The sequence below is a fragment of the Dipodomys merriami genome, unplaced genomic scaffold, assembly GCF_024711535.1.
Source record: "Dipodomys merriami isolate MVZ:Mamm:240054 unplaced genomic scaffold, mDipMer1.0.p SCAF_7, whole genome shotgun sequence".
Lineage (NCBI taxonomy): Eukaryota > Metazoa > Chordata > Mammalia > Rodentia > Heteromyidae > Dipodomys > Dipodomys merriami.
The window spans coordinates 24,280,335-24,424,513 of NW_027206290.1; the positions used below are offsets into that span (position 1 = coordinate 24,280,335).

The 144,179-nt window shown below is 41.8% G+C and overlaps 2 protein-coding genes and 1 non-coding gene across 3 annotated transcripts; 2 read left to right on the plus strand and 1 right to left on the minus strand.

Annotated features, from left to right (window-relative positions):
* Nucleotides 1-18,564: 18,564 nt before the first annotated feature.
* On the plus strand, nt 18,565-68,704 carry Palmd (palmdelphin). The gene is made up of 8 exons (XM_070007800.1): nt 18,565-18,998; nt 36,396-36,476; nt 42,382-42,506; nt 60,766-60,880; nt 61,501-61,534; nt 61,660-61,773; nt 62,859-63,965; nt 68,417-68,704. Exons 1-8 carry the CDS (start codon nt 18,954-18,956, stop codon nt 68,458-68,460), a joined length of 1,665 nt encoding a protein of 554 aa, XP_069863901.1. The 5' UTR covers nt 18,565-18,953; the 3' UTR covers nt 68,461-68,704.
* LOC138817380 (small nucleolar RNA SNORA51) lies at nt 45,463-45,593 on the plus strand. Its single transcript, XR_011368837.1, has one exon. It is a non-coding gene; the product is annotated as a small nucleolar RNA SNORA51 (small nucleolar RNA).
* Nucleotides 68,705-77,030: 8,326 nt separating the features above from the next.
* Frrs1 (ferric chelate reductase 1) lies at nt 77,031-117,756 on the minus strand. The gene is made up of 16 exons (XM_070007322.1): nt 117,705-117,756; nt 107,792-107,987; nt 106,064-106,200; nt 102,381-102,475; nt 100,060-100,207; nt 97,516-97,698; nt 92,176-92,274; nt 89,687-89,834; nt 88,223-88,336; nt 85,899-86,014; nt 82,976-83,062; nt 82,270-82,367; nt 81,960-82,018; nt 79,214-79,357; nt 77,545-77,606; nt 77,031-77,467 (listed from the first exon to the last, which is right to left on the minus strand). The coding sequence occupies exons 2-16, from the start codon at nt 107,985-107,987 to the stop codon at nt 77,375-77,377; spliced, it is 1,779 nt and encodes a 592-aa protein (XP_069863423.1). The 5' UTR covers nt 117,705-117,756; the 3' UTR covers nt 77,031-77,374.
* Between the last annotated feature and the right edge of the window lie 26,423 nt (nt 117,757-144,179).

The following is a 144,179-nucleotide window of genomic DNA, read 5'->3' on the forward strand; positions in this document are numbered from 1 at the left end:
CAAAAAAAACAAAATTCACATATGCTTAGCCATTGCTCCTACAGAACCACTTCATGGCCAGCATGACTGGGTCTCAAAAGGCATTGACCACACACTGCTCAAAATCAGTCTCTCTGTCTTCCTTTAGTTATCAGCCCACATGCCATTCCAGTGTCATTCCATTAAAGCCCTAACACTTGGCTCTGAGACATCAATGTATTGACCCAGGCCTAGTTCCTAGCAAGTTCTCACTGAACATCATAATTACCATCATTTGACATTTCAGAACACATACCAAGTGGCAAGAAAGTTCTCCGAGTCATGGGCTAAGCATGTGTCCTGATTTCTAGATCTCAGGAGAGCATTGGAATTAAATTCTATCACCCTTCCTTTCTCATGGCAAGGACTGAAGACTGTCAAAAGGGCAAATGTTCTTGCTAGGTGATTATTAAAAGTGAGAATGGGTGAGTCACGGTTTCCCCGAGCAAGCTGAGCTGCATGTGTTATAAATAGGCTTTTTATATCGGTGAGCAAGACAGAGCAAGGCAACTGCACTGAGGGGGAAAGAAAGGACTGTTGAACATAAGATTTAAAAGTTCCACCGAACGTTTTAGAATAAGGGATGCTTCACCTTCTAAAAGATTGAGCGTGGTTTTGTTCAGTTAGCATTCAGTGCCTTCTCCCTAACCCTTCTGCCCACATTGGGCACGCTGGTGCTGACCATGGAAACTCTAGAAGACTGTACTGAGTCCTTCATGCCTGATACCTCTGCATTACGAACCACACAGGGGCCTGCAATGGAACAAGCTTCCTCAGAGGAGCCCGGATGCAGAGTTTGTAAACAACATTCTTTCCTTTCTTTAACCTTTCTTTTCTTTCTTTCTTTCTCTCGCTTTTTCGTACATTCATTCTCTATTTTAATTGCAATCTCACAGTAGGCCGTGATAACCCCCACAAAGCCTAACTCCTAAAGATTTACCATGGGGGCAGAGGAATGTCCTAGAAAGCTCATCCTCTCCCTTTTCTCCCCTTCCTCCACCTCTTCCTCTTCCTCCTCCCATCCCCTCTTCTCCTCCTCTTCTTCCTGTCTTCCTTCTCCTCCTCTTCCACTTCTTCCTCCTCTTCTGCTTCTTCCTCCTCTTCTTCCTCCTCTTCCTACTCTTCTTACTTCCTTTTCCTCCTTCCCTAATCCCTCCTCTTTCCTATTTTTCCTCCCTTTTCTTCCACCACTTCCTCCTCCTCCTTTTCCCCTCCTCTTCCTCTTCTTCTTCCTCTTCACTTCCTTTCTTCCTCCTACCCCTTCTTCTCTTCCTCCTCTTCCTCCTCCTTCTCACTTCCTCCTCCTCTTCTTCCTCTTCCTCTTCCTTCTCTTCTTTCAGAAAGGCCATGCCCTTAGGCCGCTAACTCCTTAAGTACACCCCAGACCACTGGATTCCTAATCAACCTTAACTCCCCACTTTGACCCATGTGCTGTACTATGAATTCTTGCTCCCTGCACCCTGGCCCTCCTTCCCCCACCCCAAAGCCTTTTGGGCCACCAAGTTGCTGACAACCCCGGAACCAAACCATCACTTCCCTTTGTCTAGAGTATTTCACTGGGTTTCAGTAATAAAGCTGCCTTGGTAACCAAGAAAGCCCTGCTATCATCAAGTGTGACCGTGGGTGTCTGTCAGTCACACGGAAAGAAAGAACATTCTGGAAAGTAGCCTGTCATGTAATGAGGTTTCCTCTGTAGGTAGCTGGCTGCCTTCCCCCACGCCCTGGTGAGGAGCACTGTCCTGCCTGATCACTGGGGTCTTTGCACCTGCCATCCTCCCGTCTCGCCCTCTGAGTCCACAGGACTGCTGGCTGGATTCCTGTGTCTCCAGTCTTCTGTCCTCCCACACCGGCGACAGCAACTGACCCTGCTACCAGCGGGCGGTTGGCAGACAAAGAATGGGAGGCCTCATGTTCCAGAAGGGGTCTTAGATTTCAGGAAATAGCTGGGAGCTGCAAGGGAAACACTGGGGGCCGGCACCTGGTGAACAGCTGAAGGCACGCTGGACAAGGCCGTCCAGCCTAGTGGACGGGACAGGATGCCAATAGCTAGACTCCCTGGAACCAGAGGGTCATTAGCTGGGCTTTCCATCCGGGAAGGTAATGGCTATGATCGCTTGCACTCTCTAGGGGTGCTTTGTCATCGTCAAGGCTCCCAGGGAGAATTTATCACCAATTGCTCCTAGCCAGAGACCTGCGGGGTTCAAGATGGACAATTCCACTCCTTTACTTCCTCTGGGTTCACAAGTTAGAGCTGAGTCTATGGAGTTATGCACAATGATATTACACCTCGTCATGCTGAGCCCAAACGTAGGAGGAGTGCATAGCAGAGCCAGGATTGTATAGAGCCTGGGAATTGCATGGGCATCCTGCCACTGAACTCTATATGCTAGCTCCATTTAGAGACAAGTCACCGTCCAGCCCCAGGAAGCCCAGCTCAGAACAGTGGGAAATGTGCTCTAAGAAGAAGTACTATTTTAGTTTCAAATCATAGTTCTGTGGGGAGAATGGGGGGAGGAGAAGGAGGGAGGGAGGCAGAGACAGAGAGACCAAAAACAAATTTAGATCAGCTCCACATTACGGTAGAAAAGGCGTTTTCCTCTAGGAAGTTTATACTCAGTAATTTAAAAGGCAGGGGGAGGAAGGTCATACAAGCACAAAATTTGAGAGCAGAAAGAAAGAACCAATTTCCTTATTTTACAAGGGAAAAAAGTAGACTTTTCCCTCACCCCCTAACATTCATCCAATTAATAAGAAGTGTTCTGTAGGACGCCATTGGCTCACACCTGTCATCCTGGCTACTCAAGAGGCTGAGGATCGGGATTTGAAGCTAAGCCAAGCAACAAAGTCCATGAGACTCTTATCTCCAATTCACCACCAACAAAAGGCTAAAAGTAGAGGTGTGGCTTAAGTGGTAGAGTGCCAACCTTGAATGGAAAAGCTAAGGAAGAGTACCCTGGCCCTCAGTTCAAGCCCCAGTACTGGTTCTCACACACACACACACACACACACACACACACACACACACACACACACACACACACACACACACACACACACACACACACACAACAGGTGTCTATGGAAGTAGAAGACACAGATAGATCCAGGGCAGAGCCCATGTCCCCCTTTCTGGGAAATGTTTATCCAAAGGTCAGAAAGACAAAAACAAGCCCAACATTGTTTTACCACCTAAAAATGTTCTAGTGTAAACTCTACCTGACATAGAGATTGCAAATGAAAATGAGGATCCCAGGTCTAAATGGAAGTCAACAAATAATACAACCTAATGCTGAAGAAAATTGCCAATGCTTTCCTGGAGAGCCTTGAAAGTACTCCTGCATAACTGTGACAATAATCGCATGTCATTTGCCAGACATGGCTCCTGCCCTGTATCCTCTCATAAGTAAATGTAAGATATGAATGGATGGAAAGAATGAATGAAACTAGGCAGAGGGTCTTACAAGCTCACTCATTTGGATTTCCTCTAGTAAAATACATAATCAAAAATACATACTGCTAAACAATACAGATTGCTTTTTTCCCAAAATTTGTGGAAATGCTACACAGACTTCACTCTGTTTCTAAAAATTCCATCCCCAGTTGGCTCTATAGCAGTTTACACTCTGCACTATTCTTAGCGGTCAGCTCCATCTAAGAGCAGTTGGAGAATTCCAGGGAATCCTCTATGCCAAATTCCAGGGCATGAAGCTAATGCCTCTGTTCCCAGCATCTCTTTGGCTCTAGTTATCAGAACGAATGGTACTTTTAAACGTAATGTATGCTAAACCTGTAAACTATAAAACTATAGCACACTCTTAAAAACATTTCAATGAAAGCTTCTAACAAGAGTGGCAGTGAGGATAATACATACATATCTATTTAATATTTGATAAATGACTCGTATTTAATAAGGAATTTCAATACCAAAATTGCAAAGATAACTGATCCTTCACATAGCAGAGAAAAGTAATTGATAAGTAGGCGATACTGAGTGCGTATCTCAATTTTAGATTCATCACTGATGAGATTTTTGCTGAGCACCTACTATATAGTTCAGCACTACTTGTATACAAACAACCAGAATCTTCAACTTCTTGTACTTCTGCTGTAGTGTTGACAGACAGAAAACAAAATAAGAGTACATATACTTTAAACACGGAAATGATATAGCACATCAAATAGTTGCAAGCACTGGACAATAAGGGAAGAGAGTAAGATGTGATACAGTCCTAGCAAGGGTGGTTTCATTCAGAAGTAGATATCTGAGAAAGCTTCCAACAAGTAAAGAAGCTAGCTATGCAGGTACACAGGAGAAGAGTGTTCCAGGAAGAGGCCCAGGCAAAGGCCCTGAGGTAGAGCATGCCAGCCCTTGTGATCAGAGGGGAGGAATATTAGGAGACAAAGTTAAAGACTGATGGAGACTCTGTTCGTGCAGGATTTTGCAACTCACCATAGTGCTCTGGCTTTTACATTACAGATTTTGAACAGAGGAGTGGCATGATCTGACATGCTTCACAGTGATTGTTTCAATTGCTTGGTTGGAGCAAATGGTAAGATGGAAAAATGGGAGCGGGGAAGTCATTGAGAAGCTGAGAGGCAGTAAGTTGTACCTAGCTCTTCAGAGTGGAGACAATGAGAAATGATCAGTTAACATAGAGGGTGTCATTTAAAAGCAGGACAAATGGAACTTTTTGACTGCTTACACATAGAGTATGAGAGAAAGACAAAAGTCAAGGGACCCTAGGAATCTGGTGATGAAAAGGGTCATGTTGCCAGCAGGTCAGATAGAATGAATATTCATAAAGTATGGCAAAGCTGAAGATCAGCTGTTCCAGTTTGTATATATTAACTTGGAGCAATAATTACCTCTTCCAATGGTGAGGTTGACATGGCACTGGATAGAGGAAAGGGCTTCTAGGGGTTGCTGTAAGGGAAACCTCTTAAGATAGGAAATAAAAGCACATGAGTATATGTTTATAAGACTATATTTGGCCAGGTGCCAGTGGCTCACATCTGTAATTCTAGCTACTCAGGAGGCTGAGATCTGAGACTGAGGGTTTGAAGCCAACCCAAGCTGAAAAGTCCATGAACAAACCAGCAAATAGCTGGAAGTGGAGTTGAGCTGGGGCTCAACTGGTAGAGTGCCAGTGTTGAGAGAAAAAACTAAGGGGCAGGACCTAGGCCCTGAGTTCAACCCCAGTACTGGCAACAACAACAAAAAAGAGAGTATATTTGTATTGATATTACAGAGGACCATATCTGAGAGAATGTGAGCAAGGGATAGAGCAGAGGAAATGGGGAAATCCTGGAACAGAGCTCTTTGTCAGGGAAGAAAGGGTTGGATGAGCACTAGCACAGGAGTGGATCTAGACCAGGAGTGGAAGGATTGATCTTCTCTTTAGGAAACCATAGATAGAATTGCAGGCAGTAGAGGTTATGGTGCTGATGCTGGTAACTGGAATCAAGAGAATTTTCTTTTAGGTATGATCGAGCATGGTGGCAAAGTTGCATAAAGTTTGAGGAAGGAATACAAAATAATTAACTAGGAAAGTAGGCAAATACACAGAGTAGGGAAGCCTCATGAACTTTCCTGCCTGAGCTGGCTTCAATCCATAATCCTCAGATCTCAGCCTCCTGAGTAGCTAGGATTATAGGCATGAGCCACCAAGTACCCAGCTTTCATGAATCTGTTTTTAAAAGGAAACAAGTATCACTAGGATGGAGATGTAGCTCAAGTCATGGAGTGCTAGCTTTGAGAGAAAAAAGCAAACCAAGAGCTCAAGGCCCCGAGTTCCAGCGCCCCATTACTAGAACACACATATACAATACACACAAAAAATAACCTGGAAGAATTTTCACGGTTGTGAGATATTTACTATAATTCTCAAAAAAAAAAAAAAAAAAAAAAAACCACACTCTCTCCCATGCTGTTTGTCTGATTATTGTGTTCATATGGCAATAGGGGAAAAAGTGTTTGCCTGATTTTAAAGGAATAAATTTTTAAAATCAAGTCTATAAAAGGCTAACCTTACAGGACTGTAACTATGGGGAAAAATCTGTTTTGGAAAAACACCCCCCCACACACACACACACAAGTTGCTGATCTTCAAAGAGGCCTTCTGTGAACTCTTGGTCTAAATTAACTATACATTCCACCCACACAACCACTCTAGCCAGTAAATGAAAAGTTCTGCTTCACTTTCTCTACAGCATTTAAGTCAATGTAGCATGTTATTTGTTTTCTTTTTGCATGTCTTTCTGAGATCCAAGAAATCAGAGTCAATGTCCATACTTCTCAGTATTCTATCACCAGCTCCTTGTCCAGTAGTTAACTCATGGTTAATACACTATAACTATCAACCACACTACAACCATTATGACTTTAAAGTGTATTGCATCGAAATGTTTCACTTTGTGGACAGAGTTTTAGATCTCAGGAGACTTTGAGTTATCCTGCTCTTTTTCAGTTATCAACAACATGTCTGAAAGTAGCCACACAGACATGGTCACATGACCATCTGACACCTGCTATGTCAAATAGGCTTACTTTCCTAGGGAAACAATGGCTTCTTTACATACAAGAGTTAGTTGACATCTCTGTAACATGTAAGTTCACATTCTTTTTAGATTATGGGAACTGTTTCACCACTTAATACATCATTCAGTTTGATCTAAATACATGGAAAGGTGGTAGAATGGTCTCTATAGGACAATCTCTTGGTTAAATGGGATGGGGGAAGAAATCCTGTAGAAGGGACAAAACCACAAGTAACTACTAAGAATTTTGCAAACATTCCCATGAAATGGAAAAAATGAAAAAAAAAATACGCACACTACTTGAGTCAGTATGTTGGCTGCAGGCTCCAAATGTGTTAGCTAGTACTTTTGGCTCGGTATAAAAGTACAAAAGCTATTGACAGAAACAGGAATCAAAACTGCAGTAACATTGCTGTGGGAAATCAGGACTCTCCACTGGTATTGTAAGACCAAATGACTTCAGAATAATCTTTATATTATGCTTTTCCTCTTCCGGGGGATTATTTTACGTCATGATAAGGTTGTAGCCGTTGCTCATCTTCCCCAGGCCACAGTCTTAGAAAGCCAGAGACATTGAAGCCTGGGACAGCAATTACACTGACTCCCGAAATTATAAGGAGCACTCACCACTAAAATTCCTAGTCCTTTGTTTTGGTCCCAAAAGCCTCCCATGCTCTCCATATCATTTGTTGAAATTCTGTTTCCCACTCGGTTATGCTCAGAGATAGCCTTCTATTGCTTTGGGTTTTTATTTTTACTTTTTTGGTTGATTGGTTGGTTGGTTGGTTGGGTTGGTTTTGGCAGCCCTGGGATTTAATTAAACTCAGAGCATTGTGTTTGGTAGGCAAATGTTTTACCACTTGAGCCATGTCTCCAACCCCTCTACTGGTTTTTCCAGCTCTTCTTACTGAAGATCTGAGCTCAAGGTCTTTAAACTTGAACGTTGAAACACTTGGCTCATACATATTAAAAAAAAAACAGATCCAAAACTCAAGTATGTGTTAACATAAACTTAAGTTGCTAGAAATATCTGGAATCCCAAAGTCCAAAGACTCTCCAAATTCCACAATTGTCTCCTATTTCCCCTGGAAACCCACCAGCAGTGCCCTAGTAACACAACATCCCCAATAGTATGCAAATTAGGTTCCCCTCTACTCTAGCCCTCTACCACCCTTTTCTTGTCAAATGAAGACGGAAGTAGCACGAAGGTTTTATCTTTTTCTTTTTGAAGTAACTGGAAGTGAGAAACAGATCAGCTCAAATCAGCTGCTTTTTGAACGATCTTACATGAAATAAAGGAAAAACCCTAGGCCTTAAAAGAGGGGCGAAGGAGAGATAAAGTAAATCATTGGCTTAGGCTTCATTTAGTAATTTTTTTAAAAAAACAAACAAACAAACCTCTGAACATGAATCACCTAGCATTTAGGACTTCTCTGTAAGAGTGACTATTTCTCCCAAGTAGGGAGGTCAGTAGGCTGCCATGTAACCCTGATTCAATCAGCTAGAACATTTTGTACTTTAGTAGAATGATGCTCGGAAATAAATCTAAACTGTGAGCTGTTTTCCAAGAGAAGATTTTTGCAGTCGCTTTGGTGGAATGTCAAGACATAAGGGGAAAAAGATTGTCAGTAAACAAATGCACAGAACTGAGTCATCACATTCTTTTTTTGTGTGGACAAACCCGTCTTTATTTGAAGCCCTGTGTTAGGAAGACACGGCCTCTCCTCTTTATAAATAACTTGGCATTTGGAGGCAGCCATTTGCAATGGTGCCTAAGAACTTCTCCGTGCACTGCTCAGCTGTGCATCTATTGTACACCACTTGTTTGCGTTCCTCCCGTCAGCATGTACATTGGCACTGGGTGGATTTGTGGGAAGGGAAGACAGACTGAAGAGTCACACAAAGCTCCATACAGAAAGTTCCTACCTTGCTGGAAATGTGTTCCACCTTCAATAGCTCCAGAAACATAAATCTCCCAGTAGGCCATAGTAAAAACGCACTTTCATGCTCCCTTACGCCAACAGATTTGGTGAATTCAAAGGCAGGAAAATGAACCCACCCACATCCTAAAAGGTTATGATTCTTATTTCATTCATATCTATTTCCAAAAGATGTATAAGTAAAGGATGGAGATAAGAATAGAGCTCTATGACACTCAGTTGTCAATTGGACAAAGCATAGTTATGTTAATAAAGCCCTGGACATAATTAACCAGAGATATTCATCTAGTTTGACCTTTGCTTCCAGCTGCATTTCTGTTCTTACTCTATTCCAGAGCTACCTGGTTACCATTGTGATACCAGAATAGCTTCAGATTTCATTTTTAAGAATTCCAAGGTCCATGAGGAAAAAGAATAGATGGTTCTTTAGAATTCCACTTAGAAGAGAATTTATAGTTAAATTGTTTTAAAATTTCTCTTCACAAAAGATTTTGTAGGATTAAAATTAAGTACACAAAGGAATATTCTGATTGCTGAGATTTGAAAAAGGTAGGTGATGGTCAGGTGATATAGGTACAAAAGAACAGCACTTTCTGTTCACTATCTGGGCCTGAATTTTGCAGCTTTAATGCCACAGGAAATAAGAACTCTAGCAGAAGTCTGGCTCTTAAGAGGTTCCTACAGATTTGTTTGTAGCAACTGTATGTATTTCTTGGAACGTGTGTGTGTGTGTGTGTGTGTGTGTGTGTGTGTGTGTGTGTGTGTGTGTGTGTGTGTGTGTTTAATAGTACCTCACCCACAAGGCTGCATGACTGTACAGTGCATTTCTTTCAGTCTTTGCCCTGAAAACACATTAAGCAATCTAACACCTACACTGGCAATATCACCAGAAAAGACAGAAATGGAGGGGGGAAAAGAAGGGCAGAAATGAGGGAGAAAGGAAGGAAGGGAGGGAAATAAAAGAAACCCATAAGAATTTCTAATAACAAAATGACAATGCTTTTGAATACTATGTTAAAATACAGTAAAACTTGTAAGCAAACAATGTTTAAGGTGGGGTTTTTTAATGTTCTTTCTTTTAAAAAACTATCTCTTTTTTATTTAATGTTCCTTCTTGAAAGTACACATAATGGGTCTCCTCAAAGAGACCCATTAAGTGTTTTGGAAGTAAGCTTCTCCAGTTGGCATCTTCCAAAACACTTACTTCCAAAACTCTTCAAACTAGAATTACAATTGTCTGGAATCCAATCTGTCAGTAAGCAAAATCTCAGAGTCTTCATTGTTAATAGTGATATGGGCTTGAAGGGCAGACACACTGACAGCTGGCTCATTGTTTTTCTTTTTGTTTTTTTGTTTTTTTTTTTTGCTTTGCTGTGGAAATCCACTTTAACATAACTGCTTCACACCCTGGCTTTTAGAGTGATGGCTCTGCCTAGAAGTTGATCTAGTTGGATAAACTATTGGATAGAATATTTCCATAATGACCAAGCCTTCCAAGATTCCCATAGTTGATCTGATGGCAAGGCTGTTGAACAGAGAGTGTTACCATTTATTGAACTGGCACCCTGCCCAAACCAGTCAGTCTGTCTTGTCCTGATCTTAAAATGTTGAAAAAGAAGACATATGATAGCTTCTTAGTCCTTAGGGATGAGAGTGGGCTTTTTCCTTATGGAAGAAAAAACAAGGATTTAACATGTGACCTATCTAAGAGTCATAAAAAATATGTAAGATCTTTGTCATATATATATACATATACATACAGATATATATATACATATAAATATATATATATATATATGTGCCTCTATGAGATTATTTGGTGGTGTGCCACACTATCATTGGCCAAGGAATCTGCATCTGGAAAGGTTACTGTTTGTCTATGATGATGTAGAAAATCAAGGCCTATGATGACAGAATATCCCCACCCCACCCACAATGTATTCTTTCATTAATTCAAATGTCGAAATGTAAGCCCTTAAGCACAGTTCAGCTGTCCTCTCTGGAGAGTAACTTAGCTGACGCTGGCATTTCTTCTGTCCTGGGTCTAACTTTGACGACCTTTCACTTTTTTCCAAGTGTTTGCTCGCCTTCTATTTATCTCCTGTCTTCTCCATGAACAGGAGCTTTCATGGTTGTATTTATCTTTCTCTCGAGCACATGACATACTGTAGTTACAGAGTCTGTGTTGCAATGCAGGTGTCACAGCCCCCTCAGTGGCAATATTCCTTTATAATTCCATATCCACTTCCCAAATTGCACTCATGGGATGGCCAAACTGCTTTTTGACAAGTCTTAGGGAGTAAAGATATTTGGAGTCTAACTATTAGCACCAGAAGCCCCCATGTCCAAGGTTGAATGTCCAGTAGAGACATGAAATAGACACTATTCCCTGGGGAAGATAGCTCCTTCCTTGACGATGAATTCCTCAGCCCAAATGAAGGTTGTTTATTTTGCTACTTGAAACTTAAGGAGAAAGAAAAATGAAATGTCACAATTTCAGGAAATAAAGGGGACTCTTCATGAGTTTGTTTTTTGCAAATTTCAGGCAAAAATGTCCAACTACGCAAATGTTAAAATTTTTGATCAGTTACTCTTTAAAACCACAACTTTCTGGAGGAATAGTAGGAAAAAAAAAACTTTTCAAAGTTAAAAGAAAAGAAAAGAAGAGCCAAAGTTTTCAAGTTTGGAATCCAGCCAAGTATACACAGAGGCAATTTGAACACAGGGAGTATTATGGGTACCATTCAAAATACTTTTGCTTGCAAGAACATTGCTCTGATCTAAATATTTTCTAATTGTACTGAATTAAGTAAAAATGAAAGTGTAAAGTAAAAGTGTCACCATGGAATAGCATTTTTAATCCAGTCCCCAAAACAATGCTGAGGAGAGGGCGGCTTCCTTACCAGGCGGACAAAAGAAAGGAAATGAATAAGACAAAAGGAACTCAGCAAATCTTAACTCAAAACAAATAAAGTTAAGCCAGAATGACCTTTTCATCGTCCTGTTAGATGCAAATGGTTCACAGCCATGAACACCACAAGGTTTGCCTGTATGACTGGTAAATTTATTGAAGAAAATGAACTGTGCTCAAGTACTCATAGTACTTGATCTTTGTGAATATCATGGAGTACTGGTGTCTTGGTTTTTCTCTAGCTTAAACCTAAGGTAATGTTTGTTGTGGGACTGGTTATTTTCATGTCCATTTGGAACCTAAATGAAAATATATTAGGTCTCAAATATACCAAGTATTAACTCTCATGTTTTATGCACATAAGAGAAATAAATTATGGAACTACTATGCTGGGGTTTTTTTCTTTTTTTTTTTCTTTTTTTGTCTGTGATGGGGCTTGAACTCTGGGCCTGGGTGCTGATCTTCAGCTCAAGGTGAGCGCTCTACCACTGGAGCCACAGCATCACTTCCAGTTTTCTGGTAGTTTATTGGAGATAAGAATCTCACGGGGGGGGGGGAGGGGGAGGGAACAAGTAAAAAAAAAAAAAGAATCTCACAGACTTTCCTGCCCAAACTGGCTTTGAACCTTAATCCTCAGATCTCAGCCTCCTGAGTAGCTAGGATTACAGACAAGAGCCACCGGCGCCTGGTGGTAGGCTGGGTTTCTAAAAGAGATTACTTGCTGGGTATTTTAGTTCATTAATAGTGTTTTTTTTAATATGTGGTTATTTTTGACAGGGTGTTAGGTAACTAAGGTTGTGTTCAGCTAAGGTTGTGTTCAGAAAACAGCTGTATCTTTTATCTTTAAAAAGCCAAACAATTGGTTAGTTAAATATCCTTTTCCACTAAATGAAACAGTTGTTTGACCTCCAAGAGACTCAGCCTGAAAGATCTGTATAAATGTTTGAAGGGAATGCAGCATGCTGAACCACATGTGCTGTGCTATTAACTGTTAGCATTTTTTTATTATTGTTGTTGTTGTTGAACCTTTAGAAAAATAAATAACACAAAAAAAATAAAAACTTCTCAGCCTACTAAGTAAACCTATAAATACCTAGATGTTTTGGGGTTTTGATTTTGGTTATTGTTGTTGTTTGCTTTTATTTTATTTTGTTTTGTTTTGTGTTTATGCCTGCCCTGGGGCTTGAGCTTTAGGCCTGGATACTGTCGCTAAGCTTTTATTTTCTACCACTTGCATCACAGGTCCATTTCAGTCTTTTTGGTGATTAATTGTAGATAAGAGTCTCAAGGTCTTTCCTACTTGGCTTTGAGCCTCAATCCTCAGATCTCAGCCTCCTGAGTAGTTAGCATTCTAATTGTAAGCCTGCTTTAGAATACAGAAAAAGGGGTGGGGAGGGAGGGAACCTTTTCATTATGTAGAGCTTAAATTCTAGAAAAGAAGAAGGTGACAAACAACAACAAAAGTATACTTTATGATATTTTAGAAAACACACAAGAGCTATGGATTGAGAGAGAGGGAGGCAGAGAGAAAGAAAGGTGGGCAAACTCCTCTCTTCTATAACTAACCCACTGTTACGGTTTGGTTGTAAAGTGTCCGCCGTAAAGTTTCATACATTCAAAGTTTTGTCTCCAGTTGTTTGTGCTATTGAGAGGCCTCTGCCTTCATCAATGGATGAATCCTTCATGGATTTATCATTTGATGGCATTATTGTGAGGTGGTGGAAATCTAGGGGGTGGGTCCTGGCTAGAAGAAGCAGATCACCCAATGGGAGTGTGGCTTTGAAAGCTATCTTGTCTTTGGCTCTTTCCTACCTGCTCCTCTCTGCTTCCTAGTACAGAGCAATTTTGCACCTCAATGACGTGAAGCCAGTCCACTGTAGACTGAAACCTCAGAAACTGTGAACCAAAATAAAGCTTTTAACCTTGAAGGTGTTTCTCTCTGGCATTTCTTATAGCCACACACACACAAAAAAGTTAACCTAGCCACTCTTGTAATAACAGGTGTAATCCATTTATAAAGCTGGCATTCTTGTAGTCCAACCACCCATCCTACCTCTTCGTTCTGTTACCATAGTGATTATATTTCGGAGCGGTGCATTTTTTCAGTCTCTGGGTTCAGCCCATCTGAAGATTAGGAAGATTCTGAGAAATTTTCCTTTACAGGCCATCAACAATTTGCTTATATATTTATATCTCTCCCTCCCCTCCCCAGCACTTACACTTCATATTTCTTCCATGCCTAGTAGATCTTCCTAACTAATCTTTCCCCCTTCCTACAAGTTATAAGAAAAAGTTGATAGTTTTATTCTCCTGAAATATGAATCTGGTCTTTTTCTTTCCCATTACCTTCATCCACACCCCCAAGGAACTCAAGTTCTTTATGCAAAGATGTATTTCTCTGCCTCTCTCTGCTCAAAGTTGAACAGTCTCCTTTCTGCCTTCTAACTTCATGGAAATGTCTTTTCTGCTTTTAAGTTGTGTTTTGTAAGCAGAGTATCTTTTCTGAAACTCACATTAATCTCTATCTTTTTTGGTTCACTCCCTAAGAACACACACCACTCACATTCACTGTGCTTTACCATCCTGATCACAAATAGTGAAGTAGTTAAAATTTAATTTTATCAGAATGCTATGGCAGTTGGTTAATTATCTTTCTATACACTAATGATTTCAAGCATGTGTTTTACCAACCAGGCAGAAAGCTCTTGGTGAGTAAGATGCTATCAGAGTGCCCCACATCCCTGACTTACTAATAGAAGAAGTACAGTTCAAGACAGGTGACAAATGATCATGTTTATCTCTTGTCATTCTCACTTACACTAGTTGTCAAGCAACAAAATACTTAGTAAAACTAATTTAATAGGATAATTCAAATCAGAGAGAGCTCTGTTGGATATCTGTTTTACAAAGAATGAATTTTATCATGAAGAGATCATTAACACATACATAGTTAATGGATACAAGCTTATTAGATTATTCAGCTCTGTGAAGTACAACTCTAGATATAGTATAACACAGTTTACTTCTAGACATAAGAATACATTCTAATCTAGTATATGTATGAGTCAAGCGGAAAAGGTCAGATAATATGATGTCAGGAAAATGAACCCTTAGATATATATCTTAAGGTTTTTTTCTTTCATGCATGTGTTTCTAATGCATTTATAAGATTATCTCTTTGTTGCTTTGTATGTCCCTCCCCCACAGTATAACCCCTGCTTTCACTATATTTGATGTCAGTATAACTTGAGGAGGAGATGAGGATAAACCAGTTGTTTAAGGATACAGGTGGACCTGTTGCAACAATGAGAAGTACAAGTTGTCATGTCCAAAACGAGCTTTACAACGTCGGTGCGGGGGGGGGGGGGGAAGGGGGGGAAGGAGAAGGATTGGGATTGGGGGGGAGGGGGGAGGCTGGGAAGGAATGTGAAGGGTAAACACAGGAGGAGGCTGCAATGCTTGGTAAGAAATGTACGCATTATACTGCCCATGTAATTGTAACCCCTCTGTACAGTATGTTCACAAATAAAAAAAACAAAACAAACAAACAAAAAAAGAATACATTCTAATACTTGTAGACCCATTGCAACAATGAAATGTAAAAGACGTTATGTCAAAAAATGAACTTTACAATTTGGCTGGGGGGGAAGATGGGGGGTGGGAAGGGGGAGCAGGGGGGGAGATGGGAAGGGATGGGAAGGGGAAACAAAGGAGGAGGCAACAATGCTGGATAAGAAATGTACTTATTACCTTGTCTATGTAATTGTAACCCCTCTGTACAGTATTTTCACAATGTAAATAAATAAATAAATAAATAAAATTTTTAAAAAATACATTCTAATAATAAATCCATGTAAAAGCTCTTTCTAAACTCCAGACTCCATATCCAATTGCCTACTCAGCCTCTCAGCCTCTCCATGTGGATGACAAATTTAGTTCTTTGAGTGTATCCTCAACAACAACAAAATCAACAACTTATATGTCTAATGTCAATTGCTGATAACTTCTGTTTGTTCAAGTCAAGAGACTTAAAGTTATCCCAAATCTCTAACCCTATATCCAATCTCAAGAAACCCTGTTGATTCAACCAAAAAGATTAAAATATATCCAAACAAATCCTACATATTCATGGTTTCTACCTTATATCAAGGTACCTAGGTTACCACCATGGCATTAACTCCGTGTCCCTGTTTCCATTCTACTCTAATCATATCACACAGAGTGAGCTAAAGTCCTGTTTCCATTCTACTCTAATCATATCACACAGAGTGAGCTAAAGTCCTTTCAAGGGCCTACCAGATAGTGTTACATTTCCAGTAACCATCCACTATCCTTCTTTTTTTTGTAGGTTGTGGGCCTTGAACTCTGGGCCTGGATGTTGTCCCTGAGCTCTTCATCTCTAGGCTAGTGCTCTACCACTTGAGCCATAGCGCCACTCTGGTTTTCTGATGGCTAATTGGAGCTTAGGCTGGCTTTGAACCGTGATCCTCAGATCTCAGCCTCCTGAGTAGCTAGGATTACAGGCATGAGCCACCTTGCCCCACCATCTTTCTTTCAACAAAGTTACCCTTGCTCCTACAACATGCTAGATATGGCCCAGCATCAGACCCCTAATGCTCTTGTCCTGGCTATCTTCATGACTAACTTTTACTTCTCTTTAAGGCCTTATTCCAAGGCTCCCCTTCACTGAAGCTTTTATAAGTGAATTTTTTACTCTTCTCTTTTATTCTTTCTTTCACAGCATTATCACCGTGCTGTCATGAAGAAGCCTCTTGGGCATCCAACAACAGAACCAAAACTGACCGGAATGCCCTGCACTCCAATGCGTCCAGGCCGTACTTCCCAGGAGCTACTGCCAGCCAGCGATCCATCATGGTGTGAATGCTAACGGAAGTTCATCGTGGTAGCTGCGTTTGTTCCAGGACTCTCCGAAGGCCTCAGAGTGCACTGCAGACCAGGTTGTTACCATAAAACTCTCCCTCACTCTCCTTAACACTTTTAACAGTCCAGCCTTTTTGGCCTAATTCTCATTGTCTTATATTTATTTCCTTAAATACAGTATTGTACGCTTAACCTGTTGTGGCATTTGTTTCTCAGAGACCCAGAATAACAGTCACCTGCCTATATTCCACTTACTTACATACTTCCTATTTTCTACTATAGTCCACTTACTTAGTGTGTTTATCTTCCTTAGCCTACCAGGATATAAATCCCAGGAGAGCAGGAATGCTTTTGTATATGTATTTCAAACACTTAAAACGGGGCCTTAGAGGTACTCAATAAATACATTCAGGATAAATGATTAACAAACACATCATTAGTATTTCCAACTATAAAAAATGAATAAACAGCCGATAATAACCATTCAGGATGGCTTTCCCATAGCAAGAATGAAATTTGAGATTAGATTCATTTTAGGAAGAGGTCCAGATTAATAATTGGATGACTGCCCACTGGTTTGGGGTAACAGCTAGGCAATTCTGATGGAAAAATTCATCATGACTACCCTCTTGTCTTTCACTACAGCTGAAATCTTCAGAAAAAAAATCAAAAGCTTTGGAGTTTGATGTTCATCCAATAGTAATCAAACCTGGACCAGGCATAAACCAGTCTCCTGTTCTCTGTCTCTTTTTGAGGATAGAAAAAAACAAAGATGAAATAATGTTGAGTATAATGTGAGATTCTTGAAAATGGCAACTCTCATCCTAGGGTGACTAACTCAGGAATGGGATTGGAGAGCTCCAAATGGCAATATGGAGAAAGTTTATTGCATAAGGATCCCAAAGTTTTCCTACAGAAGAATCACACCGGGATCTGCCTGAGGAGTTTACACCCAGCTATATGATCCAATTCTCATAAAGATTGATTTTACCTTCAGCGTATATCTTGTCTTGCCCTGTGTCCTTGGACAGGCTTCCATGAATGACTTTCACAAACTCAGACTGCTGAGCTTCCATTCCTGGCTTTGTTACCTATTAGGCATGTGGCAAATTACCTCCCCAAGTCCATTGCCTCATTTTAAAAATAGGAAGAATAATACCTATCACTCAGCACCTCCAAAGATAAACAGGTTGAAATGCATATGCCTGTAGAAAGTGCTTAATAAATACTAGCTGTCGCTATCCATATCAAACACACAAAGGAAATGAAACCATGTGTTCAGTATTTGATTTGTCCTTTTAACCTCCTGCAGACAGGAAGGTCTGATAACGTCCAACGTCCAAACACGTAATAATGAGGTAGATGGTAATGAGGGCTTACTACATCCAATTTTAATTAGAGAACTGGTCGGGGAGAGAAAACAAAGACAATTAAGGCTTCCTGGTCTCTGCCCCAACCTCAGAGTTTCACTGCCTTTGCCAAAGGGCAGGGGAGGATGCGTAGCTTGGGCTGCCTGTGGTCCCAGATACCCCACTGCACTTTGAGAGGCCACTCCCATCTCTTGCATAACTGCTGAGGTCAAAATAAACACCTCTTAGCAGGGCACTGGTGGCCTGTAATCCAAACTACTCAGGAGACTGAGATCTGAGGATTTGTTGTTCCGAGCCAGCCAGAGTAGACAAATCTGTGAGAACCTTATGTCCGATTAAACACCAAAAAGCTAGAAGGAGAGTTGTGGCTTAAGTGGTAGAGCACCAGCCTTGAGTGAAAAAAGCTAAGAAACAGTGCTGAGATCCTGAGTTCAAGCCTCAGGACAGGCACCAAAAAAAAAAAAAAGAGCAAGTCAAGAGTATCATTTCTGAACACGGTCCAAGGACCGTGTTCTAGAAATCCAAGTTGAGAGTTAGGCATCGGGTAGCACTTATCACTTAAACCACAGCAAGCAACCCCTGATGGACCGATTTTTTTCTCATACTGTCACTTGAACGCCTTTGATTTTGCCTCCAGCTAAGATTCCAAGGTTTGTAAGCAGTCATGGCACCTTGGGAGAGAAGTTGGGAAGGCAAAGTGACCACCCTATGAAGTTCTAAAGTCATTCCAGAAGTTTCCAAGATCACCTAAAGGCTAACAGAGGCAGAAAAGACTTGGCCTTTCTGCCCTGGTGAAAGATGAGGTGCTCTTTGTCAGTCCCCAAGCCAGAGTGGAGCAAAGGAACTTTCTACAAACACACATCAGAGGCTGATTAAAAAACCCTTAGCCAACTTGCTTTCCCGTGTGCCTCTCCTGGAAAATAATGACTCGGGGAAGGAACAGTTAATAAGAAAATGTGCCTGGCTAACTGTGCAACATTACAACAAAGAGTTGGCAGCTCCTGAAGGAAAAGGGTTTGTGCTGCCGCCGTTGTAACTTGTCAGTCAACTCCGGACCAGCCAGCCTCAGCGTCTGCCTCCCGGTACACCCTCATTACATGTGTCTGCTGGCCTGATGTGTGCATCTGCTCAGAGACGCTCCTGACAAGTCGGGAATTTCTCTCTGCTGCAAAGATCAGACTTCTCCCTGTTTCTCTTCTGACACCCCAGCTTCTCCTCCCCCTCCCCAAAGGAGGCTGCTTGATTTATGATAGCTTCAGACTTCCTTCGGTGTCCTCCTGTCCTTGACTTCCCAGAATGGAAGAAGCTGAGCTGGTGAAAGAAAGACTTCAGGCCATCACGGTGAGTCTGCCTAGAGTTCTGACACTAAGGTGGTTGCTTAAAAGAGCCACACCCAAGGCTAGCTTTTCCACGGCTGAGCCCCTGTAAGAGGAGAGCAAAGCCATCAGCCTTAGGGACATGTCTGATTTCCTTAACCCTTGTGCTTTTGGGTTTGGGGAGTCCTGACTGCAGGGGAAAGGTTCTGATTTCTGCAAAGCGTCTCTATGTTAAAACAGCAATCGAGAGCTTTTAAGGCAGTTTGGTTAAACTAACATGTACTTTCTGTGAAGCCTGAAAACACAGGATTTTTTCTAACCCCCTTACATTGCTAGTTGACAGTCATTAGATTAAAAACAAACAAAAAAAAAAAACATAGCTTGGCAACTTCTTAAAGTAATGCAGATTTTCTTGTTGTTGTTGTTAAAGTTCCAAAAGATTTTTTAAAGAAAGCCAAAGGAATAAAATGCACAACCTGCCACTTTTTATTGCGAGTGTTACAGGAAGGTAATTTAACCAGAAAGGTTAAATTGAATTAAAACATTGGTATACTTCAGCTAAGAGCTAAACCGGAGAAAAGTAGGCAAAAGCACGTATCAGATTAATTCTCTGAGATCAGTTTCCAGCCCAGGCATACATGGAATGAGATCCTGATAAAGAAATGTTATATGCAATGGATTTGGAAACTATTTCATTAATGCTGGGAAGGAAAATGGTGCAATTTTGTTTGCTTGTTTGTTTGTTTGTTCTGGGAAAGAGTCAGAGCAAGAAATGAATTACTTTTCTTAAATGATCCAGCTTTATGATTTCTTTTTTGAATTTTATAAAACTTTCTATGACAGTAACCTGGGAATCAGCTTCAACTTTCGATATGTTTTTCAAATGTTTTTATTACCTTTAAGTAGTTGTATAAAAGGCATGACCATCTAATACAGCCTTTTAAGGAAAGAAAACTTTGGAAACAAAACATATACACATAACACACACACACACACACACACACACACACACACACACACACACACCAAATTTCTTATGTTTTCTGCCACTGAAATGAGCAGTCAGGAAGAAATGTGCTTTTTTAAAAAGAAAAGCAATATGATATGATATTAGAGTAGGTAGGAGGTAATATTTCTTGTTCCTTCACTTCTCATAACTAATAATGTGAACCCTAATATAAGACTTTTTGTTATATGCACACAAATGTCTTGTCCTTAATTAATGAATATACTCTTCCTGAGTGATAAAGAACCAGGCAGGCCTCAATCACTAGTGGAGTTGGCATTCTTCCATAAGATAATATTTTTTCAAAGTCTACATTCCAGTTATTATATTTTCCTCTCATCAGAAGAGTTCGGCCTGGGTGGTTGTTTGTTTTGTTGTTAACCTGAGCCACTGTTTCAGCTGTCCAGCTTGAAGGGACAGGAACGCCTGTTCTGCTCTGTTGTTTTTGGCGGGGGCCTTTAACATCACAGCTGTTGACTAAAGGTTACTTTACCAGACTGTGTGTCATGTGTGTCGAATGGTCAAGCGCCACTGTTTCTAAGGCTTTCATCCTCTAACTCAGTCTCAATGAAATAGGCAGATAGACCTTCCTTTTGTATTTGACTTACTGAATTGGGCCAGAGCCTAGTTTAAACCTAACTATCTCTAAAATACCGTCAATGTCTTCCTGTAGTCCCACATGGTCCAGAGATCTGGCTTCATTCCGGTATTCAAGAAGAAGAGGTCATGGGCTGGGAAGGTGGCTCAGTGGTAGAGTGCTTGCCTCACATGCATGAGGCCCTGGGTTCAATTCCTCAGCACCACATAAACAGAAAAGGCCGGAAGTGCGTGCTGTGGCTCAAAGGGTAGAACACTAGCCTTGAGATGAAGAGCTAAGGGACAGCATCCAGGCCCAGAGTTCAAGCCCCACAACCAACCAAAAAAAAAAAAAAGAAGAAGGAGGAGGAGAAGGCCTTTTCAAATGCAAGTTGAAAATACAAATAGTTGAAATAGAAATCATAGAAACAGAATTCTATAGAATTAACCCTATAGAAATAGGGTTATCGCATCTTAGAAATCAAGTGGGTAGGTAGATTCTGGAATATTCTGCCATAGGCTTTTTGGCTTATGGTCTGTAGTAAAGTTTATTTGGATTATTCCCCTGGCCAAAACATGTCCTATTAGGACAAATTCAAGCAAGATCACCAAGTAACTATAGTTTGAAGTCATATAAAAGGGTTGCAGGGGGAAATGGAAAGAAGGTTTATAGGAACAAGTTTGCATTGGCCTATACCTTGCCAGCCTACACTCAGTTCCCATTTGTCACCACCAAGAAGGGAAATGGAGCAGGTGTGCTCATGGAAACAATACATCACTCTCCATGCCCTGACACAGCCTGCGAGATGCCAGCCTTCTCCAGCAGGGGCCCTGCCCAGAACCCCAGTGCAGCTTCCCTCTTCCTCCCTGGGGAAAATGACAGTTTCCAGGGAGATTGCAAGGATTACTTGTAAAACTTATGAAAATCTTCAGACTCTTTTACTGAGACTAAAACTCAGAGACAAGGTTCTCATTCACCGTCTTCCCTGACGTGACTTTTCTATACTTCCAAGAACAAAACCAAAGGTCATTTCCCAATGTACTAAGACATCACTTTGAAGAAGGAGAGGGGAAATAAAGCTGTCACACTATAGGATCTATTTGGTTTTTTAATTAAAATGTATTATTCTAACTCTTGGCTAGGAAATGAAATTAGCTTCATTGAGGGCATTTATTCTACCTCATTTCATATACCTAAAAATTCATTATTCCCACTGCAAAAAAAAAAAAACGAAAGAAATAAGCATATATGCCTGTAATTTGACAGAACCAAGAGACAGTGTTCCTCAAAAAAAATTAAAATACATGAAGTAGATAAAATGTGGCACTTAGTCTCTAGATTGCAACCGAAGTTATTGTGATGGTGCCATTAATTTTTTTAGAGCAGCAAATTGAATTGGGGATTACTCATTAGTCTTTTCCAACATTTAAAGACAATGAAGACAAAAATTACAAAGTACGAAGGAATAATTATTTTAGAAAGACCAACTGCTCTCGTGTTCCTCCTTCAGTGTTCACTGAGTCGTCTTTTTCTAGGTCCATGGCCAAACTATCCGTTAACCAGAGTTCACTTTTCAACTATAATTTTTCAACTATAATTAGAAAACAAGGCTACTACAAACTTATTAAATATGTTTCATACCTAAAAAGTCTTGAGGCTATTTTCAAGTTAGTACATACTTTCAACAAGCAGCTGGACTTTATACAAAGGGAGAGCTACTAAAATAGACTGGTAATTTGAGTTTCACTGTGAATTTTACACAACACTTGTGTGTGTGTGTGTGTCTGTGTATGGTGTGTGTGTTAATGTGTGTGCAGTGTGTTTTTAGGGTTTGAACTCGGAGCCTTGAGCTTGCTAAGCAAGCACTCTACCATTTGACCCATGCATCTAGTTCTTTTTTGCCTTAGTCATTTTTCAGTTCAGATTGTGTTTTTTATCCAAGCTAGGCTTGGACTACAATCCTTCTATATATGCCTTTCAAGTAGCTGGGACAGCCAACACTGGCCACCATATCTGGTGTATTGTTTGAAATGAAGTCTTATTAATTTTGTGTGCATCCTGGCCAATTTCCACCTCTCAAGTAGCTGGGGTTACAGGAACAAGCCACTATACTAATCTGCTAATGTTACTGGAACTGGTGGTACCAATACCTCTAATACTTTGGAGAATAGTGATATCGAGGTTAGTTTGCAAGTCAGTGAAAAGGCCAGGTCAATTCTGGGAAACAGGACACCCTTTGAAATGAGTATCCCCACACACCCACTCTTGACATTTTCCTCCCTAAGGGACAAATTTTCTAATCCCCCTTTTTTGTGTGTATGCCGATATAAGGACTTGAACCCAGGGCCTGGGTGCTGCTGTCCCTGAGTTTCTTTTGTTGAAGGCTGGCATTCCACCATCTGAGCCACAGCACTACTTCAAGATATTTTTAAGTAATTTATTTGAGATAAGAATCTCGCAGACTTTCCTTCCCTTAGCTGGATTTGAGCCATGATACTCAGATCTCAGCCTCCTGAGTAACTAGTATTATAGTCATGAGCCTCTGCCACTCAGCTTCTAATCATCATTTGTATGGGAACATTGGAAAATACCATCCCTGATATGAAGATGCTCAAGGAGAAAAACTCCTGGATCTCAGACAGCCTAGAGATCATGCACTTGCCAAAAGTGTACTATGTGAGAAGTGAGCTAAGTTGAATTCTGAGGACTTGGATCAATTGACAGAGAACAGACCCAGCTGAAGAGATGAGAGGCAACAGGAAGGCTGGCATTTTTTTAATTTAAATTTTATTGTAAAAGTGAGTTAATAAGTACATAGTGGGGGGGGGAGGTGTCGGTCATGGGGCTTGAACTCTGGGCCTGGGCACTGTCCTTGAGCTCTTCAGCTCAAGGTGAGCCCTCTACCACTTGAGCCACTGTGCCACTTCCAGTTTTCTGGTGGTTTATTGGAGGTAAGAGTCTCATGGAATTTCCTGCTTGGGTTGGCTTTGAACTATGATCTTCTTACTCAGATCTCAGCCTCCTGAGTAGGTAGGATTACAGACGTGAGCCACCAGCACCCAGATTTAAATACATTTCTTTTTGAACAGTGTTACCCTCTCCCTCATTTTTCTCCCACTCCCCACTCAATCCCCTCCCCCTCAGGTTGTAAAGTTCATTTCCAACATAGTGACTTGTGAATATCACTGTTGCATTAGGTTCACTCTTTCTCAGTCAGGCTTACCTTTAAGGGTAAGAAATGTGGCTGCCAACTTAATCTCCCATGCACTAGCTGAGTGGTACTCAGCACCTACTCAGTGTAGAGTCTTACACGTTTATGTGAAAAGTAGCAGAAGGAGAATAGACAGAGAATAGAGCGAGGAAGGGGGCCAGATCAAGGAGTGGGCTGCGATTGTAAGTGGAGTGAGGTTGGAGGGGTTGGGACTCACAAGGTGATGTAGCCATGGACAGTTCGACCACAGTAGAAGGGCCCACAGACAGAAGCACCTGCCTAGGGCCACTTCTTGGCGAGAAGCCATAGAAAGTTCTGATGTTGGAATTTGAGCAACACAGCCAGATTTGCCAGCCAAAGCTGCTTATGACCGGGGGAGGGGAGGGGAGTGCTCACATTTCCCTGCACTCAATCCCCATTCCTTTTCACTCCCAGAGAATATTTTCTTATCTTGTAAAGATAGGAATTCAGGATACAGGAAGTTCCTTACATCAAACAGAATCTCTTCTCCACCCCATACCGCCCCCCCCCCAAAATCTACATAAACACTGGAGGGTTCTAGTTATGTCTTTAGCTCCTGTATTATTTCCTTGGGAACTCTACTTCCTCTGATTCTTTCATTGTCACCATTTGAGATCATCGAGGCATCCATAAAAACAGTGAAGGGACCCAGAAGCAAGGTCTGCTCTGGAATTTCTGGGTCCTGGTACACCATGGAAAGGTGAAGACTCTTGTGCAAGTATTCAAAAATGGAAAAATGGTGACACTGAGGAATTAAACTATACATTGGGTGGTGGATATGACAGCCTGTGTAACCACACAGGTCACTTGCCCAAGAAGCCAGTCCCTTTTATCCTCAAGATTCACCATGCATCCCTCCTTATTCATTCTCTCTGTGGGAATGAAAGACAGAAAAGCAGAGCAAACAAACCTGGATCTTGAACAAACATACTTTCCAACTTTGGTTGAACTACTGTATCACTTGAAGTTCTCAGGCCTTCTTAAAGGGCCGGTGGTTAGAAAGCTTCATAATGCACCATTGTTAACCAACATACCTCCTAATTAAGGCATGCTTACAAAAACAACTTCCAATTTGTCATGAACGCACATGAAGACAGCAGTCTAAATAAAGAAGCCCAGAAAGTTCAAACAAGAAAGCCACCATACAATTTTCCACCATGCTGGACCAAGATTACATGGTGTTCTTCCACAGAAGGAAAGTTTTCTTCAAACAAATGTGCTCAGCCACTTTGCTTTGCCAAACATAATAGCCCACCCATGAAGGAGACCACGTGTTAGAGGATTTATAATTTTAATAGCTCATTAAGGAAACTGCTTTTGAACAGAAAGGTTTTTCCAGCATGCTACACAATGGTAACGCTACGTTGCTAGATCTCCTGCTAACAAGAATCACAGGGGCTTTCTAAACATCCCTGGATGGTCCAAAGAAAGTTCTGTTTCTTTGGAAAACTGTAATTAAAGCAAGCTAAAATCAGCATCTAAGCCCAAATGCAACCTAAACGAAAGTGGAAAAGTTGCATAGAAAATCTGAAACAGGACTTCCTTTTCCTAATCTCTAGTCTCCAACAAGACTCCAACTTGCCTCTCCTAAGAATAATTGAAATCTTTGAAATGGTAGTAGTGTCATTTTGGGAAGAGATTGGAAAACGATAGTACCCCTTTACAAAGTACCCACCAAGCTGGGCATCAGTGGCTCCTGCCTGTAATCCTAGCTACCCAGGAAGCTGAGATCTGAGCACCAAGATTTAAAGCCAGCCAGATAAATCTGAGACTCTTACATTCAATTAACTAACAAAAAGTAGAAGTGGAGGTGTGGCTTAAATGGTAAAGTGGTAGCCTTGGATGGAAAAGCCACACAATAGCACCGGGCCCTGAGTTCAAGCCCCAGTAGTGACACCGAAGAAAAAAATTTTCCTTACTCAGATATGTGTGAGATGAATATTTTCCTAAAACATCATAGAAATAGTATGGGAGTGATGTCTATACGTACAGATTTTTCCACAGAATGCTAGGGATTGAGAGGTTTTCATCAAGCCATTTAAGAACTAGAGCTGGGTTAGGAATGTAGCTTTAGTAATAGAGTGCTTGCCTAGCATGCATGAAGCCCTGAGTTTGATTCCTCAGTACCATCTGCACAGAAAAAGCCAAAATGACACTGTGGCCCAAGTGGTACAGTGCTAGGTACCAGTGTCTCCTAGCTACTCAGGAAGCTAAGGTCTGAGAATCGTGGTTAGAAGCCAGCCCAGGACAAGAAAGTCTTTAAGACTCTTATTTCCAATTAACTAACAAAAGAAAAAGTCAGAAGTAGAGCTGTGGCTGAAGTGGCAGAGTACTTGAGCCTTGAGTACATATTCTCAGTGAGTTCAAACCTCAGGATCAGTACCAAAGAGAGAGAGAAAGAGAGAGAGAAAGAGAGAGAGAGAGAGAGAGAGAGAGAGAGAGAGAGAGAGAGAGAGAGAGAGAGGGAGGAGAATATGTTATCATCAGAAGCTCTGAATGGAAATCAAGACATGACAAAAAATAAAAAGAAGGAAAGAGAGGAGGGGAGGAGGGAAGAGGGGAGAGGAGAGGAAGAGAAAGGAGAGGAGAGGGAATCTAGCCTGACAGAAGTCCTGAGCATTAAGTTTTCAGAGTATAGCTGTCTAAGTGACTGCTACAGGGCAATTCCTCGCGGTAAAAAAGCGACATCTCTTCCTGGCCAAATCTAAAACTAAAGAACATCTCTTCAGCAAAAGAATTTTGGGATTACTCACATGATAACAGCACCTCTTCTTACACAGCATGTAGGCCTAAAACAACAAATGCATTCACACTTAATACCTCACTTCCCCAAATAACCTATGAATATTTTCAAAAGTTAATATTACCATCTCTGTAACAGGAGAGAAACCCACCTACAGCAAAGAAAAATTAAAGCGTTAAGTGTTAGAACCCAAATCTGTTCTCTTAGTTGTGAGTTCTCCAAACCACAACAATACAATAAATTCTTATAAGCATTATAAATAATTCTTATAAACATCTGTTGCTTTTATACTCAGAGCCTCCCATTTGAACGACAAGGGCTCTACCCCTTAGGCCACACCACTCTATTTGCTTTTAGTTTGTTTTGCAGATGGATGTCTCTCCTGAGCCTTTGCCTGAGCCAGCCTTAGGCCAAGATATTCTTACCTTCACCTCTCAAGTAGCTGGGACTACAGGCATGCACCACCATACCTGGGTCCCCTTGTTCACTCTTATGGGCAGAGTTTGAAGTGGAGCAAGAAAACCCTTTGCAATTTCTGCTTAGTATAACCATCGTTTCTAACCCAGTCAGTTCTCCATCCCTTGTAGTCTCCTCCTGCCTGCCTTCTTCAGTCTGCCAGGAGCAGAAGTAGATGAGAACAGAAGCTAGTGTCATTTCAGAAGCATTTGTTGTTGTTTGAAGAGAATTGGAATGGAATCCAAGTCACTTTTTCAGACTACCCAATATTTCAAACCTTTGTGCTCTCCTGCCTACCCTCCTTCCACTGTGCTGTCTCCTTCCACCAGCCAGGACTTCTTAAGGCCAAGGGATTTTTTTCCTCATTCAAAGAAGCTCATCTTTCACATCAATGAGCTCAACATTATCTGGGACACTAATAAGACCACATGAATGAGTGACTGAATAAATAGGATGAATGAACAAATGCAATTGAGCTGAGAAGGGCTGAAAGCTAATGACTAACAGATTTTTTTTCCTAGTAAAGACCTGGCCAATGTTATCATCATCCCTTAATAATTCAAAGAGGTTTTGTGTGTTTTTTCAATGATCCTTGTTTTGATTTGTCACTCTTGATTAAAATAAACAACCAAGGTTTTAAAAAAAGGGCATAAAATAGTCGGACACAAACTGGATTTATTTGGAGTTTATTGGAAAGTGGGAAGAAACAATAAAATTTCAGGATAAAATGAGGTTTGAAAAAATGTGTGTTTTTTAATAACCATGCCCAACTCCTATTGCTATCTTAAGAAATGGAGTGTTGAGCCAGGCTCCAGTGGCTCATGCCTGTAATCCTAGCTACTCAGGAGGCTGAGAGCTGAGGATCATGGTTCAAAGCCAGCCCAGGCAGGAAGGTCCATGAGACTCCAATAAAGCACCAGAAAACTGGAAGTGGCACTGTGGCTCAAGCAGTAGAGTGCTTGCCTTGAGCTGAAGAGCACAGGGACAGCACCCCAGCCCAGAGTTCAAGCCCCATGACCAACCAAAAAAAGAAAAAGAAAAGAAAGAAATGGGGTGTTGAGCCAGGCATCTGTGGCTCCTTCCTGTAACCTCAGCTACTCAAGAGACCGAGAACTGTGGATGGTGGTTCCAAGCCAGCTGCAAACAAATCTGTGAGGATCGTATCTCCTATTAACCACCAAAAAGCTGGAAGTGGAGATGTGGCTCAAGTGGTAGAGCACCAGATTTGAGCAAAGAGACCAAGCAAGATAAGCAAGAATGTAAAAACCAAGCAAGAGTTCAAGCACCCTCCTAGTACTAGCACAAAGGAAAAAAGGAAAGAGGGAGGGAGGGAAGGAGAGAGGGAGGATGGAAGGAAGGAAGGAAGGAAGGAAGGAAGGAAGGAAGGAAGGAAGGAAGGAAGGAAGGGAGGGAGGGAGGGAGGGAGGGAGGGAGGAAGAGAGGGAAGGAGGGAGGGGGGAAGGAGGAAGAGAGGGAGGGAGGGAGGAAGGAAGGAAGGAAGGAAGGAAGGAAGGAAGGAAGGAAGGAAGGAAGAAAGAAAGAAAGAAAGAAAGGAAGATGGAAGGAAGGAGTGAAGAAGGAAGGAAGGGAAGGAGGGAGGGAAGAAGGAAAGAAGGGAAGAAGGAAGGAAGGAAGGAATTAAGGAAGAAAGGAAGGAAACATACCAAACTTGTCAGTAGTCATTTCAAAAGTAGTCAAAAATTTAAGAAATGGTTGTGCTTTTTTAAAAGTTGTTTTAAAACAATTTTAAATCTTTGTGCTAAAAGTTTTAAAAGAATTTTGAAGTCTTGATTTGATTATCTTTTTTTTACTTCATTGGTTTCATGAAAGTCACCTGAAGTAACTTTTTTTTTTTTTTTTTGGTCAGAGGGCTTGAACTCTGGGCCTGGGTGCTGTCCCTCAGCTCTTCAGCTCAAGGCTAGTGCTCTACCACTTGAACCACAGCACCACTTCTGGTTTTCTGAGTGGTTTACTGGAGATAAGAGTCTCATGGACTTTTCCTGCCTAGGCTGGCTTTAAACCTCAATCCTCAGATCTCAGCCTCCTGAGTAGCTAGGATTACAGGCTTGAGCCACTGGTGCTCCGCACCTGAAGTAACTTTTAACAACACCAAATCCAGCCCACTCAGCCTTGAAATTCTGAGTCAGTAAACATAACTCAATGTGTTTATATTTGTATGTTTGTTAGGTTTAGTTTGAGTTTTCTATCTTCTTCCATGGTCTTGGTTTTAAAAAAATGTTAAGACAATCACCTCCAAATAAATACTTGCTGTCCACATATCATAAACTTGCAAAAGAGCAAGGTAAGGACCTTTGCCAAAAGTCATAGGAATTATGACTTTTGTATTTTTATTACTTTGTGCCCTTATTTTAAAGAAAAGAAAAGAAAAGCTAACAGATATCTGTGTCTCTTGGTTCCTTCATTAATGTTATGAAACTGAATGATTTCTGCCTCACAGAGATTTGAGGAAAATTAAATACATTGGTACATGTATATATTTTAAGTGATTTCTGACATATAAAAAGTTCTTAATCGGCATCGCCATTATTGGGGTTGGAGGCATGGCCCAGATGGTAGAGTGCTAGCCAATAAGCAAAAGTATCAGATATCAAGTATGAGTCCTAGTCTGGGGGTGGGGGGGGGGAGGGTGGAAATTACCATTATTACAGGTATTATAATATTCATTATCTACAGATCTTGAAATAAATCTCAAGAAAAGAATGAACTTCAATTCTTAGGGTTTTTTTTTATTATTTTTTTGTTTTTGTTTGGGCCATGCTGGAGATTGAACCAGGGTGCCCCAGAATGCTAAGTGAGCATTTTATCTCTGCACTTTACCCTTGGCCCTATCTCTGTGATTATTAATCAGGCTCTACCTGCTAGACATTCCTGTCTAAATACAACATTCTTGGCCTAACTAAATTCATTCTACAACTTTGCCAGGAATTAGCCAATAAATTCACCAGTCTGTAAATACTCATAATTTACCTTTTTTTCTCTCTTCCAAAAATTGGGCATTTTCCACTTTCAGTCTTCTGACTGCTTTTCATTTTATCCAAGATTCCAAGGAGATTATTTAACAATATTTTTCTGTCATGTCTATAAATTTTTTCTTTTCTCTGAAATGAGGACTACAGTAGCTTTGCCTTCAGGCCTCTACTTTCTCTCAGAAGTCAATTTTCCTTTTTGAGTGTATTTGTTCCATCTTTTCCAGGGTCAAGATCATTGTCTAGCGTCAAAACTATGGAATCAAAATAGAAATTGTTTAGAATAGTTTAGAAATAGAAATCATTTATCTTTGTCACTTTAATAAATACTACATTGTATATAGTCTTGTTGTCATTTTCTGTAACATTTCTGAGTAACATACACAGAGACATGTACACAGAGATACACATGCAAACACAGTCACACACAGACATAAACACACATGTACACAGATACACACAGATATACACACATTTTGTGACTATGGTGTTTCCCATATACTTCACATCATCCCGTAGTATTTCCACTGTTTAAAAGGAATGCATGAGAAATGCATCAGGAATCCAATGATCTCAATTACATACTAAACTACTTGGGTTTTGTTGTATTTAATGGTATCTCCCTTTTCTTCTTACCTGAGATTACTTTTAATAATGCATGTTTTTTTCATTTATAAACCCAAGCCTTAGGATCTGTCTTCCTTCTAGAAATGCTAATCCCTGTCAGGTGCCAGTGATTCAAGCCTGTAATCCTAGCTACTCAGGAGGCTGAGATCTGAGGATCCCAGTTCAAAGCTAGTCCTGGAAGGAAAGTCTGTGAGACTCCTATCTCCAATTAACCACCAGAAAACCGGAAATAGCCCTGTGGCTCAAAGTGGTAGAGTGCTAGCCTTGAGCAAAAGAGCTCAGGGTCAGTGCCCAGGCCCAGAGTTCAAGCCCCAAGACAAAAAGAAAAAGAAAGAAAGAAAAAGGAAAAAGGAAAATAATTGTCCCTTTCCCTGGGGATTCATCCTAGGGCTTCTCGCTTGCTGAGCAACTGCTAGTTCACTGACCTACTGCCTCTAGCCTCCTCAAGAATTTTGAAAGAACTTTCTCATGAATTTTTTTTGAAAATCTACTTTAATTAAAATTTAGTAAACTTCTAAAGATGCCCAGAATTCTTTACTAGGAATCTTACCCTAGCAAATTCCTTTCAATGTTATTACCATTATTCTTTGCCCATTACCTAACGTGCCTGTCCAGTTGTAATATGTAAATTCAAATAGACACTTTCTCTTGCTCTTCTCAGATGCTCAGAATGAAACCATCAGCCAAGCTGGTGGAAAAGTCATGAGAGAGTCAGCTTCTAATTGACTGAATCTGAATACTTTTGACTCACTGAATTCTGTCATGGCTCTAACTTCCTCCAATTCTTTCAGCTGATTTAGGAAAGACTATAGATATATATGGATATAGATATAGATATAGATAGATAGATATAGCTATATATAAACAATAATAATAAAGAAGGTGTATATCTTTTTCTGCTCATATAGTAATACATAACAAGATGCTTCTTTATTGTTGTAGTTATTATTATTAATTTAACCTACATGCCCACAACCACACTTTTCTTGTCTCTTTGTGTGAGCAGCGACTAGATAGAGCCCAGAAATTGTTAGTGATCCTGACTTCCTGTCCGTCACCTAGATATGGGAGCCTTCTGTTCCATCAGCAGCCAGATCCTGACAACTTTCACTCCTGCTATCTCAGCCATCCACACCCTGTGTCTCTGTCTTCAGGATCTTCCCCTTCCATGACTATAGCTCAATGAGACTATGTGAAACTTCATCTCTGCCTTTCTTGGAGGTGTTGGGTTTGAATTCAGGGCGTTGTGCTTCCTAGACTGGCCTTCTATCACTGAGCCAAACCTCTACTCTATCTTTTCTCCTAGCAAAACCATTCCCTGTTTCTTATCTCAATACAGAAATAAATCCAAACCCCTACTCACGCCATTCCAGATTCTCTATTGAGAATCTATACTCATTCAGCCATTCTTAATTTCCTGCTATTTCTTGTATGGCAATTTAGAGTCTGGACCTGTTCCAAATAATGTCCAATATTCTATCTGGGCCTTTTCCCACAAGGAACCCTGGACTTAGGTGTCCTTTCTCCCCATGACCCAGGTTCCAGCAATCACCCAACACCCCTCTGATCTCTGCAGAAGCACCTCCTAAACAGGTGTGACAGACAATCTCTCCCTCTCCCTCCCCTCAACCTCAGGAGACATTTCCTTCCACATGTTGATAGCACTTCTCAAAGGAGCTACTAGTACAAATGCAAATGTCTTGCCTTTCCTCCTCCTCCTCCTCCTCCTCCTCCTCCTTCTCCTCCTCCTCCTCCTCCTCCTCCTCCTCCTCCTCCTCCTCCTCCTCCTCCTCCTTGTTTTTTGCCAGTCCTGGGGCTTGAACTCAGGGCCTACGCCTTGTCCCTGACCTTTTTACTCAAGCATAGTGCTCTACCATTTGAGCCACAAGTCCACTCTAGCCACTTTACTTTTTTTCTTTATTTTTTTTTTTTAGTTTAGTGGAGATAAGAGTCTCACAATTTCCCTGCCCAAGGTAGCTTTGAACATGATCCTTCTACTTCGGAATACTTTTTAAATACTGTAAGTCTCCTCCTGTCACCTTCAATATGGGATTTGAATCAAAATGCCTTCATGTTGGATGAATTAATAACTAAATAACCCAGGACAAATCTTACCTTCTTAAAAGACACCTGCCTCTCTGATTATCAGTCAGTATCTTCAAAACATATGCTTAGGTGTTGTGCTTTCTTTTACAAAATATGTAGTGATATCTTTGGATAATAGATGGTCATAATGACTTTGCAATTGCTTGCGATGAATACATTAAGTTTTAAAATCAGAAGTATTTTTTTGCAAAATTGGAATTTGTAGGTATGCTGCTAAAATGAGTAGCCAGAGAGGAAAAAATATAGGTAATATGGATATGTGCTTATTGGACAAAATGGTCCAAGTGACTAAACACGATGAAAAAGTAAACAACAATATAATTTGTTATTTCAAAAATAATAATAATAATTTGCCATTCTATTATTAAATAATGTATGTTATTACTCGATAAAGTATAAGTTTTTATGACCTTAATAAATGCCGGGTGGGCCAGTCCGCAGGAGCAATCTATAGGGTAGCTCCAGGATCAGGAGAAAATGTGTAAAGCAGATGGACTTTCCTGCCAGTCTGGGGAGAATTTGGCTGACTTTGATAACTTCTGGTACACTGGCAATAGATAGAACTGGTGATCTGACTTACGGTTGACTTACAGTTTATTCAGCCATGTTGAAATTACATTATTACAGTATTTTTTTCCCAATGGTTATTATATATTCCTATCAAGCTTGGCCAAGAGATAATAGTTTGCTGCTAATGAATACACTATGAAGAAAAAGTACTCCCCCTTTAAAATAGGATGGTGTCTATAACATTTTAAAATTACCAGCCCACCTACCTTTGAGAGAGGCATCAAATTACCTCTAAGTGACAAAACATTGGTATTTCTTAGCAACCCTTGCTTGTCTAAGCCTGTTGTTACCAAAACACTCCAGAGGCCCTGCCTCTCCCCACAGCTCCCACTACCTGATTGCTAACCCCAGGTTGAAATCAGCCCAAACTGACAACTCACAAGGGTGGGGCTGGGCTCAGCAGTCTCTATCCGCCCCAAGCTCTGAGGAGTTTCCCTCCTCGCTACCTGTTCTGGAGCTGCTTCTGGCCTCAGTGCTCCAATGAGGGCGGTGGTAATCATTCCTTTCACTCACATCCCAAGCTGATCTCCACTTGCCTGGGTTCGAATCCTGCCTCTGCCAATTATAAGTTAGGAGAACTTGCATGAGTTCATCTCTCCTAAACTTCCATTTTCTTTTTCCTTTTTTTTTTTTGTAACTATAGCACGAGAAATAGTGCCTGTAAGACTTGCTCAGGAACAGTGGAGAGTGGGCTCAATACATTTTCAGAGTTGAGCACCCAGTGGCTCACACCAGCAATCTTAGCTACTCAAGAAGCTGACATCGGGCTGGGACTGTAGCTTAGTGGTAGAGTGCTTGCCTAGCATGCATGAAGCCCTGGGTTCGATTCCTCAGTACCACATAAGCAGAAAAAGCTGGAAGTGGTGCTAATCTTGAGCAAAAGAAGTTCAGGGACAGTGCCCAGGCCCTGAGTTCAAGCCCCAAGACTTACCAAAAAAAAAAATGAAGAAGAAGCTGAAATCTGAAGACTGTGGTTCAAAGTCAGTCTTGGCTGACAAATCTGAGAAATTCATATCTCCAACTAACCAGCAAAAAGACAGAAATGGAGGTGTGGCTCAAGTGGTATAGTTTCAGCTTTGATCTCAGAAAGCTAAGAAGACAATTTTTGTGAATAATGACCAGATTCATCCAAAACAAAGAAGCAATTCTAAAGACCCACACTTGTTGCTTAAGTTTCTTTGTTTTTGTTTCATCTTTTTCCAAAAGAACTGCTTCTAAAATTTGAAGTTGGGCTGATAAAGTCATGTATTCTTCCTGTATACAGGAAGAAACATGACATAGAGTTGGAGAACAATAGATTGTTTTTCTTCAACAAATGTACCTGAACCAACACATCAAAACAAAATAAAAAGAGTTCTGAATCTTCAAAGGACTCACATCAGGGAGGTACGCACTTGTTTCAATAATACTGCCAGCCAAATATTTTTGAAACTCTTCCTTCTAAATTACCTTCTGAGTCTGCTTCAAATTCTCTTAGATGTCTCTTGGCAACAAAATTCCATCTTTTGAGAGTTTTCCATTTTGAAGTGGGTTTAAAACTAACTCTTAGGAATAAGATAAAGGATAATGTGATATTCTGATTTTTAATGATAAAATAAAGACTTTTATATGGCTAGTGAAATAATGTCCCACTTTCAGACAGGCAATATCTAAGATACTTCAAACCAATGAGAACACTTCTGTGTGTCTTTTCTGGGTGAGTAACAAGTTCTCTGCTTAGTCACTGAATTTTATTAAGCTAATACTTAGAGCACTGGGTGCTCTCCATGAGCACAGAAATTTGTTCATCTGGTGCTCATATCTTATGGCACAGATCCTGTTAGGAAACCAATAGATGAGAAGTAAAAGGCTTTGTGTAAGGACACACAGTTAGTAAATGAAAGATCAGAAATCAAGTCCAGACTGCCTGTTCTGCTGATCCAGCACAGATACTATTTGTTTTTCCAGAAAGTAGAATCTCTGAGTATTGAATGGTTATGCTTTCTGTCGTGGTGTACGGGTATTACTGTTATTGTTGTTGTTGTTGGGGGAGCTGAGTTAACTGGGAGAGAAATATTCTCTCTCTATGATATTTTTTGGGGGGAGCCAATCCTGGGGCTTGAATTCAGGATGGCCTTTCAGTTTTACTTGCCTTTTTTCTTCGACTGGTGCTGTACTACTTGAGGCATACCTCTACTTCCAGCATTTTGCTGGTCAATCAAACATAAAAGTCTCTCAGATTTACCTGCTCAGGCTGGCTTTGAATTGTGATTCTCAGATCTCAGCTTCTTGAGCAGCTAGGATTATAGGCATGAGCCACCAGCACCCAGCCTCCATGGTTTTCTGTTAAACCTTGGCTTATGGCTAAGCAACATTATCTCAACTATTCTCCTCCTATGGTTCCTAAGTTATAGGAGAGGAAGCAGTCCGCCTTTCCAGCTGCCTGGTTTTCCAAGGATCCCCAGGTGATCCTGTTTTTCCATATGTGCTGCTGCACCCAGCAGCCTCTTCAGAACCTGTGTCAGGTACAGCTTCCTCCTCAGCCCTGTGTCTAACTCCTTCCTTATAATCCACTCTTTCTGGGACAGGGAATGTGGGTTAGTGTAAAGTGCTTGCCTAGCATGCATGAGGCCCTGGGTTCAATTCCTCAGTACCACATAAAGATAAAATGGACAAAATAAAGGGGGAAATAACCATTAAAAATTATTAAAATAAAGAAACAAAGCTCTTTGCGCTGTATTGCTCAATAGGTTGGTATTGCAGAATTAATGAAGAAAGAAAAGGGAAGTAGGTAAGAAAAGGCATTCTTCTCTTTCATAAAATACCTTTCCAGGGTTTGGGGATGTGGCCAAGGGGTAGAGCAACTGTTTAGCAAGCAGGAGATACTGAGTTCAATCCCCAAGACCACCAAAAAAAATAGACTTGTTCATATTATTTCCATGAGCAAAATCTTATTATTGCCCCCTTTGTTTTATTTTGCAATATGAGTTTCCAGAGCATCTTTATACTAATACAAGTGCCTACGGTACTGGATCACTCTGATAATGAAATGCCCCTCCCCCCAAAAAATAACATACAATGTACTTAAGCAAAAAAAATTATTTTTAATTATTGATACTGAAACTTTTCTTTATTTCAGGATAAAAGAAAAATACAGGAAGAAATCTCACAAAAGCGGTTGAAAATAGAAGAAGAAAAACTAAAACATCAGCACCTGAAGGTAACTGATGATGACTTCAATTTTATTTCCTTGATGCTGATAATTCAAATATCCCACTGGCGCTCAGCTTTTAATAGGAAAGAAGCTTTAGGAAGGAGAAAATTGCCATCATAGTTCTACCAACATATTAACCACCAGAGAGAATCCAAGAAGTAAAAAATATTTGCATATGAGATTAATACCTTCTGGCAAACATGGGGAAAGGAGAAAATGTGGCTTTATTACTTTGATCCTTTGGTTCTGAACCTCATATCATTTGCTTCGGCAACCTTGAGAATTGAACCTTGTGAATCTGGCCCCAGTACAATTTTGCTTCACATCCCTAAGGAAGTGGATCCAGCTAGGAAGTTTCTTTTGAAATGAATGAAAGGCCAGCCATTCCCCAAGGGGAACGGAGCAGACAGAATCTAGCTGATCAAGGATGCTTGTGTTTAAAAGCTCAGTGAACCCACGTTGTTTGGGCCTGGTTTGAGTTTCTGTTTTATTTTGTTTTGCCTTAGCATGAGATCATAGCCATAAATACATCTCCATTTTTAAAATCAGACTTGACATCTTTCGCTGGGTGTGGTCATTTTGTAATTAAAGCTCATTGAATTTCAACATTTTATTATGTGGCTTAGTCACAGGATATAAGCAAATGACCAACAGGAGCTGCTGATGAACAGGCCCAAGCAGGAAACTGTACTTATCTGGCAGAGCTATCAATAGATTTCATAAATTCCCCTCAATGAAACAATGGGATCCTATTCTTCAGTCAAACTTGCCAAATTCAGTTCGAACCATTTATTTTTTCCCTATGGAACAAGTAAATCACTTCTGGAGAGAAAAATCATTTGAGAGTTCAGTTAGCCTCCATTGTCTGGATTCTGTTAACTTCTTGATTCTGTACAAGTTGACATTTCTGTTGTTTGATGGATAGTTGTGAATCAGTTAACCTGCTGTCCTTACAAAATGTCACATAGAATTCACATGAGCAGTAGATACGCTCATGTACTCTCTGAAAACCGAAAAATCAGTAGCAAAATTTACCAAGAGGAGTTGGGGAGGTGGGGAGGGAAGGGATGGTAGGGGATAAACAAAGGAGGAGGTAACAACGCTCGATAGGAAATGCACTCATTACCTCACTCATGTAACTGTAACCCCTCTGTACACTATTTTTACAATAAAAAACATTTTTAAAAAATTTACCAAGCTATTTCAGTATTACTCAAATGAAATGAGTCACATCTAGAACAATATTTGAGATAAATCATTTCTGATCCCAAGACCAAAATATTCTCCACTCCTCTCTACACACACACACACACACACACACACACACACACACACACACACACACACACACACACACACACACACACACACACACACACACACACACACACACACACACACACACACACACACACACACACACACCCTACAGTTTCTTGTTTCTAAGTAAACTGATCACTCTCTAGCAGCCAACGACTGCTATCCTTGCAGAATGGAAAGATTATACCTGCAGAGCTCACAGAAGAAGAAAGGGTTTAAATGTCTCCTCAGCTCATTTTAGGAACTAAAGGTCACACAGGAAATGCCTGAGTCATGGAGAGGTCCACCAAGGTAGCCCTTCATTTCAGTATGTGCCAAAAAAAAAAAAAAAGTCCAGAAAGTAATACACAATCATCTCTATTGATTTGCTTCCTGGAATCAATCAGGAGGCTTCTTCAGATCCAATCCAATCAAAACATTCATCATTCTTTGGACTACTTACTATACACAGTTGTACAGAATGTGTGCTGTACAAAGTACAAATGGAGGTGCTGAAATCCTGCCCATACTCTCCCGCCAACCATGCAGCCTGGCCCAAGATTGCTTGAACCTGAATCAAAGATTTTTCATAGTTTTCTCTACAAAGGAGCTCTCCATTTTCCCAAGGTGTTCACTGAACAAAAGGGGTGTGGATGTGGAGAAGAGGAAATTACACCTAGAGAGAAAGTAAATAAGACAAGTGTTATATTTAAAGGATAGTAGGAACATGTGTTCTCTAATTGGAGGTTGGCCAGAAAAGATTCCATTAAAGATACAGGATCCAAGCTGAGTCTTTGTTAATAAGGAGAATTTATATGGATAGACACAGGGTTTGGGGGAAAATATGCTTTTTTTTATGTGCATTGTAGGGTTTGAACTCAGGCTAGCACTCTAACACTTTGAGCCCAGCTCCACTTCTGGTTTTCTGATGGTAATTTGGAGATAAAAGTCTGGGCCTGCCGGGCGCTGGTGGCTCACGCCTGTAATCCTAGCTACTCAGGAGGCTGAGATCTGAGGATCGCGGTTCAAAGCCAGCCCGGGCAGGAGAGACCATGAGACTCCTATCTCCAATAAACCACCCGAAAACCGGAAGTGGCGCTGTAGCTCAAGTGGTAGAGCACTCGCCTTGAGCTGAAGAGCTAAGGGATAGCACTCAGGCCCAGAGTTCAAGCCCCACGACCGACAAAAAAAAAAAAAAAAAAAAAAAAAGTCTGGGCCTTTCTTGCCCAGGCTGGCTTTGAACCTTGATCCTCAGATCTCAGCTTCCTGAGTAGCTAGGATTGCAGGCACAAGCGACCGGTACCCAGAGGAATAAGCATGTATGAAGCACCTATTATGTACAAGGTATTAAAACTGGGCATTGAGACTACAAAAGAAACAAAATTTGATCTATTTCTTATTTTTTTAGGAGTTTAGTAAGGATTTAATAGGGAAAGGAGAGCAAAATAGAAAGGGAGAATGGAACAGCTTCCAACGCAAGAGAGGTGTAGCTAGGAGCGGTTCTGTTCCATGCACTCATAATGACATTTGTTCCAACCAGAGCAGAGAGAGGGGAGTGGCTATTTCCAGAGAGATCCAAGTGTGCAGAAAACCTTGGCAAGTCCAAAACAGGGGGTCCAGAATGGGCAGACGTTAGTCTCAAAAATCCACTCTACAATACAATTCACCAAGTCGAGAAAGTTCCTTTTGGGCCTCAACAGTCGCACCTCTGCCTTATTTTCTTCATCCCCTGGCCCTAGTTCCCAGGACTCTCTCACCGCTTCCTTGACAGCCAACTAGAATTACACTTCAGTGGCCACGCTGAACAGCATAAGCAGAAGTGTCCAGCAAGTGTTTCCACCAGGAATGGGACAGACACATGTTTCCAGATGTTGCAGTGACTCACTCTGCTCTTTAGCTCCTGAATGTCACAATTATCCCCATGACGCACACGGGAGGGAATTTCCAAGGGTGTCATTAACATGCTGACATTCAAACCACACAGGTGTGTACACTGGGAATCTTCTTGCCTCATAATCACACCTCAACCCAGATGGTGCTGCCAGGAAACACAAAATACACTCAATCGAGAAAGCTTTTCAGTTCCTAGTAGGAAAGTGCATTTTATTCCAAAAGTCAACTGAAAATGCTGTCTAGAATGTAAAACACTTCCAGAATACCCTTCTGGGTTTTGTTGTTACAGTTGTTGTTGTTGTTGTTTTGTGTCAGTAATGGGGCTTGAAATCAGGTCCTGTTGTTCTCACTTGACTTGTTTCTTTTTTCCTGTTAAGACTGGCAATCTACCACTTGAACCACGGATCCACTTCTGGTCTTTTTCTGGTGAACTCAGGGCTCATACTCTTGTTTAACATTTTTGCTCATTTGCTAGCACTCTACCACTTGACCCACATACCACCACTTGCAGCTTTTTACTTATAAATTGGAGGTAAGAGTCTTGAGGATTTGTGTACTTATGCTGGCCTCAAACTGCAATCCTCAGTTCTCAGTCTCCTTAGTAGCTAGGATTACAGGCGAAAGTCACTGGCACCCAGCTTCTTTTAATTCTTAAGGCTTTTAATTTTTATTTTCTTTTCCCTTTGCAGTGCTAGAATCAAACCCAAGGTCTTGCACATGCAAAGCTAGCTAGCAATCCACCATTGAGTTATGTCCCTGATGCCAAATAGGTTAGGATTGTGATTTCATTGCCATGAAATAGATGTTCTGATGTTCATTAGCTTTATATTCTAAAGCACAAGTCTGTGACACGAAAGCAAATTAACTGTGTTTTTTGTAAAAGCATACTGACTGTGTTTTGGTCACCACAGTTTGTGATTGCACCAGATTATTCTAACTGCACATCCTAATCCTATGTTTTATAACTTCAGAGTTTTTCACCATACATAAATGATAATTTGTGAAGTATGGGACGTTTTATAAGACCAGACTTAGGACCTAGAATGTAGCCCAAAGTTAACCTAATCAAGAATCATTTTCTGTTCCTATAACTCAGTGTTTCTGATAAGCAACTAACTGAAACTAGCCTTTCACATGTTTTGTGGGGGGGGGCACACACGTGCATGTGTACCCACATGTACACACGTGCGCCATTCCTGGGGCTTAAACTCAGAGCCTGGTGTCCCTTAACTTTTTGCTCAAAGCTGGTACTCTACCACTTGAGCCACAGCTCCACTTCTGACCTTTTTTTAAAGTTGTTAATTGGAAATAAGAGTCTCATGGACTTTCCTGTCTGAATTGGCTTCGAACCATGATCCTCAGATCTCAGCCTCTTGAGTAGCTAGGAACACGGGCATGAGTCACCAATACCTGGCAAGCAGTCTGAATTTTGTCTGTCTCCAGAATGTTCCATGATATTTATTTGTAATTGGTGAAGTGGGTAATTTTCTTTCAAAAAAAGGCTGAAATCTATGGCCTTAGAAAAAATAACTATCTTTTGATAATTATCGAGCATAACCACATTTAATTCTTTTTGTTCAGAACTAAAAATATCCCAGTGGAATTAATTTTACCATCCTTAAAAAAAATCACAGAGAAAATTCTTCTTACTTGCTCTCATTTGAATTGTGATCTAAGAGGGGAAAAAAGGCTCAGAAAATTAAAGTTGCCATTTTCTCCTGACCACTGCAGTCATAATGAATCCCCAAGGAATAATTAACCATGAGTAACTGAGAAAATAATGTACAGAGGTTCAGTAAATCTATATAACTGCCCCTTGCTTCCAGAAGAATGGAAGAAACTCAAATTCCTTAAAAATAATGCAACTGTACACCCACTTTCCACGTGAGAGAGATTAGAGGCAAGCTAATTCCCTGCAAAATTACAGGTCTGTTTTATTGTTTCAAGTCTTCTCCATTCCGTTGCAACCACTTCATTCTTCCATGTATACTCATGAAGATATTGCTTTCCATATTACAAAAATAAGCCTTTTTGTCTTGCTAAAGTTAACTGAAATTCAGTTCATCAATATTTTGAGCAGTAAACCTTGTGCATCATATCATTGGAATAGGTAGGGGATGGGAAATATGGAAGTCTAAAACCAGAGAAATTTCCAGAAGAAATGCTATGGGGTAGGAAAAACAGTAATTATCTACTACAGAGCCAAAGGCTACCACTGAATTCGTTTGCAATACAGTAGTAACTCTCTGTTTTACTGGTTCCAATGATTCCCAAACAAGTTTTGGAGGGAGTAGTCATTGTATGATGTCCTGAGGGGACCCCCAAAATGGCTTCCAGGAGCTTGTAACTTTGTAAAGGACACCAGATGTACACCCAGCAACCAAAGATATAACAGTAAACACATCACAGTCAGATTTGTCTTGCCTGCATTGGATTCAAACTGAGATCCTCAGATCTCAGACTCTTGAATTGCTAGGATTACAGGCATATCCACCTGCACCCAGCTGAAAAAGAGGATTTAGATACCCAAAACCTGATTCAGGAAAGCAATCAAATAGGTTACAGAGGAGGAAAAGTCGAAATTTATTCAGGCAGCCAGTGAGAAAAAAAAATCCTTTTGACTGTGCCCACCAGTGTAATTTATAAGATTTGAAAGTAGGAAGAGATACTGAAAATTGCTGACTGCTAGCCGAACATCCACTCCTATTTCTGATGGCAGAAAAAGGCCTTGCGGGAGAAATGGCTTCTGGATGGAATCAGCAGTGGACGAGAGCAGGACGAGATGAAGAAGCAAAACCAGCAAGACCAGCACCAAATCCAGGTTCTAGAACAAAGCATCCTCAGGTAAGGCCCCCACTGAGATACCCCCACAACTCCCTTTATTTTGGCTTTGTCTTACGTTGTATGTAGAAAAGTTATTCTTATTTTCAGAGGCACAATCACCACTTCCGTTGGGATTTCTAAAATGGTCTTAGGGAAACACCAGGAGACAATAATAGCAATGTGCTGCATACATCACCTGAGCATAACAACACCAGATTGCTCCATCAACTGCACACAACTCTCTATTTCCCTATATACCTATCTTTTAGTGTTGTTGAGAATATTTTAAATGGGCATGCTACCTGGAGAATTAGGGAGGGCTAATGGACAGGATGCCCAAGGTCATCCTCAGTCAATCTACTTTATATGCAGGAATTAAAAATGACCAATGAAAACTATTGAAATTTAATAAGAGGGAAACACTGGATACCAGTGGCTCACACCTGTAATCCTAGCTATTCAGGAGGCTGAGATCTGAGGATTGTGATTTGAAGCCAGCCCAAATAAGAGAGCCCATGAGACTGTTACCTCTAATTAACCACCATAAAAAGCTCAGTTGATAGAGTGCTAGCCTTGAACAAAGAAGTTCAAAGACAGAGCCCAGGCCCCAAGTTCAAGCCGTAAGGCCAGAAGGAAAAAAAAATCCCTCAGTTGTTTGTTCAAAGATATGGAGTGCTTTCAAACCATAGGTAATAAGCAATTCATCAAATAAAGTAGAATTTGGAAAACTTGATACTTTGAAAGTCAACCCTTAGCTGGGCGCTGGTGGCTTATGCCTGTAATCCTAGCTACTCAGGAGGCTGAGATCTGAGGATCTAGTTCAAAGCCAGCCCAGGCAGGAAAGTCCCTGAGACTCATCTCCAATAAACCACTAGAAAACCGGAAGTGGTGCTGTGGCTCAAACAGTAGAGCACTCGCCTTGAGCTGAAGAGCACAAGAACAGTGCCCAAGCCCAGAGTTCAAGTCCCACAACCAACAAAAAACAAAAGAAAAGAAAAGAAAAAGAAAAAGAAAGTCAACCCTTAGCTAAGACCTCTTACCAAAAGTCTGGCTTACTCTAATGACTGCTTTCTTCATTCTTCCACACAGAACCCTTGTTTCTGAGTGGAAACTAAAATTCATCCCTGTTAAACCCTGCTGCTGCTCAGCCTTCTCCTTGCTTCTCCTCAGAACCCCTCTTAGGAGTCTTTCTGCATACTGAACCCCTACAACTTTCTCTGCACCTGTTGATAATTGAAGTGGATACATCTGCTCAGACTGTGCTAATAGGTTAGGGAGACATTCTGAGTAATCCACAAAATACTAGGACCCTAACTTCTTATCTTTAACTATTGAATGCTCCCAGAAGCACAAAGCTTTCTAGAAAGATTGAGAATGGCCTGTCTACTTAGAGTACCTACCTGACCAAAAATCAAAATGGAGAAGGAAGATGAAATATTGAATGAGGTCTGATATACAGGGAGTATTTCACATCATAGTCTCCTTTCATCTTTCTGGCCCTCAGAGGTAGTATTACCTTCACTTTTGGCTGAAAGGTTTAAAGTAGGAAGAGGCAGATCAGCGAAGACCTCACTGGTCTGCCCTAAGCTATCTGAAAAACAAGTCACCAGCAGACTCCATGGTCTCAAAAGCCGTGGTTTCTTGAAAGTCTCTGAATGCTATTCTGTTCCTCTGTTCTTTTGCCAAACAACTTCCTTCCCCATGTGGAATCTTCTTCTGGGTCATTCTGTTTTCTTTATTAAATTGCCAATCACAGGTCAGTTCATTCACTAGCTTTTTTTGTTTGTGGTTCCATATTGGGGTTTGAATTTAGAGCTGTTCTTTTAGCTTTGTTGCTTAAAGCTAGTGCTCTACCATGTGAGCTATAGCTCCACTTATGGCATTTTTGCTGGTCAGAATCTCTCGGATTTATCTGCCTAGGTTGGCTTCCAACTTTGATCCTCAGATCTCAACCTCCTGAGTAGCTAGGGTTCCAGGTGTGAGCCACAGATGCCCGGCTTACTACCTAATTTCTGACATCTTACTACAACTTAATTTTAGACCTTAAGATGTTACTAACCCATCAGTACTCCAAATTATTTTAGTCCACAAATATAAAAAAGAATGGTTGATTTTTTTAATCTTGTAAAAAATAGGAAACAATTACATTTGAATTGAGTCATTTAATCCAGCAGTCCTAAAATTAAATTTTAAGAAAGAATCAATGTCTGTACTCATAAATGAAGAAATGAGCTCAGAGAGACGTGTCACAAAGTCAATAAAGGGTACATTTGGGCCTAAAGCAACCTAGGTTTAAATGCTCTGTAATTGAAAAATGAAATGAGAGTTATAGATATAGTAGATATAAATGTTATAGAGATGGTAAAACAGTTGCTTGGACAAGTATCTGTAATTGCTTTGGTTTGGAGTTTTACTCTGTGTGTGTGTGTGTGTGTGTGTGTGTGTGTGTGTGTGTGTGTGTGTGTGTGTGTGTGTGTGTGTGTGTGTGTGTGTGTGTGTGTGTGTGTGTGTGTTGGAATTCACACAGTACTAGGAAATGCACTCTCAACTTGCTTTTTCACCCAAGGCTGGTGCTCTATCACTTGAGCCATGCCTCCACTTCTAGTTTTTACTGATTAATTGGCAATAAGTTCATTTGACTTTTCTTCCCCAGGCTGGCTTTATCCCATGATCTTAGCCTCCTGAGCAGTTAGGATTTCAAGCGTGAGCCACCAGTTCCCAGCTTAAACTTCTTTGTTTAAAACAGTCCTAGAGCTGGAGGTCTGACTCAGTAGTAGAGCATCTTTCTGGCAAGGGTGAGAACCTGGGTTCAAACTCCAGGACTTTCAAAAAAAAAAGGAGGAGGAGGAGGAGGAAGTAGAGGAAGAAGAGGAGGAAGAATTGGTCCTAAAGAGATGCACTTGCAAACAACTAGTAAAGAATGCTCATCCTTGTGGCCTGATGGAAGCATGTTTCTCTGGTTTAAAATGTGCAAAGAAGCCTCCGAGTGCTTACCACAGTCTGTGTTCTTACACTGACTGTATAGAAAGAGGAGGCAGAGTAAACCTACCCCATATACACCTCAGCCCAGGCTTGTGCCTAGCCTGTATTGTGAATGGGGAGACAAGGAAAAAAATGTGCAAAGATTGAGGGGCTGGAGAGGCGGGGGGGGGGGGGGGAGAGATGGGAAGGGATGAGAAGGGGAAACAAAGGAGGAGGCAACAATGGTTGATAAGAAATGTACTCAATACCTTGCTCATCTGATTGTAACCCCTCTCTGCGGTATTTTCACAATAAAAGAAAAAAATGTGCAAAGATAGGGCTGGGAAGGTGGCTCAGTGGTAGAACGCTTGCTTTGCATACATGAGGCCCTGGGTTTGATTCCTCAGCACCACATAAACAAAAAAAAGCCAGAAGTGGTGCTGTGGCTTAAGTGGTAGAGCACTAGCTTTGAGCTGAAGAGCTGAAGGACAGCACCCAGGCATAGAGTTCAAGCCCCACGACTGACAAAAAAAGAAGAAAAAAAGTGCAAAGAACAGAATGTTCCAAAGCAACATAGGAAAATGAAAAATATCTGTGCTTCTACAACTGCTGGGCTTTACAGAAAGCATGTTACCAAAGCTGCTTTGCCTGATCACTGGACGTTTTCTTCTCTTATCTTTTTAAATCGGCTAAATAATCAGGTGCGTGTTTTCAAATTCAGTCTTTCTCCTAAGCAAGTACCCAGAGTGCTGAAGCAGCTTTCATTAGCAGCTAATTCCGTTTCAGTCTCCTGTTTGTTTTGAATCATGATAGAGTCAAATGATGGAGCTGAACTAAGCAGAGCCATCCTCATTCTCTAAGCAGAGAAAGGAACCCAAAGCCAGAATGTGATTTAGCTCTTGACTTTGGCACATGCTCAGTTGTGACTTTCTTTTTTATTAATTCTGCCAAATTCCTCCCCTCTAGAATAAGAGTTAGACAGTAACATCAGAATAGAAACCTTGCTACTGCTCACCGTCCATAGCAACAACAAATGAGGTTTTCATTCCTTCTATGCCCATAATTTTGTGCACTAATTTCAAAGATCTGACCTCTGCCATCCAGACCCTTGTCTGCCAACCAGTGTTGTCTTCCCCTTGCTGACTTCAGTTTCCCTGCTCATAATGGTGGGCAATTATAGTTCATACACAGAACTGTCATGAATAAAATGACTTTCAGAGCACCTGATACTTGCTAAGTGTTTGAAAAATATCAAATACTACTCCTGATTAAAAGTTAAAAATAAAATATTGCCCAGAATTTTCCAGGTGTTTTTATTTGGGGTCCAACATCTTCTGGGCTTTTTTTTTATTTGATTACCAAGAATAGTTTTCTTAGAATAAATTGAGAATGTCACCCAATCAGAATTCTATGTATCTAGAAGTAACTGGTGAGCGTTTTTGTTTTTTTTAATTGGTTCAATGGCTAAAATGCTAACAGGACTTAATATTTATAGGATATTTACTGGGGATTAAGCACTATGCTAAACACTTTCTATGTTTTGTTTTATTGAAGCCTCAGACATTTAACAAAGAAAAATAGGATTTATAGAGAATAAATTAGTCCAAATTATACAGCTAAAAAGTAAAGTCCAGGATTTTATTTGTAATTAAAAGTCCTAATAAATTGGGTGCTGTTGGCTCACATCTGTAATTCTGGTCATTCAGGAAGCTGAGATCTGAGGATTGTAGTTCAAAACCAGCCTGAGCAAACAAATCCAAGAGACTCTTACCTCCAATTAGCTAGCAAAAAGTCTGAAGTGGAGGTGTGGCTCAGCGGTAGAGTTCCAAACTTGAGTTAAAAAAGCCAAGTAAAGCCAGGCAGCGGAGGCTCACACCTATAATCCTAGCTACTCTGGAAGCTGAGATCTGAGGATCTCGACTCAAGCGGTTCAAAGACAGCGCAGGCAGGAAAGTCTGTGAGACTCTTATCTCCAATAAACCACCAGAAAACCAGAAGTGGTGCTGTGGCTCAAGTGGCAGAGCACTAGCCTTGAGCTGAAGAACTGAGGGACAGAGCCCAGACCCAGAGTTCAAGCCCCATGACCGACCCAAAAAGCCAAGTAAGAGCACAAGGTCTTGAGTTCAGGGCCAGTACACACACACACACACACATCCCTTAAGTCCTAATTGTTAGAAAACTGGGTCATGAGGTTATCAGAATAAAGAAAAGGCAGAAAGCAAACTCAACAGATTTTATTCAGGAGTGAAGCCTGGGAAGGGTAACCAAGTCTCCTTCAGCATGGCTGAAGGGGAAACAGCGCAGCACACCTTACAACTAGGGTCTCTTTAAATATTGGGCAGAAAGAGTGAAGCCAGCAGGAGGGGGGGGGGCGGATGGTTAACTGGAGGCAGGCTGGGTGAGCCAAGTTATTTTGATTGGGGAGTTTCAAGGTCTCAATAGGTAGGGGGGCCTTGGTCTCAGGCTCTCTTCCAAGACCGATGGTACATTTGTTCAAAGGGAAGGAGAGGGGAGAGATAGTTGAGTCCAGCAAGGACAGTTCTAAGATATGGCTGTCTTGGGAGGTGGGCATTTTAGGTTAAATCATTTTCCATCACTAATGTGAAAGAAAAGTGTGCCTCAGAGCCTGCAGAAAAATTTTACAAAAGTTAAAACCTGTAAACTCTACTTTGAAAACCCTTTTTTATTTCTAATCCATGCTATGATTTTACTCTCAACTATATCTATTACCTTACAGAGAGCCATTCACTTGATAATGTAACACAATTAAACATTGAAAGCATTTCCTGACTCACACATAACCTTTAAGGAAAGCACGGCTCCTTTCTCATTTTTCTCCTCTTTTCTGCCAACGAGAGATGACGTTTCACCAAATCTGTGCGTTTCCATGGTTTTCATCCTTTAGAACTGGAACTATATTATTGAGTATTCCTCCTGATTTCCAGATCAATGCCTTTGTATGCCGCTGTTTCCAGGAGCTACACTGAACATCTTCAGAATCACTGCTTCAATAGATGTTCACTTGGCCTTGCTCTTCCTTCTGACCCCTAACGTGTCAACTTCCTGCTTGTAGGCACCCACTTCCTGTCCAAACATGGCCATGCTCCCAAATGAATAGGCCTGCTTTGAAATTCTATTCTGATACCTCGCTGCTTGCCTCTTTACAGCCAATACACCCAACGCAATACCAGACACATCCCCCACACCCATGCAAGTAGTCTCCAAAAGAGCTGAGTGCTCTGTGCCATTCATGTCCTGCAATCACCCCGCGAACCCATGACCTCCCTCCCTCTGCCAAACTGCCTTGTACCGAGCCACACTTTCTACTCTTGATCTGTGTCCAAGGCCCCTAGTGCACCTGACAGAGAAATACCATAAGCATAAAGTGAAAAAGGCTAACTGCCAAGGAGAATAATTCAAACACACTGCATTCACTTTGAGAAGGATAAGCCACTTAGGATTAAATATTCCCCAGTAATTTTTTTCTTTTTTTACATACTCCAAAGTGCCCTTCTCACCTTCTGCCTTCTTTGAGTGACCTTTCATAAACAGAACCTGCTATACAAATGAGCAGGTATAACAGGAGAAAGGCCGAGGGGTGAACTTTACCAAGGCCCATGGAAATTAAGACATGCCTCCATAAATGCAAATGAAAGAGGAGAAAAGGGCATTTCATGCTCTTTTTTTTCTTTTCTTTTCTTTTACATTTTTTTAAATTGTGAAATTACCATACAGAGGGGTTACAATTACATGGGCAAGGTAATGAGTACATTTCTTAACAAGCATTGTTGCCTCCTCCTTTGTTTCCCCTTCCCATCCCTTCCCATCTCCCCTCCTCCCCCAGCGCCCTCCTTGAGTGAACTCACAAAAAGTTAACTCACAAAAGAGACCAGGCAAGATACCATTTCAAGAGGAAATTAAAAATATTGATGTCGAAATACAAAAATCGGCCATTTGTTGGCTATTGTTGTGGCTAGTTACATATGATTTAACAAAGTTTAGGCCATTGTGATTTCTATGCAAGTTTAACCCCTTCTTGATGGTCTTGTCCTGCTATGCAGCCCAAATGGACCCTAATGAAACCCATGTTTCACCAGACACAGTGTTTCATGGGACACATGCTACCTGCATGAAAGACATCACCTTCTAAATGCCGCTGCCTTCTTGCTCCAATCCAGCTAACCATATCTAATAGCATAGAGAAGGAAGCTAAACAAGCTGTTCTCTGTGGACCACATAAGACAGAAGAGAAACAGAAACAGAAACAGGAGAAAGGGGAAAAGCCACCATTTGTTTCTTAATTCATTTGCTGTTGCTTAGAAACACTTAAGAAATTATTCTGAGGCTGTCATATGAGTCAATATCATTTCAACATTGTTTTTCACTCTCCATATTTGACTAATTGGCTTACCAGATTTGTAATCATTCATATGTTGTTGAGGTTGTTGTTTTTTTAACTTCCTGGATGGCCTGATAATTTTTAATTCAGGAGCCTCATTGTTAACAAAAGAAGATAAGTAGATCAAAATTTCATCAAGAAAGAAAATCCTATCCATACCACCAAAATACACACACACACACACACACACACACACACACACACACACACACACACATACACGTGCATGCACAGACACACACATACACACACTTCCAGTACAATGTCTAGCACATAGTAGGAATATCTGTGAATATACAGATTGATAAACAAATGACTGAGAGAAATGGAGGATGGGTGGATGGACTTATAAATACTACCTCTTTAAGAGGACTACCTAAAGAAGTTTTGAGAATAACCTGAGTACTAATGAGCTGAAAAAGAAAACGTTGATCTTCTTTGAAAAAACAAAAAAGCAAAAGAAAATCTAAAGGCTAGACCTGGAGGATCATGGGTCTAAGCCAACCCAACCAGAAAAGTGATCAAGACTCCATCTACAACTAACTAGCAAACTGTTGGACTGGAGGGGTGAGTCAAATGGTAAAATCTCCAGCAATGATCAAACACATCAGGCAAGTGCAAGGAACTGAATTCAAGTCTCAGTACCAGAAAAAAAAATTAAGGGCAAAGTTACGTGAATAGAGAACATCTTCTGTCCTGAGCAATTCTCTGAGAAAAGTGTTTGCCATTTTATACAAAGACACACAGATGGCTGGGGATAACTCAGTGGCAAAGTGCTTGCCTAGCAGGTGCAATGCTCTGAGTTCTATATCCAGTACCATAACAGAGAGAGAGAGAGAGAGAGAGAGAGAGAGAGAGAGAGAGAGAGAGAGAGAGAGAGAGAGAGAGAGAGAGAGAGAGAGAGAGAGAGAGAGAGAAACAACAACAAAACAGAAGAAAGTTGTCGATTCACCTGTGGTTATACCATGGCCACATATGGATCTTTCTGACTCAGAACCTTTCCACCACACCACCACATATCATAACATTTATTCTTTGTTTCCTCTTTCATGGTTTTTTAAAACTTCATTATTGAATAGTGGTACAAAGAGGTTATAATTCCATAAGTCAGGTACAATACAACTTGATCAAAATCACCTCTTCTGTCATTTTACACACACACACACATTTATTCTTAATTCATTTCATTGAACATTCTTGAGAACACTTTTGAGAATCAGAACTATGTCTTCTGGTTTTCTACAGGAGATTACAGAGTTGTAAGTTCCCCAAAGCAAACTTACCTTTGTATTGACCTATCCTCAGACACTTTAACTTTTCCAACGTGCTTTTATATTAATTTTCCCATTCAGAAAGACATTCAGTACTTTTTATACAAATTTCAGACTATTAGTAGATTTGTCTTAGATCTTTGGCTTGTTAACCTAAAAAGAAGACGGAAGAGGAGGAGGAGGAAGAGGAGGAAGAGGAGGAGGAAGGAAGGAGGGAGGGAGGGAAGGAGGAGAAGAGGAAAAAGGGAGGAGGAGGAAGAAGAAAAAGGAGGAGGAGGAGAAAGAGAAAAAGAAGATGATGAAAAGAAGGAGGTGGAGAAGATGAGAAGGAGAAGACGAAGAGGAGGAGGAGGAGGGGGAGGAGGAGGAGGAGGGGGAGGAGGAGGAGGAGGAAGAGGAGGGGGAGGAGGGGGAGGAAAACAATCCAGAATTGCATGGTAAATTAGTTTCAGTGACCCATCCTCTGAGTCTTGGACTCTCGCTCTCTCCTCTCTCTCCTCTCTCTCCTCTCTCTCCCTCTCTCTCCTTTTTCTCCTCTCTCTCCCTCTCTCTCTCTCTCTCTCTCTCTCTCTCTCTCTCTCTCTCTCTCTCTCTCTCATACACACACACACACACATATTCAAAAGCACAGACATATCACATCAGAGAAAGGGATTTGTGCTGCCATAGGCCCTAGACTTCACTTCCTGTGGGAGAGTCTCTGTAACCAACTTTCCAGCCCAGACCACATCCACACCCACCCCTGCAATGCTTCCTTTGTCCATCATAAAGAAAATGGCACATAGTCTCTCTCTACCACCCAAGGTTAATGGGCTCTTGTTGATTATTCTGTTATATTAGGATAGGAATTTATATTTCTTGGTCTTCAAATAATAAGATCCTGTTTGAAGAGTCAAATAAGAACAATTAACAAAGCAAAAGCAAAAAATGAAGTGGGTAGCAAATAGGAAATATAGTGTTTGTTCCCTTATATGGTTAGAGATAAATGTTAAGGGTTACAAGGCTCAGTGCCAATGCTAAGTTCTGAGTGGAGAAAGCTAATGGGTATTGACATCACCAAATACATTTTGTCATTCCATCATAGGCTAACAAGTGACTTATTCACTAGAAATATTTTGTCTACACAATTTTTTGAAAAGCTTATCAGAATCATCAGTGGGCAGATCTAATTTGCCATATCTTGGCTCTAAGAGGACTTCAGGGATCCTGAGGACATTCTTAGCGCCCGGGTAGAGGTCAAGTTGGATTATTATTGCAATTATTTTGCTGTCATTCAGTGTTTGGCTGTACTCCGGGGTTCTCCCCAAGCTCTAATTAAAATCTACACACTTCGGCTTCTATCCTGCTAGACTATTTGAGCAGCCTAAAACCAACCAATACCATGGGCCACACCAACTCTAGGGTGGGTATTGATGGACATTCATTTGAATATTCCTTCGTAACTTGCACATGATGGTAGCTGATTCTCCAAAAAAAAATCAGCTCTCTCTTCAATCTATGACAAATGAAGCTTCTAATCTCTATACAATTATTTTCTAAAAATCTCTCACTTCTAATGGGAGCTGCCTACATGAAAGTTCAAATCCTATTCACATTATCATGCCCATAAGAGTAATTAATTAATTAATTAATATTCATAGAGATAGTCAGAGCTGAGATTCAGCCCTGAAAAAGCTGTTCAAATGAAATGATAAAGTCTTCCACGTGGAACAAGTCTTTCTACTTGGAACGAGAGAGCCTGTTAAAGTTGGTTTGGGAAGGAGGGAGGGAAAATAGGGGCACATGACAGAGGAAGTATAAGTCTGTTTAAGGTGCATTGTTTTCACACATGGATAGATCCAAATGAAACCCTCTCGGACAGCTAATTGATGTTGATAAAGTATGTGGGAAAATATTATGCAGCTTTCTAAAGATCTGCTGTTTCCAATTATCAGAGCAGATGGCTTGACACTTGTTGCGATGCCTTTGTTGGTTAGCCCTCAACTTCTAGCCATCTTAGAGCTGATGAACTGGCTGTCAGTGAGCCAGTGGCTCATGCCTGTAATCCTAGCTATTCGGGAGGCTGAGAGAACTGAGGATGGCTTGAAGTGTGGCTTAACCAGGAGAGCACCACCTAAGAGAGAGAGAGAGCGGTCCTGAGTTCAAGTTCTAGTCACTGGAACAACAACAACAAAAAGCTACTGTATTGTATTGCTTGCTCTGTTCTTTAATGCTTGAGATTAGAGCAGTAGATCTGGCTCAAAGGGCAATTCCTATGTGATGTACACCACATGCCACTGCATCTTCTGGCATGCTTCATATAACACATGGCTGTTGACTATGGTAGGTTAGAGCTTCTTCGCTGTATGCTGCTCTTTGACACCGGCTAGTCTAATATTCTATTGGATAGTATAGAGCATTTCTTGTTTTCACCGAGGTGTCTGTGCATACAAGTATTCTTCATCTTTTAGAGCTTAGTGAAATGAACTATAATTATAATTGATAGGTAATTAGTCCTCAATTAAAGCTTAATGCTTGATTTAACCATTTGTGAGGCTCCAAATTTAGCTACCTTCTACTTGGATATTATATCGTGAAGTTTTATTGAAAAATATAGTTTGGCTTGACCATCTCTTTAACCTCTAGCTCATTAGTAACAACTCATCTGCCCATTACAAATGACTGACACCCTACCTTCATGCTTGTCTGATTACAAGCTTGGTGTTGTGGCTCAAGTAGGAAAGAAGCTTTGAGTTCAAACACCAGTACCAAAAAAAAGAAAAGAAAAGAAAAAAGGTGGAATGGGGGGGGGTGGAGAACTAAGTGCATTCAGTAGTGTCCACCAAGTTTCCAGAGATGATTAGTTGAGCTTACCAGTGAAAGGAAAAAAAAATAAAAAGATGTTTCCTTTTCATTGACATCTTAGCCATTTAATATTACTAGTGAATATTTTGGCCATTTTTTGAATATTTTCATTACCTTGAAGTCATTGTACAAAGGAGTTGCCAGTGAACGTGATTGATGGAAACAGTGCCATCTTGATCAACATCACCCTTTCAACATTCTCACCCATCCCTCCCAACCCACCCCTTCCCTCACTTTCCTTAATTTTTAGGATAGGTATTACATTGTTATCATTTAACAAAGTAGATTATGTGTACAATGCACCTTGATCTGGGTCATCCCTTCAACGTCTTCACCTCCTTCAACCCTCCCCTTCCCTTCTTTCTATGGATCCTGTGGTATTTACTATGAATTCTCCCTCCTTTCCCACCTTCATTCTTCTACCCCTCCCCCCTTGGTGCCATTCCCCGCTCCCCTGCCCTCTTCCCCACCCACAAGTACCCATTTCCTGGTATTTATTTTGTGGAGCTTTGACTTAGTCTTCCTAAAGCATTTAACTATTTGAGCTCTCCAGAGTCTATTTCTCTAATATAAAACATAGACAAAAAAGTTAGGTGTCAACATAACTTGTCCAATTTTATATATCCCTTAGGAACGTAGAAACTGTCTTCACTACTAAGAGCAAAAACGGGTTAATTTTTCTGTTCTACCTGAAATGCAAGATAGAAATGAGTAATTCTGAAAAATCAATGGAGGAAAAAGTACTTTAAAAAAACTCACAGAATCTGCCACACATAATTCATTCCCCCATCAAGTGATACAATAGTGAGCATACTAGTTCTGCTGCCTTAAAAGAGTCTTAAGTTCAGTCATATAAAGGCATGTGAACATCTTATTTCTTTCTCACACAAAACTCCTAAGTGGAAGAAATGCAAGAATCAGCGTGTACAGAACCCCCTCTCTCTGTCCTGTGGCTTGCTACTCCCTCGATGCCTTTGGCAGGATATTCTCTAAAACAGCCAGCTGCCGTATCTGCATTCCAACTTAGGAAGGGGAAGATAAATGGAGGGCACGCCGCTCTATTTTAAGGATATGACCTAAAAGTTGCAGATGTCACCTCTGTGAAGCTCTTACCAGCCAGAAATGAGTCAAGTGCACTATCTAACTACATGGAGAGCAGAAAATGTATTCTATAGCAAGATAACCAGGAATGCACAAAACTCAGAGAGCTCTATTAGTAAAAAGAAAGGGGGAGGATGGATTTAGGAGCAGGAGACTTAGTGTCAGAAAGAAGAACTGTTCTTCCTGCCACCATGTAATGAAGTAGGTGCCATCATGCATATTGTAACAATTCGGATAATGCTTGAGTAGTGCCAAGGGTTTCTATCTAGAAGATTATTTTCAAGGCTAGGTTGTGTACCTGAAGTTGTGCATGTACCATGCTGGCTCTAAAAATCAATGTGTTAACGTTGAAGATAAAGTTTGGACCTGATAGGGACTGTCACAAATGTCCTTCCTTTCCCCAGCAGACTGAAAAGAAAGGATAAAACTAATCTTTATTAAGCCATGGATCTATTCCAAGTCCTGTGCTAGGGACTTAGAAAGATCTCCATTACCTTACAGTCCTTGGAGAACATCATTATTATTTCCCAAATGAGAAAAGTGAAGTTTGGAAAGATTAATATGCAAGCCAATCGTGTTAGCTTTGCTAGGGGCTCATTTTCTGTTTTCTAGTAGGGCTGGAAGAAACTCTTTTGCTTTAAAATGTGCTTCTTAGCCGGGCACAAGTGGTTCACATCTGTAATCCTAGCCACTCAGATCTGAAGATGGAGGTTCAAAACCAGGGCAGCGAAGTCCATGAGACTTTTATTTCCAATTAGCCACCAAAAAAGCTAGAAGAAGAGGTATGGTTCAACTGGTAGAGCATCAAACTTGAGTTTTAAAAAAAAAGCTCAAGGACAGTGCCTAGGCCTTGAGTTCAAGCCCCACTACCAGCACAAAAAAATGGGGAGTCGGGGGAGAGAGCAGGGGGAGGACCTCCTTCAGAGGAAATCTCATAAAATGCAGAAACCTGTCAGTTACTTCTAGCTGTTTCAAGATTTGATGAAGAAGAAAGGAAAGGCAATCTCTATCCCTAAGAAAAAAAGAGACACAGAATTGTGTGCCACTCTCCACAACATGAGCTGAAGGCAACAACCTTCTGACAGCTTTTGTGCCTCAAAATTGGGGCCTTCTTTGTGTAGCTTGAAGAAAGAGGGAGGGTGGTGATTCTAGAACCTCGCAACTGGTCTCCAAGGTATGTCCTCATAGCCCTCCCCAACCTAACACCTGACTCAGGCTATCCAGAGAAACTAGCCCTGGTGCTCTATTGGGGTACAATCCTGGCTTTTTAATAGGAAGGCAAGAGCTACAGAGATGTAAGTCATCAGGCCTTCCAAAGTATGTGCACAGTGAAAAGCTGGTCGTAAACATAATTTATTGGAGGTTTTCAAATTGCAATATTAAAACCAAATTGTAGGGCTGGGAATGTGGCTTAGTGGCAGAGTGCTTGCCTAGCATGAATGAAACCCTGGCTTTGATTCCTTAGTACTACATAAACAGATAAAGCTGGAAGTGGCGCTGTGGCTCAAGTGATAGAGTGCTAGCCTTGAGCAAAAGAAGCTCAGGGACAGTGCCCAGGCCCACCCCCCCAGGACTGGCAAAAAAAAAAAAAAAGTCAAATTGTGATAGCCAGCTTGATATATTAAGACACAATTCCAGAATTTGGCTTGTATCCAAACCCCTCCCTCCCCCCACAAAAGAAAAACCTGCTTTAAAATATATTAATTTAGTAAGCCCCAGACTCTTAAGGAAACAGTGGTCAACAAAGAACCAAAGAACCAGCCAGGTGCTGGTGGCTCACTCCTGTAATTCCAGCTACTCAGGAGGATGAGATCTGAGGATTGTGGTCCAAAGCCAGGCAAGGCAGACAGATCTGAGAAACTCTTATCTCCAAATAACAGCAAAAAAAGCCAGAAATGGAAGTGGTGTTTAAGTGGTAGAACACCAGCTTTAAGCAGAAACAGTCAAGCAGGAGTACAAGGCCCCGAGTTCAAGTCTCAGTCTAATTAACAGATAGATAGATAGATAGATAGATAGATAGATAGATAGATAGATAGATAGATAGATAGATAGATAGATAGATAGATAGACAGTAAGCACCAGTGCCTCACACCTGTAATCCTAGCTACTCAGGAGGCTGAGATCTGAGAATCATAGTTTGATGCCAGCCATGGCAGTAATGTCTCCAATTAGCCAGCAAAAAGCCATGAAGTTTAGCTGCGGTTCCAGTGGCTGAGTGCCAGCATTGTGCAGAAATGCAATGGTCAGGCCCCTGAGATCAAGCCCTAGTTATGGACACAAAATAGAAGAAGAAAGAGGACGGAGGAAGGGGGGAGGGGGAGGAAAAAGCAGAGGAGGAAATAGAAATTAAATAAAGGAAATAATAAAAATAGAACCAAAGTTAGGCACCTAGAAAAGAAATGTAATCCTGATGAAATTGCCTGGCTCCCGGACCAAAAAATGTCCAGCCCCTCAAAACAAAATGTAGCTTAGGACAGAAAGATTACCCTGGGGTAACAGGTCTCAGTACTTTCCTTACTGTTCATGTTACTATCATGAAAAGTAAGGCATCCTTTTATACTCCTGTTCCTAAGAACCAACTTGAAAAGTTAAACTTTGTTTGCACAGTGGCTGATGGGGCAGGATTAAGACTCAGATCCTGTGAGGTCTGTCTTCAAATCCTCCCCTGCCCCAGGCTGCCCAAGAGATCAGGGATGGCTGCCTGTCTAGGCTCCCAACTTGCTTCTGTCAGATATGACGGTGATTGTAAGTAGTTGCAAAGTAGGCCAGTGTGTGGTGTAATGTCACCGTGCGATGCGTGTTGATCATTGCTGTAGCCAAAATTGAAGGGTAGGGTTCAAACTTTTGCATCAAGTTAGTGATTCTGTGGTTCCTCCTTCCTCCCCATGAGTTCTGCTCTGTTTGACCCCTCGTGGCAAACTCCACCAAAACTGAGATCAATGGACATTTTGCCTTCTGAAATAACTTCTTCCTAACACATCCAGCATGAATATACTGCTGTCCTTTTCTCTAAGACAAAAAAGAAATCGCAAAATTGGAATTGGACTGGGGATATTATCTTGTGTTGACTAAGGTAGCTTGTTAATATCACAAGGCATGGAACGAAAGCTAGGGAACACTAGAAAATAACCCTCCTTTTCCCCAGAAAATAGGCAAGGAGAAGAAAGATGCCAATCATGGGTAGCATCACAAATCTTTCTTTCTGTCCTCTGCTTATCCACATTGCGTTAGGAGGCCTCTCAGCCATCTCTTAGAAACTGTGAGTGGCACTAACTCATCCCAAACGAGATCTATCTCTCTTTTCTCTGCTGCAGGCTTCTCATCAGACTGAATCAGCACTTAAAAGAGCTCAGTTCCCACTCTGAAAGGTTATCCTTCCCAAAGCTGGGAAGGGCAGCACTTTAGAAAATGTTCAGGCATCAGCTGAAAAGTAGTCAGGTGAAGGTTAGAGAGTGAGCCACCTAGACCTCTAAAAGAAGTTTAAATTTAAATCAAAACAAAACACTTCCCAAGCTGGGTGCCATTGGCTCACACCTGTAATCTTAGCTACTGTGAGGTCGAGATCTGAGGATCACAGTTGGAAGCCAGCTTGGGCAGGAAAGTCTATGAGACTTATCTCCAATGAACCAACCAAAAGCCGAAGTGAAGCTGTGGCTCAAGTGGTACAGCACTAGTCTTGAATGAAAATGCTAAGGGACAGCACCAAGCCCTGAGTTCAAGCCCCAGTACACAAACACACACACACACACACACACACACACACACACACACACACACACACACACACACACACACACACACACACACACACACACACACACACACACACACACACACGAGGCTATAATTGGCCAGAAACTGTATCAGAACTCTGGAGATGAAGCAATGAGTCGAATGACCAAATAGATCATGTGATAGGCTTTTACAATAGCCCAGGATCCTGGAATTGCCAGGCCCATGACCATCTTCAAGAAGGAAGCCAAGAAAACTGACAATTATATACAGAATAGGGTCTCGATGGCACCCCCTGGAGTTCATTTGGATCTGACATGGCACTTTACCCTAGTTACCAGCTCCAAATGGTGACAACAGTCCAGTTTCAATCTGTCTCTTTCCTAACACATTGTCAGGCCACATTTATGCCACTTTCCATTCACTGCCCCTTCCCGAAAAAAATACATTTCTGTAACAATTGAACTAGATTTGGGTCAGTTCCCATCTTTTCATCTTGAAACAGTGTCATCTCCAATATTAGGATACATTCAGAGTTTACATATGAAATAACTAGGATTATGAAATCAAGTTGGATAATTGTAATTTCTTGTTCAAATATTTTATAGAGAGACTAGAGTGAGAGACATAGTGAGTGACCATAGAATTACAAATATACCATGTCTTTTGGTAGATGTTTAAACTTGAAGTCTCTTAATAAAAGAAATTATCACTGGAAATTAACATTAGTAACTGCAGTAAAGAAAATATTACAATGGTCAAAGAATTTATCTAAGAAGTCCCTACACCTAAAAAAAGATTTTTAATTATTTGAACTCAAAATTTTTCCAAGTATCATTTATGTATTAAGTGAGTTGATAACAGATATATAGAGATAGATAGATAGATAATAGATAGATAGATAGATAGATAGATAGATAGATAGATAGATAGATAGATAGATAGATAGATCTGTATGTTGGACTCATGAACACCAAGAGATGTCAATTATGATCTCTACCCTCTTGATGCTAAGTGTGACACTACTGACATTCATTTTTTATTTTTATTTTTGCTGATATTGGGGCTTAAAACACAAGTCCTGTTGCTTAGGTTTTTTTCACTCAAGACTAGCAATCTACCACTTGAGCCATACTTCCACTTCCCAGCTTGTTGATGGAAGAGTCTCTCAGATTTAACTACCCAGTCGGGCTTCAAACCACAATCCTCTAATTTCAATCTCCTGTGTAGCTAAGATTACAGCTGCAAGCTACTAGCCCCTGGCTGACATGAAATATCTAAGGAGAATTCTAATATGGAGATGAAACACTTGAGAATTCTGTATACACACCATATTAGGCAATTTTTAATTAATTTTATTGTCAAGGTGATGTACAGAGAGGGGTTACAGTTACATACCTAAGGTAGTGAATACAGTTCTTGTCGAACACTAATTACCCCTTCCCTCATTTTTCTCCCATTTTCCCTCCTCTCAACCCCCCAAGCTGTAAAGTTCATTTCCAACATAGTGTCTTGTGAGTATCACTGTTGCATTGGTTCACCTTTTGTCCTTTGTCTCACCTTTTTTTTTTTTTTTTGGGTCCGGTCATGGGGCCTGAACTCTGGGCCTGGGTGCTGTCCCTCAGCCCTTCAGCTCAAGCCTAGCGCTCTACCACTTGAGCCACAGTGCCACTTCCGGCTTTTTTCTTTTTGCTTATGTGGTGCTGAGGAATCGAACCCAGGGCCTCATGCATGCAAGGCAAGCGCTCTACCACTGAGCCACCTTCCCAGCCCTTGTCTCACCATTTTGTGGTTCCCTTCCCTTCCCTAATTCATATAAATGTATATACAACATATAGGGTACCAAAGTGAAATACAGATAAACCGTATGGGAAAAAAGAAAGAAAAACGCAAGAAAAAAGAAATAACTTCACATAGTACATTAACAACAATAAAGAAAAACCTTGTTAATAACACTTTTCCGATGTTTCAGACTTGAGAAAGAGATTCAAGATCTTGAAAGGGATGAACTGCAAATCTCAACCAAAGAAGAAGCAATTTTAAAGAAACTAAAATCAATAGAACGAACAACAGAAGACATCATAAGAGTGAGTCATAACAGATTTTTTTTTTTTTTGCCAGTCCTGGGGCTTGAACTCTGGGCTTGGCTTCTGTCCCTGAGCTCGCTTTGCTAAAAGCTGGTGCTCTACCACTAGAGCTACAGCACCACTTCCGGCTTTTTTCTGTGATTAATTGGAAATAAGCATCTCACTGAAGTGGGTGCCAGTGGCTCACACCTGTAATCCTTACTACTCAGGAGACTGACATCTGAGGATCATGGTTCGAAGCCAGCCCAGGCAGGAAACTTGTGAAATTCTTATCTCCAATTAACCTCCAGAAAACTGGGAAGTACCGTGGCTCAAAGTGGTAGAGCACTAGCCTTGAACGAAGAGGCTCAGGGACAGCACAAAGGCCCTGAATTCAAGCCCCATGGCCTACAGAGTAATTTTTTTAAAAGAGTCTCACAGACTTTCCTGCCTGTGCTGGCTTCAAACTGAAATCCTTCCATCACAGGCCTGAGCCACAAGCTCACAGCTTGATTTTAAAACTATGATACCTTCCCAAATCAATCCACAAGTAATACATAATTTTTCCCAAAATTGTTTCCACATGTAGCTTTTATTTTTGAAACTGAATTAATCATGGAGAATGCATTTTTTCCTTACAGTCTGTAAAGGTGGAGAAAGAAGAAACACCAGGAGGTATGTTTCTGGTCAACCTAGTTCACGTCTAACTAGAATATTTTTTTCATAAATTCACAGAAATTTTTATATTATTATTTTTTTAAAAAGCTAAACGTAATTTGAACTTACATCAACTTTCACAGAGTCAATTGAGGACATCTATGCTAATATCCCTGACCTTCCAAAATCCTACATACCTTCCAGATTAAGGAAGGAAAGAAGTGAAGGCATAGAGGATGACGAACAAAACCGAAAAGGTAAATAACCAGTTGTGCTCAATGCCAGCTTCTAGGTTTCATGTTTTATAGTGTCAGTTATTGGCAGCTTGCCGTAACATCGTATCCCTACTGCTTCTATATTACACATCAGGAGGGACCTATCGTTTCTTTAGTTAGGAAATAGTAGGGAAAACATTTAGACAAAGTACAGAAGAGGTAGCGTCTGACTTGTTGAGTTTATTCATTGGAAAGAGGGTTTGGATGCATCTGGTTTCTCTTCTGCAGGCCGCCCATTTTTTCCCCAAAATTTAATACACTTTTAACCTAGAAAATAATTTATTATAATATGGATCATTATAGAACGAATGACTAAAATCAGGATGTTAAAAAGGCCACTTGTGCCTGGCACTCAAGCAGCTCATGACTGTAATACTATTCAGGAAGATGAGACCTGGAGAATTGAGGTGTGAGGCTAGTTCAGGCAAGGTGTGAGGCCAGTTCATGAACTCATGTGGCCAGCCTTCCCATCTCAACCAACAAAAAGCTGGGTAAGGTAAGACACACCTGACATCCCAACAGTTCGTGGAAAGCAAATAGTAGGAGTGAGGACCAGGTTGGCTTCCATAACATAAACAGAAGATCCTTTTTTTAAAAATAGCAAAAGTAAGCAGGGCGCCAATGGCTCATACCTGTAATCCTAGCTCCTTAGGAGGCTGAGATCTGGGGATCGAGGTTCAAAGCCAGCCTGGGCAGGAAAGTCCGTGAGACTCTTATCTCCAATAAAGCACTAGAAAACCGGAAGTGGCACTGTGGCTCAAGTGGTAGAGCGCTCGCCTTGAGCTGAAGAGCACAGGGACAGGCCCCAAGCCCAGAGTTCAAGCCCCATGACCGACAAAAAAAAAAAAAAAATAGCAAAAGTAGAAAGGGTTGGAGGCATGGCTAAACCAGTAGAGCATCCTTCTAACAAGAACAAAGCTCCAAGTTCAAATCCCAGTATTTGGGGGGAAAAGAGAATAGGGGGAGAGGGAAAGGGGCACGATAAAAATAAGCACTGTAGAAGTAAGCTAGTTCATAAAAGAAAATGTTATATCATTAAGCCAAAGATGGAATTTCTCTCTTAACAGCTTTGTACGCCATGGAAATCAAAGTCGAGAAAGATTTAAAGACTGGAGAAAGCACTGTTCTGTCTTCCATACCCCTCCCATCTGATGATTTTAAAGGCGCGGGCATCAAAGTGTATGATGACGGGCAGAAGTCGGTCTATGCAGTAGGCACAAATCCCAGCGAAGCTCACAATGGCACAGACGGCCTGGCCCCAGTAGAAGTGGAGGAACTTTTAAGACAAGCCTCGGAGAGAAACTCAAAATCACCAACTGAGTACCACGAGCCTGTCTATGCCAACCCATTTTGCAGGCCAACAACCCCACAGAGAGAAAAGGGATCCCCTGGACCAAACTTCCAAGAAAGGACAAAGATGAAAGCCAATGGACTGGCGCATGAGGCAAATGAACACATACACACGATGGAAAATGGACTTTGTGAGAAAAGAAGCAATGATTTCCATCATCTCAGCCCAGGGAGACCAACACCTCACCCTCGATCAATGACACAAGAAGCAGAAGAGACAACCCACATCCCACCCAAGAGGCTGATGTCTCCTTGGGAGGAAGCAAACATGATCCAGGACAAGCATTTACCTTCCCCAAGAACCAAGCTGAACCCCAGCAAAGCAAGAGCTGGGCAGTCAGAACCCCAGGGTTCTTCGCCCACTTGCCAGGAAGAGGAGGAAGAAGATGTCAGGTATAACATTGTCCACTCGTTGCCTTCGGACATGGAAGACAGCGAGCCGGTTACAATGATTTTCATGGGCTATCAGCAGGCCGAAGACAATGAAGAAGGAAAGAAGCTGCTGAGTGGGTATGATGGAATCATCCATGCGGAGCTGGTGGTGATTGATGATGAGGGGGAGGAAGAAGAGGATGGAGAAGAGGAGCAGCCTTCCTACCATCCCATAGCTCCCTGTAGTCAAGTTTACCAGCCAGCCAAACCAACACCACTTCCAAGAAAGAGATCTGAAGTGAGTCCTCAGGAGAACAACACACACCACAAATCTCCCCACAAAAATTCCATCTCTCTGAAAGAGCAAGAAGAGAGGTTGGGCAGCCCTGTCCGCCAGTCCCCTCATGATGTTTCTATCATGGGAGATGGGACAGAGGATCCATCTTTAACAGGTAATAAAAATGACAAGGTCTGCCATTGCTGTCTAGTCATGTGACCAATGTCTAGTCATGTGACCGTCATGTGACAGTCTCTCTGTGTTACCCAACCCTCTCTCTCTCTCTCTTTCTCTCTCTCTTAGCTTCTTTGGTCAACCTCATAGACTAATACACACAGACAGCCTCTATTCATGCTGATCTGAACTATAATCACCACGGTAAACGGCTTAAGTCACTTCCAAAGATAAAGAAAGCAGAAAGAATTGTTGCCTTATTTGGAAGTTGGGTTGGTTGCGTACTCACTTGAAAGTTGTCTGTTATGGCTTAATTCTGTGTGTGAATGTGTGCTGAGTTGCTGTTAAGTTAGGTCACTGGTGACACATCTTTCCCCAGCAGAACTGGATGACAATTTCTTGTTTGTGCCTCGACATGATTTAAACTCTCTACATAAGTTAACAATTTGCCTTAACTTTGCGAGAAAATACAAGGTGGGAAAATATTTTCAGGGTATTTTGCTACTTCTCTGTACTATCTTGTTTCTCTGTACTTTTTATAGTCTTACTAATATTATTTCCTTAATATGTCTACATTTTTGAAACAGAAAGTCCATTTCTCTTACATCAGCTACCTATAACATTTTACTTTAGTCTTCTCTAACTTAGCATATTTTTTCTTCTTTTTTATTATTTGCATTTCCCATTGTCTATGAAGTTTCTATAGCTTTGTAGCTATTTAATTATCTTGACATTGAATGAAGTATAATTTGAATATTTTTCCTACCAACTTGATAGCTCTTCAATTTTAGATTCCTTAATATCACTGAAATATCACATTCTACTATCATTTAGAGAAAACAAACAAACAAGAACCTGACCACATAAATTAGAATATCTGTGTTTATCACAACTGAAAATGTAAATCAAACTTACAGGTACTGGGATGTTAGAAAGGGTTAGTAATTTTAAATGCCTCTAATTAAAGAAGTCTCATCAAACAGCAATAAATATTAAGTACTAGCTAGTCCCAAATAGACTAGTTATAGAAGAATGTCAGTGTCTTAATAATTCAAGGTAGTTCTTCATCAATAAACCCTAAAGCCAATCTGGGGTTGCTAATAATACAATAAAAAGGAGTCCTCTCTCATTCTTTACAGGAGTTAAATTAGGTGTTAGAATTTGAAAATTAGGAATCTGAAGCATTTGTAATCTTGGGAGATGTGTCCACCTTGATTATCTTCCTCATTCATTGGAAATGACCATGGAAACCAAAGAATACTAAATTTCTTTCTGTTTTGAGAAGGAGCTTTGTTTGCTGATCACATTTTGCATCTTAAATTCATTTTTAAAACAATACAGGAGACTTCTACCAAAGAAAACACAGTCAATATGGCCAACAGCCATGACATTATCCGCAAATAATAATTATTATTAATAATTATAATAATCTCCCTTTTTAAGTGTGGGTACTAGCCAGCTCCTCTCAAGCAGCCCCAAACCATGTTAACACATTTACCCTCAAGAAAAATGGCCGGAAGTGACTAACATTTCCAGACAACACTAACCACTGGGACTGAACTAGAATAGTGAAAACAGGAAAACCTATTGGAGACAAAGTAACAATACACAGTTCTGTGCTATCAATCTAAGTCCAGTACAAACAGAATGCTCTACATTCCATCGTGGCATTGTTTTACATCCCTGTTTTCCAACTCCAAACACGTATTTCAGAGCTGATAAATTGAAATGAGTTTTTAAAATACATAAAACGTTAAGTCTCCTATCCTGGGGGGAAGGGGGTCTCCATATGTACAGAAGACACAGCTCCCAGGGTACTTTCATTCCACATGCACAGATCTTACCACAGCCCTCTGAGAATGCTTCTGATACTGGAAAAGCCACCATTTAATTCAATTCCTCTATTTATAGAATAGGTCTCCTATCAAATAGAAATAGTCCCAGCAGGCATAATAATTTAAACTTTTTTGTTTCTTTTCCCTTGGTATAAATACACTTGAAAAAACCTTATCTAAAAGGCAATGTTTTGGCTGTATACCAGTGACTCACACCTGTAATCCTGGCTACTCAGGAGGCTGAGATCTGAGGATCGAGGTTCCAAGTCAGCCAGAGACTCTAATCTCCAGCTAACCAGCAAAAAGTTGGGAAGTGAAGATGTGGCTCAAGCAGTAGAGCACAAGCCATGAGTAAAGCCAAGACCTTGAGTTAATCCTTAGTACTAACACTAATTAAATAAAGTGATTTTTTTTTAATTTGGCAAGCCGCATGCAAGAAAAAGTATAGGACTGTGGACACTTGATTTTTCTGAAGACAAAAATTTTCTAGTTCAATTTTGGGTCACACACACACACACACACACAATTTGAGGCAATGTCATGCCTTGTGCTCATGTAATGATAGCATAGCTATAGACTAAGATACAGCTCAATGCCCAGACATGTCTGCCATTGTATGACCCCCAGAAAGTTTTTCCTGGGATCCCCACTACCTCCCAGGGGCCTGCCAGCCACATAGCTGGCAGCCCCCTGTCAATGGCAGGTCTAGCTCCATGCTGCCCTTTGAGAGACAGGAATGGGATTCCAAGATGAAGATGGGAAGCCTCAGCTTTTCATGCTGGAATTGGCAGCCTTGTGGCAGCCAATGGGATCCAGGAAGGAGAGAAAGGACAGAAGCTCTCTTCCTCTAAGGTGTCCCAGTTGCTATGGGGACAGAAGGTGGGGCTTGTTAGCTGCTGCACCATTGCCAGCGTGCTTTCCTGGGAATCCATACCATCTCCACCTGCCATTGGCTTGAAGGAAGGAGAGACAGGAACGCTGACTAACAAACTTTACCAAATGTCCAGACACACAGAGGTATACCTGATTCACAGAATCACAAGGTGATTTTGCTCCAGCCTTAAAAGAGACCTTTCAAAAGGCCCTGACTGCTCAGTTTTGCCACTGGTGATGTGGAGGTCCATAAAAACTAAGAAGGGAAGTTTGATGAAGCCTCCGTGCCCCTTCCTCTGTCACCCTCCTGCTGGGCAAAACCACAGCCTCTCCTCTGGGCCACAGAGCAAAGGAGATTCTCTCCATCCATCCTAAATCCAGATGCGGTCACAAGAAATGTGACTGAGTCAAGTGTCAAGTTGCAAGGGAAATAATGCCCTCTAACTTCAGTGAAATGAAAGTATTTTATATGCAAGTGGAAGGATGATAGAAAGGATCACAGGGGTGTTCCAAGATTGGTCTTCCATCCCTCCTTCTATTTATACAAAAGGCCTTCTTAGAGATAGGGTCATTTCTTTGGCTAATGGATAGCTAATAAATGGTAGAGAAATGAGAAAATATGCCTTATTGTTTCATTAAACAAAATCATGCATTTAGTAAAAAAAAAAAAAAATAGCTTGTTCTTGGACCATTACACATGAATGGAACAAGACATCATTAAAGTGATTATTAAATCAGTGCCTTGCAGTTCTGAATGTGACCAAAGCAGCTATCTATACCTTGCTGTCTTAAACATTAAGGCCTGAGACAGGGTGTTACACATTCAAATTGGCAATCTAAAAACGCTTTCTACAGCCAGCCTATCAGCAGCAGATTTGTAGGCATATTTATTTTATCACAATGTTTTTATCTGTGTGCTGGTACGAGGGCTTGAACTCGGTTCCTGGGCACTATCCCTCAGCATTTTTGCTCAAGGTTAGCTCTCTACCACCTGAGCCACAGCTGTTTTTGGTGCTTAATTGGAGATAAGAGTCTCGCCGACTCTTCTGCTCCCAGCTGGCTTCAAACCTCAATCCTCACATCTGAGACTCTTAAGTAGCTAGGGTTACAGGCATGAGCCACCAGTGGCCCAGCGTCTCACTTGCCTGATGTTGCTCTACCACTTAATACTTCCACTTCTGGCATTTTGGTCATTAACGAGAGATAAGCATCTCATGGACTTTCCTGCCCAGGTGGGCTTTGAACCACAGTCCCTAAATCTTAGCTTCCTAAGTAGCTAGGATTACAGGCAGGAGCCACCAGTGCCCACCTGTTGGACAACCACTTTTAATGAGCTCAAAAATAACCTAAATATAACTGAAATGTTAATATCTTTTTTGTAGTAGTACTGAGCTAAGAACATGTGCAAAATACAGTCATTGACCTAAGAAATGTCTGTCTGTGTCTAGTTGAAAGAGTGTGAGCTAATTCTGTATTCATTCCATGTGTACTGTGCTTGCTCTACTAATTCTTCTAATCTTTGTAGAAATAGGTTCCTTCTAGTTCTGAACCTGCTTCGGCCTTAAGTTAACCATAGCTTAATTATTTCTACTGTCTTTCTGTGCTACTCAAACAATGCTTACATGATCGGATAAAACCGTCTGAGGTATGTTCTAAACTTTCCTGCCTTCTAAGAAATAGTCATTTAGAGTAACAATGAAGATTTTTTAATATATATAACCCTATGTTTTTCTTTAATCTACAGCGTTAAGGATGAGAATGGCCAAGCTTGGGAAAAAAGTGATCTAAAGTCAGTGCCACCTCTGGAAACTTCCTGCAGAGAAGAAACTAAGAAATGTCGGCAGATTTCTCTTCTGGATATTTTTTTTTTGCTTCTTTTTCTTTTATCCTAATGTTCAAAAATAATTATAATTATACTCGTTTTAAGCCATGTGAATAAATGGTAGTCATTATTTGTGGAAAAATTCCAAAGAAGGAAACCTAGAGGAAAAAAAAAATCAACGTTTAACTTTTCCAATGATTCAGCAAAGGACGGGGTGGGGAGGGAGGGAGGGGGACCAACATTATTTTTGCTGCATTGATACCAAAGTATTTCTGCCAAGAGCTTGATAAACTTAAGAATAAAGCTATTTAGAATATCTCATCTGTGTAACATTAACTGGCATTGTAACTTGGCTAGCATCAAAATGGAAAGACCTTTATACCTCGTTACAGAAATATTCATTTTCACCTCTGACAAGTACACACGTTGCAAAGCAATTGTGTAAACGGTCAGGCAAGTGTGCCCACTTGTGAAAGACCTAGGAGTGAGACTGGCTTGGTAGAAACTCAACCAAAAGATGCATGTAATCATTCACCTCATACTTGGAGATTCGTGTTGGTGTTGTCTTGCCAGCTTGCCCAATGCTGACCAGTGGTGAACCAGCCATATTTATTCTTCTCAGATTATCGCCCTTCTTTTTCACTCAGCTCAGTGTGAACCCCATGACCCATTATGACCGAAGGGAGCTGATTAAGAAATTCTGACGTTCTCTAAGAGCACAAATCTGGTCTATGGGGACAAGTTAGGTTATATTAAAACTAGTAAGAGTTGAACACTGGTGACTTTCTGACTTGAATCCTAGCTACTCGAGAGTTTGAAATTCAGAGATTTATGGTTCCAAGTCTGCCCAGGCAGAAACTTTTATAAGATTTCATCTCCAAAATAACTAGCAAAAATGGGCTGGAGGCATGGTTCAAGTGGTAGAGAACCATGTGAGCAAGCAAACTAAGGAAGTACAAGACCGAGTTCAAACTGTGGTAATGCAAGGGATGGGGTGGCAGGGTGGGGAAGGACTAAGAAGAGGACATATAGCATGTTATTCCTATGGTAGACTGCCTACCAAGCATGAGGCCCTGAATTCAAACCCTAGTACCACAATAAGAAAAATAGGGGAGGGAGGCATATCGTATTATCCCTGTGTTCTTTGCCAAGATTTTAAATCAATCCTGCTTTGAAGCATATACGTGGGTCAGTAAATTCTCTTCTCTCATTCCTAGCCTTAGCTATCTGTCCTCCATCCAGATTCGTGCTAGTTTGTATTGCCCAGGAGAGATCGCCCTCTGCTGGCATGGAGTGTTCTGGGCAATCAGCAAGTTTACATTTCTGAGGTCTTTTGAATAAACACCCTAACCCAAGGGCCAGGGGACACCTACCCTTTCCTGACCCTGGCTTTCACCATGGCTCTACCAGCTTTATGAGTCCGGCATGGACTTTCTTTGAAGCACACACTGCCCTTATGGCTACAGGAAATAGGGCTCTTCAAGCATGCCTCAGAGCCTGCCGGTTTTCTGTCATAATCCTTTAACTTCAAGGTTTCAAAAGCCATTGTCCAAAACTGCCATCTCCACAGCACGTGTCAGGGTATGACAACGCATTGGGTCCACCTCAGACAAATGGGGGCAACTAAGTAACGCCTGTTTCTGCTGTGCTCACATAAGAAGTGATGACCTTACTGTCTCTTACAACAGCGCAGTAGTAACACTCATAGCTAAATTCCCACTGTGCTCAGATGTCCTTCGTGTTCAGCTGATGTCCTTTTTCTATTCCAAGATCCCATGGTGGCAGCCATGTTGGTTTTACTTGTCTTGTTCCCTTAGCTCTCTCTTGGTTGTGATCATTGTTCAGACTTGCCCTCTGTGTGTGTGTGTGTGTGTGTGTGTGTGTGTGTGTGTGTGTGTGATATGACCTCAACAGAGGTGAAAGTGGTTGGCAAGGAATTCAGCAGTTGGTCTGTAGAGTGTGTACTATTGTATTTTCTGGTGTTTTTCCCATGACTGGGCTGCAGTGATGGTTCGGGGGAAGACCATGGAGGGGAAATGTCATTTTCATCACATTCTTCCCTGAGCAAGTTCTTACCACTAGGTGGCCAGGCTGCAGGTCAGCTAATCAAGTCATGCCACACTGACTCTTTTCCCCTTTTGGAGAGGAACACAGCAAAGCAAAACTCTTGGTTGCTGAAGTCCTTCTGCAGGTTCTAACACTGGAAAATGTGTCTCTTTTGTAAGTTTCATAAGTGTCTTTTGTAAGTTTCCATGTAGAGCCTTGTATTTGTTAAACCTATTCTCTTGCAGGTATGGACAGGTACTGGTGGCTCACACCTGTAATCCTAGATGCGTAAGAGGCTGAGATGCAAAGATCAAGGTTCAAAGCTACAAGGCAGGAAAGTCTGTGAGATGCTTATCTCCAATTAACCAGCAAAAAGCTCAAAGTGGAGCTGTGGCTCAATAGGTAGAGCAGAGAAAGTTAAGCAAGAACACAAAATTCAAGGCTCAGGATTTAAACTCCAATACGAACACAACAAAATAGTAATAATTTTTCAAGGTTATGATGAATCAGATTCTATTTTCCTAGTTTCCAATTTTTGATTGTTCACTGGCAGTGTTTAGAAACATCCTTGTAGTCTCCTTAACCTCTTTCAGTATTGGTTTTAGCAGATTCCTGAGGACTTGCCAGGTAGAGGATTATGGTATGTCTGGACAGATGATAGTCTTCTTTCTCTCCCTCCTGGATGACTTGGACTTCCTTGCCGTTGCCTGAGTGTCCTTGCTAAAACCTGGATATGCTGCTCGGGCACAGTAGAGACACCATTGGCTCTTCTCATGCTTCGGACCACAGGGGACATACTGAGTAACTCATCTAACTATCCTATGAGCTGTAGGTTTTCCCGGGGCTCTTTCATTAGACCCATGCATGCGACCAGGAGACAAACTACGATATGGACAAATAAGGTTTAGAATCCCCTCCTAACATTTGTTTCCAGGATCATACCACCTTACCTCTAGGAGCAGCAGCTGCACTAACCATCAGTCCTCTGGTCTTTTTTTTTTTTTTTTTTTGGTCAGTTGTGGGGCTTGAACTCAGGACCTGGGCAGTGTCCTTGAGCTTTTTCACTCAAGGCTAGTACTCTACCACTTTGAGCCACAGCGCCACTTCCCGTTTTCTATTGATTCATTGGAGAGAAGAGTCTCAAGGACTTTCCTGCCCAAGCTGTCTTTGAATCCCAATCCTCAGATCTCAGCCTCCTGAGTAGTTAGGCTTACAGGCATAGCCACCAGCGCCTGGCCCTCTTACCTCTTAAACCAGAAAATGTTCAGTTTTGCCACTGGATTCCCTGCTACCTGGGGTCTGCACTGACTGCCACAGCCCTGAGGTTAAAAATCAACATCAAGGAGTTTGCTTCAAGTAGCTTCCTTCCTCTCCAGATGGTCTCCTCACCAGGTTCTTCCTCCACCCCATGCCCAGGGCCTCTGCGTAACTGCATTATTGAAGTTCATAGTGGTTTTGCAGAAGAGGCAGCCTGGTGTGACAGATCTTGCTTAGACATTACTTACTGGCAGTGGACATTGAAACTTGGGATGTATGGTTTGCAGGAAACTCTTAGTAATCACCATATGAGTGTTTGGCTGAAAACCTAAAAATCTATTGAGGTACTCCACAGGAACCCTTAGATAGTGTAATCTTTTACATGTGAAATAGAGATCACATATAAAAGATAATTCTTCTTAGTATATACTGTAAGACCCTTCTCCCCCATAATCATTAGTACAAGACCAAATAAGAAGTTAAACTGATACCAAGCAAATAATAGTAATAATAATAATAATAGTAATTGAGAAAAAAGAGTAGTGGGAGAGGGGAGTGGGGGGAGGGGAGGGGAAGAGAGGGGAAATAGAATAAAGGAGGTTAATAGAAAGATCTTGAGGGGAAGAAGTGGGGGTAGAGTGGGGAGAAGGAATGGGGTAGAACAGGAGCAGGAATATTCATTAGACAGGCAGCTTACAGAATAAGACAAATGTCTTAATATGTGAAACTTACATATTAAGTTACATACATATTAAGTTCTTAAAACTTACATATTGCGTCCTGCTAAAAATAAAACAAAAACAAAAAAACCTCCAAGCCGGGCGCTGGTGGCTCACGCCTGTAATCCTAGCTACTCAGGAGGCTGAGATCTGAGGATCGCGGTTCAAAGCCAGCCCGGGCAAGAAAGACCATGAGACTCCTATCTCCAATAAACCACCAGAAAACCGGAAGTGGCTCTGTGGCTCAAGTGGTAGAGCGCTCACCTTGAGCTGAAGAGCTGAGGGACAGCGCCCAGGCCCAGAGTTCAAGCCCCACGACCGACAAAAAAAAAAAAAAAAAAACAAAAAAAAAACCTCCAAATGTCGCCAGGTGCCAGTGGCTCACGCCTATCATCCTAGCTACTCAGGAGGCTGAGATTGAGGATCACGGTTCAAAGCCAGTCTGGGCAGGAAAGTCCATGAGACTTTTATTTCCCATGAACCTCCAGAAAACCAGAAGTGGCGCTGTGGCTCAAGTGGTAGAGCGCTCACCTTGAGCTGAAGAGCTGAGGGACAGTGCCCAGGCCCAGAGTTCAAGCTCCACAACCAACAACAACAACAACAACAACAAAACCTTCCAAATGTTTTTCACTCAAAGGTGCAATCCAAGAGCAATACCAAGACAAATATTCTGCCCACTGAGGTGAATTCTACATAAGCTAACACAACCATTTTAACTGGTTCACAATCTCGTGCCACTGTTACCTTTAAGCAGGCTGCCATTTAACAAAGCAGCTTTTGAATGCAATCTATCTTGCTCCATGACCCCTGTCATCACTTTCCTAATTGAGTAATAATATTCCACTGTGGGGAGCATACTACAATCCATTCACCCATTAACTGACTTGAGTTGATATTACCTTCAGCTATTGCAAATAATAACACCACAAGCATTTATTCTCCATGTTTAGTATTTATTTAGTCTTACCATTGTTCACCAGGATTGAGTATCTAGTTCAGTGTATTTTATTACATTCTCAGTGTTGTACAACCATCCTCACCCCCCCCATCTCTAGAACAAACCCAGCATTCATTCCCTCCCAACTCCCATGCCCCTCTCCACCCACGCCACTCCCTGATGACCACCGCCCCACTTGCTAGCTTCCACTCATCGGACACCTCTGGCAGCCATATTGAATTGCAATCATCCAGCAGTGGTCCTTTTGCATCTGGGCCTACTTCACATGGCATGTTTGCGACCATCCATTGGTTTCAGGTAGTACAAAGTACACATCTTATATGTAAAAAGCAATAAAGTGTAACACTGTAGTAGAATGTCAATAGCATCGGTGACCTGCACAAAGCCAGCACCATGGACCAACACCATGCTATTGCACCTCATGGGGCTCCGTGAATGGAGCTTTGCCAAGAAACAGACTGGGCTCACCAGAGACCAGACCTGTCCACCATGCAGCTCGCACAGCAAGCCAATGTGGCTCCCAAGCACTCGCAGTCTCTGGTCCCTTCTCATTTATACCATCAGCTGCCTCTCCTCTTGCCACTTCCCATTGAAAAGGATGATCAGGACAGGAAGAGAGCGGTGTTGGACAGAGCTTTGAGAAAGTTCCAAAAACAGAAGAAAGAATTTGAGTGGGAACTCTGTCCATGAGGTTCTGCTAGAATAAGAATAGAAAGAACATTCCAGGTAGGGGAATGGTACAGGGAGAAGTTACGAAGGGGATGGGTAAGGAAGAATAGGACACCTGTTTTGCACAGGACTCAGAACCTTTCGTTCACACCTAAAATGGATTATCCTGAACAAGGACCTCTCCTGCCCGCTCCCTGCATATATAAATAAAGAAAATGTCTGCTGAGAGCTACCTGTATGTACCCCACAACTTTCCAGCCAGCACCTACTGTATTTGACATTTCCCGTGGTGTCCCAGGGAGGAAGCCTGAGGAATAACTTAACCACATGACAGCCCAAAGTCCTGATTCAAAACAAAACAAAAAGTACTAACCTGAGCATCAGTGGCTCACGCCTGTCATCCTAGCTACTCAGGAAGCTGAGATCTGAGCATCAAGGTTCAGAGTCAGCCCGGGGAAGTAAAAGTCTGTGAGACTCTTATCTCCAATTAACTACCAAAAAACTGGAAGTGGTACTGTGGCTCAAAGTGGTAAGAGGAATAGCCCTGAGCTTAAAAAGCTCAGGAGTGTCAAGACCCTGAGTTTAAGCTACAGTATAGGCACCAAAAAAAAAAGTTCTGCAGTGTATGTGATTCATTTATTCAGTCTCTAGACCACCTGTGCCTTTAAGACTGCTTTCTACAGACCTGTAAATAATTTTTAAGCCTGTTATGAATGCTACCCTAACCATCCTTTTCCAAAAGGTTTATGCCTCAAAATAAACATATTTAATCTTATTTTCTAAAGCATCCTTTCTTTAAAAAAACTGTGATTCTACTCACTACTTTTGACAACACAGAAAGACATTTCATTGGAAAAAAATCACTCCTATTAAAAGAAATAAATTACTCAGACTGGGCTGAAGGCACAGCTCAAGTGGTAGAGCACCTACCTGCCAAGCACACTGAGGCTTTGATAATGAAAAGGAAGGAAGGAAGGAAGGAAGGAAGGAAGGAAGGAAGGAAGGAAGGAAGGAAGGAAGGAAGGAAGAAAGAAAGAAAGAAAGAAAGAGAGAGAAGGGAAGGAGGAGGGAGGGAAGGAAGGAAGGAAGGAAGGAAGGAAGGAAGGAAGGAAGGAAGGAAGGAAGGAAGGAAGGAGGGAAAGAAGGGAGGGAGGGAAAGAAAGAAGAGAGAAAAAACAGAAAGAGAAAGGAGGGAAGGAGAGAGGGAAAGAAGGAGGGGGGAAAGAAGGAGGAAAGAAGGGAGGGAGCAAAGGAAGGAAAAAGGGAAGAAAGGAAACTACTGGATTGTTTATCACAGAAACAAGAACAAAATCTGAGAGGAGTGAAGAATAAGAACTTGGAATTTGTGGGTACCAAACCACTTACAAGAGTCATAATTTGGTCCTACTGAAAAGGTTTTATCCATTGAGATTAAATGAGAGACACTAAGCATGATGGCACATGTCAGTAATCCCAGCCCTTGAGAGGGAAAGGCAGGAAAATCTGAAGTTCACTACCAGCCTAGGACATATAGCAAGACCCTACCTCCAAAACACCAAGGCCTGGTGGTATAGCTCAGTGACTGAGCTCTTGCCTAGAATGTGCTAGAACCTGCTTTCATCTCTGGCACTGCAAAACATCTAAAATACTGGTGGCTCACGCCTGTAATCCTAGCTACTCAAGAGGCTGAAATCTGAGGAGCACAGTTCAAAACCAGCCCAAGCTGGTTTCCAGAAAACTGGAAGTGGTACTGTGGCTCAAATGGTAGAGTGCTAACCTTGAGCTGAAGAGCTGAGGGACAGCACCCAGGCCCAGAGTTCAAGCCCCAGGACTGACCCAAAAAAAAAAAACAAAACACTAAAACAATAAAATAAAAACACTTGAGGGCTGGGAATGTGGCTTAGTGGTAGAGTGCTTGCCTAGAATGCAAGAAGCCCTAGGCTCGATTCCTCAGTATCACATAAACAGAAAAACCTGGAAGTGGTGCTGTGCACCAAGGCCCTGAGTTCAAGCCCCAGGACTGGCACACAAAAGAAATTTTTTTTGAATTTGTACCATCTCTTAAGTCCAGCTCAAAAGAGAAAAGGCACAAAATTTTCACATAAACATTAAGATGAGCTCTTAAAATATAAAGAAATAACATGCAATGTTATAAATACTGAAGGTGAATCACAGCCAAGGAAACACCAACGTGAATACTTTGGTATCCTAGCACCACCCACTGGCAAGATGTCCTCATAGCAAAGATGAAACCTGGCCATATACTATTGCAGAAGTACACTGTCTATATTGATTAGAGCATCAGGAAACTTTTTCCACCCATATAACTATTTCTGTAAGGAAAGAGAGGACTGTTTGATATGTTCAAATGGGTGAGTTCATTACATTTGAGATTCAGGTCCAAATCCCCCAATGCTATAAAGACTTAACTCTCACAGTTGAAACAACAGATAAAATGACATTTTGTCTCTGTGTAGTACAATAAATAGTATCTTTAAGCAGGAGATGCCCACTTGCATCTCATTGCTAATGAAGAAAGTATATTTCTATAATTTAATATTAATAAACATCTACAATGAAGTCAACCCTTCCTCCATCTTTGACTAGAGAAGAATTGAAATACAAAAAAGAAAGAAAGTATCCCCAAAACTGAACTGGAAAACATACTTCCTGTGGGGGACGGGAGCCTTAGGATCAAAGCCAGAGCCTCAGCCTTATTAGGCAAGTGTTTTCTGCTGACCTACATCCCTGGGCCTGAGGGAAAACTTCAGATAAGCCATGAAAAATAGGTGTTTCCTTTAAAGTACAACATCACCTTTGTAAAAAAATATATTTGTGCATATATATATATATATATATATATATATATATATATATATATATATATATGCCTTAATAGCCTTTCGTTTTATCCTAATGATATTTCAATTTCCTAGTTATTCTTGTTTTACTTTCTTCAATGCTAGCATTCTTAAAATTACAACATAGAATACTGGAGTCATTTCTCCTCAAGTACAATGAAGCTTTAAGATGCAGAACTGCACACAAGGCACTTAATATCCGGAACTGTCTACACAGGCCTCTTGCCTTTGCTCTATGAAGACCAGGCTTCAGAACTTCCCTACAGATGTATCCTTGGGTTTCCAAAACAGATGTTGGGGGCTCTGCTGCAGGCAGGCAGTATCAGCTGTGAGTTCCTTTGGTTTGAGGATGATTTTCACCTGGTCCATAGAAAGCAAGGTCTTAGCTTGCTTAGAGACGGCTGATTGCAGAGAAGAACATGATGAGAAAAGTCACATTCCCACTGACATAAATTGCCAACACAGCCTTTTTAAAAGCATGGCCCTGGAAGAAAAATTGAGACATAAGAGCAAGGACCAGCACCAAGCTGTATGTGAATAGACAAGCAATGAAGAATTTACCTCTGCCTCTGCTGACGTCAGAGACTGAAGGATCTGAATTCTGTCATCATCCAGTATTTGCACTGTCAAGAACAACATAGCCTATAAACACCATGCTATGCAGGAACACGGACTTGTACATAAACTAGGGGAAAATAACTGATTCCTCGTGCTCACTGATTCCCAGGAATATTTAAGGCTCTTGCAAACTGGGACCTGTCTCAAAGAACTTAAAAGCTCTCTTCCAGGGACAGAAACAGAGAGACAAAGGGTGAACAAATGTAGCAGTGTAGTCACCAGGCACTGTATTGAAAATGAAGTATACAACTTGTGGGTGGGGACGGGAGGGGAAAACTGGGAGGGAGCTAGAAGAGGTGACATTGTCCAAAAAGAAACGTACTCTTCACCTGACTTATGTAACTGTAACCCCTCTGTATCTCACCTTTATAATTACAATGAAAAAATGTCTTTTAAACCAGTTCTCTTCCTCCACTCATTGACACCACACCAAAATCCTAAGAACCTTTCATTTTCCTTTGTTAATGAACAACTACCAATTATATATGTCTATGGAATATCACATTTCAATAGGTTGTGGAGTTGCTAAATCAAGCTAATTAACATGTGATGACAATCCAGGTTCTATGTATATACATATTTTAATTTGTCAGCTGAAATTCGGGGTGTCATCAAAACCTCAAGAACATAACCCTACCAAGGACCAAAGGAGTGGTAGTACACACCTGTAGTCCCAGTGCGGCTGAGGCAAACAATCTCACATTTGAGGCCAGTCTGGGATACAAAATGAGACCGAGGTTTTAAAAAAGAAGAAGCCAGAGTAGGAGAACAGACATGTCTCTGGCTCTACAAGCTGTTCGGCTACAGCCACACCAACTTGGTCTTGTCCAATCTCATCTAACAGCTGCCCAGGCATATGAACTAGACACCAAGAGTTTCTTGTTTTGAGGTCACACTATTGGAGGCTGACAACTAGATAGGACATAGAGATCTCAGCTAGTTCAAAATGGCTTCCATTCCCCACTCAGTGGTGGCTATAGAGATCTTGGCCCTGCTGGGCATTAAGACCCAACCAGAGAACACTGGCAAAGTAGATCCTGTCTAGCTATTATCACCTAAATTCCAGGGCTCTGGGTCTCTCCTTCCTCTAGTTGTCCAAGTGCCCAGGGTGTGCTGGGTCTTGACCCGATCATCACCCAGAGTGCATGAACTTACCAAGATGGTCTCAGCTGTGCTACCAGAGACCTTTCCCTTACACGTTTTTCAGAAAGCCCAATACTACTGATAGCATAGCTAGCCTGTAATCCTAGCTCCTCAGGAGGCTGAGAACTGAGGATCACAGTTAGAAGCTCGTGAAGACAGAAAAGTCTGTGATACTCTTATCTCCAGTTTGCTAACAAATCTGTGGCTCAAGTGGTAGAGCACCAGCCCTGAATTGAAAAAGGCAAGTGAGAGATAAGGCCCTGAAGGAAAGGAGGGAGGGAGGGAGGGAGGGAGGGAGGGAGGGAGGGTAGGGAATCCACAAGAAAGGGAAGAGAAGGGAAGGGTAAGGAATCACGTGGTAACTAAGAAGCTACTACATAATGATCCCCTACCAGTACCAGGAAACTAACTGAACCCCAGCAGTTGGCGAGAACATGATTCTGCTTCACTCGGCTTTCCTAAAAGTCACCTTTTCGAGAGAGCCAGTAAGCGTGTATCTCCAGGATGATTTCAGTTCCAATGTGCCAGCCCACAAATCCAATCATTGTATAGGTTTTCTGTGGACCAGGAAGGTCCAAAGCTGGTAAATCCATTCCCAGGAACATGGCTGCCACTAAGTATAAAAGAAAAAAATGTATTCAAATGTAATTCCCACCAAAAGAAGTTATTGTGTGCATTATATTAAAATAAACTTGCCGGAGGCTAGGGGCTCACACCTGTAATCCTAGCTACTTGGGAAGCTGAGATCTGAGGATCATGGTTCAAGCCAGCCTGGGGAAGGAAAGTCTGTGAGACTCTTATCTCCCTCTAACCACCAAAAACCCAGAAGTTGAGGTATGGCTCAAGTGGTAGAGAACCAGCCTTAACAGGAAAAGCTATGGGACAGTACTCGGGCTCCTTGTTCAAGACCTAGGACCAGCAGAAAAATAAAAATTAGGGGCTGGGAAGATGGCTCAGTGGTAGAGCGCTTGCCTTGCATGCATGAGGCCCTGGGTTCAATTCCTCAGCACCACATAAGCAAAAAGAAAAAAACCGGAAGTGGAGCTGTGGCTCAAGTGGTAGAGCACTATCCTTGAGCTGAAGAGCTGAGGGACAGCGCCCAGGCCCAGAGTTCAGGCCCACGACTGGACCAAAAAAATAAAATAAAATAGCGGGGCGCTGGTGGCTCACGCCTGTAATCCTAGCTATTCAGGAGGCTGAGATCTGAGGATCGCGGTTCAAAGCCAGCCCGGGCAGGAGAGACCGTGAGACTCCTATCTCCAATAAACCACCAGAAAACCGGAAGTGGTGCTGTAGCTCAAGTGGTAGAGCGCTCGCCTTGAGCTGAAGAGCTGAGGGACAGCGCCCAGGCCCAGAGTTCAAGCCCCACGGCCGGCAAAAAAAAAAAAATAATAAAATAAAATAAAATAAATAAAAATTAAAATTAAACAATGAAAAACCCTAATATTTAAACATTTCATATTGACAAGATGAGTAGGATTAATATTTAAAAACCAATAGTTAAGCCAGGCACTGGTGGCTCATTCCTGTAATCCAAGCTACTCAGGAGGCTGAGATCTGAGGATCATGGTTCAAAGCCAGCCTGAGCAGAAAAGTCCCCATGAGACTCTTTTCTCCAATAAACTACTCAAAAGAACCAGAAGTGGCACTGTGGCTCAAGTGGTAGAGTGTTAGCCTTGAGCAAAAAGAGGCTCAGGGACAGTGCCTAGGCCCTGAGTTCAAGCCCCAGGACCAGCAAAATAAATAAATAAACAAATAAAATCAAAAGTTAATTATTGTCTTATACTGTAGTGCTACATAGAGAAAGATTTTTAAAAAATAATAATTATACCCACTTTTTTAAGTTTTAGCAAAGATTTAATTTTAGTATAACTAACACTGAAAAACTGCAATTCCTGGATCAGATCTTTTGTAAGGAGTCCATGGACACAGAGAAGAAAGGAAAGCTAAACAGATTTATTGAAGGAAAACCTAAGCAGAACTCACAGCCTGAGAATGGGGACAGTTCGGGTCTCTAGGAGAGTCCCATGACTCAGGACCACCAGACAGCCTGTGGGCCACCTTAGTCCGGGACCTAATCTGAGACTCCACACAGCCTGCACGGGCTCTCCAGGCATCCTTGGAACCTCTGGGCTTCCGTCAGCCCCCAGCTCCCACACAAGTTGTTTGGGGCTGATGAGCCACAATGGGATGGATGCCCAGAGCCCCACAAGTGCAGACTGATGAAGGCCACAATGCCGTGGTGTCTAGGGGCCTGCCTGCAGGACTGCTTCAATGCCCTATCAGGGGCGCAGAACTAAACCTCTATGGGAGGGGATCTTTGACCTGATTGACTAGCCAGGCTCTTTTCCTAGTCTTATTCCCCCCTCTGAAGAAATATGATATGCCAATTATTTAGGCATCCAAACACCCCAGAAAGTTCTTGAGCGTGAGTGGCAGAAGGAAGAAAAGTACGGAAGCCACAGCTGACCATACTTCCTGCGTGCTAAATCTCATAGCTGGTATGTTAGAGCAGGTAATTTTCGTCTAGGTCTTTATTATCTGAGACCACTAAGTGCATCCAATAACCACATTCGCCTTTGAAAACCGTGCCTGCCTCCTGCAAACACTATAGAAATGAACTGGAGAAGGAGGGCTTAGACGTAAACAGCCTACCTCAACCCAATTCACAAAAAATGACCCTGAACTTGGGTTGCTCAAATGTACGACCACCAACATAGCTTCATATTCTGGCAAAGACTTTTTTTTTCCCCAGTCCTGAGGCTTGAACTCAGGGCCTGAGCACTGTCCCTGGGCTTCTTTTGTTCAAGGCTAGCACTCTACCACTTGATCCACAGCATCTCTTCTGGCCTTTTCTGTATATGTGGTACTAAGGAATCAAACCCAGGGCTTCATGCATGTTAGGCAAGCACACTACCTCTAAGCCACATTCTCAGCCCCAAGATCATTTTTTTTTAACTTAAAAAAAAAAAAAAAAAAGTCTTAGAGAGTTTTAAGTCATTGTTAAGCCCCCTACACTTCAAACGGCAATAATGACTTGTTACCTCTAGAAATTACTTTCTGGATTTCATTGTTTAAGGCTGGTTTTTCCTCAACAACCAATTACTGCCATTACAAATGCATCTAAAAAAAAAAATCACTTAAGCCAAATTACAACTTGGGTGCTATAAACACCCAGCCATTAGATCTGAACAAGTGGCCTTGCACTTGCTTACCTGCAATTATTCTTGTAGCTGTTCCCACACTCCAATGGGTCCAGTTAAACATCTGCCTCCTACCAAAACACAGAACCAGTCAGCATTCCTACAAGTGGTAAAGCGACAACTAGTTCCCACGGGAATAAAAATCTCCCCTATCGCCTGGGAATAGAATCTCCAAAACACATTTCCAATGCCTTTCAAAGGAAATACAATTTCTAAGACTCATTTGTAAGATGTGAAAAAGTATTTCCCTTGGAAAAGGGATACATTTACCAACCAATGAGTATTCTCCTCTAAGAGCATTTCTGCATAAAAGCAACAGTACCTTGGGTGATGCACAGGTGGCCTGAAAGCTGCCAGAAGAGGTTGAAGAACTGCTAAAATCATCACTGTACAGCCCAGGTACGGGTGGTAACCTGCATGCTGAACAGAAACAGTTATTGTAACAATCTCAGTCTCTTAAACCCTTGATTTGAAACTAATATACAAGTCAGGCACTGGTGGCTCACGCCACCATCTTAGCCGCTCAGGAGGCTGAGATCTGAGGATTATGGTTTGAAGACAGCCCCAGGAAGGAAAGACCATGAGATTCTTATCTCCAATTAACCACCAGAAAACCAGAAGTAGTGCAGTGGCTCAAATAGTAGAGTGCTAGCCTTGAGCTGAAGAGCTCAGGGACAGTTCCCAAGTCCAGAGTTCAAGCCCCATGACCAACAACAACAACAACAAAATGATAGAGCACTAGCTGTGATCAAAAAAGCCAAGCAAGCTGGGCACTGGTGGCTCACACCTGTAATCCCAGCTACTCAGGAGGCTGAGATCTGAGGAACAAAATTCAAAGCCAGCCTGGGCAGTAAAGTCCTATCTCCAATTAACCACCACAAAACTGGAAGTGGCGCTGTGGTTAAGTGGTAGAGTGCTTGCCTTGAGCTGAAGAGTTGAGGGACAGTACCCAGGGCCAGAGTTCAAGCCAAGAATATAAGGCCCTGAGTTCAAACACCAGTATCAGAAGAAAAAAAAAGTGTACTTACCCAACTCCAACCTCCTCTATATAGAAAAGGCAAAACAAAGGCAACAGCGGTGAGCGCAGACGTGGTGAGCATGAGCAGCCGATGCACCTGCAAAGGGGTGAGACAGGGCGAGGACACGTGTAGCCCTAACTACACGGGAGCTGCTGTCAATAGCAAGGGGGGGTTCACTACACTCAGGTTTTCAGCTGACGACTGATCACAGTTCATGGCCAGTAAAAATTAAATGTGAGCCTACCATTAAAACATCCAGCTCATCGTTCCAAACCATTTCCTGAGAGCACCCTCGCAGAGCAGCAGGAAGGGCTATTCACACCCAGAGCCCACTTATTTGCCAGGTCTTGCATTTCCTCCCAAACACATTTACTCAGCTCTGCCACTAAGAACAGTGCTACCACCAGGGCCATGGAACAGCCAGGAAACAGCATGTACCATCGCCCCAAGAGCTGGCAATACAGATGAGCAGAGGAGTGAAAAGCAGATAAAGCATGAAAATCATTGTACCCATTGAGAGAATACGGAAATCAAGCAACCATGGCTCATGAATGTAATCCTAGCTACTCAAAGGGCTGAGGGCTGAAGAGCCTAGTTCAAAGGCAGCCTGGGCAAAAAAGTCTGGGAGACTCTTAGCTCTAATCAACCAGCAAAAAGCTAGCAGTGGAAGTGTGGTTCAAGTGGTAGAGTACCAGCCTTGGGCGGAAAAAGCCAAATGAGAGATCAAGGCCCTGAGTTTACGCCCTGGTACCAGCACAAAGAGGGAGAAAATATTGAGTGAAAATAGGCACTGTTAAATAATTATACCCTAGATAATTAGTGCAAGCCAAAACTATTTCAGGGAAAGAAAGAGGTATAGCTACCCTATATGTATCTAATATATGTATATATCTACCCATCTATCCACCTATCTATCTACATATCTATCTAAAGCTATAGACATCTCTATATATTATACAGCGATCTAAGCCACTATCATGCATATAGATATTATATGAATATATATATTTAGATATCAATATAGATATAGACATAGATATCTAGGTATAGATATAAATAGATCTAGATATAGATGTAAATAGATACCTATATATTGATATAGATATAAATATCTACTTATAGAAATACAGATCTATATATAAATAGATATAGATACATTTATGTATGGATATATAGAGATACATATATACACATATAACTACACAACATATATATCTATATACATATCTAGATATATATAGATACATATAGATAGCTATGTGTATATAGATATATACATTTAGATCTGTATATGTATGCAGATCAATATATGAATATAGAGAAATATAGCTCTCTATATAGACACATATATAGAGATGATACATACATACATATAAATCAATATATCCACAGGTGCATGAGCACGCGCATACACGCATACACACACACACACACACACACACACACACACACACACATACACAACACACCATATTTTTCATATTTGCAGTCCTGGAGATTGAACTTGGAGTTTCCGACTCTACCCCTTGAGCCATGCCCCCAAGGCATGTAGAGGATTTAGATGGAACATGACCAGCAGATCTTCCATCTTTCAGACTGGAGCAGGAGAGGGAGAAGGGCGTGTAGATGAAAGGCATTGAGCAGGAGAAGGGGTCATAAAAACAGACAGCCCTCCCAGCCAATGGGAGAAATGAAGGTAGATAATGGAGCTCAGGAAGTGTGAATGCTACTTCCTAATAAAGTCACAACTGTTCCACCGACACCATTTACTTCCTACAAACATCCTACATATCATCCTCATTCAACACATACCCACAGCCCTTCTGGTATATGAGTGCACATCTGTATTCCATGATGCAGGAAAGATAGCTAAGGTTGTTCTACTTTATAGACTCCCGCTTCGGTTTCCACTTGGAGACTGCCTTCCTGATCCATAGGGAAGGAAGATCATGGAAAAGAACACTTCCGGTTGCTCTTCCTTCTCACAGGCTGGGTTGATCCTGACTGAGGAGTTAGGGATGGTCCCTCGCTTACTGGCCCAGAGGACAAAGCAGTGCTCTGACACACAGTGCAGCCCACTGTGTCTTCAATCAGCTCTCCCAGCCTTCCTCCACCCACCTTCATTCACTGCAGTGGGTGAATGTTCTTCCTGCATCTTCCCCCACCCCACCACCACCACACCCCGACAAATACAGGTATACAGAAGGGGCGCTTGAGTCCTGTACATTACTAGATACACATGGCCCTAACCCAGTCTCCAGTGAAGCCTGCCTCTTCACAAACCTGTCTGTATTTAGACCTCCATGAACAATCTTGAGCCTGGTTGGGTGCCTATGGCTCACATCTATAATCCTAGCTATTCAGGAGGCTAAGATCTGAGGATTGTAGTTCAAATCCAGCGGGGTCAGGAAAGTCCATAAAGCTCTTATCTCCAATTAGCCACCAAAAAAGCTGAAGAGAGCTATGGCTCAAGCACTAAATCGCAAAAAAAAAAAAAAAAAAAAGCCAAACAAGAGCATGAGATTCAAGCATAAAAATAAATAAATAAAACCATAAAAGCAAAAGGCTTGTTTACTACAAAAAGGATCTGAAATCTATAAGAGCTTTAACCAGATATAACAACACAGGGGCTGGGAAGGTGGCTTAGTGGTGGGGCGCTTGCCTTGCATGCATGAGGCTCTGGGTTTGATTCCTCAGCACCACATAAGCAAAAAGAAAAAAAACGGAAGTGGCGCTGTGGCTCAAATGGTAGAGTGCTAGCCTTGAGCTGAAGAGCTGAGGGACAGCGCCCAAGCCCAGAGGTCAGGCCCCACAAGGGACCCAAAAAAAAAAAAAAAAAGAAAGAAAAGAAAAGAAATAACAACACAAGCAGACATCGTTCAGGTGAAAAAGTTCAAATAACACAGAAATTAAGTTTTCTCTCCTCACCTACCTGAAACCAAGCTGCTTCTCTGAGCAAGAAAGCTTTGGACCAAACAGACTTGAAAAATCGGGCAACCAATACACCTGTGCTAACTGTAGTCATCCAGGCCATACACATGAGCGCACCTACAAGTGAGAAGAGTAAATGGATTGACACCACAAATAAAGCTGCTTTCTCAATGACAAAATGACTCAGAAAACACAGCTGGCCAGCTATGCTGGGAATGACCTACATGTTCCTGAAGTACCACAACAGCTTCAGACTAGAGCCCTTCACCACGTGCATGGTAACCCTAAGTGCCCTAGATGAATTAGTCAAATTGAGCCTCCTCATGTCTGATTTCAAGAAACAATGAAAAACAGGCTCATGATCCCCAGATCCAACTCCTGACCAACTGGAGGACCTGGAGAATTAAATTGACCATAATTTTCTGTCCCCATCGTTTTGGGTTTTGACTGTAGGTGTTTGTTTTGTTTTTATTTTTGTTTCTGTCTTGAGAAAGGATCTCACTCTGTAGGCCTGGCTAACTTCAAACTCATCATTATCGTCTTGCTTTAGTTGGGATTAAAGGCATTCATCACCATGTGCGGCACACTAAAGCCATTTTCAAGCTTAACTGTGGCAATATGGAATCTATCAGCCAATGGGAGAAATGGATGACCCTGAAGAATGTAAAAATAATATATCAAATAATGAAAATTTGATGTTAGGGAAATGAACCCTAAGATATGTATTAAAATGTTTTTTTCTTTCAGGTGATTGTTTCTAACACATTTATAAGATTATTTCTTTGTTGCTTTGTATGTCCCTCCCCCATGGTATAACCACTGCTTTCACTGTATTTGAGGTTGGTATAATTTGTGGAGGGAAAGGGAAAAAACAAATTGTTTAAATAGGAATACAGGTGGATCCATTGCATCAATGAGACGTACAAGTCATTATGTGGAAAAACGAACTTTACAACTTTGGTGGGTGCGGGGGGGAGAAAATTGGTTGAGAGGGTAGAGGGAGGATGGGATGGGAAGGGAAGGGGAAACAAAGGAGGAGGCAACAATGCTTGATAAGAAATGTACTCATTATCTTGCCCATGCAATTGTAACCCCTTTGTACAGTATTTTCACAATAAAAATAAAAATAAAAAAATAATGAAAATTCCTCCCAAATATTAATGTTTTAAAATAGAATAGTTTATACCCCACTATTTCCCTACTTCTAAATCCCATCTTTTTAACCTTTGGCCAGCATTTCAGACTGAACCAAGTTTTACTGACAGAAGCAGAGCACATGAGAGCCTGTGTCCATGATACAAAAAAGCTCTTCCAGCTTTGTGTGGGTCCTCATTCAGATAACCAATCCCTAAGAACTGCACTAACCACCAGGGACAACCTCAGACACTGGAAACTTGATCGAGCCTTCACATAAAATTGTACTTGTGAAACCAAACTACTATCATCAATGAACATCAAGACCAAAGACAACTTTAAAAAAAAAATTAGCCTTTATTTTAAGAAAGTACAAAAAAAAATTAAGATCTCATAAAAGTTAAATAAATTAACCCAGAGCTATTTAATCCCAGCTATAGTTAGAAACAACTGCAATCAGGTGCCAGTGATTCAGGCCTGTAATCCTAGCTACTCAAGAGGCTGAGATCTGAGGATCACAGCTGGAAACCAGCCTGGAAAGAAACTTCCTCATGATTACATCTCCAAACCAATCAGCAAAAAGCAGGACTGAAAAGAGAGCTCAAGTGGTAGGACATCAGACTGCATAACAAGCAAGTCAAACCAAAAGCAAGATCAAGTTCAAATCCTGGTATCCTTAAAACAAATTTAAAAAATAAGGAAAAGAAAGAAAGAGAAAGAGAGGAAGGAAGGAAGGAAGGAAGGAAGGAAGGAAGGAAGGAAGGAAGGAAGGAAGGAAGGAAGGAAGGAAGGAAGGAAGGAAGGAGGGAAGGGAAGGAGGGAAGGGAAGGAGGGAAGGGAAGGAGGGAGGGAGAGAAGGGAAGGAAGGAGGGAGGGAGAGAGGGAGGGAGGAGAAAGGAAGAGAGGGAGGGAAACAACTGGGATATTATATTAAAACTACAGATGTGTCAAATGTCCCATTGCTGATTTCAATAAGAACCCAGTTTTAAAATGGCAGAATTAGACCTACTTTCTATTTTGAATAAACTTAGCAAACATTCCTATCTGCAAAGGTTAAACATATCAGATTTATGTTAACTTGTTTTTGTTTTTTTTTTGCTGAGAAGTGTCCCTAATACAGCCAACACTGAGTGAGAAACAAAGTTTAGTCCATAAAGTCATAATGCCAATAACCCCAGCCAAGTAACTCACCATGAGCCTTCAAGAGCGGTGAAGACCGAGAGCCTCCTACGTTCTTTGCAGACCCTGTCACATCATATTTTTCATATGTAATCAAGGGTTGCTTAGAGTGTTTAGAAATTTTACCTAAAGATGAGAAAGAAATATTACTTCCTCAGGGAGGAGGACTTAAGGGATGGGCATAGAATAGAAGAAAGATGTCTTACAGTAATGAAAAATAATTAAATACTAACAGTTATTGTTCATATACAAAAACAACACTATGATAGATGAAGGGGTCTGGCACCAGTGGCTCACACCTGTAATCCTCGCTATTCAGGAGGCTGAGATCTGAGGTGCTAAGCCAGCCCAGGCAGAAAATTCTGTGAGACACTTATCTCCAATAAAATACTCAGAAAAAGCCGGAAGTGATACTGTGGGTGAAGTGATAGACCGCTCACCTTGAACACAAAGAGGCTCACAGACAGTGTCCAGGCCCTGAGTTCAAGCCCCAGGACATAGTACCCTGGGACTGTACTTCACCAACAATAGAAAATGTAAAGCAAAGAATAGAAAGACAAAGCTTCTCCCGGTTCTGCCTACACCAAATTTGTACTCATCTTCCATCCTTACTCACCATGTTCAAAACAACTGCCTCTGTTCCCATAGTTGAGGGACACTGTCATCCCTTCCAGAGAGATGAGTTACCAAACACTATCCTTAATATTTCCTGCAGCTCCCCCAAAGCACCATTAGGTAAGCCCTTAAATCAGATCTAACTATTGCTACAAATGTGCATTGCAATATCCGCCCACGTGGTCTTCTAAATCCTAAAACCACCTTGGGCTCACTTAGAAGCTTGAGCAACAGCCCCATGCTAGTGCTCACACCTGCAATCCTGGCTCTTCAAGAGGATTGTGGTTTGAAGCTGGCCCAGGCAGGAAAGTTTGTTAGATTTGTATCTCCAATTAACCATCAAAAAGCCAGACCTGGAGCTGTGGCTCAAAAGGTAGAGTGCTAGCCCTTAAGTGAAAGAGCTAAAGGGCCCTGAGCTCAAGCCCTAGTACCTGCACAAAAGAAAGAACAAAAGGGAAGGAAGGAAGGAAGGAAGGAAGGAAGGAAGGAAGGAAGGAAGGAAGGAAGGAAGGAAGGAAGGAAGGAAGGAAGGAAGGAAGGAAGGAAGGAAGGGAGGGAGGGAGGGAGGGAGGGAGGGAGGGAGCGAGGGAGGGAGCGAGGGAGGGAGCGAGGGAGCGAGGGAGGGAGCGAGGGAGCAAGGGAGCAACAGTAAACCAGCACTGCTGCAGTGCAGCAGGAAGCATCCTTCTTGACAATCATGAATCAGTTGCTATCCATGGTGCCCTTTCCTGCCTCCCCAGAGGGTTACAGCTCCTCACCTCTAAGCGTCTCCTTTAAAAGGAGCAATTTCAGTGGTCCCTGAGAAAGAGATGATAAAGGAAAGGAAAGAAACACACATAGAAGTTTTTATCAGTGACTTACCATCACTGGATGCACCAGCTGCTAGAAAAATGTAGTAGCTTGCATTTAGATCAAACCTATTCTCCTCCCCAGGAAGGGTAATGTTTCTGCGGAAAGAACACTGGATAACACCATCCGTCAGCCCCCAGGCCATATCCTCTAGAAGCCTCTGCAAACACACAGATAGGACTTCTCAATGCTTTGCAAAGATGTGCTATGAGAGAGAGAGAGGGAGAGAGAGAGAGGGAGGGAGAGGGGGGAGAGAAAAAGAAAGAGAAAGAAAGAAAGAAAGAGAGAAAGAAAGAAAGAAAGAAAGAAAGAAAGAAAGAAAGAAAGAAAGAAAGAAAGAAAGAAAGAAAGAAAGAAAGAAAGAGAGGGAGGGAGAGAAAGAGAGAGGGAGAGAAAGAGATAGGGAGAGAAAGAAAAAGAAAGAAAGAAAGAAAGAAAGAAAGAAAGAAAGAAAGAAAGAAAGAAAGAAAGAAAGAAAGAAAGAAAGAAAGAAAGAGGAGGAGGAAGACAATGACAACAAGGAGGAGGAGGGGGGAGGAGGAGAGGGAGGAAGAGAGGAGGGGGAGGAGGGGGAGGAGGGGGAGGAGGGGGAGGAGGGGGAGGAGGGGAGGAGGAAGGAGAAGGAGAAAGGAGAAAGGAGAAAAGAGAAAGAAGGAGAAGAAGAAGAGGAGGAGGAGGAGGAGGAACTCATTCTAGCTAGTTCAAATTCTTTTCTTTTTGTTCCAGTACTAGGGCTTGAACTTCGGGGCTGGGTGCTGTTCCTTAGCTTTTTCACTCAAGGATAGCTATCTACCACTTGAGCCACAGATCCACTTCTGGCTTTCTACTGGTTAATTGATGATAAGTGTCATGGACTTTCTTGCCGAGCTGGCTTCAAACCATAATTCCTACATCTCAGCTTCCCAAGTAGCTAACATCTGGTCCAATTTCCTTCCTCTAAGGTGGGAGGTGAATGTTCTTGTCTCCATTTCCACTTTGAAGACTATAGGAAACATGCTCTTTCGGGTGATTAGTCTTTATCCCATTTGGCAAAAATATTATTTTTACTCTGTGCCAGAACTCCAAGGTTCCTCCACCCGAATGAGACACTCTGGCAAGTGTACTCACTCCATCTGGCCACCAGATACAAACACTCACTCTGAAGCAACAATTACCCAGCAATGCCTGAGCAGGCAGAAGTGGGGAGAATTCCAAGCCAGTGGAGCAATAAGCCCATGAGAAAGCTACACACAGCTGTGAAGCCACACCTCACTGGTTGTAGTAGGGAGAGCTACTGCCCACTTGGAGCTCGTCTATTTGTCATCCATCTGGACCACAACCACTTCATCAACAGCCATGGTCCACATATGGCACAGACACCATCAAAAGATACAAGTCAGCTGCCAGTGACATCAATCTTGATCATGTATCCCTCATCCTCACCAGCCAAGAAATCCTTCTCACTAAACTAAGCCTCTTCTTCAACACCTGTCAGGTCTGAGGCTGGTGGCTCACAAGTATAATCCTAGCTACTCAAGAGGCTGAGGATCAAGGTTTTAGGCCAGTCTAGTTAGCCCAAGAGACTCTGTCTCTGAAATAACCAGCAAAAAGCTGGACTAGAGGTATGGCTCAGGTGATAGAGTACCAACCAAGCTAGCAAGGCACATGAGCACTAAGCCCTGAGTTCAAACTCTAGTACTGCCAACAGTGAAAAGAAACAAGAAACCTGTCTCTCTCTCTAAAAGATTGTGGAAGACTTGGAAAAAATTATTATAAGTGAAGTAATCCAGGCCCAAAGAAACATAGGTCCCGTGGTCTCTCTTATTTGCAATAACTGGTATATGTCTAGGACAAGCAGAAGAGGTCAAAAGCTATGTACATATGACCATATAAGATAATGCTAAGTGAAATGAACCCTAACATATGGACACAAGAGGTTTTATCTTTGTTGCTGTTGTTTTTAATATACTTATAATGTAGTATGTGGGGTTTTTTTTGTTTCTTTTTTATGTTGTTCCCCCATGGTATAACCCCTGTTTTCACTGTATTTGATTTCTATGCCTTGCATCTTGTATATACATTTTTCTAATTTGGGGAGGGGAAGGGAAATAACAAAATGCTGAAATAAGGATACAGAATGACCCATTGTAACAATGAGATATACATGACACTATGTTGAAAATGAACTTTATAACTGTGGGGGTGGGGGGAGGAGTTGGAGCGGTGAGGAGGGAAGGCATGTTAGGGGAAAAACAAAGGAGGGGGTAACAACGCTCCATAGGAAATGTACTCATTACCTAGCTCCTGTAACTGTAACCCCTCTGTACAGCATTTTTACAATAAAAATATACACAAAAAATAAATAAATAAAAAGATTTTGGAAAGGGACTAAGACTCCAACTGTGCTAACAAACCATGAAGTACTCTCTGGCACTGCTGCCATCTGTGGGAGGAAAAGAAGTGGGAGTTGAGGCTCTGGGCACAGGGCAGGCAGGGGGAGGTGGCTGGCGTGATTCACTCACCCGGCTGTCCATCACAGGGTGGCTCCGCCCTGTCAAATGGGCAGGTTGTATGCGCACAGTCTGATCTTCATGAATACAGATGTAAGCATCATCATTACCCTGAAAAACATTTGCAAATGAGAAAGGCTTAAACAAATTTCAGCATTTTTTTTGAAGAGTCCCTAATAAAAGACCGAAGATCCAGAATATACAAAGAGCTCAAGAAAGTAAGTCTTCCACAAACCAATGGCCCAATTAATAAATGGGCAAAGAAGCTAAATAGAGATATCTCACAAGAAGTAAAAATGGCCAATAAACACAGGAGGAACTGCTCAATAGCTCTGGCCATAAAGGAAATATGAATTTAAAAAAAGTCCATCTCACCCCAGTAAGACTGGTCATCATCAAAAATGCAAACAACAACAAATGTTGGCAGGATGTGGGGGAAAGGAACACTAATGCACTATTGGTGGGAATGTAAACGGGTACAACCACGTTGAAAGCCACTTTGTAATTTCCTCAAAAAACTAAACATAGAACTACCCTGTGAGCCAGTGTTACCATTCTTGAGCTTTTTTTTTAATCCCAAAAAATTTACAAATCAGGATACACTGTCCAATCATGTCCATTTCTACACTACTCAGCAGTGTCTCATTTTTAAAAGGGGAGTCTCCCTATGTTACACAGACTGACTGATCCCAAACTTCTGGGCTTAAAAAATGAAATCCTCAGCCGGGCACCAGTGGCTCACGCCTGTAATCCTAGCTACTGAGGAGGCTGAGATCTGAGGATCGAGGTTCAAAGCCAGCCTGGGAAAGAAAGTTCATGAAACTCTTATCTCCAATAAACCACCAGAAAACAGGAAGTGGCACTGTAGCTCAAGTGGTAGAGCGCTCGCCTTGAGCTGAAGAGCTGAGGGACAGCGCCCAGGCCCAGAGTTCAAGCCCCATGACCGACAAAAGGAAAAAAAGAAATCCTCTTGCATACATAGGTGCTCGTGGCCCATGCGTATAATTCTAGCTACCTGAGGATCACAGTTTGAAGCCTAAAGTAAAATTGCGGCTCAAGTGGTAGAGTACTAGCCCTGATAAGAAAAAAATAAAAGTGCCGGGCGCTGGTGGCTCACGCCTGTAATCCTAGCTACTCAGGAGGCTGAGATCTGAGGATCGCGGTTCAAAGCCAGCCCGGGCAGGAGAAACCGTGAGACTCCTATCTCCAATAAACCACCAGAAAACCGGAAGTGGCGCTGTAGCTCAAGTGGTAGAGCGCTCGCCTTGAGCTGAAGAGCTGAGGGACAGCGCCCAGGCCCAGAGTTCAAGCCCCACGACCGACAAAAAAAAATAAAATAAAATAAAATAAAAAATAAATAAAAGCTCAAGAACCGCAGTTGAAGCCCCAGAACTGACACACAAACACACACACAAACACACACACACACACACACACACACACACACACACACACACACACACAAAAGGAAAAAAGAAAAGAAATCCTCTTGTCTCAAGCTCACCAGCAACAGAACTATAGATACATTATCACACCAGCTCTAGTCACTAACTTCTTCTTTTCTTTTTTTGTCTGTCGTGGGGCTTGAATTTTGGGCTTGGGCGCTGTCCCTCAGCTCTTCAGCTCAAGGCGAGTGCTCTACTGCTTGAGCTACAGCACCACTTCTGGTTTTCTAGTGGTTTATTGGAGGTAAGAGTCTCACGGACTTTCCTGCCTGGGCTGGCTTTGAACTGTGATCCTCAGATCTCAGCCTACGGAGTTGCTAGGATTACAGGCATGAGCCACCAGCACCCGGCTTCACTAACTGCTTAAACAAGGTCAAGACTACCCTATTAGAATCAGTTGCGCTATGAATCCCAACACTTCCCATTCAAAGACTAGCCTGGACTCCATAGTGATACCCATCTCAAAAATCCAATATGAAATTCTAACATATTTCTCTAGTTCCTGACTGAAGTTTATTTCAAAATATTCCACTTTTCTTGCCATAGTCTGGGGTTTGAACTAAGGGACCTTGCACCCATATCTTACTATTGAGCCATGCCTCCAGCTTGGCTTTTTTGCTGGAGGCATGGCCAAGGTAGTAGAATGCCAATCTTGAGTGAACAAAGCTAAAGTGAGAGCAAAAGGCCCTGAGTTCAAACCCCAGAAATAGCACTAAAAAGAAAAAAGAAAAAAAGGAAAGATATATTGAAAATTCAGCCGGGCACCAATGCCTCATGCCTGTCATCCTAGCTACTCAGGAGGCTGAGATCTGAGGATCAGAGTTCAAAGTCAGCCCAGGGAGGAAAATCCATGAGACGCTTATCTCCAATTAACCACCAGAAAACCAGAAGTGTGGCTGAGAGGCAGTGCCCGGGCCCTGAGTTCAAGTCTCATGACCAACAACAACAACACAAAGAACGTAGAGGGAAGATGCATGGCCATTCCCTCAACTTCAGTGATGAAGTCTAATATCAGAACAATTGCTCTCATTAATTTACAAGCCAAGTTTTAAAAGGGTAATTATATACCTAACCAGTATTTATAATACTAGATCACTTCAGAATTTGAACTTAGATTTGTATACTCGAAAAATAGAGGTCATAAAAAAAAACTCTACAATTTTAAAACTAACAACCCAAAATAGAAATAACCACTTGAAAAATATATTTTGAAGATGGTTCGTTTCTGCCAATTTAGGCAAACAGGTGTACAGATTATTTTAATCATTCAACAGGATCACTCCGTAAATCAACTGCACCTGCACAATTAAGCCTCTTTTATAAATATTTTTTGATGAATACTATACTAGAAACAGATCTAATTTCTAAGTAAGATAAATATATCCTAAATTTGAGATAAATGCTTTTGTGCCTTTTTTTTTACCTACAATTTAGCCAAAAATAACAGGTCTACCTGTGAGCTAAGCACCATACTCAACCCAACAACAATATCCTTTCCTCTTGCTCAGATTTTATGTAGCCAGCAAAAGGATATTAAAGCATGGATTTCAGCTTAAAGTAACCACAATAAGTTGCTTAGAATGTATATCTTTAGATATATATGAATATGTTTAGATATATGTATGTATATATATATATTTAGATACATGTAAATAAATGCTATATCCCAAAAATAAACCTTAATAAAACTGTGCTTATCCAACAACACTTTTTAATCCTTTTGGATTCATCTTCAGAATTTGATCCAATTTGATCCAATTTAGCCAATTGACAGAATACTATTCCCATAACAAGTATTACCTTCCCTTTCAGTATTGCTTTGTGGTCAGTCACATTGGATTTTTTTAATTTATTGTTATTATAAATGTGGTGTACAAAGGTATTACAGTTACATGTGTCAGGCAATGAGTACATTTCCTTTCGTGCAGTATTTTCCCACGTGGATTTTTTTTAACCCAGCTTCATTATTCACATGACATAAGAAATCACCAGCCAGGCACCAGTGGCTCATACCTGTAATCTTATCTACCCAAGAGGCTGAAATCTGAGGATGGTAGTTCAAAGACAGCCTGAACAGGAAAGCCCAAAAACCTTAGAAGCAGAGAGCTGTAGTCCAAGTGGTAGAGTGGCAGCCTTGAGCAAAAATGCTAAGAGACAGCACCAAGGCTTTGAGTTCAGCCCCAGTACTGGCACGGAAAAATAAAAAGAAACACCAAACAACTCATTTTGGAAGACCTGAAAATACTTTCCAAAATAAGCTGGTAATCCTTACAAAGAGGAACTAAGGGAAATGTTTTACAACAATCATAGCATTATTTCCTGTAAAAATGTATACAGATTTCTCATAAAAGCAACTTTGAAGGGGAAAGCCTCAAAAGGTCTTCTTTTTGAAAGCACATGGTAGAACCTGTACCATGTAGATTGAAGTCTTTGTTTCATGAAAGATAATAGCAGTGCATTCTACAGCTGTATAGTAAACTGCCTATGTCATTCCTATACACTGGACTGCCATCTTCCTCAAAAGAAAACTTAAAGCTGTCTTTAAGTATTGTGGAATACTTGTGACAGGTGCATCACAACCAGGTGATTTGAGTGCATTGTAGAAAAAGCACTGGTTCTTCTATCATGACCATCTTTTTTCTTTACTTTCTTTTCTTTCTGAAATATGGGTTTCCTGAAGAAGTAGTGTTCAATTTAAATTCTGCTATCAAGAACATTCTTACCCTGGCACCAGTGGCTCACACCTGTAACCTTAGCTACTCAGGAGGCTGAGATCTGAGGACAGCACTTGGAACCAGCCTGGGTAGGAAAGTCTGTGAGATTCTTATCTCCAATTAACTTCCAGAAAACCAGAAGTGGTGATGTGGCTTAAGGTGGCAGAATGCTACCCTTGAGCAAAAGAATCTCAGGGACAGTACCCAGGCCCTAAATTCAAGTCCCAGGACTGGCAATAAAAAAGAAAAGAAAAGAAAAGAATGTACTCCTTACCTGGCTTATATAACTGTAACCCCTACTACATCACCTATATAATAACAATTTTTAAATGCATAAAAAAAATTAAAAAGCATTGCAAACATGATTATTTTATACACAGCAATTTTTTTGTTTTGTTATTGGATTCGTTATTTTCTCATCATGCCAGTACTAGAGCTTGAACCAGAGCCTAGGTGCTATCCCCTAGCTTTTTTTTGCTCAAGGCTAGCCCTCTACCACTTGAGCCACACCTCCACTCTCAGCATTTTGCTGGTTAATTTGACATAAGAATCACTCAGATTTATCTTCCCAACCTAGCCTTAAACTGCAGTCCTCAGATCTCAGTCTCCTGAGTAGCTAGGATTACAGGCATAAGCCACCAGTCCCCAGCCACACTAATACTTTTACCTTTGCTTCTGTGCTTTATCATGAAGAGAGACACATAAGCATAAAGTGGCAAATCTACCAAAAATAAAATTATCTTCCCAACTGTCTTTAAGACAATCTGGGGGCTGGGAAGATGGCTCGCTGGTAAAGCGCTTGCCTTGCATGCATGAGGCCCTGGGTTCGATTCCTCAGCACCACATAAGCAAAAAAGAAAAAAGCCAGAAGTGGCACTGTAGCTCAAGTGGTAGAGCGCTAGCCTTGAGCTGAAGAGCTGAGGGACAGCGCCCAGGCCCAGAGTTCAGGCCCCACGACCGGACCCAAAAAAAAAAAGACAGTCTGTTCTTAGAAGCACATAATTGCCCGACTGTTAAAAAACAATGAAACATAGCCATTTAACTTTGCATCGGTTCTGTACTGGTCTCTCCTTTCCCATCCCACCCTTCAGTATGAGACTCTGACTTTGAAGAAATAACTCATCTATTACAGACAACAGCTCACTCTTGTGAGTCTCTAACCATTACCAGTTATGCAAGTGAGAGGTACAAACCATCCATCGGTCATGAGAAAGTGCGAAGGATAAGTAGCCTTCACTGGGACCACTCATTTCAACCAGAACCGACTGGTCGTGCCTGGTGAAGGACAAGAAGATACAGGCAGGCTCATCCGCTGGATTGCAGTTCAAAGGACTCCTAATACAGAACTTCTTGTTCCCACAGTCTGAGGCATTGAACTAGAAAAATGACAGGGGTGGGGGAAGTCTTAATTATCCAATAAGCAGTTCATTGCCAATGACAGATGAGCCACAACCTTCAAGAATGGGTTGTAATGAGAAAAATCTGTTCATAATAGGCATTCAAACAAGGGAAACAAAGAAACCAAAGACACATGCCAAATTAAAGCTGGTCAGGGCAGTATTTATGTTGTGGGCTTTTAAACTTAATTAATGGCAATTAAATTATGGAAAACTAGTTAGCCTGTAACAGTGAAAGAACATTCAGATTCCTTGAATAGACCATACATTTTACCTTCTGTTCCAGAGCAAACTTTCTGGTACATTTTGAGAAGTTTCTTAGTAAACATGTCCATATTACAATTTTTACCTAAATAGGCACCCTTGAGTTTTCAGCAATAGGATTTTGAAAAGTAAGCAAATGAATCTAAAAAGCAAGTTTTCAAAAAGAAATGTTTCTCATTACCTGACCTGTGTAACTGTAACCCGTCTGTACATCACCTTTACAATAAAAGTTTTAAAACATAAAAATAAATAAAAAGTTTTTAGATTTAGAACTTAATCATCACCACTAATATTTAGGCTCAAATGTAATGCTGAAGTCATACAAGAAAAAGTTACCCCAATATAGACCACCCTTTCAAATAATAGTAATAATTTAGCAGTGAAGGAGTAGCAAAGATTAAAAATGATTTAATCCAGAGCTGCTTGTTAGAGTATCTGAGAAAAAGGGTCTTACTATGAACTTTTGAGCTTTGAACAATGAGCTTTAAATTATGAGCCCACTGAGAAGTGCAGCTAAGTGATAGAGTGCTTGCCTAGTAAGCGTGAGGCTCTGAGTCCAAACCTCATTACTGTCCTTTTTTTTTTTTTAAGTATTGGTTCTGCAATTTGGCAGAACAATAAGCAGGCCTGTTAGAACAGTGCATTTCAGAAGAGAGCTAGAGATTGTGTAACTCCATGTAATGGGGATATAAAGATTAATCATCGTAAGATGAAGAGAGCAAGGGGCAGGACATTTCACTTAGTATCTGCTCTCCTCTTTGCCTCTATCATATCAGCCAAATGCCTTCACCTTAACGACACAGGAAGAAACCTGCACAAAGCAGACTCCAAGGCCTATTGAGCACTACAATCCTATGACTCTGAACCAATCTTCCTGTAACTAAAGATTATGCCTTTGGGGCTGGGAATGTGGCTTACTGGTAGAGCGCTTGTCTAGCATGCATGAAGCCCTGGGTTTGATTCCCCAGTATCACATAAACAGAAAAAGCCAGAAGTGGAACTGTGACTCAAGTGGTAGAGAGCTAGCCTTGAGCAAAAGAAGTTCAGGGACAGTGCCCAGGACCTGAGTTCAAGCCCCAGGACTGGCAAAAAAAATGTAGAAGGAAAACAAAACTAATGTGACAGGATAAAGTATTTTACTTAGTCTTATTCATGTGAACAAAGAGATATATAAGGACAATAAAAAGGAAGAAAAGAAAAATAATGTTTCTGAGAATTCTCTATTAAGTGCAAGGAACGGCTGAAAAACTGACATTCATGATTTTGTGTACCTCAGTGACACTGAAAGCTAGATATTATTGTTTCTCATTCTTTTTTTTGTCGGTCATGGGGCTTGAACTCTGGGCCTGGGCGCTGTCCCTCAGCTCTTTAGCTCAAGGCGAGCACTCTACCACTTGAACTACAGCGCCACTTCCAGTTTTCTAGTGGTTTATTGGAGATAGGAGTCTCACGCTCTTTCCTGCCCAGGCTGGCTTTGAACCACGATTCTCAGATCTCAGCCTCCTCAGTAGCTAGGTTTGCAGGCGTGAGCCACCGGCGCCCGGATGTTTCTCATTCTTTTTCTCACAAAAAACGGAGCCTGAAACTGGAGTCATTTTCCAAAGACCCACAGTAAGCAGACAAATCAGTACTTAGCCCCAGGTTTGCTTCTCCTCCACTAATAAGAGATTTAAACCATTCATATTTCTGAATTCGGAAGCCTACTTGATTAGCATCTCCTTTGGCAAAATGCTTCATCCCATGATTTTGCACATGCCTTATCTGTTTCAAGGTACTTTTAAATACTGATTCCTTTGTATTATAGGGCCTACAAGGAATTCTAGCTCATAAGCTTGCTGGGATTTTCTGGAGCTTAGTACATAGAATTCTTACTACCCAGAGAGTGGGCCATAGAACAGATATTTAATATATGGGACCCAAACACTTGCTATAACAACCCAAACAGCTCCCTCTTACTGAGTAATTTGCAAAGAAGGCATAGAACCACCATTTCCAAGAAAGCTGCTATTTCACACTGCATTTGGTATAAATAAATAAATGAATGAATGAATACATGAATGAATAAATGTTACTCACTGGTTTGGTTAAGTGGGAAACTGGGGGAGATGTTGACAATGGCATTCTGGTGGCTTCAGGTGTCGTAAAAGGAAGTGCATTCGGTTGCGAAATTACGTCACTAGGAATCTTCACCCAGTAGATTTTATACTTCTCAACAACTGTGACTCTGAAATGCAATACCAATAAAATTAGACAACACCCTGTCTGTGGTCCATTGTACTCAAATCAAAATTTGTAATCCTGTAATCCTAAGTACTTAGGAGGCTGGGATCTGAGGAGTATGGTTCAAAGCCAGCCCGGGCAGGAAAGTTCGTGAAACTCTTACCTCTAATTTTACCACCAAAATGCCAGAAGTGGGGCTGTGGCTCAAATGGTAGAGTCCCCATCTTGAGTGAAAAAACTAAGGGACAATACCCAGGCCTTGAATTCGAGTCCCATTATTCGTACAGAGAGAGCGAGAGACAGAGACAGAGAGACAGAGAGACAGAGACAGAGAGAATTTTAAAGGGAAAAAGGGGAATGAACTAGGAACATACAACTTTCATAAGACAAATCTGCAAGGAGTCTTTTACCCCATCACTAGATAAACTTAGTTTCTCTCCCTCTGTCCTTCTCAGTTCTTACTTGTCTGTCCTTTGGGCATATTAACAACAGCCACAGTTGTTAATCCAGCCTCAGGGAGTCAAGCACACAGATTTCTGCTCCCTGACACATAAGGAACATTTAACTCATCATTTCATCATGTACTATTCATACTCCCTCGAAGGGGAGGTGTACCACATGGAAAACTAAAAGAAGCTGAACGAGCAACCTTCCAGCAATCACAGACAGCATACTGCACCCAACACAGAGGTCCAAAGCCGTGCGTGACACATGTGCGGGAGGAGGGGAGCCTTCGTACCAAGTTAAGGAGGAAATGAAGACCTCAAAGGAGAGCCATTTATCCCTTGAAACTAAGCTTCTTATACCACTCAGCAATTTTTACATGGTTTTAAGATATTCCATTTCCTTTCGCATAGAAAACCAGGGTGAAAGTATTAATTCAAGTCTTCTGAGTCTCATAATTCATGTTTACTTTTCTGGCCATCTAGAATATAAGTTGTAACACTGGAAAACAAAATCATCCTCATTTCAGGGTGATCTCTCATTCTCATACTAAAGTAGAAACAAAGCTGGCACCCATGGCTCAAATCAGTAATCCTAGCTACTCTGAGAGTCACTGTTTGAAGCCAACCCAGGCAGATAAATCTCAGATTCTTATCTCTAATTACCCACCAAAATGCTAGACTTAGAGCTGTGGCTCAAGTGGTAGAGCACTAGCCCTGAATACAGAAGCTTCAGGATGGCACTGTGGCCGAGAGACCAAGCCCCAATACCAGCACACACACACACACACACACACACACACACACACACACACACACACACACACACACACACACACACACACACACACACACACACACACACACACACACACACACACTCATTCTTTTTTTTTTTTTTTTGGTTGGTTATGGGGCTTGAACTCAGGGCCTGGGTACTCTCCCTGAGCTCTTTTGCTCAATGCTAGCATGTCATCACGTTGAGCCACAGCACCACTTCTGGTTTTCTGGTGGTTTATTTGACATAAGAGTCTCACAGACTTTCCCGCCCAGTCTGGCTTTGAACTACAATCCTCAGATATCAGCCTCCTAAGTAGTGAGGATTACAAGGGTGAGCCATATGCACCCATCCTGGAATAAATATTTTAAAGAATATTACTCCATACATCAGCTATACAAGTATTAACTGGTGGCTCTTACGAGTATCAAATTAGTACAATATTTCATTCATCCCACAAATGTCTACTAAGGCCTATTAATTACTAAATCCTTCCAGGTTTAGTGGCACATGGCTGGAAAGCTAATACTCAGGAAGCTGAGGCAGGAGGATCTTAAACTTGGGGCCTATTCAAGCTATTAGCAAGAACTCACTTTTTAAAAAAAATCCTTTAGGGGCTGGGAAGGTGGCTCAGTGGTAGAGTGCTTGTCTTGCATGCATGAGGCCCTGGGTTCGATTCCCCAGCACCACATAAGCAAAAAGAAAAAAGCCAGAAGTGGTGCTGTGGCTCAAGTGGCAGAGCGCTAGCCTTGAGCTGAAGAGCTGAGGAACAGCGCCCAGGCCCAGAGTTCAGGCCCCACAACCGGACCCAAAAAAAATAAAATAAAATCCTTTATTGTTATGATGGTGTCACTACTATCCCAAAACTCTCTTATACAGTTGACTAGCATAGAAACTAGAACAATCCATTATGGTTTGATTATATTGATTAGAAAGATGTCAATTCTTCTACTCACAGAAACTGTACATGATTCGGGGCACTGCTTGGAGCATTCCAATAGACTCGCATTTCTGTTTTCTTGGATGAACTTCTGTGGCTCACAGCTGATTCCTGAAATAAAATGCAGAGGAACTACTGTTTCATCATCCAACAGCCCACCACCATGGCTTTGCAATGTAATTATCATTCCTTGGCAATCTGGTGAACACTCAATACATTCACACGGATCAGTTGACAACATATTGCTAGTTTGCTCCATGAACAAATTAGTCTTCTGATATTTCAGAACTGAAGAGAGTCATGGATATTGAATGGGTTGTTACAGAGACTGTGAGTAGGGACATGAGGGAAAAACAGAAGGAGAGAGAGGGAAGGGGTGACTTGTCCAAAAAGAAATGTATTCTTGGGGCTGGGTAGAGTATTCTTGGGCAGTGGTAGAGTGCTTGCCTTGCATGCATGAGGCCCTGGGTTCGATTCCTCAGCACCACATAAGCAGAAAAAGCTGGAAGTGGTGCTGTGGCTCAAGTGGTAGAGTGCTAGTCTTGAGCTGAAGAGCTGAGGGACAGTGCTCAGGCCCAGGGTTCAGGCACCATGACTGGCAAAAAAAAAAAAGAAATGTATTCTTTTTTTTTTTTTTTGTCGGCCGTGGGGCTTGAACTCTGGGTCTGGGCGCTGTCCCTCAGCTCTTCAGCTCAAGGCGAGTGCTCTACCACTTGAGCTACAGCACCACTTCCGGTTTTCTGGTGGTTTATTGGAGATAGGAGTCTCACGGTCTCTCCTGCCCGGGCTGGCTTTGAACCGAGATCCTCAGATCTCAGCCTCCTGAGTAACTAGGATTACAGGCGTGAGCCACCAGCGCCCGGCAAGAAATGTATGTAACTGTAATCCCTCTGTATATTGCCTTTATATTAACAATAAATAATCATTTATACAAATGCATCTTATACATTTATATGTGTAAACATTATATATATATTTTACATATAAATGAATAAATATATATAATAGCCTGATCTTTTGCCACACTATCAATGTCCCTCCAACTAATAAACACAAATAAAATGCAAAGGATTCTTCCATTTTAAAAACTGGAAAGAATACATATTTTAGAATACAGCTATAAATACATATTTTAGAATTCCTTACTTTTTTTGGGGGGGGGGGGGTCCAGTCGTGGGGCCTGAACTCTGGGCCTGGGCACTGTCCCTCAGCTCTTCAGCTCAAGGCTAGCGCTCTACCACTTGAGCCACAGTGCCACTTCAGGCTTTTTTCTTTTTTTTTTTTAATGTGGTGCTGAGGAATCGAACCCAGTGCCTCATGCATGCAAGGCAAGTACTCTACCACTGAGCCACCTTCCCAGCCCTAGAATTCCTTACTCTTAAACAAGCTTGTTTCCCATTTTATTTTTAGAAACTTGTTTCTTTTCTTTTCCTCTCTGATGACTCTAAGTTGCTCTGTGGTAGAACACTAGGCCTAGTACTTGCTAGGCAAGGGCTGTACCCCTGGAGCCATGCCATAGAACTTTTCATCTGTGTTGAGATAGTCTCAAAACCTAAGCCACCCTAGTGTCTGGGATAACAGGTATGAGCTGCCACACATTGTTTTCATACTTTTTTTTTTGGTCAGCCCTGGAGCTTGAACTCTGGGCCTGGGCGCTGTCCCTCAGCTCTTCAGCTCAAGGCAAGCACTCTACCACTTGAGCCACAGCGCCACTTCCAGTTTTCTGACTGGTTTACTGGAGATAAGAGTCTCATGGACTTTTCCTGCCTGGGCTGGCTTTAAACCTCGATCCTCAGATCTCAGCCTCCTGAGTAGCTAGGATTACAGGCTTGAGCCACCAGCACCTGGCCTGTTTTCACACATTCTTTAAAACCTTGTTTAAGGATTCTGCCCTCTTAGAAACTCTGCTTGTGGCTCTCTTCTCCATGCTTTTCACTCACCTGTGTATGTCCTAGCCTAAATTATTACATGGTGCCACACACATGTGTCCCATGTACACATGTTCTACTTTCTACACATCCTGTGTCCAACTGTCCCAATCACATGTAAGGGCATGAATTCAAAATGAACAGGTTAGGGCTGGGAAGTTGGCTCAGTGGTAGAGTGCTTGTCTCACATGCATGAGGCCCTGGGTTCGATTCTGTAGCACCACAGAAGCAGAAAAAAGCCAGAAATGGCACTGTGGCTCAAGTGGTAGAGCACTAGCCTTGAGCTGAAGAGCTGAGGGACAGTACCCAGGCCCTGAGTTTAGCCCCCACAATGGACAAAAATAATTAATTAATTAATTTTTTTAAATACTTTTTTATTGTAAAAATACTGTACAGAGGGGTTATAGTTACATGAGTAAGGTAATAAGTACATTTCTTTTTTTTTCATTTTATTTTATTTTTTTGTGAACATACTGTACAGAGGAGTTACAATTACATGGGCAGGATAATGCGTACATTTCTTATCAAGCATTGCTAATTAATTTTTTTAAAAAAGAATGGGTTAGTCTTGTTCATTGGCATATTCTTTGCACTCAGGACGGCTCCTATAGAACATCCCTCCAGAACTCTTATCTTCAACACAGATACTCTTCCAAAATCAACAGAAAGGCAGATGTGCTAGCTCACACTGCCAAGCCCTGCCACTCCAGACAAGCAAAGCTAGTCAGACCTTATTGCAAAAAATATGCCAGACATGGTAATGTTCACCTGTCACTCTAGCTTTTCAGACAGCCATAGATAGGACTGCAATCTGAGGCCAGCCTTGGACCAAAATGTGAGAGTCTGCCTGAAAAAACACCAAAAAAGGGCTGAGGTAGTGGTTCAGCTGGTAGGGTCCCTGCCTGACAAGAATGAAGCCCTGAGTACAAACCCAGTACTACAATAAATAAATAAATGAATGAATAATTAACTTAAATAACCAGATACAAAGACATTACAATACAAAGGAAGGAAAGAATTTGTGCATGATACAGCTAGAGGATGGTCACTCACGTCTATAATTCCAACTACTCAGGAGGCTGAGATTTAAGATGACAGTTAGAAGACACCTGAGGAAGAAAAATCTATGAGACTCTTACCTCCAATTAACCATCACAAAGCTAGAAGTGGAGCTGTGGCTCAAGAGGTACAGTGCCTGACTTGAGCACAAAAAAGCTTAGGGACAGGGGGCTGGGAAGGTGGCTCAGTGGTAGAGCGCTTGCCTTGCATGCCTGAGGCCCTGGGTTTGATTCCTCAGCACCACATAAGCAAAAAGAAAAAAGCCAGAGTGGCGCTGTGGCTCAAGTGGTAGAGCCTTGAGCTGAAGAGCTGAGGAACAGCGCCCAGGCCCAGAGTTCAGGCCCCACAACCAGACCCCCCCCCCAAAAAAAAAAAAGAATATTGGAAAAAGCTTAGGGACAGCACCCAGGTTCTGTGTTCATGCCCCAAGATTGGCACCCAAAAAAAAAAAAAAAGTACATTGTGCACACTTATGGAATTACCACAACAAAAGTTCCTCACATTAGTGATACACATAAATAAGTAAATATCATCGCAAGCATTTTTCTAGGATGTTGATATGTAAACCCATAGGACAAACACATTAGAGAACATGTGAACATTGTGAGTCTGGCTAAACATCTACAGCACACGGTAAGATCAGCACCACCCCACAGTGAAAAAAAGATCCCAAGGAAATTGGCAGAAATTAATTTCAAAAGGAAAGACAAACCTGTACATCTTCACAAGTCAGAAGCTGTGACACCTGGCTGTCAATCACTGTGAAGGAGCCAATAGGAGGGCCACTCAAGCGTTCAGCATCCCGAGCTTCTAAGAGAAAGCCTTTAAATGGTGGTCCCGACAGAGTAACTGAGAAACAGATTGAAAATCAGGTTACAAGACTTAGACATATCCCAGAGAAGAATGAGGATGGAAAACCCATCACAATTAGAACGGGGTATGCATATGTAAAACTGCTCCTGGAGAGAAAACGAGTTAGCACAGGCTAGATGCTCTAATCTACCTTCTGCAGGATCTGTACTCCAGAATGAGTTAATACAGTAACAACACAGGTGGCTACCAGGGGTCAGTCTACAGGGGAAAATTTTTACTTTGGAAAACACTAAATTCAATTCAGTATGTGTTCCTTTACTGCAAATCCTGTGGGGTCTTTAATAATCTACTGTGCAATGTGAAACTCTAAGAGATACATATAACACAAGTTTTCCATGCTTATTTCTTCATGTATTTTTTCTATTAGAGTATTTATTGATACTCTGTATTTCTAGAACTGCAGAAATGAAGGCTTGCTATTACAAACTCACTTCAACACTCAGCCTACATTTTGTTGGAATAGTCAGGGAAACACAAGAGACTATATGACTTCTTTTAAGACAAGGGCTCTAAATTACATTTTGAACAAGATAAAATGTAATTTTCTTCTTGCACTGGGCTAGTAGCACTCAGTGGATATAATGTTAATATGTTAATAAATACAAGTAAATAAATATACATATGTAAATAAACAATAATAAAACTTTTGGGCTCACTGGCTAGGCATCTACCACCTGAGCTATAACTCCAGCCTTCATTGCTATGGCTAGTTTTTGAGATAGGTTATCACTTTTCACCTGGGCTGATTGAAACTATGACCTTTCTATTTACGCTTCCTACTGGGAAGGTGGGATGATAGGCATGTGCTACTACACCCAGCTTTTCTGCTTTGATGAGGTCTCTTGAATTTTTTTTTGTGGGGGGGGGGGGAAGGCGTAGTACCTAGCCTGGAGCCCTGATACTCTAGATCTCAGCATCCCACAGGGCTGGGATGACAGATTGAGCCACTGTACCCAGATACTGATTGAGATGGGATCCTGCAAATTTTGTACGTAGCTGGCCTCAAACCATGATCCTTCCAATCTCCATCTCATGAGTGACTAGGATTATAAATAAACATGAGTCACCAACACCCAGCTGACAAAAAAAAAAAACACTTCTGAATAGAGAGTGGATACATTTAAATAAAATGGCCATCTGTAGTAAACAAAACCAAAACAAGTGACAAATATGATGATATCTTACAAAACAAGTCAATAGCCTGGCTGCAGGTAATCTTAACTTTACATGAGGCTGAGACCTTGGGATCATGGTTCAAAGCTAGCTGAGGCACAATCATGAGATACTTCATCCCCCAATTAATCAGCAAAATGCCGGAAGTGAAGATATGACTCAAGTAAACAGAGTGCCTACAAAAAAGCCAAGTGAGAACATGAAGCCCTGAGCACACACACACACACACACACACACATGCACACATGCATGCGCACACACACACACACACACACACACATCCACTGAATAAATACATTAAAATGAAATCATCATGAATCAATGATAAAGATTCAGTGAGCCATAAAAGAGTAAAATTCAACATGCAAAGAGTTATTCCCTGCACAGCAGCTACCTTCAATCTTGTCTCCTGGTCTGAATGTCCTGTCACTCACTGTGAGGCGATGGATGGGCTCCGACTGTGGGCTGTGGCCATGTTGGGGAATCATGCCATCACAAGACTGTGTGACTTTCCCATTGGGATAATTCACTACAGATCTCATGAGCCATAGAAGCATGAAGGCACTGAGGGCACATCCAGGAGATGCCATCTTAAAAAGAAGATGAGAAGCATAACATTTTCACTTAGAATTAAAACATAAAAGCTTTCCCAACACTGGGAAAGAAGAGATTCGACAGAATTATTTGCTTCCAATGTCCAGCTACCCCCATAATCTCAAACTCCATAATACAAGAATGGGACATGCAAAGCCTGACTTGGATTTGAATTTCAGCTCTCCCAAATATCAACTGTGAGATATGGGGCAATTCACTGATGTCTCTACTTTCTGTACCTGAAACATAAAGAAACTAAAATCGTCCCCTTTAAAGTTGTTTTTTGTTTCTTTGTTTGTTTCTGTGCTGCCTGGGTCTTGAATTCAGGGCCTGCGGGCAGTCCCTGAGCTTTGATGCTCAAGGCTAATGCTCTACCACTAGTCACAGCTCCACTTCCAGCTTGCTTTCTTTATTTTATTTTTTTTCTGGGGGTCCAGTCGTGGGGCCTGAACTCTGGGCCTGGGCATTGTTCCTCAGCTCTTCAGCTCAAGGCTAGCACTCTACCACTTGAGCCACAGCACCACTTCCGGCTTTTTTCTTTTTGCTTATGTGGTGCTGAGGAATTGAACGCAGAGCCTCATGCATGCAAGGCAAGTGCTTTACCACTGAGCCACCTTCCCAGCCCTCTTTGTTTATTTTTAGTGTTTAACTGGAGATAAGCATCTCATGGACTTTCTTGCCCAGGCTGGCTTTGAACCACAATCCTCAGATCTCAGTCTCCTGAGTAGCTAGGATTATAGTCGTGAGCCACCAGTGCCTGGGTCAGGGTTGTTTTAACAAAATGAAACTACAGTCCAAATCTGACAAGTCAATGCATAATCACTTTCATGAATATGGAATGATAAACCAGTCCGCTAAAAAGGTAAGGTTTTATTCTACTTCATCTCAGAAAGTGTAAAGGAATGTCTCCTTTTGGATTCAAATATCATCACCTTAATCAACCTGTGACTTCCCCCAACTTCACATTAAACTAAACATCTAACTGGACACAGGATTTCATTGGCAGTAAAGAAAACAGACATCCAATATAAAGAGATGGCATTTCTATCGCTGATACGCTGAGTCTTCTGAATGATGATATGCTTTTATGACATACAGCCCACACAAGCATCTTCTCAGATTCTTCCAACCACCTGCATTTTAGAAAATCAGCTACGTCAATCCTACCATCTTCAGGACTAGACCAATCACGTTACTTCATGCAAATATTCAGACCCAGGAAAATTACAATATTCAACAAGCCTTAGAAGAGCAGGATCACATAGTGCAAAGGTAAATAAGGCTAACACTGGACAGGATTTAGTTGGGAGGAGCCCAAGAGGTGGTTCATTCTCCACAGACATGGAATTCCCTATTAGCACGTATCTGGTCACAGACAAAAGCAGGTGGAATCAATGGAACAAATTATCACCTTATAATTCTGTAAATGAAGCCTGATTAACTCATAAAGCCTAGTTTGTTGGGGTTTTCTTAAAGCTGAACTGAGCTGGAAGAACAAAAATATTTCATCTCCAAGCAACAAGTCTTTTCCACTGTAAGGAAAGGGAGATAACTGACTTTGTCCATCCTGCCCCAGCATAGGGCTTTGAAACAGGGGGACAGAAGCAGTTGTAATATTCACAGGCCAGGTACAGCTTTCAGACAGGCTACTCATACATCTACAGCTGCACCTACAGCTCCCCAAAGGGTGATTTATAGCAAAGTCATGTACTCAGTGTGCCATGTCCAACTCTCAGAATAAAACATTACAGCCAAGTGCCAGTGACTAGCTGGCAAAGGTCAGAGGTCCGGAGGCTCCTGACTCCTGGCCAGCCCCGTCAGCAAATCCCATTAGACTCCAAGTCCAGAAAACCAGCAAACAGCTGGTTGCTGGTGGCTCACACCTTTAAGGTAAGTATCTCAAGAAAAACATCTAGCAAAACTTATCCTTGGACTAAAAGAAAAATAAATACCTCCTAAAGATATACTTCTTCTGACCTAAATAAGCATCTTCTAAAAGAAAGCACCCGGAAGGCTCTATCACTTGTATCAAGGAAGGGGACCTGATCGCTGGGAATCCCCAACTTACCAGTTCTAAGAACCTAAGGTATGACTGAAAGAGACTGGCAGGCCTGCAAGATTAAACACTGTATTAAAAAAATAACACACACACGGCTCTTCCCGGCACTCTCCATTTTGCCAGTTGAGTAGATACAAGAGAGAGATAGTTCCCTGACCTTGACCTTAGATGAGTGAGGTGCCTAGATAACATCTCCATGCTTGGGTGATAACATCCAAAGTTTACAACAGCTGAGTGCTAGTAGACTTCTCAGGAGGCTGAGATCTGAGGAGCGTGGTTCAAAGCCAGCCCAGAAAGTAAAGTCCCTGAGACTCTTACCTCCAATTAACCACCAGAAAACCGTAAGTGGAGTTGTGGCTCAAAGTGATAGAGCACTAGCCTTGAGCTGAAGAGCTGAGGAACAGCACTCGGAGTTGTGGCTCAAAGTGATAGAGCACTAGCCTTGAGCTGAAGAGCTGAGGAACAGCACTTGGGCCTAAATTCAAGCTTTTCTACTGACAAAAAAAAAAATGTTTACAATAAAATGATTTAGGAAGTAACAATGAGCATTTTAAAAAAACGTTTGTCTAGACAGCAGGCTCCCACCTATAATCCTAGCTACTAAGGATGCTGAGATCTAAGGATCAAGGTTCAAAGCAAGCTTGAGTAGTAAATCCAAGAGACTCTTATCTCCAATCAACCAGCAAAAAACCAGCGGTGAAGCAGTGGCTCAAGTGGTAGAGGATGTACGTTTTCTGACAAAGAGTAAAGAAAGGATTACAGTTTTACTATAGATAAAAAGGAAAGGGGAAGCCGGGCGCTGGTGGCTCACGCCTGTAATCCTAGCTACTCAGGAGGCTGAGATCTGAGGATCGCTGTTCAAAGCCAGCCCGGGCAGGAGAGACCGTGAGACTCCTATCTCCAATAAACCACCAGAAAACCGGAAGTGGCGCTGTAGCTCAAGTGGTAGAGCGCTCGCCTTGAGCTGAAGAGCTGAGGGACAGCGCCCAGGCCCAGAGTTCAAGCCCCACGACCGACCAAAAAAAAAAAAAAAAAAAAAAAAGGAAAGGGGATCATAGAGAAGAAAAAGAGGAAAAGAAACAAGAAGAATCTGGCAGTTAGCTAGTACATCTGATATTATTTCCTATTAGAAATGAGGAAGCTAAGAACGTACAGTACCTTAAAGCGCATGTGCCTTTAGGATTAAAACATCAATCTAAGAGCAATATCCTGCTTTTTATCACTCAGTATCACTGTTCCCCACTTGAGGAGAGAACATGGAAAGTCAACAGGTCCAGCAAAAACCCAGATTTCACAATGCGCAGTGGTTCAACATATCAACATCTGGCACAAATTTTCTACCAAATTCAGAACATTGAGTCCACTTACTAAGAGACTGAGAAGTGATGTGGAGATTTCTTTCCTAATGCTCCAGACAGAACAGATATTAAAACAACTAATTCAATGTCTAAACAAAAAACTCAATAATTGGTAGTTGTCATTTCCATTCTCATTTTAAACTTTTCTGATCACTACTGAGTCTTCATTTCTTCCAAACTGCACTATGGGTATACAGGTTTGATTGACCTATCCCTGGCATCTGTGTTGAACTTGTTCAAACCTTCTAAAATACTTCAGAAATTCTTCCTAGCAATTGAACTTTACCTTCATAGAAAACTTCCACATCAAGAATTAAATTGGCTTTCATAGCTGACTCTCAAATCATAGAGAAATTGAAAAATAGGTCAAGTATTTCCAATTGCCCAGATAAAAATGCTTTAGACACCATTTTCACAGTAGGAAGCACAGAGAAAAATTATTTTTTTAAGCTCACCATTGGAGTTGTGACATTTTCAGAGAAAGTTCTTTAAAAAAAAAAAAATAACAAAGACCATACAAAATGGCTCAGTGAATAGCAATTTGAGATCCATCAGATCTAACAATTTGAGATGGCTGAAGGGAGAAAATGAGGGAGCGGGTAACACTGTTCAAAAGGAAATGTACTCACAAGATGGTTGAAAAGAGTTCTGAAAATTACTTGGGAGTTGGAGTGAAAGCAATAAAAAGTAAGTGAGCTGGGCCCAGATGGCTCACACCTATAATCCTAACTACATGGGAAGTTATAATCTGAGGATCACAGTTGAAAGCCAGCCTTGGCAGCAATGTTCACAAGACATCATCAATTGACTACCAAAAAGCCAGAAGTGGAGCTGTAGCTTAACTAGTGGAATGCTAGCCTTGAGCAAAAAAAAGTCAAGGGACAGCACCCAGGTCCTGAGTTCAAGTTCTAGTACCAATACTAAATTTTTTTTTAATATTTAGGAGAAAAAGTAATAGTACAAATAATTGCTGAAGACTTGCAGCACCTCAGACAGTATGTTTAAGGACTTTGTATGCATTCTTCTCAATAACCATGGGTTCTCTGAGACATGATGGTCCTCGCATTTAAACAAGTGACTGATGAAAAGTCTGGTGTCTGGACTCGTCTCTGCTTTCCCCCTAAAATCTTCATCTGTCAGTCAGCACTTTGTGAGCACCCGCTCTCTCACATCTCACCCGGTTTGTGAGACACTCACCCAGTCTCCCGTTCTGCAGCCTGTTCAATTCCCACCACCACCACCCAGTCACTTCCCCAAGCACATGCTCACCAATCCCATCGCTCACCCAAACACGCATCTACTTCTTGAGAATGATCAAATGAAGAAAAAGCGTAGCAGGGGGCTGGGAAGGTGGCTCAGTGGTAGAGCACTTGCCTTGCATGCATGAGGCCCTGGGTTCGATTCCTCAGCACCACATAAGCAAAAGTAAAAAAGCCGGAAGTGGTGCTGTGGCTCAAGTGGTAGAGCGCTAGCTTTGAGCTGAAGAGCTGAGGGACAGCGCCCAGGCCCAGAGTTCAGGCCCCACGACCGGACCAAAAAAAAAAAAAGCGTAGCAGACATTTAATGTTCTGTGCTTCTCAGCACTGCACGAATTCCAAAGATCTTTACTGTTCCACATGCTCTCCTTAGACCAGCGCTTCTCTTCTTCCCTCTTCATGCTCTGCTTTGAACTTACATACCTAACTATATGAAAACGTATTTAAAAATGTAATTCTATGTTTATCACATATAATCTGTAATAACTATCTCTACTATTATATATTATACTATATTATATTGTATTATTATATATTATGTTTTATATTATTATATATAAGATTATATGTGATTATTTTACAGATGTTATATATTATAAATATTTTAATTGTTGTATTTATTATATATTTAATTATAGAAATACAAATGCATAATAAATATATGTCATATACTCTATATGATAATATTATATAATAATATATTATATGAAGCAGAACACAAAGATAACTGTTAATAATTATTAAGTGCTTTTTAACAACTAGCACATTTCATAGAAAATACATACTACATATGGAATGGAGAAATAAGAAAAAAAAATCTCTGTACAATAAATGTAAACTATGTTAAATGTATACGTTGCTTATTATTTCATTTAAAATGCAAAAGACAAGCCAGGCAATGATGGCTCATGCCTGTAATTCTAGCTGAGAAGGAAGCTGAGATCTGAGGATCATGGTTAAAAGCAAGCTAGGGCAGGAAAGGTCATGAGACTCTTATCTCCAATTAAATCCCAAAAGCTAGAAGTGGAATTGTGGCTCAAATGGTAGGGTACTAGCTTTGAGCAAAAAAGCTCAGGACAGCATGTAGGCTCAGAGTACAAGCCCCAGAACCAGCACAAAATAATAACAATAACAACAGCAACAACAACAATAGCAGTAATAATGATAATAATAATACAACAAAATGCAAAAGACTAGCCAGGAGCCAGTGGCTCACTCTTGTGATCCTAGCTACGCTGGAAAGTGAAACCTGTAGGATCAAAGTTTCAGGCTAGCCTGGGTAGAAAAGTCTGCATAATCTCCAAATATCAAGCAAGATCCTTGAAGGCATGGATCAAATAGTAGAGTGCCAGCCAGGAGAGAAAAGCCACAATAACACACACACACACACACACACACACACACACACACACACATTTAAAAACAAAATAAAATGCAAAAGAGAGGAGATCAGCAATGGTCTCTTGCAATCTAATCAGAGTCAAAGACCACATTTTAGCCAGGCGCCGGTGGCTCACGCCTGTAATCCTAGCTACTCAGGAGGCTGAGATCTGAGGATCGCGGTTCAAAGCCAGCCCGGGCAGGAGAGACTGTGAGACTCCTATCTCCAATAAACCACCAGAAAACCGGAAGTGGCGCTGTAGCTCAAGTGGTAGAGCGCTGGCCTTGAGCTGAAGAGCTGAAGGACAGCGCCCAGGCCCAGAGTTCAAGCCCCACGACCGACAAAAAAAAAAAAAAAAGACCACATTTTAGCTCACATTTGGCAGCATCTTAGTGAACTAAAACTATGTTTAACTTCTAACAAGTTTATCCCTTCTAGAAACTTACCCTTTGGGGGAAAAACACACACACAATTATGAAATGTTTATAGCAAAAAAAAAAAGTAAGATAATTTAAATGAGTGGAGCACCAGTGGCTCATACCTGTAATCCTAGCTACTCAGGAGGCTGAGATCTGAGGACTGCAATTTGAAGCCAGGCAGGGCAGAAAAGTGTATGAGACTTTTATCTCCAATAAACCACTCAAAAAAAGCCAGAAGTGGTATTGTGGCTCAAGTGGGAAAGTGCTAGCCTTGAGCACGAAGAGGGTCAGGGACAGCAAACAGGCCCTGAGCAAAATTAAAAAAAAAAAAAATATGTTATAACCAAACTATAGAACAAGATACACCCATTAAAAAGGAGGAAGCAGAAGTCATAAGATAAGTGCTGATAATTATGAAGGGTTTCCTAAGCACATTTTAAGTGCTTGACAAGAATTAACTCATTTCACAAAACAAAAAAAAAATTCACAAGTGTGAATCTGTATATATTTAAGTGGAAGCTTGCTCACACCACATTGAGAAGTAAAAACAGGCGAATTGCAAAATGCTGCATAGTACATCAAAGTAAGTATTACTTAAGAAAAAAGGAAAAGAAAAACCCTCTGCACCAGGCTTTTAACCGTTCTCAACAGGATGGGAAGAAGAGGGACTTCCTCTCCCTAACCTCCTTTATACCCTACATGTGTGTGCACACCCATGGATTTTCAGTATGTAGTATTTTCCATTTTTAAAAAAAGATGGGCGCCTGTGACTCACTCCTGTCATCCTGGCTACTCAGGAGGCTAAAATCTGAGGATCACGGTTCCAAACCAGCTCAGACAGAAAAGTCTGAGACTCTTTTCAACATTACAAAAAAAAAGAAAAGGAAATGGAGCTGTGACTCAAGTGATAGAGCACTAGCCTTGTGCAAAAAGACTAAGGGATAACCCCCAGACCCTGAGTTCAAGCCCCAGGTGCAAAATATAAATATACATATGTGTATGTGTCTGTGTAAATATAAACACACACACACGTGTGTGTGTGTGTGTGTGTGTGTGTGTGTGTGTGTGTGTGTGTGTGTGTGTGTGTTCTGGGGCTGGAAGGGCCTCACACCCTTGCTTAGCTTTTTCACTCAAGGATGGTGCTCTACTGCTTAAGCCATACCTCTGGTTTCTGGAGATAAGAGTCTAAATGTCTGCCTAAGTTAGCTTTGAACCAGGATCCTCAGATCTCAGTCCTTGGAGTAGGTAGGATTAGAAGCATGAACCTCAGGACGTTGGCTTTATATTGAATTTCAAAATAATCTGATATTAAGTAAACAGACAGGTGTGAAACAATAGATCCAGGGGCCAAACGAATCAACACACTGCTTGCCTTTCCAAATAGAAGTCTTCTAACATACAAAATCTTTCTTTAAAAATTTTACATTTAGCCAGACCCCAGTGGCTCATGCATGCAGTCCTACATACTTAGGAGTCTGAGTTCTGAGGCTCGCAGTTTGAAGTCTGCCCTAAGCAGGAAAGTCCATGAGTCTCTTAGCTCCAATAAACTACTCAGAAAAGGCTAGAAGTGGTGTTGTGGCTCAAGAGGTAGAGTGCTAGCCTTGAGTAGGAGAAGCTCAGGGACAAGTCCCAGACCCAGAGTTCAAGCCCCAGAACTGGCCAAAAAGAAAAAAGTCCTAGCGGCTGGGAAGGTGGCTCAGTGGTAGAGCACTTGCCTTGCATGCATGAGGCCCTGGGTTTGATTCCTCAGTACCACATAAGCAGAAAAAATAAAGCTGGAAGTGGTGCTGTGGCTCAAGTGGTAGAGCACTAGCCTTGAGCTGAAGAGCTGAGGGACAGCACCCAGACCCAGAGTTCAGGCCCACGACTGAACCCCCCCAAAAAAATCCTAGATTTGTGGGGTACCAGGACTTTAACTCAGGGCCTCTGACTTTGGCTCTTGCTTATGGCTGACGCTCTACTACAGCATTTTTTTTCTTTTTTTTTTTTTTGGTACTTTTTTATTGTAAAAATTCTGTACAGAGTTACAGTTACAGGCGCAAGGTAATGAGTACATTTCTTACCAAGCATTGTTGCCTCCTCCTTTGTTTTTCCCCTACCATCCCTTCCCTCCCACCTCCACAACTAAACCCTCCCCTCCCCCACAAGTTGTAAAGTTGGTTTTCAACATAGTGTCTTCTATATCTCATGGTTACAATGGGTCAACCTGTATCCCTATTTATATGCAAGATGCAGGGCACCAAAATCAAATACAGTGAAAACAGGGATTATACCATGGGGGAGGAACATACAAAGAAACAAAAAAAAAAAATCACATGGTACATTATAAATACATTAGAAACAATAGCAAGCAAGAAAAAAAGATATTTGTGTTCCTATCTTGGGGTTCATTTCGCTTAACATCATCTTATCTGATACATAGCTTTTGCCCTTTACTGCTTGTCCTAGACATACACTAGTTATGGCAAATAAGGGAAACCATGAGACCTAGGTTTCTTTGGGCCTGGCTTACTTCACTTCATATAATTTCTTGATTAATTAGAGATGGGGTCTGCAGAACTTTTCTGCCTGGGCTGGCTTCAAACCTGCAAACCTCGCAAGTCTCAGCCTCGTGAGTAGCTAAGATTACAGGCAGAAGCCACATTCCTCTGGCTGAATTCCAGCTGTGTATCAGCAAGCAAGATCGAAACTTCACGCATGCCACATCTGTACTATCCGAATACGACTTTTAAAAAAACAAGAACAAAAATAAAACATTCCCTTTTGTAATTCAGAGGAAAAAGAAAATAACAACAAACACAGTGAACGTCTGGCTTCGCTAAGAACTCTTCCCAGTAACACATGCACCAAGTTAAAAAAGAAAATCCCTCTTTGACCTTGGGCAGCCGATACACTGCACCCAATCCATCCACGCGTGACAGCCAGCAGTGAGCGCGGGCTCATCTATGCGGAGTCCCCGCCGTTTAAATGCGGTCACTGTGCACGCACGCACAGCCTCCTTTTCCAGATCCCAGACGTGTCTCCACGACGCCTCCTCTTCCAGCCACCCGGCGGTCAGGACGGAGCGCGCCCGGCCGCGCGCGGGGAGCGCGGGGCGGCCCGAGCATCCAGCCCGCCGCGCCTTACCCCCGGCCCGCGCGCGCGCGCGCCCCGCGCCGCCTCCCTCCTCCCGCTGCCCACGCCGTCCAAAGGCTTGGCCAAGTCCCCGCCGGACGCCCCAGACAGTCAAGGGAATCTCACCTCCAGGAGGGACAGGGCGGCCCTGCCGACTTCCGGCTCGGTGACAACTCTTCTCTCCCAGGTCGGCGGGTGGGCGGGGCCGGCTCGCTCCGCAGCCCGGGCAAGCCCGGCCCCGCCCAGCTGCAGAACTTGACTTTCCAGAGTGGCTGAGCGCTGTCTGAAAATGAAGGGTCGGTTAGCCTCACAGGGCGATGGATGGACGGACAGACAGGCAGGCAGGCAGGCAGGCAGGTAGACAGGCAGACAGGCAGGCGGGCAGGCAGGCAGGCAGGTAGACAGGCAGACAGGCAGGCGGGCAGGCAGGCAGGCAGGTAGACAGGCAGGCGGGCAGGCAGGCAGGCAGGCAGGCAGGCGGAGGGACTGACGGACAGACAGACAATTTGACTAATAATTGTTTCGCCGAGGAACTCTGTTTAGCTTTAGCAGCACAAGTATTTGCAAATACATCCCTGCCATTCATGATGATAAGCAAAGGAGCACAAAGGCACCGTGGTAGTCAAATTCAGCAAATTCACAGGAGGACCCAAGATTGGAATTTCATTTTGCAACCTAAGCAGCATCTTATACACTGTTTAGGACGAAGGAAAAAAGGAAGGGAGTGAGAGAGGGAAAAAAAGGAAAATGTTTTAGTGTTCATCTGAAATTCAAACTTACAAAGGGAATTTGAAGGAATAGCCCTGTATTTTTACCTAGCAACACTCTTGACAAATATAGTCAACTGAAAAAAAAGTATGAAAGGATCAGCTTGTGTGGGTAATACAATGCAAACTATCCCTTTTAATTTTGCAAAATACCATCGGAAATGTATGTTTTATATTCGTAGGCAAAAGAAAATATCAGGGCTAGGTAAGGTAAGGTTTCTGAAAATATTGCAGCCTCTGTTTTCAGACCACAACTAACATGTACAGACTGGAAAACCAGAACATGACACATGCTGACCTGAGTATGGTTAGCCAACACTAGTAAATCTTTTCATGTTAAAAGGAAATGAGTGGGAAAAGAACACCCACATTCACATTGCTTTCATCTCAGAACCAGTGAAAATTAACAAGAGCCTCTCTATACAGGATTTTGTCTTACTTTATGTTGTGTTAGTACTGGGATTGAACCCAGGGCAGGGCACTATCCCTGCACTTTTTTGCTCAAGGATGGTACTCTATCACTTGAGCCACAGCTCCCCTTCTGGCTTTTTGCTGGTTAATTGTAGCAAAGAATATTGTCTATTTTTCTTGCCTGGGCTGGCTTTGAACCATAATCCTCAGATCACACCCTCCTGAGTAGCTATGTCTACAGGATTTTAAAGACATTTTCCATGCTAAAACTGCTAGGAACATGAATATTTTTAAACTAAGTCATCTGATCATTAGTCCTCCAAAGCCTTAGGTAGGGATACAGTTTCCTGTTGTTATAATTAGATCCTGTCTGGGAATGGTCCCTTTGTTCACTTTGCATGCCAAAAGTATAATTTTTAAAAAAGCAACTACAAAAACAAAGCATACTTAGAATATACCAGGCATCCGTGATTTATGCCTGTAATCTTAGCCACTCAGGAGGCTGAGATGTAAGAATCACTGTTCAAAGCTAGCTGGGGCAGAAAAGTCCATGGGATTCTTATCTCATTATCTAGAAAAAGAGCTAGAAGCGGAGCTCAAGTAGTAGTGTACCAGCCTTGAGTGGACAAAGCTAAACAAAAGTGAGAGGTCCTGAATTTAAGTCCTAGTACTGGCACACATACACACACACACACACACAGACAATGCTGTGAGTTTAAAGCCCTACTATCAGTGCACACACACACACACACACACACACACACACACACACACACACACACACATATACATACTTAGAATACATTACTATAATTTTACTAACCAAAGCACTCAGGAAATTACAAGAAGTAGAGAAGAAAATTAAATGGAGAGTCTAATTTTCTAGGAAGCCAGGTCCCCACGCCTAACAGTTCCCCACCTCCTTCTTATCACTTCCCCACAGAAGTTCCCTTCTACTAGCTCCTCCCACTTGCCTCCAAGGAAACCAGTTATTAAAATGAGGAATGGAGCTGGAACTCCAGAAAGGCAAAGCCACTCAGCCAGATCCCAGTTACAAGCCCTAAAATCAGCTGGCTCAGACCTGTGCTTTCACAAGTTGCCTTGGACAGCTCATACAATTTCGCAAACCCTAAAGAAATGTTTGTTTATTGAGTGATAGCTGTCTTTTTTTGGGGGGGGGCATGTCAAACATTGAAACAGAAACATTTAAATATGCATTCATAACTGTATGCACCTGTAGGACAACAGTAAGTTCCTTGCATGTCATAGAATATATTTTAACTATTAATTTCACAACGTTTGGCTTACATCTGTAATCCCAGCTACTCAGGAGGCTGAGATTTGAGGATTCAAAGCCAGAGTGGACAGGAAGCTATGCAACTCTAGTCTCCAACTAACCAGCAAAGAATCAGAAGTGGAGCTCTGGCTTGAGTGACAGAGCATCAGCCTTGAACTGTGAAGCTTAGAGACAGTGTCTAGGCCCTGAGTTCAAGCCACAATATCTACACACACACATACATACAAGTGTGTGTGTGAGCGTGCGCGCGCTCTCACACACACACACACACAGAGTATTGTCAAAGGACAAAATTAGAGCAACCTCATTTAGAGATCTTGACTGGACTTATCCTCAACTCTAGAATCAGGCAAACTTCATTCCATAAAATAGAGTATTACAATGGGCCCAATGTGAAATGATGACTGTGAGAACCGATAAGGGCGTGCAAAAAGCAGAAGGTAAAACAGAAAGCAGATTGGTCATTTCCAAGTCATTTTCCTTCTAGGTGTGGAAAGGAAAAGAGATTAACAGAAACAAATTGATTGGTTAACTTCTAATTACCTCCAGATTACTTTTTTATAAAGTGAAAGATTACCTTTTTATAAAGTGCCAGGGTTAAAGCAGAGAGAGTTTCAATACTATACTGACTGACACTGGCTTGTTGAAGACAAGTTGGCTGCTACATAGGACATCAGCAAACCCCTCCCCTGCCAGTGGCCACCACCCTGGGGGAGGGTTTTGGGTCCTGCTGTCTCAGGCCACTCCTACCTTTCTCTAACCAGAACCCAGAAGTCTGGCTTGTTTCAAACAAACCAATCATAAGCCTAGGCTAGGCTACCATCCTGTGGCTACTACCCTAGAGAAGATCCAGCCTGCTTCAACCATATGATATTGATCTGAGAGAGAAAGGGAGGAGGATAGGGGCTTCTACCTTATCTTCCTCTTTATTCAATACACTCTTTAAAACTGTGCTTGCTTTTCCTCACACTTATTTCTATATTGTTGGAGAACAAGAATCCATCGCTCCTGTCTCTCCTATATCTTTAATCCTGATTGTTCTCAAGATCAGACAAAAAGGCTTAGTTCAGCTGTGATGCAGCACTTTAGTACTTTTGACTCCATCTTGGTTTTTAGCTTGGCCTGTGCTGAAGCTTAGTCAACGGTCTGTTGTAGTTTCATTGTTGTTGTTTTGGCATTAGCAGGGGTTGTAAAGTCTCATGATTTTTATTTAATGGTACCACTGTTCAACATTTTGCATTGTTAACGGAAGATGCTCAGGGCTGCGTCCACATTCAGTCTGTGGCAATCTCAAATAACAGCAGGCAGCCACTGGAAATTTTGTACAGTGTAATCATGGGAAAATGAGAATGAACAAGGCAAAGAGAACATAACAAGAAGAGTAATTACCATCTATTAAGCTTGCAATTTGACCAAGGCACATACATTATCTAAGTTGACCTCTGACTCCAGGTGAAAGGTATAATTTTGGACATTCTACAGAATACTAAGGGTCTGGAAGTCTAGGCAGATTGGCCAAGTTCAGGCAGAGAGAGCAAAGGCAGACAGGATTCTAAGCCAGGACCCCACTAAAATTCGCTGCCAAATCAGAAGGAAGTCACATGATCACATGAGGCATTCATAAATTAGACAGTATTTCATAGAAGATTGAATTCAAGTAAAATGTTTCCAAATGATTATAAGACAGGATAGATACATGGGGCGACAGGAAATTACATTCTTTTCCACAAATATCAAAAGGGCCAGAAGACCCTTAAAGACCATCTTTTTTTTCTTCTTCTTCTTCTTTTCTTTTTTTTATTTTGTCAGTCATGGGTCTTGAGCTCTGGGTTTGGGCACTGTCCCTGAACTCTTCAGCTCAAGGCGAGAGCTCTACCACTTGAGCCACAGTGCCACATCTGGTTTTCTGGTGATTGATTGGAGATAAGAGTCTCACAGACTTTCCTGTCTTGGCTGGCTTTGAACCACAATCCTCAGATCTCAGCCTCTTGAGTAGCTAGTATTATAGGCATGAGCCACCAGCGTCAGGTCCCTTAAGACAATCTTGAGGTCACTGAACCCCTTTGTTTTCCGGACTCTTCTGCTTTGAATTAAGTCTTTCTTAGCCCTTCCACTTATATATTGAGATAGGTGAATGAGTCTGATCTTTTGGAACTCTCAAAGCAGGTGCCTTTTGCCTTAAAATCTCTGGTTATATTCTCAACTTTTTTGGGGGGGGAGGGAGGGGTCCAGTCATGGGCCTGAACTCTGGGCCTGGGTGCTGTTCCTCAGCTCTTCAGCTCAAGGCTAGCGCTCTACCACTTGAGCCACAGCACCACTTCCGGCTTTTTTTCTTTTTGCTTATGTGGTGCTGAGGAATCGAACCCAGGGCCTCAGGCATGCAAGGCAAGCGCTCTACCACTGAGCCACCTTCCCAGCCCCTATATTCTCAACTTTTAATTACATTCATTTTACCCCAAGAGCCAAGTTTGTTCTCCCTCTCCATTCACATCACTCTGGTTTATATCCCCGCTATGTCTCAAATAGACTATAGCAGTTATCCACTAAATCCTGCCAGTTTCCCACCAGCATACCTATCCAACACACTATCATGTTAACCTCAAAAAACAAATCCTTACTTTCCTTCTATACATAACTGAATGGAATGAATGCTCAGTTCTCATATAGTCAAATGAAGTAATTTCTACAAGTACTTAATAAATGCTAGATTCAAAGAAATTTGTTTAAATTTTTGAGTGGATTTGTAAATGAAATGTCTCTTCTTCCTCAGGCTACAAGGACCCTGTTAGGTTCACTGAACCTAACTAATCTCATTTATTCCCTCTCTGGCCTGGTTTTTTGCCTCTTTAAAGCACGCTCTCTCTCTCTCTCTCTCTCTCTCTCTCTCTCTCTCTCTCTCTCTCTCTCTCTCTCTCTCTCTCTCTCTCTCTCTCTCTCTCTCTCTCTCCCTCTCTCTCTCTCTCTCTCTCTCTCTTTCTCATGCTGTCATTGTAGTAGATTCCTGAAAGGGAAGGATATTAAGGACTGATAATCATCTTGAGACTGAGATAAAAAGTCTATTTGGAGCCCAGTGCTATCGGTGGCTCACACCTGTAATCCTAGCTACTCGAGAGGCTGAGATCTGAGGATCCTGGGTAGAAGCCAGCCCAGGCAAGGAAATCAGTGAGACCTCCCTATCTCCAATTAACCACTAGAAAACTGGAAGTGATGTTGTGGCTCAAAGTGGTAGAGCACTAGCCTTGACCTCAAAAGTTCAGAAACAGCACACAGGCCCTGAGTTCAAGCTCCACAACTCACACACACACACACACACACACACACACACACACACACACACACACACACACACACACACACACACACACACACACACACATATAACCTGGACCCAGTCAGCAAAGACTTCTTATCACAGGCCCTGCCCAACCAATCCTGAGATAATGATCAACCAGGGCATAGTCTGACCAGGACTGATTATTTATGCTTGCTACCTCCCTATAGAGTCTAGAATCTCCTCTCAGTATCCCAATAGACTTAGGGTCACTGAACCCCTTTATTGATTCTTCCTGGAAAGCCAAAATCAATGAAATCTCTAATGGGCATTTAGAGAGGCTAGCTAGACTCTGAGAACAACAACTTTTGTCTTATAACTCCGTTCACAAGTTCACTAAATCTGAGTCTGACCAGTGTTCTGGCAACATGAAGCCATTCACCACAGCAGATTACACAGGTAATCTATGTCTGTCTGTCTGTCTGTCTGTCTTTCTGTCTGTCTGTGTGACTCGTGTGTGTGTGTGTGTGTGTGTGTGTGTGTGTGTGTGTGTATGTGCTGATACAGAGGCTTAAACTGAGGGCCTCTCATTCACACTTGACTTGTTCCCTTCTGATTAATTGGAGATGAGCGTTTCAGGGACTTTCCTGCCCAGGCTGGCTTCAATCCACTGTCCTTAGATCCCAACCTCCTGAGTAACTAGGATTACAGGCATAAAACACCAGTACCAGGCATTGAGAGAGAGAGAGAGAGAGAGAGAGAGAGAGAGAGAGAGAGAGAGAGGATGCAGGGAGGGAGAGAGTTTTTTCCTTTGAACCCCTGATTTATGGGCATCTCATATTTTCCTTTGAACCTAACCTAATCCTTAAATCACTCAATATCATATGACTTCCCTATGATAATAAATCCAGAATATCACATGTCATTTTACCCTAGGCCTAGAAGCCTGTTCTTTCAAATATGTAATTAAAGTTACATCTAATATTTAGTTTAGAATTATTTAGTATTTATTGAGAATGAACCTTTTCAAAATATGTTTTCTACTATAATGGGATTTTTTAAATTATGAAACCACTTGGGGATGATGTAAAGTTATAAAACTACACTCTAATATAAATACATAATAGATCACCCTATAGTGCTAGAAGAAATTACCTTCTATTAATTCTGTTTAAAAGTTTTTAATAGAATAAATTGTATGGGGCTGGGAAGGTGGCTCAGTGGTAGAGCACTTGCCTTGCATGCATGAGGCCCTGGGTTTGATTCCTCAGTACCACATAAGCAGAAAAAATAAAGCTGGAAGTGGTGCTGTGGCTCAAGTGGTAGAGCACTAGCCTTGAGCTGAAGAGCTGAGGGACAGCACCCAGACCCAGAGTTCAGGCCCACGACTGAACCCCCCCAAAAAAATCCTAGATTTGTGGGGTACCAGGACTTTAACTCAGGGCCTCTGACTTTGGCTCTTGCTTATGGCTGACGCTCTACTACAGCATTTTTTTTCTTTTTTTTTTTTTTGGTACTTTTTTATTGTAAAAATTCTGTACAGAGTTACAGTTACAGGCGCAAGGTAATGAGTACATTTCTTACCAAGCATTGTTGCCTCCTCCTTTGTTTTTCCCCTACCATCCCTTCCCTCCCACCTCCACAACTAAACCCTCCCCTCCCCCACAAGTTGTAAAGTTGGTTTTCAACATAGTGTCTTCTATATCTCATGGTTACAATGGGTCAACCTGTATCCCTATTTATATGCAAGATGCAGGGCACCAAAATCAAATACAGTGAAAACAGGGATTATACCATGGGGGAGGAACATACAAAGAAACAAAAAAAAAAAATCACATGGTACATTATAAATACATTAGAAACAATAGCAAGCAAGAAAAAAAGATATTTGTGTTCCTATCTTGGGGTTCATTTCGCTTAACATCATCTTATCTGATACATAGCTTTTGCCCTTTACTGCTTGTCCTAGACATACACTAGTTATGGCAAATAAGGGAAACCATGAGACCTAGGTTTCTTTGGGCCTGGCTTACTTCACTTCATATAATTTCTTGATTAATTAGAGATGGGGTCTGCAGAACTTTTCTGCCTGGGCTGGCTTCAAACCTGCAAACCTCGCAAGTCTCAGCCTCGTGAGTAGCTAAGATTACAGGCAGAAGCCACATTCCTCTGGCTGAATTCCAGCTGTGTATCAGCAAGCAAGATCGAAACTTCACGCATGCCACATCTGTACTATCCGAATACGACTTTTAAAAAAACAAGAACAAAAATAAAACATTCCCTTTTGTAATTCAGAGGAAAAAGAAAATAACAACAAACACAGTGAACGTCTGGCTTCGCTAAGAACTCTTCCCAGTAACACATGCACCAAGTTAAAAAAGAAAATCCCTCTTTGACCTTGGGCAGCCGATACACTGCACCCAATCCATCCACGCGTGACAGCCAGCAGTGAGCGCGGGCTCATCTATGCGGAGTCCCCGCCGTTTAAATGCGGTCACTGTGCACGCACGCACAGCCTCCTTTTCCAGATCCCAGACGTGTCTCCACGACGCCTCCTCTTCCAGCCACCCGGCGGTCAGGACGGAGCGCGCCCGGCCGCGCGCGGGGAGCGCGGGGCGGCCCGAGCATCCAGCCCGCCGCGCCTTACCCCCGGCCCGCGCGCGCGCGCGCCCCGCGCCGCCTCCCTCCTCCCGCTGCCCACGCCGTCCAAAGGCTTGGCCAAGTCCCCGCCGGACGCCCCAGACAGTCAAGGGAATCTCACCTCCAGGAGGGACAGGGCGGCCCTGCCGACTTCCGGCTCGGTGACAACTCTTCTCTCCCAGGTCGGCGGGTGGGCGGGGCCGGCTCGCTCCGCAGCCCGGGCAAGCCCGGCCCCGCCCAGCTGCAGAACTTGACTTTCCAGAGTGGCTGAGCGCTGTCTGAAAATGAAGGGTCGGTTAGCCTCACAGGGCGATGGATGGACGGACAGACAGGCAGGCAGGCAGGCAGGCAGGTAGACAGGCAGACAGGCAGGCGGGCAGGCAGGCAGGCAGGTAGACAGGCAGACAGGCAGGCGGGCAGGCAGGCAGGCAGGTAGACAGGCAGGCGGGCAGGCAGGCAGGCAGGCAGGCAGGCGGAGGGACTGACGGACAGACAGACAATTTGACTAATAATTGTTTCGCCGAGGAACTCTGTTTAGCTTTAGCAGCACAAGTATTTGCAAATACATCCCTGCCATTCATGATGATAAGCAAAGGAGCACAAAGGCACCGTGGTAGTCAAATTCAGCAAATTCACAGGAGGACCCAAGATTGGAATTTCATTTTGCAACCTAAGCAGCATCTTATACACTGTTTAGGACGAAGGAAAAAAGGAAGGGAGTGAGAGAGGGAAAAAAAGGAAAATGTTTTAGTGTTCATCTGAAATTCAAACTTACAAAGGGAATTTGAAGGAATAGCCCTGTATTTTTACCTAGCAACACTCTTGACAAATATAGTCAACTGAAAAAAAAGTATGAAAGGATCAGCTTGTGTGGGTAATACAATGCAAACTATCCCTTTTAATTTTGCAAAATACCATCGGAAATGTATGTTTTATATTCGTAGGCAAAAGAAAATATCAGGGCTAGGTAAGGTAAGGTTTCTGAAAATATTGCAGCCTCTGTTTTCAGACCACAACTAACATGTACAGACTGGAAAACCAGAACATGACACATGCTGACCTGAGTATGGTTAGCCAACACTAGTAAATCTTTTCATGTTAAAAGGAAATGAGTGGGAAAAGAACACCCACATTCACATTGCTTTCATCTCAGAACCAGTGAAAATTAACAAGAGCCTCTCTATACAGGATTTTGTCTTACTTTATGTTGTGTTAGTACTGGGATTGAACCCAGGGCAGGGCACTATCCCTGCACTTTTTTGCTCAAGGATGGTACTCTATCACTTGAGCCACAGCTCCCCTTCTGGCTTTTTGCTGGTTAATTGTAGCAAAGAATATTGTCTATTTTTCTTGCCTGGGCTGGCTTTGAACCATAATCCTCAGATCACACCCTCCTGAGTAGCTATGTCTACAGGATTTTAAAGACATTTTCCATGCTAAAACTGCTAGGAACATGAATATTTTTAAACTAAGTCATCTGATCATTAGTCCTCCAAAGCCTTAGGTAGGGATACAGTTTCCTGTTGTTATAATTAGATCCTGTCTGGGAATGGTCCCTTTGTTCACTTTGCATGCCAAAAGTATAATTTTTAAAAAAGCAACTACAAAAACAAAGCATACTTAGAATATACCAGGCATCCGTGATTTATGCCTGTAATCTTAGCCACTCAGGAGGCTGAGATGTAAGAATCACTGTTCAAAGCTAGCTGGGGCAGAAAAGTCCATGGGATTCTTATCTCATTATCTAGAAAAAGAGCTAGAAGCGGAGCTCAAGTAGTAGTGTACCAGCCTTGAGTGGACAAAGCTAAACAAAAGTGAGAGGTCCTGAATTTAAGTCCTAGTACTGGCACACATACACACACACACACACACAGACAATGCTGTGAGTTTAAAGCCCTACTATCAGTGCACACACACACACACACACACACACACACACACACACACACACACACACATATACATACTTAGAATACATTACTATAATTTTACTAACCAAAGCACTCAGGAAATTACAAGAAGTAGAGAAGAAAATTAAATGGAGAGTCTAATTTTCTAGGAAGCCAGGTCCCCACGCCTAACAGTTCCCCACCTCCTTCTTATCACTTCCCCACAGAAGTTCCCTTCTACTAGCTCCTCCCACTTGCCTCCAAGGAAACCAGTTATTAAAATGAGGAATGGAGCTGGAACTCCAGAAAGGCAAAGCCACTCAGCCAGATCCCAGTTACAAGCCCTAAAATCAGCTGGCTCAGACCTGTGCTTTCACAAGTTGCCTTGGACAGCTCATACAATTTCGCAAACCCTAAAGAAATGTTTGTTTATTGAGTGATAGCTGTCTTTTTTTGGGGGGGGGCATGTCAAACATTGAAACAGAAACATTTAAATATGCATTCATAACTGTATGCACCTGTAGGACAACAGTAAGTTCCTTGCATGTCATAGAATATATTTTAACTATTAATTTCACAACGTTTGGCTTACATCTGTAATCCCAGCTACTCAGGAGGCTGAGATTTGAGGATTCAAAGCCAGAGTGGACAGGAAGCTATGCAACTCTAGTCTCCAACTAACCAGCAAAGAATCAGAAGTGGAGCTCTGGCTTGAGTGACAGAGCATCAGCCTTGAACTGTGAAGCTTAGAGACAGTGTCTAGGCCCTGAGTTCAAGCCACAATATCTACACACACACATACATACAAGTGTGTGTGTGAGCGTGCGCGCGCTCTCACACACACACACACACAGAGTATTGTCAAAGGACAAAATTAGAGCAACCTCATTTAGAGATCTTGACTGGACTTATCCTCAACTCTAGAATCAGGCAAACTTCATTCCATAAAATAGAGTATTACAATGGGCCCAATGTGAAATGATGACTGTGAGAACCGATAAGGGCGTGCAAAAAGCAGAAGGTAAAACAGAAAGCAGATTGGTCATTTCCAAGTCATTTTCCTTCTAGGTGTGGAAAGGAAAAGAGATTAACAGAAACAAATTGATTGGTTAACTTCTAATTACCTCCAGATTACTTTTTTATAAAGTGAAAGATTACCTTTTTATAAAGTGCCAGGGTTAAAGCAGAGAGAGTTTCAATACTATACTGACTGACACTGGCTTGTTGAAGACAAGTTGGCTGCTACATAGGACATCAGCAAACCCCTCCCCTGCCAGTGGCCACCACCCTGGGGGAGGGTTTTGGGTCCTGCTGTCTCAGGCCACTCCTACCTTTCTCTAACCAGAACCCAGAAGTCTGGCTTGTTTCAAACAAACCAATCATAAGCCTAGGCTAGGCTACCATCCTGTGGCTACTACCCTAGAGAAGATCCAGCCTGCTTCAACCATATGATATTGATCTGAGAGAGAAAGGGAGGAGGATAGGGGCTTCTACCTTATCTTCCTCTTTATTCAATACACTCTTTAAAACTGTGCTTGCTTTTCCTCACACTTATTTCTATATTGTTGGAGAACAAGAATCCATCGCTCCTGTCTCTCCTATATCTTTAATCCTGATTGTTCTCAAGATCAGACAAAAAGGCTTAGTTCAGCTGTGATGCAGCACTTTAGTACTTTTGACTCCATCTTGGTTTTTAGCTTGGCCTGTGCTGAAGCTTAGTCAACGGTCTGTTGTAGTTTCATTGTTGTTGTTTTGGCATTAGCAGGGGTTGTAAAGTCTCATGATTTTTATTTAATGGTACCACTGTTCAACATTTTGCATTGTTAACGGAAGATGCTCAGGGCTGCGTCCACATTCAGTCTGTGGCAATCTCAAATAACAGCAGGCAGCCACTGGAAATTTTGTACAGTGTAATCATGGGAAAATGAGAATGAACAAGGCAAAGAGAACATAACAAGAAGAGTAATTACCATCTATTAAGCTTGCAATTTGACCAAGGCACATACATTATCTAAGTTGACCTCTGACTCCAGGTGAAAGGTATAATTTTGGACATTCTACAGAATACTAAGGGTCTGGAAGTCTAGGCAGATTGGCCAAGTTCAGGCAGAGAGAGCAAAGGCAGACAGGATTCTAAGCCAGGACCCCACTAAAATTCGCTGCCAAATCAGAAGGAAGTCACATGATCACATGAGGCATTCATAAATTAGACAGTATTTCATAGAAGATTGAATTCAAGTAAAATGTTTCCAAATGATTATAAGACAGGATAGATACATGGGGCGACAGGAAATTACATTCTTTTCCACAAATATCAAAAGGGCCAGAAGACCCTTAAAGACCATCTTTTTTTTCTTCTTCTTCTTCTTTTCTTTTTTTTATTTTGTCAGTCATGGGTCTTGAGCTCTGGGTTTGGGCACTGTCCCTGAACTCTTCAGCTCAAGGCGAGAGCTCTACCACTTGAGCCACAGTGCCACATCTGGTTTTCTGGTGATTGATTGGAGATAAGAGTCTCACAGACTTTCCTGTCTTGGCTGGCTTTGAACCACAATCCTCAGATCTCAGCCTCTTGAGTAGCTAGTATTATAGGCATGAGCCACCAGCGTCAGGTCCCTTAAGACAATCTTGAGGTCACTGAACCCCTTTGTTTTCCGGACTCTTCTGCTTTGAATTAAGTCTTTCTTAGCCCTTCCACTTATATATTGAGATAGGTGAATGAGTCTGATCTTTTGGAACTCTCAAAGCAGGTGCCTTTTGCCTTAAAATCTCTGGTTATATTCTCAACTTTTTTGGGGGGGGAGGGAGGGGTCCAGTCATGGGCCTGAACTCTGGGCCTGGGTGCTGTTCCTCAGCTCTTCAGCTCAAGGCTAGCGCTCTACCACTTGAGCCACAGCACCACTTCCGGCTTTTTTTCTTTTTGCTTATGTGGTGCTGAGGAATCGAACCCAGGGCCTCAGGCATGCAAGGCAAGCGCTCTACCACTGAGCCACCTTCCCAGCCCCTATATTCTCAACTTTTAATTACATTCATTTTACCCCAAGAGCCAAGTTTGTTCTCCCTCTCCATTCACATCACTCTGGTTTATATCCCCGCTATGTCTCAAATAGACTATAGCAGTTATCCACTAAATCCTGCCAGTTTCCCACCAGCATACCTATCCAACACACTATCATGTTAACCTCAAAAAACAAATCCTTACTTTCCTTCTATACATAACTGAATGGAATGAATGCTCAGTTCTCATATAGTCAAATGAAGTAATTTCTACAAGTACTTAATAAATGCTAGATTCAAAGAAATTTGTTTAAATTTTTGAGTGGATTTGTAAATGAAATGTCTCTTCTTCCTCAGGCTACAAGGACCCTGTTAGGTTCACTGAACCTAACTAATCTCATTTATTCCCTCTCTGGCCTGGTTTTTTGCCTCTTTAAAGCACGCTCTCTCTCTCTCTCTCTTCTCTCTCTCTCTCTCTCTCTCTCTCTCTCTCTCTCTCTCTCTCTCTCTCTCTCTCTCTCTCTCTCTCTCTCTCTCCCTCTCTCTCTCTCTCTCTCTCTCTCTTTCTCATGCTGTCATTGTAGTAGATTCCTGAAAGGGAAGGATATTAAGGACTGATAATCATCTTGAGACTGAGATAAAAAGTCTATTTGGAGCCCAGTGCTATCGGTGGCTCACACCTGTAATCCTAGCTACTCGAGAGGCTGAGATCTGAGGATCCTGGGTAGAAGCCAGCCCAGGCAAGGAAATCAGTGAGACCTCCCTATCTCCAATTAACCACTAGAAAACTGGAAGTGATGTTGTGGCTCAAAGTGGTAGAGCACTAGCCTTGACCTCAAAAGTTCAGAAACAGCACACAGGCCCTGAGTTCAAGCTCCACAACTCACACACACACACACACACACACACACACACACACACACACACACACACACACACACACACACACACACACACACACACACACATATAACCTGGACCCAGTCAGCAAAGACTTCTTATCACAGGCCCTGCCCAACCAATCCTGAGATAATGATCAACCAGGGCATAGTCTGACCAGGACTGATTATTTATGCTTGCTACCTCCCTATAGAGTCTAGAATCTCCTCTCAGTATCCCAATAGACTTAGGGTCACTGAACCCCTTTATTGATTCTTCCTGGAAAGCCAAAATCAATGAAATCTCTAATGGGCATTTAGAGAGGCTAGCTAGACTCTGAGAACAACAACTTTTGTCTTATAACTCCGTTCACAAGTTCACTAAATCTGAGTCTGACCAGTGTTCTGGCAACATGAAGCCATTCACCACAGCAGATTACACAGGTAATCTATGTCTGTCTGTCTGTCTGTCTGTCTTTCTGTCTGTCTGTGTGACTCGTGTGTGTGTGTGTGTGTGTGTGTGTGTGTGTGTGTGTGTGTATGTGCTGATACAGAGGCTTAAACTGAGGGCCTCTCATTCACACTTGACTTGTTCCCTTCTGATTAATTGGAGATGAGCGTTTCAGGGACTTTCCTGCCCAGGCTGGCTTCAATCCACTGTCCTTAGATCCCAACCTCCTGAGTAACTAGGATTACAGGCATAAAACACCAGTACCAGGCATTGAGAGAGAGAGAGAGAGAGAGAGAGAGAGAGAGAGAGAGAGAGAGAGAGGATGCAGGGAGGGAGAGAGTTTTTTCCTTTGAACCCCTGATTTATGGGCATCTCATATTTTCCTTTGAACCTAACCTAATCCTTAAATCACTCAATATCATATGACTTCCCTATGATAATAAATCCAGAATATCACATGTCATTTTACCCTAGGCCTAGAAGCCTGTTCTTTCAAATATGTAATTAAAGTTACATCTAATATTTAGTTTAGAATTATTTAGTATTTATTGAGAATGAACCTTTTCAAAATATGTTTTCTACTATAATGGGATTTTTTAAATTATGAAACCACTTGGGGATGATGTAAAGTTATAAAACTACACTCTAATATAAATACATAATAGATCACCCTATAGTGCTAGAAGAAATTACCTTCTATTAATTCTGTTTAAAAGTTTTTAATAGAATAAATTGTATGGGGCTGGGAAGGTGGCTCAGTGGTAGAGCGCTGGCCTTGCATGCCTGAGGCCCTGGGTTCGATTCCTCAGCAACACATAAGCAAAAAGAAAAAAGCCAGAAGTGGTGCTGTGGCTCAAGTGGTAGAGCGCTAGCCTTGAGCTGAAGAGCTGAGGGACAGTGTCCAGGCCCAGAGTTCAGGCCCCACGACCAAACCAAAAAAAAAGAAAAAAGAAAAGAATAAATCGTATGAAGGGGAAAAGGGGTCTTAGTATGATATATACACATATATATGGTGTACTTTCATCAAATTCATGCTTTGCTCTATTACTCTTTCTTCTCCCTCTTCCCTTCACTCCTCCTTCTATTAATCCTTTTCAAGTGGGATATTTCTTAGATGGGATGGACTGGTGTATGGCTTGCAAAATATATAAACATTAAGGGAGTGGGTATCTTCAGGAGATAGGAAAGTCTAAGTGAGAGGATAAAGGCCTGAGCACTGTCCCTGAGCCTTTTTGCTCAAGGCTACTGATCTACCACTTTGAACCACAACTCCAGTTTGGAGATGGCTAATGGAGATAAGTCTCACAGATTTTCCTGCCTACTTTGAACAGCAATTCTCAGATATTAGCCTCCTGAGTAACTATGATGACAGGTGTGAGCCAACAGTGCCGGGTTGAAATGTTTTTATATTAGCCATCATGCTTGTAGTCATTTATTAGGCATTTCCCCTTCTAACTTCTTCTGGTCTATCAAATAGTGGTATCCATTCTCTTCAGCACTCAAGCTCAAAACTAGAGACACATTGGTGCCCTGCATCTTGTATATACATTTTTCTAATTTGGGGAGGGGAAGGGAAATAACAAAATGCTGAAATAAGGATACAGGTTGACCCATTATAACAATGAAATGTACAAGATACTATGTTGAAAATGAACTTTACAACTTGGGGAGGGGGAGAGAAGAGGTGGGGAGGTGGGGAGGGAAGGGATGATAGGGGAAAAACAAAGGAGGAGGTAACAATGCTCCATAGGAAATGTACTCGTTACCTTACTCATGTAACTGTAACCCCTCTGTACAGTATTTCTACAATAAAAAAAATATTTAAAAAAACTAGAGACATGTGTACTCTGTGTGTGTGTGTGTGTGTACATGCGTGCACGCATGTGTGTGCTTGGCTTGAACTCAGGGCTTTTTGCTCTCACTCAGCTTTCTTGCTCACTGCTGGAACTCTAGCGCCTGAGCCACTTCTTCAATCTGGATTTTGCTGAATAATTGAAAATGGTGTCTTGCAGACTTTTCTGCCTGGGCTGGCTTTAAACCTTGATTCTCAGATCTCAGCCTCCTGAGTATCTAGGATTACAGTTATGAGCCACTGGTGCCTAGCTGACAATGTTACACTTTCTCTCTTTCACATCTTATAGCTCAGAGTTTTCAACTTAGAGTCGCAATCCATTTATTAATAGGTTATTAAATTCTAGTGGGTATCCTCAAAACAACGGAAAGAAGTATCTCAAAGGAATAGTCATCTGTGCATATTCATAACAACATTATCTACAATAGCTAAGTGAGGAGACAATCCAAATGCCCATCAATAGACAAATGGATAAGCAATACAATAGCTAAGTGAGCAGACAATCCAAATGCCCATCAATAGACAAATGGATAAGCAAAATGTGAAATACACTCTACAGAGTAGACTACTATTTTGTCTTTAAAAGGAAGGAAATAATGGCCTACACCCCAACATTCAGAATATTCTAAGTGAAACAAGCCAGTCTTCAAGGTTATACTCCCGGTTGACCATTGAAATTCTTATAGCCTTTGAAATTCATGTATTACTTCCTTCCCTTAAAAGAATGATTTCATGAGGCTGGATATAGTAGCACAAGACTATATACTCAGGCACTCAGGAAGCTGAGGAGGGAGGATGGTAAACCAGAGGCCAGCCTAGGCCACATGTGAGGGAGTCAGCCTTAACTCCTCACATCAAAAATAAAAAATAAATAAATAACAAATAAAAATGGTTTCAAGGCCAAGGAAAAGAATAATATATCCTGTAAAAGAATCATCAGTTCCTCCAGTTGGAACCCCAGCTCTACTCATTCATATCTGACCAGCTTCAGGCCAGTTACTCAACGCCCTGCTCTTATTTTTTCTTTCCATTTGTAGAGGAACAATGATGATACATATGATTTCATGCAATCGTGTTTGATCACCTGCACACCAGAGCAAGCCAGAAAAGTTGTTTATGACACTATCTTCAGTGTCTCACAGTAGATGAGAAAATACATGGTGCACAAGCTGCCATTCTCGCATCAAGTGATCATCACTAAACACTTCACTTCTCTATTCTTAAACTCACAATTAGGGGCAGGGAAGGTGGCTCAGTGGTAGAGTGCTTGCCTTGCATGCATGAGGCCCTGGGTTCAATTCCTCAGCACCACATATATAAAAAAAAAGCCGGAAGTGGTACTGTGGCTCAAGTGGTAGAGCGCTAGCCTTGAGCTGAAGAGCTGAGGGACAGCGCCCAGGCCCAGAGTTCAGGCTCCAGGACCAACAAGAAAAAAAAAAAAAAAGAAAAAACACTTAGAAGACTTTTCAGTACGATTCCATATCACTAAATGAAATGTTACACAATACTCACTACACTCGGTCATCCCTAGAGAAGAGACCATGTCATTAATTTTAATTTGCCTTTCTAGGAATGTTAAATATAAGGTCTTATCTTAATTAAGCTATAGAAAGATAGAAAACCTCTTGTTTGGTTTTTTAACCTCTTCAAGTTCATTTTGAGTTTCAATTCATTTGATGGTGCCAATCAGTATTGAAATTTGAGCTTAGAGCCTCAAGAGCTCTCACTTTGCTTTTTCAATCCAAGCTATCACTCTACTGCATGACCCACACCTCCACTTCTGGCTTTTTGCTGGTTAATGAAAGATAAGAGTCTTACAGATTTTCTTGCCTAGGCTGGATTAGAATCTCCACCAACAAATCTCAGCCTCCTAAACAGCTAGGATTTTAGAGGCATGAGCCACCTGTGCCCAAGTAGGCCAGACTTACTGACATAATGAAATAATGGTAGACCTTCTTATTTTAATCCTCTTTAATGATGTAATTTTCTTTTGTGGCATTTCAACTTAGTGCAAGACAGTACTAAAGCTTTGTAGTTACATACCAGAGAGATGTGTGGCTGATCAAAGGAGAATTTCAAAAGTTTTACTCACCTTAGCCAAACATAATAAAATCCTTGCTGGCTACCTGTAGATGAGACATAAAGTCAAAAATCTTGGTGATTACAATCAGTGGTTTCTACTATTTTCTATCAACTAGGATTATCTTACATCAAAATTTCCAACATACTTATATTGGTAAATTTTTTTTAAGTCAACAAAAAGAAGAAACTTAACAATGAAAAGGCTAAAATGGAATAAGGTCCATTTGCCAATAACCTAAGTTTTTTATTTGCTAAATGATAGCAGTGAAAGGATAGTATAATTTACTGCAGAACATTGCTTTAATCATTCTTGAATGCAGAGACTTTAACAATGTCATTTAGCCAGGTATAATGGTTCAGGCCTGTTGTCTCAGCTCTAGGAAGGCAGAAAATGGGGATAATAGTGGGAGACCAATCTGAGCAAAATGGTAGCAAAAGCCTATCTTAACAACAACAAAAAATTGGATGTGATGGGGTCACACCTGTGCTCTCAGCCTAGTTAAATGCCAGAGGGTGGTGCTCCTGACCCTACATAGAAGACAGAAGTCACAGGATCACAGTCAGGCCTACCTAGCAAAGAATATAGTCCATCCCTGAAAAGCAGCTACAGCAAGAAGGACTGGAAGTTCAATGTCAGTAGCTCACACCTGTAATCTTCTGTACTCAGGAAGCTGAAGTCTGAGAATCCTGGTTTGAAGCCAGCCAAGGAAGACAAATCCTAAAGACTTGCCTGTTCCAACTAGCAGATTCTGGGGCAATAGATGAAGAAATACCCAATGCCAGATTTCAGAATATTGTTCATTAAATAATTAATAGTCCAACTAACACCATGGGGCTGGGAATAATTTAACCATCAGATATGGTTAAGCTCCAGATAATTCCCTCAACTTCTGCTTTACATAGTCAAATTAGCCCCGGGCAAATTTAGGGGGTTTACAGGAAAATAGATGAAGGGCACATTCCCAGGTAGAAGACAAAAATCAGGAAGTGCTGAAGCAGTTGCCAAAAGGGATCCAGGAATTTCCTCACCAACATAAGTACATGCAAGGACTTCTCCTGTCTTTTGGCAGGAATGAATGCAAAAGGTCAAGCACTCATAATCCTGTATCTTTAGACACAGGATAAACACATACACACACACACAACAAGGGTCTTCCACTCCAATCTTCTGCAGCCTCTCAGAGTCCCCAGAGGACCCTACTGGTACCATAAAGACTCTTCTGTCCAATTAACCAGAAAAAAACAAACAAACAAACCTGAAAGTAGAACTGTGATTCAAGGGGTAGAACACCGTCCTTGAGCAAAAAAAGCTAAGCACTGGGCCCTGAGATCAAGCTCCAGTACAATCACAAAAAAAAAAAGTAGGGCTGGGAAGGTGGCTTAGTCATAGAACGCTTGCCTTGCATGCCTGAGGCCCTGGGTTCGATTCCTCGGCACTACATAAGCAGGAAAAAAAAGCTGGAAGTGGCACTGTGGCTCAAGTGGTAGAGCACTAGCCTTCAGCTGAAGAGCTGAGGGACAGCGCCCAGGCCCAAAGTTCAGGCCCCATGACTGGACCCCCCCCCCCAAAAAAAGTAAAGAGCTGAGGCATGCTCATATGGTCAAGTGTTGCTGTTTACACAGCAAGACCCGGGAACTCAGTGTCTGGTAGGCAGAAAAGGACCATATCATGCGGGTATAGACAAAGTTTATTAAAACATCATGCACTTGTATAGGACATAGGGGCATAGAAGTTAAGGCTGTAGTCAGAGGCCAACCCCAGGACAGGAAGATGACCTTAAAGGTAACTCTTGGGGAATGTGGATGATTAGCAACCTTTAATCGGTGATTGAAAGAGTCATCCAAGGTAACAAAAGAGGAAGCAAGGCACAGGTGGGGGTTCATTTAAAAAACACAAAATGGAATCTTATTTATTTTTTGGGGTCCGGTCATAGGGCCTGAACTCTGGGCCTGGGAGCTGTCCCTCAGCTCTTCAGCTCAAGGCTAGGGCTCTAGCACTTGAGCCACAGCCCCACTTCTGGCTTTTTTCTTTTTACTTATGTGGTGCTGAGGAACCCAGAGCCTCAGGCATGCAAGGCAAGCGCTCTACCACTGAGCCAACTTCCCAGCTCCACAAAATGGAATCTTGAGGCATAGCTCTACACAATTAACTAGGAGGAGCACGAATGGCATTTCCCGAAAACCATCACCTGAGCCTAGTACCAGGCACAGGACCTTTGCCCCTCATGGAGGAAGGAGCATTGCCCTTCACCCCCCAGAGGATTGCATGCCAGAACACACCCTCAAGGCCTCCAACAGTAAAGCACCTGGCTAGAAAGCATGAGGCTTTCTCACTACTCTCCCAGTTTAGTGGGATGAATGTACTGTTTAAATGATGTGCTTGTTGCCATGAGAGATTAATTAAAGATACAGAAGCCAAGAAATCAGCTCCTAGATGTTCCCATGAGTCTCACGGCAAAAGAAATGCAAACTGGGAGTTGCCCACAGCTAGCAAGGTGAATGGCATCCCAGACAAAAGGAATACAACAGAAAACACCATCAGAGATGTGATCCCAGAACCTGAGTAGACTGTGGAAACTAGGATACCAACTCCTCAACCCCATCAGAGGGAAGAATTTTTCTGTCCTTCCAAACACCCAATGTTGTATCCAAAAGCAAAAAGCCTTTGCCCAAAAGCAACGAGTTATAGGAAACCCATATTGCAGACACTAAAGGTGATAGCTTGATAAGGTGACAATACTAAAACTTTGTTTGCCATCCTTGAGAGCAAATCCATACCTCGTCATTAATCAGTGCCAGCACATATTTGTCCAACAAAAGAAGGTCTGAGAAACTGGGCACCGGTGGCTTATGCCTGTAATCCTAGCTACTCAGGAGGCTGAGATCTGAGGATCATGGATCAAAGCCAGCCCAGGCAGGAAAGTCCTTGAGACTCTTATCTCAAAAAACCACTAGAAAACTGGAAGTGGTGCTGTGGCTCCAGCGGTAGAGTGCTCGCCTTGAGCTGAAGAGTTGAGGGACAGCACCCAAGCCCAGAGTTCAAGTCTCATGACTAACAACAACAACAAAAAAAGAAGGTCTGAGTACCGAAAATGATCAGGAGTGACTGTTAGTGTGGAGGGTTAGAAGTGGTGGTCAGAGGGCTGGGATGTAGCTCAGAGGCAAAGCGCTGGCCTAGCAAGAAAAGACAAAAAAAATACAGTTAAAAAAAAGAAGTGGTGGTCAGAGTAAACTCTGCAATGCAGTGCAGAAGTCCCTGTGACTTTTCATGTAATAATGGGCTGGTGTCTGCAAATTATGAAGTTCTCCAGGTGTAGTTACCAGCCCAAATTGGTCAGTATGTTCTTGTCTGGTTTTTGAATTATTTTTTATTGCACAGATACTCTATCCACAGATGTTACTAAAACCAGAGACAAAGTTAAATTTCAAATTGTTCTCACCAGAGGCTACCTTATTTTTGGAAGGAGGAGGAGGAGGAGGAGGAGGAGGAGGAGGAGGAGGAAAGGAATCAATTGTCACTTCAGGAAGTTTCCTTCTAAGACGTCTGTCAGTTTCATGTGCTTGTAAATGTAGATGATTCTTGTTTTGCAACATAAATGGTCTCATTCTCTGCCCATTGTGTTGAATTTCTTTCCTGAAGTGAGAGTATTGTGAAAAGTGTGAAAGCCGGAAAAGCCTAGCTGTGAGATTCTAAAAGGAATGGAGTATGGAAGGCCATTCTCCCAACAAAAACTCTCAGAATGCTGAGGGCTCCCTGGAGAGGTCCATCAGTTCTGGATTAACAGGAATTCAGATTTCTATCCTGGGTGTGGGCTAATTTGGCTCTAAACTGCTAAGTGACTTTGCTCTGGTCCTTTTCATATAAAAGAGATTAGTCAGTTTGCTATACTTTCTTTTTCTCTTTATTGTTTGCTCATTTTTTCCACCTTCCTTTCCACTTTTGGTATCATAGCTAAATTCTTTTTTTTTCTTTTTCCCCCCCTTTCTTGATCAAATCCTATAGCCTTCTCCAAGAAGCCAAAAACAAAATGGTTCTGAAGATAGATCTAATAAAACTTACTGAAAAAAAAAAGTAAGGAAAACATGGCCTAGTAGAGGAAAATATAGAGAATATTTTATAAATGGGTAGATCTCTTATACTGTCTACCCTAACCACTCCTATTCCATACACACATTCACAGACTCACACCAGGAAAAAAAAAAAAAAAAAAAAAAAAAAAAAATATATATATATATATATATATATATATATATATATATATATGCTAAGAGGTCCTTCAATGACTTACCTCCACCCCTGCACAAAGGAAAGAGTCTGAGGCCAACTTTTGCAAGTCTTCTTGCCGTAGTCCCTTAGCCATTCCCTTTAGCTCTTCTTTCCATCCTTGGACAACTTAAGCATCCATCAAACTTGATTGCAAGAAAATCCTCAAATACCCAGGGTCTGCCAAGCCATGAGCACCTTTGTTTACTGCAATGCCTTCTTCTTCTCAACCCCCCCCCCCACAAGAAATGCTGCTGTATACTACTCAAAAAAGTCAGTTCCTTAAGAAATGTCCCAAGATACTCACTGGACACTATATTGAAAATGTGCTCTACGACTTGTGGGTGGGGACAGGAGGGGAAAACTGAAGGAAAATGAGGGAAGAGGTAACATTGTCCAAAAAGAAATGTACTCTTTACCTGACTTATATTACTCCTCTGTATATCACTTTTTTTTTTTTTTCTGGCCTGGGGCTTGAACTCTAGGCCTGGGCGCTGTCCCTCAGCTCTTCAGCTCAAGGCAAACACTCTACCACTTGAACCACAGCACCACTTCGGTTTTCTGGTGGTTAATTGGAGATAAGAGTTTCATAGACTTTCCTGCCCAGGCTGGCTTTGAACCACAATCCTCAGATCTCAGCCTCCTGAATAGCTAGGATTACAGGTGTGAGCCACTGGCACCTGGCTGTACATCACTTTTATAATAACAATTTTTTAATAAGAACTAATGTCCCAAGAAACAGTAGAATCTACCCTTCTTTCCTTTGTTTCCCCCCATATCCTCTCAGCATCCATGATGCTTTCCCACACTGCTGTTTTGTATATCTACATCGTCCCTCTAAAATGTGAAGGTTGTTATATTGCCTTCATTTATATAGACAGCAGTGTCAAGGAAGGAACTAGCCATTTCCTACATGAATGAATGAATGATAAGGCAAAAATTTTTTTCATTTAAAGAATTTATTTTTAATAAGTTTTTTTGTGAAAATACTGTACAGAGAGGTTACAGTTACATGAGCAAGGTAATAAGTACATTTCTTATCAAGCATTGTTGCCTCCTCCTTTGTTTTTCCCCTACCATCTCATGGACATCTGGGCCCAGGCTGGCTTTGAACCTTGATCCTCAGATCTCAGGCTCCTGAGTAGCTAGAATTACAGGCATGAGCCACTAGCACTTGGCAGTAGGTTTTTTTTGTTGTTGTTTGTGTTTTGTTTTGTTTTGATTTTGTAGTCCTCAACCATCCAAATATCCACAGCAAAGTAGCAACAGAAGTAAGTGATATTGTAGAAAAATCGTCAGCCAGAGGCCATGGATGACACAAATTACCCTCGGCTATGACCTGGCGTCTGGTCACGTGAGCACATGTAGAATGTTAAACCTTAGGAGCTCAATCATTTAGCCTTGCTATTTCACTTTGGAGTACTCATGATTTGATTTTCCTATTTCTTGGCAAAGATCAGAATCATTGGGGGGTGTTTTCCTGTTCAGATCTTTGGTCAATCTTGTCTCTCCTTTCTTTCCTCACTTATCAGACACCCTTGCTCCAGTCTCTTACCTCACAGGGGCCAGAAGCTGTCCTGAGGACTAAGCCTGCCAGTTATCCTGGTCCTTAGCAAAGCTGTTCAGTAGCCAGTCCCACTGGGCAGCATCCCTGCTGCCCCCAGGGGACCAAGAGCCCTCCCCTCTCTACCTTAAATGTTTCTTTAAGATGGGCACAACAAGAATTCCTTCCTTCCTTCCTTCCTTCCTTCCTTCCTTCCTTCCTTCCTTCCTTCCTTCCTTCTTCCTTCCTTCTTCCTTTTTGTTGTTGTTTTAAGTCAGTTCTCACTACATAACCCAGGTTGGCCTCAAATTCTTGAGGCCAAGAACTTCAGCCCTCACCCTCTCCAACCTCACCTCCCTATCCCTGCCCCAAGTCCTGAGATTACAGGCATTTTCAGGGAGTTTAGAAATACAGATTTTTCAGGCTCATTCTAGTCCTTCTGACTCAGAAAGTCCGGGGTGGTACCTCAGACTCCGCCTGCTAAGGAGCCCACCACGTGGTTCTGACTCACGTTAGACAGCGAGGCACTGGCCTAGAGGAAAGGTGGACGAAGCGCTCAGGGTCATACGCATGGCCTGTGCTTATTTAGCTGCAGCCTCCTGGAGATGCCCCGAGGAATTGGATCTGACAGGCCTAAGGCACATCCAAAGGCCTCACTGTGAGAAAGAAGCTAGCTGGGTGATTCTGGAGCAAGGGTTGGGCCACTCACAGCTATGGAAAAACATGCTCATGGGTCAGTGCTTAGCTCCAGGGAGGTTCTCAGTAGCACTCGAAACAATAGACCATACATATCTCTGGCAATTATTTTCCACTTGCCACTCTTTCTTTTCTTCCCGCCTTACTGATCTCTCTATCTCCATTGTCCTTTATTGATGCTGTTACCTGTTTTCGCTCCAAAATTGAGTCTCAGAACTGTAGAACCAATAACAAGGCTGAGTAAAGCAGATTTCCATTTTGGGCCCCCCCAAAAAAAAAATTTAGGAAAAGTGAGAAACACATTTGTAAAGTCAGCCAGGTGCTGGTGGCTCATGCCTGTCAACCTAGCTACTCAGGAGGCTGATGATCTAAGGATTCTGGTTCAAAGCCCGCCTGTGCAAGAAAGTCCATGAGACTCTTATCTCTAATTAACTACTAGAAAATCAGAAGTGGCGCTGTGACTCAAAGTGGTAGAGCGCTAGCCTTGAGCAAACGAATTTAGGGACAGGGCCCAGGCCCAGAGTTTAAGCCAAAATAAAATTAAAAATAAAAAAAACACGTTGAAAATCAACTTAGCTCTTAGAAGTGAGGAAGTGAGAGGTACAGAATAGAAAAAATGAGGGGTGGATAGGACAGAGGGGAGATAATAAAGGGAAGAATAATTATGTCTTTTCTAGGAATTTTCCAGCAAAGGAAACAGCACCTCTTCTTGTTCCTCTTAGGGTTCTTACCAACTGTTTCCATGGCTCCTGACAGGGTACCTGGGAGTGTGTTATTTACAAGCAGAATGGATGACAATGAAGCTAAAGGCATCTTAGATTAATCTGGTTCAGCTAGCCTCTCAGAGGAGAAACATCTGCCCTCTAGGCATCCTGTCCTCAAAGACAAACAAGTTAGGTGGGATGCAGAAACTCAGCTAGGTCGTCTAGGCCGTACGTAAGGAAAACAAATCTACACCCCCCCCCCCCCATCGGTAATCATCACGTCTTAAGGAATCACACTCTTCAGTCCTCTAACCTCACTGGGCTCACTCTCTAAGTGTCATTGATTCTAATTTAATTCCCCCAGAAACATTAATCAAGCAAATACCCTATGAGGCAAAAACTATAGGGAAAAAGGTCATCACCCAAAACTCTCCCTCCTTCTTGTGGTGAATTTAGGTCACTAATTTCCTTTAGGACAAAGAGGCAACAATTAAAGAGCTGTCCTCCAAATGCTCGTACTTAAGACTTCATTTACAGAAGTCTGCGAACAGAAAGAACTTAGAGATACTTAGAGGATTATCCCCAAGGGCAGATAAACAAACTTTCAATTCTTAGTATCTGGTCTCTTCCTAGCCTAGGGCCTAGGACCAGCCCTATCAGGGAAACTTGTATAATTAAATTCAATAAATGCCAATGTCCACTAGGTGGCAGGAGATGCCAGTAAATTCTAAAAGTTTTGCACAGCTCAGAGTATGCAGAAAGTTATTTCCCACCTACCTAGATTTTCCCTTGATCCTTAGAAAAGAGAAGCAGTAAGTGTTATCTTCCTACCTACCCACCTGAAAAGTACTGCCTCTAAAAC

What these genes read in the sequence shown, in the direction of transcription:
- Palmd (XM_070007800.1), top strand. Translation starts at nt 18,954, where the DNA reads ATGGAAGAAGCTGAGCTGGTGAAAGAAAGACTTCAGGCCATCACG. An exon ending in TAAAACATCAGCACCTGAAG is followed by an intron (nt 36,477 to 42,381) that starts GTAACTGATGAT and finishes TTCTGATGGCAG; the next exon opens with AAAAAGGCCTTGCGGGAGAA. An exon ending in TGACGAACAAAACCGAAAAG is followed by an intron (nt 61,774 to 62,858) that starts GTAAATAACCAG and finishes CTCTCTTAACAG; the next exon opens with CTTTGTACGCCATGGAAATC.
- Frrs1 (XM_070007322.1), bottom strand. Translation starts at nt 107,987, where the DNA reads ATGGCATCTCCTGGATGTGCCCTCAGTGCCTTCATGCTTCTATGGCTC. An exon ending in TTTCTCATGACCGATGGATG is followed by an intron (nt 92,275 to 97,515) that starts GTTTGTACCTCT and finishes AATGTTTTTCAG; the next exon opens with GGTAATGATGATGCTTACAT. An exon ending in TGACGTCAGCAGAGGCAGAG is followed by an intron (nt 77,468 to 77,544) that starts GTAAATTCTTCA and finishes TTTTTCTTCCAG; the next exon opens with GGCCATGCTTTTAAAAAGGC.